This window comes from Dryobates pubescens, chromosome 38 (genome assembly GCF_014839835.1).
Source record: "Dryobates pubescens isolate bDryPub1 chromosome 38, bDryPub1.pri, whole genome shotgun sequence".
Lineage (NCBI taxonomy): Eukaryota > Metazoa > Chordata > Aves > Piciformes > Picidae > Dryobates > Dryobates pubescens.
In genome coordinates, this window is record NC_071649.1 from 3,239,319 (window position 1) to 3,383,497 (window position 144,179).

A 144,179-nucleotide genomic window follows, 5' to 3' on the forward strand; every position below is an offset into this window, starting at 1 on the left:
TTCTTCTTCTCCCCAGTAAGCTCCACTCAGCATAGGATTTGGTCTTGGTGAGAACAAAATTAATTGGAGCCAAACACAAAATGCCCAGTCTTGTCTACTATCAATTTACTCAGCCTCCCTGCCACACTCAGTGGCCCAGTGGCCACCACCTACAAAAAGCAATCACCACAGGACTTCACGAAGATGTTTTCCATGCAGATAAAAGCTTTTCTTTTTCATGCTGGTAGAGAGGATCTTGTATAGATTTGCAAGCAAAAACTGGGCACAGCAAGTGCTTTGATTCTCTCACATGTGATTCACTCTTAGGGTTAAAAAAACAACCCAGGTAGCCTTGGGAACTGTGAAGTCTACTTTTTATCTCAAGGTAAACAGCACTCTTTGAGGAGAAGTTTTTAAAGCATTCCTCTGGGGATATATTTAGTGGAGTTCAATGGAGATAATTCCTGTGCTGGGGAGCAAATGTCTTTGCTGTAACAGTATTTACTACTCCCATTGCCCTTCCACAACTGTCTTTTGCAAAACTGCACCCACAACAGGAAAGACAAAGTGGTTTTGGCTCATATTCCCAAATCTGCAGCCTCCAGAATGACTCCTTAAAAACACAAGGATGAGCTGAGATACTGTGCTTCATTAAGCACTAAGTGTAGGTTTTGCAGCTGTTCTTGCCAAACCAAAACCAGGGAAGAACTCAATCCTGGTTCTCAACAAGCCAGCTGTAAGCTTACCCAGAACACCTGTTGTTCTTCAGCTTGAAAGCTAATCTCAGGTGCTCTCTCGCCATTTATTCCTGGAATTCCTACAGCAATTAATCTCTGTTAGGGCAATGACAAAACACTATAAAAGCTATTCTTAGTAGCAACTACATCTGATGCTCAGAAGAGCCAGGACTTTTGACATGAAATAACTAATTGTGTAGCAAATGCCCCTAGAAAAAAAAATCATTTCAACTCTTATCAGCTACAGCAAACAGCACACAGGCATTGCTTCTGCATAATTAAACTTTGCAACAACACCAAACAACTAGATGCTGCAAAGGAGAAAGGAGCTGTTGGAGTGAGACCACAGGAGGGCTACAAAGATGATCCAAAGGCTGGAGCACCTCTGCTATGAGGACAGGCTGAGCATTGGTCTCCACCAGGGTATGAAGGTTTCTCTGCAGTAAGCTCAAAGGGGTTAGCTGTGGTTCAACAGGTTGGTGACCAGGAGGGCCGAAAGGACACTGAGCAGGGCGCTTCTTGCACTGCTTTTAGGAATGCCAGTGAGACAATCCCACTGAAGGACTCAGTGACTGTGCCAGGGCAGGTCAACACACAACAGAGCAGACAACAGGGCTGAGAGCACCATGCTCTGGCCATGCCACAGCCTTCCTGTGCACTTCCATTCCTTGCTGCTGGGATAAGCTATGCAGGCTTCCTTCAGTACAGAAAGCTGTCCCTACAGAGTTAAGCAGGAACATAAAGGAATACAGTTATAGAAAGAAATCCTTAACTTCTCAGGCAGCACAAAGGACAAAACAATAGCAAATGGCATCTGGCTTCTGTTAGGATGTGCAGCCCCTGCAAATTACAGCCCAAATGAATTAGACCCATCCAAAAGGCTGACCACCATCATCTGACGCAGTCAGCTTAACTCAGGATATGCCTCAGTGCAACATAAATTAACAGAACAGTGGGGAATTAAATATGTATGGAGCCTTGGGAGACCTTCCCATCAGCTCCAGGACATTAAAAAAAAACAAAAAAGGAGAAAGCAAGACACAGCTACCAAAGCAAGCAAGCAGCAGGTAAAGGGGAAATGCCCCAGAGCAGCTGCCCAGCCTGCTGAATTCCAGGGCAAGACCAGAGGAAAACAAGCACCCTGTGTCAGATCAACCTCACAGAACAGGAGCACATCCTGCAAGGCATTGCACTGCTGTTTCTGACTTCAGGGGGACCAGCTGCCATGATTCTTGAACTAAATTTGGCCAGGTCAGTTCAAGAGCAGTCTCCTTGTGGAGAGTGCCTATGAAGTATTTCAAAGGACTGAGAAAAAAAGCCCTGAGCTTCACCTACCAATTCTCATGATGTATTTGCAGGCTACTTTTTTTATCTCCTCCTCAGGTCTTGACCATGCTGAAACATCTCTACTTTAGCAGCAGAAGGCTGCCAAGCAATCTAGCCCCAAATATTTTTCTTAATCAACAAAATGTTTAGGAAAAAAACCTTAAAATTATCAGGTAATTGGAAAAATACAGACCAGTTTTTGTGCTTCACTTGGTCTAGAAGCAAGATCACTCAACTGTCTTCAAACAGAAATTCTTCTAGCATAAAGCAACTACATTCACCACCATGTGAGTTGTCTCCCCCATGTATATGATACCTTAATAATTAGGGCATCCTCCCTAGCTGAGGGAGAGCAAATTCAGTTCCCTCATCCTGCCTAAGGAGATTCAAAGTCTTTGGAGAGCGAGCTCGAGGATGTAGGCCATTTTGAGGGGGGAGGGGAGTGGCTGCAACCTCCTCCTGAAACTCAAAAAGTTAAGAGACTTATGTCAGCAGGAAGGTGAACTAATGAGCAGGGAGCTGCTGCTGCCATCAGGCTGACAGAGGTCAGCCAGCAGGATCCCTTCTCCCACAGCTATGTCCATGTTTTACACAAGCTTGTCACTGGGTGGGCACAGACAGGTACATCCTGGTCAGCCACAGTAAGCTATTTGCCAAGGGGATGTGACCAAGAGTAGCAAGAGGCCATCAGGAGATTGTCTCTTTACAGCAGCAGGATTGCCAGGCTTTGGTTTTTTGACTCCCTTCCCCAGGGCTGCTGACAGCACCTATAGCCCAGCTTGCCATCGATCTGCAGTGCTGAGAGATGTTTTTAACAGGCAATTCATTCACAGTTCTCTGCCAAGAAGCAAGATCGATAAGGCAACAGCAGTGCTTCAAAGAGAAGAAATAGGATTTAAATATAGTGATTACCAAAGGAGCTCTTCATTCCAGACACTGCACACACAGGGATTTTTGCCCTCCTTCCCCTCATCCAGCCTGGCTCCACACAACCTATCCTGTGCAAGGTCACCCCTGGGCCCTACCTGCGGGACTCTGGAGCCTTGGCAGAGAAGGACAGGCACTCATCCAGCCATCAATCATCCAGCAGCAGCAAATCCAATTATCTGTAATTATGGTAATGCTAGGAGAAAAGCCTCCACAGTACATAAAACATTAAAAGGAAATAAGCCACACAAGGCAGGGCAACAGAAATGAGAGCTCAGGGTCACAGGCAAAACTCATATGCTGTATCTTGAGCTAAAAAAGCACCAAAATAATAATGAAAAAATCAATCAGTATGGTCTCCCAAGGCATTTCACCTCTAATTGAAGAGTGAATTGTGTTTACTCACCTGCTCAGGTTCTTGACTGTCTCCCAGCAGAGGAATCGTGATTCCACTACACAAAATCCAGCACTCACCTTTCTCATGACCCCACAGGGCTGGAGTCAGTAGAAATCCCACACTTGAACACACGTATGGAGACAAAAAGAGAAAAGCCTGAGAGAAATCTAATTATTGCCTAGAAAATAAAAGCATTTCTTCTAAGTATGTTGTAGCCTTTCCTGCTTCCACAGCTGAAGTGTGCAAAGGAAACCCTACCCCTCTTAAAGGGACAATAAAAGCTGTTTCACATTCAGATTAACAATGGCACTGTAGGCTGCTGTCATACTGTTACACAGGCAGAGGCTACACTCAGGCTTTTTCCATGATGCATACATCTAGGGGAGGGGAGCAGGGGGCTCAATTCCTTTGTATTTAAAAAGTGTCCAAAACAGATCAAAAATGCAGCCAAAGTGTAAAACCAGTGCAGGCTTTTTGCCTGGTAAACACATTTGCTACTTGAATGTTGTCATCACTGAAGCATCACTCCATGCAGCATTTGTGAGTGAAGAATAATTTCCCAGAACAAGCTGGGAATGTGACTGAACATGGATGCAATAATGAGAAGCACTACAGGAATTAAAACAAAGCAAGAAAGGTTCTCAGAATGCCTGGCAAACCCCTGTGCCATGTTATTTTAAGAGCCAAAAACTCAACCATTCTCCATCCCCACTGCTTGAGCCTGGTGGATGTGATTCTGGGGTTGCCATAATTTGGTGCAGAACAGCTTCCCAGCTGGAATAGCAATAATTGGGTAGGGTATCTCTCCACGGAGAAGGGCAACTGCTGAGTACTCAGGTTGCTGCCTTAGCAGCATTTGATCTCTCAGTCTGTGGATAGGATATTATGGAACAGCTACACCTTCCTTTATTCAACTGTTGGCCTCTTGAGCTGGTGTAAGTTAGCAGAGAGAGGCTCATAGCTGTGGCAGGTGGTGGTTGAGACCTTCCTGCTCCCAGAGACTGGAAAAGCACAACCTGAGTTCAAGACGATCTGAAGCATCACCCATTGCACAACTTCTGGGTGTCTATGCTACGTTTCTAAGCAGTCTCATGGTACCACATGCTAAGACACAGCTAATCATCTAACTCCCATCAGGCCACAGAGCATCATTCCCCCCTTAGCTTTGCCTGAAACAAGGCAACGCAGAAAAAAAGAGCGGAGTTCACTCACTCATTAACAGAAAGGAGACCAAGCAGTGGTAGAAACGTGACCTTCCTCCATGAGGTCAAATAGCTTTATTGTGATTAAGCACTACAATACAGTATATATCCATAAAAAAACTCTATAGTGTATATAAATTATTCCTTCCATTCAGTCATTCTTTTCTTTTTTTTTTTTTTTAATTATTTTTAGTTTTTGTTTTGTTTTCATTTTGGTGGTGGTGGTGGGGGTGGTGGTGGTGGTTGTTTTAATTTCCATTACAGCTTTGGTACAATGTGATTTTTATTATATCTTTAAATACTTTTAGCTTCACAAACTCAACACGAAGTACAAAACTAATCCGAGTTGGGGGTATTACAATCTACACAGTGGTGTTCAGTGGTAGGAAAAAATCTTACCTCAATGAATTCATGTCACTAGCTAAGCTATAAAGGCATACCTAGCAGACATGACAAAAATATGCACCATTAACCAGCAAACATTTTTTTTTCTTGTTTTGTGTTTTTTTTTTCTTTTCTTCCCCCCCCCCCAGATTTTTTTGTTTGTTTGTTTGTTTTTTTTACAGATTTTTCCAGCAGCAAATCACTTGACCATAGTCAGTACTTCTGTCCCCAACTGATGATCCTGTTTGTGTTTCCTCTTCGTTTGAAGGCCATGGAGTTGTTTGTCAGCTAACGCACCTCTGTCCTCGCTCAGCCACAGCTCAGCCACGGGGTCAGTACTTGACCTGCCAGCCTGCACTGCTGATGCTGGCACAGTTTGTCCTGCAGCTGGCAGAGAGCACTGGGACGTTGTTGGAGGGGCAGTGTGGGGCAATCAGCCGGACGTTGTTCTGAGGGGCAGGAGGTATGACATTACAGTAGACAGGCATTCCAGTGGCTGGAAGTGTTCCTTGACCTGATTGATTAGGTAGCATGAGTGGCTGTTGATATGATTGTTGTGGCAATCCTTGAGAACCCTGGGTCATTGGCACCTAGGCAGCCACAGGCAGCATGCAGGGAAAGAAAAGGGTAATTAGTAAACAAAGTGAAGCAGGTCCCCAGTGTCCCTATCTTCCTTCTGGCTAAATCTGAGCATCCAACATGTTCTGCTGTTTGCTGCTGCTGTTCTCATCCCTGAGGATTAAAGTGAAACCCCTCTGCTCCTGGCTCTAGTAGGTGGCCCTGCTAGGCTCCTGGTTCAAGATGAATTTCTGAGATCAGTGCAAACAGAACACTCAACCCTGGTAAATGTAGGCCATCCCAAAGGTCTGAACCTTTACCTTGATCATTAACCTTTAAAAGACATTTTCACTGTAGTCATTCTGAAGATGTAAGGGGAAAATTTTACCCACGAGCAAGTCCCCCATTTCCATCTGGGTTGCTGTGCTGTTTTCAGAGAAGCCAAGGGAGACTGAAGGGCTGCTCCATCAGGGCAGTCTGTTACAATGAATTAGATGTCATTTAGTTTCCTAGCTTTCCAGAGGGACCAGCAATAAAGGTAAGCACAGGCAACCAGGTATGAAGTTGGGGAGATGTCTGGGTAACTTATGGACTGGCTGAAAATAAATACACTCCACCCCTCTGCCCCAAAGAACAGAGAACAATGGCCTTTGGTTTAAAAAAAAATCATGTTCTTCACAGGAAGAAATACAATTCCTTCATCCTTGCTGACATTTTTAGAACAGAATAGAATAGAACAGAACAGAATAGAATTAACCAGGTTGGAAAAGACCTTGGAGTCCAACCTATCACCCAACACCATCTAATCAACTAAGCCATGGCACCAAGTGCCTCAGCCAGGCTGTTCCTAAACACCTCCAGTGATGGTGACTCCACCACTTCCCTGGGCAGCACATTCCAATGGCCAATCTCTCTTGCTGAGAAGAACTTCCTAACATCCAGTCTAAACCTCCCTTGCTGGCTGTAAGAAATAGTTCATTTGAAGTATTCCCAATTCAGAATGAAAACCAGGACTACTAAGAATACGTAAACAGGAAGCAAAGAACCCAATCTCAGTTAGAAGCCTATTGATCAGGAGGCCTCATGCTACACAGTGTCCCAATGAAGGAATCCAGAGTGTTCTGCAGTGCAACACCTCAGCTCCATTCAGCGCTCTCCCAACAAAAGCAGTCCAGTACCTGATAAGACGACATGGCTGGATACTGCACCATCATGCCTTGCACCTGATTTCCCTGTTGATTATTCATCAGGTTCTGGCTTTGGGGAGGCTGCTGCATTCCCATGAGACCCTGGAAGCCCTGCTGCTGGTTCGGCAGGACGGGTTGGTACCCTGCAAGAAGAAAGAAGACTTCAGATACCCTCCCGCTTGTAGGGGCAAAACTAAAACCATTTCAAGGAACAGCAAATGATGACATCATTTCCCCCTGTGTTCATCAGAAAGTCACTGTATTTCTAGAGAAGCATTACTGGAAGTAAAAACCAAAGGGGAATAAACAAATGCTGGGAGCTGAGAGCCCTGGCAGGCTAACACAAGTGGGCAGCACAGCTCCCTCATGCTCTGCAATGCAGGTGCAGAGACCACCTTGAGGGATGCCTGACTGCAGCACAGGATTATAAAACTCTGAGAAGACCTGGGGTGCTACTGGCTTCCTCTGAGGCAAAACTCCCACCAGCTTCAAGGACACCAGTATCTAGCCTTCACAGTCTAATCTGGCAGCTTTCTTTCAGGTCACGTTTTCTTCTCTTACCCTCTTGCCTTTCCTGTAAAGCAGCTCCATAGCATGATGTGAACAGAGGAGGCTTTATTTGATCAAGAACATTTGCAAGGCTTTCACATACAATTAGAGCACGTTAAGGGTCATATTCCACCCTACTAGTTTCAGATTTGGCAAAAGAAGTAAACCATAAATTAGGGAGTATCTGGTGCTCCCTGTTGCTGGATGCAAACACTGCTGATACACAAGTGACTGCACAGGGAGGAGGAGTTGATGCTTCTGTTTCCACTTGCAGTTGGCTCTGTGTTCAAAGTCACCACGACATTGCAGGTTTTCTGCTGGGACAGCCTCTCTAAGACTAACTGAGAAATGGGCAAACCCTGGATGATCTGGAGAGCAAACCTGCTAATGAGGCAGAAGTGTGGATGGGAAGTGAGGCACGAGTGGTGTGCTGCTTGGCAGCAACACGGTCCAGCCCGAGAATGAGCCTTGCCAGCTGGAAGCGAGCTGGCTGGGTGATGCTACTGTTCAGAGATGAAGGATTTTGCAGAAAAAGTAGGAAAGAAAGATGCAGAAAGTCCTTGTCCTTGAAAAATGCAGCCAGTCATAACCATTATACATCTCTGAGTAATTTCTCCTTAACACATGCCGTGTCCTTCAGCACTTGTATTGTTTAACACACTGCAGTGCACTACCAGCTCTGTGGTGATGCTCTCAGAATAAACATGTTTCAGGCAGAGAAGAATTAGCAGAAGGAGCAGGGCTGTGTTTGTTTAAACATGTGAAAAATGTGTGTCACGTTGGCTCAATTTATATTCATGAATAGAGTACATGGTTCAATATACCTCTTGAATTGGAAATCATCACCTGGGCATTGCTTCATTATGTAAGGAAAATAAAGTCACAAATGTCTCTGTTTCTGCCAGCCTGTTGTCAGCTCATAACTTTCCTTCAACATCTTTTCTGATGCCAGAGAAACACTGGGTAGATCTGATCAATATTTTAGCACGAAAGATGCTTTCTTTTCCACAGATAGGAGATTGATGCCTCCAGACAACTGAGCAAAATAAAAAATAAATTAATTCCATGAGTGATTAACTTGGCTGAGAGACAGCATCAACTCTCTCCCAAATGCACCAGATTATTATGCATTCAAATGTGCTCTTTTCCTATGCACAAACACAGTGTCAGCGTATTTTTCAGTCACGAAAATTACCAGCGTCAGAAGTGCTGTAACTGAGTTTACAGAAGGCTTATACAGCAATAACAAATTTTCAAGTCCTCTTCTGCTCCCAAAGACCAATTGTTGGGGCGGGGTGGGAAGAAAGGACAGAAATTAATAATTTAGCACTGCTATTCTGGTGTTAGCAGCACTGAAAGTTTAAGCAGAGTCAACTGACAGCAGAGACAGCAGCAGATAATTCATCTCCCGCCACTTGCAGTTGTCAAAGTCAGTCCCAGATGCTGTAATGAACAACAGATTGATGGTGGACCATGGCTCAAGTGATGCTAAGTTGGGGAATGCAATCAAACCCCAGCTCAGGGCTCACAGGGTTGAACTATGAGCACTGGCATAGAGTGGGGGACTTGTGTTCTGCAGAGACACACAGACGCCACTGGAGTCAGGCAGAGAGAAGCCCTTCAGTTACCTCCAACAAACACAATTCCACTCCCATAGACTACTGCTGATACTCTGCTGCATGTTTGAACACATCCACTGCTCTCTTCACCTCAACTTTGTATTTCACGTTCTCCAAATACAACAAATTTGTTGCCCAATATCTCCCCTGACCAGACAGAACATGCATCACTGCATCAGCACCGATCTCTGCCCCCAGAATCTCCTCTGCACCAGCAAACACTGCTTAGGTCATGGCACAACCACTCCATGTTCTAGGTGCAGGCATACAAAAAAGGGCTAAGAGCTGAAGTCCACTAGACTATGGATTATTATTTTGGCAATATTATGACTCTTCAATGACTTCAGCAACTTCTCCCGCCCATAAGGAATGTGCATCACTCACCTCTGTCCCAACACACAGAGTCCTCCTTACACCCCTGAGAGTCAGAAGACCTCTTTCATACTCCCTCTGAGAGCCCTTTACAATGCTCTGGACACACAGAGGGGCCTCAGCACAAGCAGAAAAACACTTGCCATGCACTCTAACACACTTCCAATGTGATTGGATGGGAACAAAGAGGTATCAGTGTAAGACTCTAATTGCATTGTCTCCTGAAACTTCTTTGTCATTAAGGGAAATTAAGTCATTTCTTTGGGCCAGAAGGAGGTACAGTGTTCTCTTAACCATGTACTCCCTTGACTTGTGGGTAGGAACTGGGATATTTAAGGAGGTTACTGGCCTGCTCATATCCTTGTAAAGATGACAGCTGTCATCTCTTCCTCAATATTCATGGACTTTCTTATCACAGTACCCTTTGGAATAGAATGAAGTCATGTCAGACCTTGCTGCAAAAGCCCAGTCCCTTTGGCCAAAACCCAGCACTCTTTTCAAGGTTCTGCAACTCAAGTGAAGCCACTTCACTTTACCTGACAGCAAAGTCTGCCCCTTTACTATGTTAAATGTATGAAGAAAGATGCAAGTTCATCCATTCCATCAACCATAAAAGTTTGAGAAGGTACAAAAATGTACCACAGAGTGCAGAGTGGGGACAGAGTATTAAAAACTGAATTAATTTATTTATCTGCAACAAGCTCTATAAGTAAGGGGGAAATGCTGGGAAAAACCAAACCAAACCAAACCAAAGCAGCCCACATACATCCTGCTAAGTGGCTTCTCTTTCAGCACAAATGCAAGGGGAATGAGTTATCACTCGAGCTGACAATCCGTTTGAACAAGGAGTTGTTAACACCAGAAAGCAGACACACTGAATCTCCTGCCTCCACAGCACACACTCTGCAACTTTGGCTCTACATGCCATATCACAGACCCTGCAGTGTTGTGTGTTGATGTTTTTACACACTGGTCCCGGAAAGAATGGAAATGGCAGAACTGAGACTGTGTAACTGAGAGTGTTCGTGAAACTGCATCATTCCAGCAAACCTTGCTCTTGTGTTTATGAAAGCACTATCAGAGATCACGGTTCCCCCAAAATTCTTTGTTTTGATTACACAGGGCAGTTCCAGTGCTCAGCTCAGCTCTGCCATGCTTCTCACAGGCTATTTATTTTTCAGTGAAGTGAAAACGAAGGAGTGCTCTCCAAAGCCTTGAGAAGTGACTGCAGGACACACCGTGCACTGCTGGGCCAAGAAGGATGGTGGGAGGCTACAGCAGTGTCAGGAAACAAGGGAGAGGAGGAAGTGGCACCATGCTTTCTGCAGCAATAGTTTTCTCCATACTTGCTCTTGTGCTCATTAGCTTTCATACTACATAAAGTGTAATCCTTTAAAAGCCTCTTTACTGTCCCCTGAGAACATACATGCGTGGGTTACTTTCTAATGGCAGTACACATCAGATGAACCACCCTATTACTGCAAGCTCCAGGGCCTCTTTACTGCAATTATATCATCCTGCTCTGTGTTATCTCTGCTACAAAGGAGGATTTTTTTAAATCAGGGCAAACATGAGAGACATTGTTAAACAACCAGAGGAACAAATCGTGCACGGAATTGCAGTGAGTGCCTCAGAGGGAAAACGAGCCTTGGGTTGCAGTTAAAATGGAAGAGGCTGTCACACCAGCAAGGTAATTCTCTGAACCTTTACAGCCTTCAGCACCATGCTGACAGTCAGCAAACTTCGACATCCCAGGGGGAGAATGACTGCATATAAGACCCACAGATGTTTTAATTTCTTAACGAGGCTACAGAGCTCAACAGACAGAAGGCAGTGGTCTTGCACCTCTGCCAGTAATGGCACCTGGAGCTGCAGTTCAAGCACATTTGGTGCTCTGCTGGCCTCAGCACACATGCTGCATGAGCAGCACATCCACATTTGCAGGGACTGCTGCACTGCTCATTTAGGAGCAAGACAGCTTTGTAAGCTGAGCATCAGCACTCCAGGTAAAGAGGAATCAGCATTGAGGCTGATGAGAGCAGCAGTCCTGAACTGCAAACCTGGTTGTACTCTCACTGCACCCTGAACTGCAAACCTGTTTGTACTCTCACTGCACCCTGAACTGCAAACCTGGTTGTACTTTTACTGCACTCTCACCACTTGAACACAGTCCTTGCATCTAAGCCCATCCGATGCAAATGCACCAACTCACAGCAGTTTTGACGTGAAATGATTTGAGAGCTCATCTGCTCCCTTCCCACTTCACTCAGTGGGGAGCTGGGGCAAGCCAAGCTGTTGCCACCAGCAAACCCAAAACACAGATAGCACACTGCAGTGGCTTAGGCAAGCAAAGCTCCAAAGACATTCTGAAGGGAAACCTCAGCAGGGCTAACTGTGCTGGGTGCAATGCTAGACAGATCTGGTCATGCTCCTGCCCACTCTGCAACTACTGCAGTGCCAGTGCCTTTCTACTGCCCTTCTCCTCCCTCAGTACACACTAGTTCAGCCTTGCTGCAACAGCCCACCAGGAGCACCAGGAAGTGATAGAGCAGGTCCAGAGGAGGGCCATGAAAATGATCAGGGGGCTGGAACACCTCTGCTACAAGGACAGGCTGAGGGACCTGAGGGTGTTCAGCCCGGAGAAGAGGAAGCTCTGGGAAGACCTAATAATGACCTTCCAGTACCTGAAGCAGACCTACAAGAAGGATGGAGAGAGACTGTTTACAAAGGCCTGTAGGGATAGGATGAGGGGAAATGGCTTCAGATTAGAATAGATTTAGATTGGATGTTAGGAACAAGTTCTTTACCATGAGGAACACTAGAACAGGTTGCCCAGGGAGGTGGTTGCGGCCCCATCCCTGGAGATATTCCAGATGAGGCTCAACAGGCAACCTGATCTAGTTGAGGATATCCCTGCTGACTGCAGAGAGGGTTGGACTAGACGGCCTTTGCAGGTCCCTTCCAACCCAGACTATTCCATGATTGAGTCTGAGCTCCAGAGTTAAAACCAGGGCGAGTGAGTGAGCATCACCTCTGGGTGCGGACGCAAGGGAATAAATACTCTGCCACGTACTGAGAACAGTATGACAGCAGATTCTGCACTCAGTCCCAAGTGCTGTGCTCACTACCTATATGGGCTTACATTTCCAGAAGATTCCAGAACATGGAGAAGAGAGACACAAAAATGACCTGGGGTCAGGAAGCACTCCTCTTCCTGTGAGACCAAACAAGCTAACTCTGCTCAATTTATGCAAAAGATGAAGAGGTATCTGCTGTTAGCCAGGTCTTGAACAGAATAGAGAATGATTAAATAAAATTACATATTTGGAAGATAAACCTGGAACTGTTCAGATGAGAAATAAAATTCACTGTTTCAACAGACCCTGTAATTAGCAAGGGGGGAATTTAGCCAGGGAGGAAGCACATTTGCTACCACCCAAACTCTTTAAAACAACGATGGGCAGCTTGCTAGGAGATATTCATCAGTTTAATAAGGAGTGCTGGGAATAAAGATATGATTAGAGTGTACTCCCATCCAGTATTACTCAGAGCATTAAATCACATGTTCCAGACTTGAAATACTTATGAGAAAGTTAACCATAGGACACTTTTCCTATCTTCCAAGGAAAAGGATTCATCTTTTCCACGTGAGACAGGATCCTCTTTCCAGTCTCTTCTTCCTTTGATCACATACTAGGCAATGCCACCCAAGTCACTCCACAAGCAGAGAGTTCACCTGTGTACAGTAGATACTCTAAGGGCTATTTCTGGCCTCTTTATTTCCCTTTGTCCTGGCTGGAGTCATATTCAGTAGGTTTTGTAGGCTGAAGCATATGGTCAGTACCTATTCTCACCATTTTGCCAGGCTACATTTTATGAGAAGCTATGGATAGAGTATTAAAGATGTTCCTGCTCACTGTGGGGGTTTTGGACCAGGCGACCTTTAAATGTCCCTTCCAACCTCTTCTATGATTTTATGGATGCAGCTTTTACTCTATAATCACAGAAACTCACAAGTTACTATTCAGAGAAGAAAAAAATGCCATTGTGAAACTACTATTCAGTCATTCACACCTCAGTAAGTTTGGTGAAGTTTTTTGGCAGCTCACCGATTTGGCAAAAGCTCTGAGCTGGTCTATCTCAAAGTACTTGCCAAACTGGAAGGAAGAGAGAAAAAAAAATGAAGCAAGCAGTTTGGCAAGATCAAACGCTGTGTCTTGACACAAAGAACCTTTTGATTCTCAAACACACCCCAGATGGGAAGGAAAGCAGGCTGGGGAGCTTTGCATTTAGGTCAGCTGGCCAAGCTGTAGGAGACACAACCGAGAGCAGGAATTTGAGGCAAGCAGTTTCTAGCAGCCAGAACAAAGCCCTCCCTGCTACAAGGGTCCTTCAGCCCCTCCTGCTGATGCTCCTTATCTCAGGTGAGATGCTCAAGTGCTGGGCTGTAACCAGCTGGTTCACCTCCTACAGGAACACTGAAATGAGCAGCTACAAAAATCTCCTCCTATCCCACTCACTCCAAGGCGTTGTGCTCAGCCTGGCTTCTCAAGCCCAAACACAATATGCTAGGTTTGGGTGGCTGCTGAGGAAATCAGGGCAGTTTTCCTGTTTGTTGCACAGTTGGTCACGACCTGGCCAGTTTCACCACAGAAGAGGAATGAAAAATCTCATTAAAAAAAACCCAAACAACACCACCAAACAAAACATAAAATTAAGCAATAAATGTAAGTTGATTCTGATTTTAGCCTCACCCCAAAGTGCCTGCAGTTTGGAGGACTCCCACAGAAGACACACTAATTAATGTCTCTCCCTGCTGGTCTGTCGATTTCTGTTGTGAGCCTGAAGATTTAAAAGGCATCTTGTGCAGCTGGAATCCAAACCACTTTGTAAACACTTTTGTAGTTTAAGCTTGGATCTAAAATCCAAGCCATGCTGCAAACCAAACCTGCTGCAGTTGATCAATCCCCTCCTGCTGGGTCTGCTTTCTCTCAGCAATACACATAAAAATGTCTTGATCTAGGAAGATATTTGGGCTTTGTGTTCTACTGGAAGACATCACAGATAATTTATGTGTGTGAACTGGATACCATGTGAGCTAGAAGGACAAATAGCTTAATGCCAGAAATCCTTCCCTTCCCCCTCAAAAACTTAAGACCACACAATTACTTTTCCCACACACAAAAAAGGGGAAAAACCCAACAAGAATAGGTATTGGTGGAATAAAGGAGCCTTAAGAAGCAACAGGTAACGTGGGGGCAGAAGGTGGCTTGTAACACACACACACAAAGAAACACCTGTGCTGAAAAGCACAGCAGCACACAGACTCCTTTCCCCCTTGGCTCTCTGTTGGCTCAGACCCTCAAAACCAAGAGGAGCCTCTTCAGATGAGTGACTTCCAGCTTGTCTCCTTTTGTTTCAGGCACAAGCACGTCGCAGCCCAGCACTGCAGCTTGCAGGGAAAAGCTTGGGGCATGATGCTAGCTTTGTTTCCAAAATTTGAAACTAATGACATCAACTCCTTCAAGCTGTGGGAGAGCAAAACAATTTTTAGCTAATGATGCTCCAGTTACCTTCACTAAAAACATATAATACAGTAAGTATATTCTTAAACTGATTACAATGGCAGTGACTTCAACAGTTCTCTGCAGAGCCGGGGTTCTAAAACTGCAGCATTTGGAACTTAGGAGACTCAACACATAATTGCTGCCAGAATTGTTGCTCCCTGCTCCCTAAATCTGCCACAGCTTTGCCAAAAGCACATTCACGCTTCCTCAACCCGGTGACAGACCAACAGCCACATTTGTTGGCAGACCCACAGAGAAAAAGCTGCATTCAGCTGCACTGAGGAGCTCAGCAGGATGTAAGTGCACCAGAGAGATGTCAGTAAGATTCCTAATCACAAGAGAAAGAAGAACAGCATTGGTTAGAAGATGCTAGCTTGTCTGCCTTTCCCATCCCTCCTGCTCTCTTTGGTTCACAAAGCCACAAACCTCAGGGTACTGATGGTGCAGAAGTATCTCCCTTGAGCTTCAGAAGAAGAAGAAACAAAGTTTGGAAACGTGCTGCAAATGTGCATTATTTCAGAGTGACCCCTTTGTTGGATTTGGTAGAAACTGCTGATGAAAAAATACCTCTGACACACAAGAGACGTTTCTGTGGGGAGCAGCTACGAAATCCATCATCTGGCTAGTTCTGTCCAGCTGCTAGAACAGGTTCTGTCTTACCCATCTGAACTGCCCCTCCTTATCCTCCTCATTTATGCTTCCTCAAGAAGCTTGGTGAAAAGACTGGCTTCACTTGGTTTATAGAAACACCAAGCACAGAGCAGCCAGAGCCTGGATGGCTTCATGCTCCACCTGACAGCACAAGCAGCTGGAAACACTCCTTGGCTGGTAACAAAACAGGGCAGGGGAAAATAGGGGAATGACACAATTCCCCTGGCAATGCTGTTCAAAAGCTGTGCAGGAGGAAGGGGGCACAAACCTATTTTTTTACTAGATATTTGTCCTACATAAACTGGAAGAAGTTACATCTGCACAAAAGCTAAGGGAGTGCTTTGTGTTCAGCCCTTGCCTCAAGAACGGTTGCTGCCTAAAATGAATGGGTGGCAGAGAGCCTCCTGTTAGGGTGGCTGAGATTATGCCAAAGAGGAATGATGAAAGTAACACTGCCTATGACAAGTGAGACTGAGAGCTCCTTACATGTCAAAGCAATACCCATTACATTTTCTTTAACCCCTTTTTCTACAAGGCCAAGTTCCAACTGCTGGAGACAAGAGCCAGCATTAGCTTTTGAAAACCATTTATATGCAGGCACACCGTCCTGGGGGGGAAACGTTTCTGCAAAGGGCACTGAGCCTTCTGCTCCATCATTCCAGCAAGTGCCTTCAGGGCAAACAGGCAAAATCATGGATACAATGAATTTACAAATCACTCCAAGATGCATGCCCACCCCTCAGTTACTTTCCCACACCTTTAAAAGAGTTGCTGTAAAACTCGGTGACCTCAGTACCAAGTAAAGGGGCCCAGCCAAATAAGAGGTATGATTAAATACTTTCATTAGATACCTAATGAAATCACATACTGTAACATCTTCTGAGACTAAAATTTTAATTAAGGCAGGCTGGCATTTTGGATTCCACACCCCACCCCCCCCTGCTATTGTTCCAGGAGAACAGCAGGTAAGGTCAAAGAAAAAGCTTTATGTGATAAAGCTGCGTGAGAGTGCCCCTGGGAGACCTGGCATTATTAGGAAGAACACAAAGAAGGGCACAGTTGAACAGTTCAAAGATAAATGATTGCATTCAGTTTGCTTTTTGCTATCAAGTGGAGAGCCCGAGAGCGCTGTTATTAGACAAGAAATGTAGATAAATAGGCATCAAAGAGAGCTTGACTGGATAAAAATAGAAGAGATTCAGGGTCGGGGAAACGTTTTGCTTCAGTTGAAACTCTGGATCTGTTCTTTTCCCAACCTACACAAAGGATCTCAAAATTACAGGGACACCTTCAAGAACAGTTTGCTACTGGTGAGGGTCTCGATGCTGGAAGCAAAGCTGCTCTTGCTGTGAACCGAAGCCCACGTTATTACACGATACTTTAATTACTCATTTTATTCCCTCTTCAGTACACTTGTATGTTTGGCACTGTTCAGCACTGTTCCTGCTCTTCAGAAAATACTACAAAAATTATTTGCTCTGCTCCTCCATGATGAATCTGAAGATAATCAGAGGGGCACCTCTTACACTCACAGTACATAACCCAAGCTTCTGGAAGACTCAGGAAAGAAAATTCTATTTTTAAGACAAAATCCTTTTATCTCACTTCAGGAAAAACACAGAGGGATCAGTCAGCTGCAAGCCAACAGAATTGCAACACACTAATGCAGGCTCTGTTACAGCAGGGTCATTCCAGGAACGCAGCTGAACCAGATCTCGGCACCTACCCACTGCCTGGAGCCTGACCTAAATGCATTAAGCCAAAGTATGTGCAGCTGTTTTGGTAATCTGAGGCTCCTGCATGCTATTGGAGACCAAAACATACAAATAAGAATAATAAAGTCCCTTAGCCAGCAAATAACCCAGGTGACAGAGAGGGAGAAGGAAGGTCTCTTACATTTGTGAGCTAAGCTGATCCATGAAGTCATGCAACAGGGTCGACTGTTCTGGGGAGGAGGGCTTTGAAAAGTGTTTTCCTTCAGCCAATATATCAGCAAGAGTTTACACTGGAACAGTGTAGATGTCTAAAGCCAGCTGAGGCGCCTCCAGTGAAGACCAGGAGAACTCTGCTCTTGTGAGACTCCACCTCAAATACTGCCTCCAGTTCTGATGTCCCCAGCATAAGGAGGACACACACAGTCCAGAGGAGGACAAAGATGATCCAAGGGCTGGAACACCTCTGCTAGGAGAATAGGCTGAGAGAGCTGGGGTTGTTCAGCCTACAGAAGATTCCAGGACCTTAGAACTTCCATCCAGTACCTGAAGGGATCCTACAGGAATGCTGGAGAGGGACTTTTCATGAGGGTGTCTAGCAATAGAAGGGGGAATGGTTTGAAGCTGAGGGAGTGCAGGGTTAGACTGGAGCTGAGGAAGAAGTTATTTCAGTAGGAGGGTGGTCAGACTCTGGAACAGGTTTCCCAGAGAGGTAGTGGATGCTTCCTCCCTGGGTGTGTTGAAGGCCAGGTTGCCCATGGCAGGGTGGTTGGAGTGGATAATCTCTAAGGTCCCTTCTAACCTAAGCCATTCTATGATTCTGTAACACTTTTCTGAGAGGAGTGAAGACTTCTCACCCCCATGAAGCTAAACCACCAAGGCATGCATTGAAAGCTGGAGTTCTTGTGGTTCTTGGGGCATCAGGGAGATCCCAAATGGCAGTAGAAAAAAATCCAGGGATGACCCTTCTGCTCTCAGACCCTGCCTGCCAAACCCACTGACATTAAGGAGGGTTAAGACAGCTCTGTGGGGAGGCCAACATTTACTTGAAGACCAAGAGAGATGGAAATCCAGCCAATAGCCCTTACTATAGCCACAGGCTGCCACACTCTTGCAGCTGGCTGCATTTCCCCTGCATGGGATTTTTGAATAGGTAATACACAACTAAAACACCAATGTGAAAGCTCATTCGTGTTGACAGGGAAATTCCTTTGTTGCACTAGGTGCTGTAGGTCCTGCCTCACATTGAAAAATGGCATCTAGAGAGACGTCCTTGCCAGCAGAACATTACAGATGGTTTCCATTTAGAATGACTAGGTAACATGATCTTCAGGGTTCTGCTGAATTCAGACACAAGCCGTCCATACATTCCTGCAGACAAACTGAATTCTCTTCAAAGATGATATTTACACTGAACTGTGAAGAAACTATTTTATTACCTTTATTTAGCAGGGGGGTGGGGGGGAAGCAAACCCAAAACAATAGGGTTTGGCTGAAGACTGCAAAAACAAACTGCTGTTTTCTCATCTCTCTACCCAGAAACCTGCCCTTTGCAGAAGTGCCAAATGTAACCCTTGTTACAAAGCTGGTTGTTTCCACAGGGGGATATTGTTCACGAGAAAGGATTCTATGATTCTATGAAATGGTAACTTCCTGTAGTTCAGGGCAAGGAAATCAATCCTGTAGCTGATACAAACTTACACTTGGGTATAAATTCAAACTCTTATTCAAAACAAAACAAAACAAAGGTCACTAATTTACCTCTTGGTTATGCATGTGTGGAAAGTGTCCCTGCCCAGGGCAGGGGAGTTGGAAGTGGGTGATCCCTTCCAGCCCTGCTAGTTCTATGATTCTCTGTACATACACACACATGTAACTGTATCAGTGGGGAAAGAATAAATACATCTGATACGATGGAGTGCTAAAATGGTTAAATAACAGCCCACTGCTGGCCCTCACCGAGCTCTACCCTACCCTTCTCCTCTAACAGCGGGAGGCAGGGCACGTGCCAGCTCCGGCTCGCGTGATGCAGCAGTGCAGCACAGGGCTGCCCTGGAGAACTCATATAAATAATGCAAACAGTCAGGTACCATCAACCCAGGGTGGTCCACCTGAGAGACTTTCCTCTGTGATTGCATGGGAATGATTCCTTCACCCAGGTCAGCTGGCAATGTGCTCATTTTCCCCACTGAGTGTAAGGAGCCTGGCAGTTCCAAGGACAGCACTTACTGAAGTACCTGCAGACATGAGCGACAGGGCTCAGGAAATGGGAAGGCAGCAACAAATCCCCAAGCTACTGACCATCAGCTGGGCTCTGTGAGTTGACTGCACAACTGCCAAGCAAAGCAGGGGGTGGGTTGAGCCTTTGTGCACAGAGCATGTATGGTCAAGTCAAGGTAGCTCATTAGATGGACAGTACCGGTGCCTGCGCTTGCATTCTGTTCTATGAAACACTTTCTGGCCACAGTGTAACAATTATTTGCAATATCCATTGTTTTTGTCAGCAAATCTGTAAGAACAGCATGCAGTGGAGAAGCCAAGCAAAATTAAGTGTCATCAAAAATAAAAAAAAATAGAACAAATACAAAACCAGCAGGAGCAGATCTTCCATGCAAGCTACGAACTCTATGAACTTCACCAGGTTCAGCTCTACATTACACCAGTTTGATTTGCTTGGCTGTCCCTAAATAAGCAACAGCAGCTCTGAGCAAGCAAACAGTTCATCCCCTGTGAACTGATCTGCTCTTGATATCATATACCTACAAGTGAAAGCCCAGGGTGAACCTCCACCATCTCAGCTACCATCAAGAAACAGCTGTTGGACCTGTACAGAAGAGGGCACATTCCTGAATAGACAAGATGGTTGTAGATGGAAGAATATGCATCCAGAAGAAATAACTTGCCCAGAGAAAAACCCAGAACTGCACAAAACTGCTCTGGAAAATACACCAAAATCTCTGTGTGTTGCCCCAGAGAGCACTGGAGCTTAGAGCCCCAGCCCAGGCTGGGAGCACTTGTGCAGGCTGCTGCTCACCAGCACGATCAGAGATGATGGTCCAAGCGCTCTCACTGCTTCTGCCATGCTGTTTACTTCCATGCAGCCTCAGGTACAGCCTGCCCACATCCCATGCACTGGAGGAAGGCTGCAGTGTGCTGGTGCTGCAGGGTTCAGCACACTGGGCAGGATGGGGTAAATCACTGCCGGTGCATAAATTCTCACTAATGATCCCTGCTTTTCATCCTCACAAACTGGGCTTTGTTTTGTGGTTCTGCCTGGAGGAGGCTTCATAAACATGACACCAACTGCAAATACCATCTGTGACAAAGGCACAGCCACTGCCTGATGGCATTCTGCTTCCCCACTGCTTCTGTGCACACCTATAGGCTAATGGATGGAACCGCCGAGCCAAAGCACTCCTGCTTGCTTGTTTGCCTATAGCATAAGGGCACAGCGAGTTACGGGCTGCATCCTCCAGCTAGATGCAAACAGATGCAAGGGTGGTACAGAAGCCAACAGGACTTTGCTGGAGCATATGTCTGTCCATATGGGTCCAACTGTAAAAATCTCATCTTTTCCAAGTGTGCCCATGCAGAACATAAATCAAAGACTATTGGGGTTAGCAATCAACTTTAACTGACTTTACACCACACTAGGAGCACTGGCCTGCAACACAGTGATTATCCTGCCCCCTCAACAGCACGGCCCTGAAGCATTTGCTTAACTTTTAAGTACATGAGCCAATTGTTTTTTCACTCCAGATAACTGATTTACAGGCTGGAGTACGCTTCTGGACTGCAGCCAGGAAACTCAGGCTCTTGAACAAAGGGATCTCCAATGGGAGAGATACTGACATATGTATTCACATTTATCTTCAGCATCCTCTAAAAGGCTTCTGAGAAACTTGACTAGGCAGTTAGGAACCAACCTAAGGAAAAAGAGGCTCCACTCCAATAAAATCCAGTTGTATAGCACATGAAAGCAAATAATTTCTCAACCCTCCCTTTGCACAGCCATTGCTTAAGCTACAAGCTGGAAAGTGGGCCAAGATGGGACTGACCCTCCACTCACACATGGCCCAATGCACATATATGTACATGTATGAATGTGCTGCTAGATTAAGCATTGGTTATGTACCAAGAGGTACTGGCAAATAATAAACCAAATAGCAATCAGGGATGGCTACAACCTGCTTCTCTTCTGTGGCACAGGCACACAGTGCTCCTGTGAGTTTATCTTGCAATTAAACCCTTGCAGTTCACTAGTAGACCCCAGTTTACTTCTGTTGTCTTTCTTAATTAAAAAGACCTGTTAAGGAAATTGGGTAAGGCCTTTTCTGTACTGAAGCAATCATTATCATTAAGACAATCCATTCCCATTACCCCCTGAAGTACAAGGTAAAAGACATGTACAGTACCTACATGTGCTTTGTGCCAGGCTCTTTCTAGGCATCCACTCCATTCTGTATGGCTGCAGAGACACAAGTGCTGATTGCACTTCTGCCATGGTTACAAAAGCGATACATCAGACTGCTGCACTAAAATTTGGCTGCACCTTCCAGCACAGACTTTCTGTTGGAATGAGATTGCACACTAAAACCTACAGAGGTAACGGTAGGCTTTACTCTAGTGCTTGGTTAGTTTCACCTAGAGCCAGAGGATTCATCTTACAAAGGAAAGAGGGAGTAAAACCCAAAGATGTCTGAAAAAGTAAAGACATTTCCTTATGATATTGCAAACAGAACACTACCTATTGCTAAGACTCCAAACGTTTTGCCTGATGTACAAGAAAATGCTTGACACGAAACAAAACAATTTAATTGTCCATAGGCAAGTTAAATCTTTTGTATCACCCTTCTGCATTGCCTTAGGAGGAAACTGTCTCATTTCAAAGGCATTTGAGATTTTAACATCTTTTTTAATTGGCCAAAGACTCTTCAGGCTAACTAATTCATGCAGTTTTATAAACTGCTTTGGTAAATCAGGTCAGCTACACCTGCAAAGTGTGGCTATCTCCATAGCACAGGCAAACAGATTTTCTGCCCTTCTATTGGGTGGGTAGAATAATATTTTAAAAAGCAAAGGTGCAAAAGGGGAATGCACAGCAGAGAGAGGCTCTCACCTCTGCTTGTTCTGCAGAGGGTTTAGGGGCACTTTGTAAACAAGAGCATTAACACTTGGAGATCCAAGTTCCTTGTGCACTCACAAAAGAAATAGATACAACGCAGTCAGCAGCAAGCTTTTCTGGACAGCTGTGCCAAGAAATCTTGGCTCAAAGAGGGCAAGAGAAAGAGAAAAGGAGAGGGAGATAGAGGTGGTTTCAGAGGAGACCTCTTGGATTCTACATTGGCTCCTTAGACTGCCAAGCTGGCCAGCAGGCTGACTGCAGTCCTTGGGACACAGGCCAGCGTCCCTCTGCCAGCTCCCTGCCTCACTCACGCTAGTGGAATCAGGCCTGTGGTCAAGAGATGTCAAAATGTTCAGCCAGAGCACAGTTTAATTCAGTTACATGCAGATAAACCTCCCTTTGCCCTTGCTCATCCCCAGCTTCCACTACAAAGCATGTTACTCATCACTTGGAAAACTCCTGCTACCACTGGCCCATTGCTATCACAGAAAAGGGATCTTTTGGTCAATCCAAGCAATGCCACAGGCCACGCAGGCAGATCTGCCAGGCACAAGCTCTGTATGCAGAGGTACCCTGCAACCCCCACAGGATCAGTTCTGGTTCCCTTATCTCCCCCCAAAGCACCCACAGCTGTGCAACCGTAAACCATGCAAAATCAGCTTTCATTAGCACAAACCTCAAAGCATAGCAAAAACTTCAATGTAGGAAAGTCTCCTGAAAATCTGTGCTTTGTCTGCCATGGGTCTCTCCAGGGTGATGTTTCCTCCCAGGAATCACTGGGGCAGAGCTGCCACGGAGCATTTGCTGCCACATAGCAGACTTTTAATAGTTTGCAACCCCAGCAAAGCTGCATTTACAATCTTCATGGCCAAAGGCATTTGCAAAGTCTGAGCTCATGAGCAATGCCAAGCTAAGCATTCAGAGCTATGGAAAATGCACAATAAAGAGCATAAACATATGGAGGCTTCAACTCAGCATAAATACTGAAGATCAGCCTGGGTATGTGGTCAAGGTGTATTTGAGAGTCAGCAGCAGAACTTTTTCCATGCTTACATCATAAATATTGATGGCTTTTTGTTCACTAGGACATAGCACACTGAGTGCATTACTCTTCCTTTCTGCCTATTAGTTTTCTCATCTGTAAAATAAGGTTTTGAGGAGTGACTTCTTCATGAGACATTCTGAAATCCAGCAGTGCTGAGAAGTGATATAAGCTGAGTTCATAAGGGCAATGGAAAAACAACTAGTCTCCAAAAGAATGTATAACAGGAAGAGACTTTTGAGTGCTGAATCTGCTAGGAGTGACATACAGAGGTTTGCAAAATTCTCAGTTGGATGAAGAATTCTACTTTGATCCAAAAAAAGAATTATTTTGTTGTTGTTGTTTCCTCTGTGAGCACCTGCAAGGGCAGGACTGAATTCCCAGAGCCCAAAGGCTGCCAACACCGGCAGGAAGAGACCATAGTAAGAGTCATTTGCCAGAGCATGAGTCGTAACTACACATCTCTGCTAATCAAAGATTTGTCAGCAAGCCCATCATAGAATCAGAGTGTCTTGGGTTGGAAGGGAACTGTAAATGTCATCAAGTCCAATCTTCCTGCAGTGAACAGGAACATCTTCAACAAGATCACAAAGCTCACAGCCCCACGCAAACTGACTTTGTTTCCACAGATGGGGCGTCCACCACCTCTCTGGGCAACCTCTGCCAGTGCTTCTATGCCCTCACTGTAAAAGATTTTCTTCCCTCTATCTAGTCTGAATCTTCCCTCTTTTAGTTTAAAAGCATCTTTTCACCACAGGCCCTGCTAAAAAGACTGTCCCCATCTTTCTTACAGGCCCCCTTCAAGCTTGCGAGGCCACAAGAAGTTCTCCCTGGAGCTTTGTCATCTCTGGGTTTTGCAACCCCAATTCTCAGCTTTCTTCACAGCTGAGGTGTTCCACCCCTCTGATCATTTTTGTGGCCTTCTCTGGACCTGCTCCAACAATTCCACACCATTCCTGAGCTGAGGACTCCAGAGCAGGACACAGAATCACAGGTGGGGTCTTATCAGAGCAGAGCAGAGGGACAGAATCCCCTCCCACCACCTGCTGGTCACCTTCTTTTGATGCAGCCCAGCATACAGTTGCCCTTCTGAGCTGCAAGTGCACATTGCCAGCTCATGCCCAGCTTTTCAAGATCAATGGGCTTCTGCTAATTAATGCAGAAGGGTTTGCAAAGGCTTTTTGCAATGCTTGCTAAAAGGCAGCTGCCAGCTCTCCAGGCTCAGAGATATCTTCTATGTGAAGGGAAGGTTTCTTAGTGTTTTTTTTTCCACAGAATTATGAGTATCCAACATCCTTAGCTCCTCTGAAGTGACTTATGGGGCAAAAGTACAGATCCATTCCTTGTATATGCAGTCAGTGAATTGAAAGCAGCACAACCATCCCAGTTAACCTCAGGCTACACCACTTGCTTCTTGCTTACGTGGTCTGGATGGGGCACTGATTTCATATACTACTTCTGGGACTGCTCAAAGTCAAACTGGAAAGCAGCTGCCAGAAATGTCTCTCCATGTAAAATTTAAAACATGCATTTCTGAAGTGGGAGCTGATGTGCCTAGCCAAGCTGCCAAAACTGTCTGTGTAGCTAAAATTTTTGAAGAGAGAAAATCACAGGATCTGCAAACACATCTGCAGAACGTTCTTCAGCTACTGCCCATTCTGAGTGCAAGCCCTGAGAATCAACACTGACTGCTGCAATTAGAAAAGGACAAATGGAAGTCATACCTTTGGACAGCTCCTCGTGGCAAGAATCTCAATATACACCTACAAATTTTCCTTAGAGTAGAGCTGCTGTTCAGTTTCAAGCAATTAGCATAACTTCTCCAAAGCGAAAAAAACCAAGCCCAGACAAATGCAATCTGCACATTTTAGTAAATATAGCTGCTGCAGATAAATAATTTTCTAATTATAAAAGCTGACTACTTTATAGAGCTTGTTCTCATATTCTGGAATGAGCTATTGCATCAATTAAAAGAAAAGCACTTTTTCCCCCCATCACAGGAGAAGCCATGGCAAATTGGTTCATAAATATTCACTGGTATTTTAGGCATGGCCATAAAAAGGAGACACTTTCCTGGCTGTCCTGGAAACAGCACATTTAATGTTAGAGCATCACTGAGAATGGAGAGCTGAGGAGAGGCTCTTGTTGCAAGGAGTAACAGCAAGATCCTGAAGCAGATACAGCTCACAGATCTACCACTGTGGCAGGAGAAAACAAATACCATGGATGATGTTACCAGGACCCTGCCTGGTGGGGAGGCTGAGGTGGCAGAGGGGTCCGCTCCCACCCAACGTGCCTGGGACAGAGACATAGCGGGCAGGTGGCATAAGCACACTTGGTCCTTGCCCAGGAGTGTGGTCTGGCTGCCCAGGCAACTTTCCCTCTCCCCAGCCCATGCCTGAGCCAGGGCACCACTTCACAGCTCTGAGTGCTTGTGCCACACATGCTCCAGCTGTTTGCTAAGATTCAGCAGCAGGACTCCCAGATGAAGGCATTAAAATGGTGTCTTAGGCACAAAGAACTACTTCAAGTAGGAAGGTTACCTGCAACTGCTTTCTGGATTGGAGGGGTTTTATTTTAAACCCACACAGCTGATTAGTTTATTGGCTATTCTGCACAGCCAGCAGCTAAGCTCTGTGGGATGGAGAGGCTCCTGCCTCTTCCCACTGTCCTACTTGCTGCAGAGACTCCATGGCCCTGGATCACTGTGTAGCTGCTACACAGCAGAGCAGGAGAGGAAATGTGTTACAGAACAAAGCTACCCCAGCTGCACAGACTGCTTAGAAGAATGAAAATGAACAAATGGAAAACAAACTGCAAGCATTCATTGAGCTAATTAATAATAAAAACAATAGTAATTACAACTACAAAACACAGCCCATAAAAATGCCATCTTCTGTACAAAACAAGGCAAAGCTTCCACTGAAAGAATTAAATAAATAAATAAATAAATCAGGACTGCTCGAATTTGTTTGATAAAGTAAGTTATGATGCATTCCAATTTACACAAATGGAAGTCCAGGATAGCAAGAGCACTATAAAGCATGAAGATAACCCTTTGTTCTGGCGAGTGATAAAACTGCTCACAGTGACAGCTGTGATTTATTGAAGCAATCCAAACACCCTTTGAAAGAATATTAGCTTTGCCTCTGCCCACAAAGGGCACGTTTTAGCAGGGCAGGTTACACCAGTGATGAATTACATAACAGCAAGAAGTGAAGGCAGCTGGCACCATCAGATGCCCAAAGGCCCTGAATCACTGTGATAAGGTGGCTGTCATGATCACACCTCACATGCAACAACATCTTGGTACCTAAAGAAACACCTCCAAGCTGCATTTTCACTGGCTTTGTGGAAGATAACCTTTTGAGGATGGTAAGAGTGGCTGAGACTTCCCAGCTGAAGGTGACAGAGAATGGGCTTACAAATTGCCTCTGGAGCAAGGTTTGGCACAGAAGGTCACAGTTTAGATACTACCTTTTAAGTGGAAGCTGGAAAATGCCTGCCTCTTGCTTCCAGGTTGTAGCATTGAGGCAAACAAGTGGTGGCAGAGCTACAGGTTGTCAATCTGCTGCAGATCCTGCCTGCACCTGCTGCCACACAGCTTCCACAGGACTGGGGGAATGAACTATGTGCTACTGTGGTTCAGCCGTCCTAATACCAAGAATGGGCACTGGGCCATACTAAGGTCACCACAGCCATGCTGCTGGTACCTGCATCACCACTTCTGTGAAGGAAAGAAGTCACTGGGCGCACTTGCTCACTGGGCACAGCAGTTCAAACCCAAAGGAAGAGCCAGGCTCTTCCCATAACTCAGAGTAGAACTGGAAAAGGGGCACAGAAAAATCAGGATGCCAGTCTCCTACTGCAAAAGCATTAGAAAATGCTAATTTCATTGTAAGACATCTGGGGGCTAAATCCTGCCCTCTCATGTAGTCGCACAGACCAAGACTGACTTCACAGTCCACCTGCACTTCAGAGTGTGTCCTCTGAAGAGAAAGCGTCCCAGGACAGTGCCACAGAGAGCTTCCTTGCAGACTCTTCTCATCATATTGCCAGGGAAATGTTAGTAAATTGCATCTGCCTCCAGTTCTTACAGCCTTCCTGCTGTGACACACTAGGAAGCACATCTTGGTGCCTTTACATCTAAATTAATAGCAACAAGAGAAATGAATGGCTTGGCCCAAGCGGTGGAATCTTGCTATGGATCAAAAGAGGTTTATCAGCAATTCTACTGTAATCAGCTCATCTCCAAAAGATAAAGCACACTCAACAAAGAGTCTGTTTCTGATAGGGATTTTAAACTCCTATTTAATCCACAACACTCCCCTGGGAAGTGCTAATGAAGATCTAGCTGTGTTTATGATACTCATTACTGCATAACCTGAGGACCCCAGCCATGTTGCATACTTGCACAGAATGAGTTGGTGTAACTTTTCAGAGGAAGCTGGGTCCAGTTCTTGAGTTCATGCCAATAAATGCCTGAAAGAATCAGGTTTCTGTATTTACTGTCTCTGGGTGAAAAATGCCCCAGTGACACTGCAACTGAAATAGTGCAAAACATCTACACAGAGACTGATGCTTCAGAAGCTAGCTCGACACTTCCTCTACAGATGGGAGATGTGGAGAAGATGCAAAAGTGGCAAAACTTAGCAGTAATCTTCTTAATTTCCCTGAAGTGCATGGGAAAGGAGAGCCTGCCCCTTTATTGGTTTTCATCTCTAATCTAATGATTAGAAGCTGGAGCATTTTTACCCTGAATTGAAATTCTGGGAAGTGCAGACATTACAGCACAGTGCAGTGCATTTATTTACAGCTCTGCAGCACCATTCCTCTTTAGAAACATTTGCAGGAGCTGAATTGATTGCATGTTAAGTGTTATTCTTAATAGTTTTTTCATTGCCAGCTAATGGAAATATGGATTCAACATTATTTTAAGCTTAACACAGTGCAGAAGAATTAATTTAGTACACTGTAATTATGATTTCTTTTACAGAGCTTAATAGAAATACAAGGCAGAAATAGATTTCTTCAAGCAAGGGAAAAGAATGGGAGCGTTTTGTTTCTTCAGTGGAAACAACTGGAATATCAAAGCTGTAATAAGGATCTCATTTCTCCCTTTTTTCCTTGTCTACATCCTTCAGATTTACATTTGCTACTTCAGTAAAGGAACGTGTTTGCAGCATCCCTCAAATGCTACCTTAACAAAAGGCCAGAAATATTCTGCCAGACTTTACCTCTGAGCAGGGAAGGGATTCCCCTCTCTCTACTGCAAATTGAGTAGGAGGCAGTAGTAATCACCATAGCCCCTGATTTGATTTCAATGGCCAAAGAAATAAGCACAACCTTCCCTGGCCCATCACCTTCCCATGCTTCTCATCCTCAAGCAAACCAGAATCATAGAACGGTTTGGGTTGGGAGGGACCTTTAAAGGACATCTTCAACTAGATTCAAGCTGCTCAGAGCTCCAAACAACCTGATCTTGAATGTTTCTAGGGGTGGGGTTTCTGCCACCGCTCTAACCAACCTGCGCCAGTGTTTCACCACCCTCACTGTAAAAAACATTTCACAGTATCACCAAGGTTGGAAGAGACCTCACAGATCGTCAAGTCCAACCTGTCACCACAGACCTCACGACTAGAGACCATGGCACCAAGTGCCATTTCTTCCTTATATCCAGTCTGCATCTCCCTCTTTCAGTTTTAAACCATCACTTGCTGTCTTGCCATATCAAGTCCTACTGAAAAGATTGTACCCATCTTTTTCCATGTGTGTTAAGTTTCTTAGGTCTCCAAGATGAATCATAGCAGGGTTCCCAGACCTAAGACAGTGGGTTCTGGAAAGCTGTCATAAAAGGTAAATGCTCCAGAAAAGCTGAGAGTATTTTACCATCTGCTGTGGTAGCCTTGTAAGTGCAAAGGCTGACTTTTCAGTGTTGCACTTCAAATGAAAGGAAAATTCCCTCCCATATTATGTTCAATTTTTCAGTCTCTGTTATGTCAATGTAGCAAACTTCTGTAACAAGAAGAGAAAGGCTTCTCCATCTTCTTGGGATCAATATTATTGCTCAAGCAAGGACAACCAAGATCTCTTTGTTAAGGCTCTATTTTAATGTACTGCCAAAACACAAATACAATTCTAACTCAATAGATATTCCTCTGCTTTTCAGACCAAAGGCTGAAGCAGCCAGGATGGAAAACTCACATACTTCAGTAATGCAGCACTCCTCTCTCTCACACCCTGCACACAGATAAGAAATCTAATGGTGCAAGATGTTTTGTGCAGAAGCACCTGCCCCAAATGCCAGCTCATGCCAGCAAAAGGTCTGAAGAGAAGGCCTGTAGTCCCCAAGGCTCCTTTCATGCCAGCCTTGCTCTTCCACAGTATGACCCCAGCAGTTTCACTACTGAAGGACCTGTCAAACTATTCCTAAAGCTAGGGATGCATGAACTGTAAGGAGAAGCTTTGAGATAAATCTGGAGCAAACTACATATCAGCATCTATACAGAGACACATAGGTCCCTGGAATTGAAGGAAAGCACTGAAATTTGTCACTGTTATGCTACGGCTGCATAGCCTTAAGAGGTCACACTTGACGCTTTTTAGAACAGGAATGCAGGTTGCTCAGTTGTGGCAGTAGGGGCTCAGAAAGCACCAGGGTGCTGTGCTTTAAATACTTAGAAATCAAGAAAAGGCAATGCAAATGTAGCCTCTACAACCTTATGTGACTTAGGCATACATAAACGAGATGCAGTATCTAACTACCTAATAATCATACACATTGCAACAGAATTTGCCCCACAAAGTGCTGAAGTGCCTCCCATCAGAATTTCTAACCTTCGTATTTCCTATCCTGCTAATCACAGAAGGAGTTCAGAATGATTTTGAGCTTAGAAAGGCTTTAGCTTAGCCCTTACACAGGTCTAGACATGCAAGCACAAACATGAGCTGGTATACACTGCGAGCAATTTTCTCCAGATGGATCCTTTGTGAGCTGTGGGAAGACTCCCGTGAGAAGGAGGCTGAGTAGGCAAAGTGAATTTCAAGAGACCAAGCCTTGATGCAATCTGCATCTGCTTTTGCTGGGACACCTCGAGAGGGCAGCCATCTTCTTGAATGCTAACTGCCTGCCCCGGGGAGAGCTGGTGCTTGAGGCCACAAAAGTTTTCTTTGCTCCTTGTTTAATCACAGGAGGAAGCAGGGACCTGCCTACGCACCTTCTCATACACACAAGTGACACCTGCAGGGCTTTTGTTAATCATATAAAGGTTGTTCACCCTTTGAAAGAAACAGATTGACACAAAGCCTACTGCAAAATAATGGGGGGCGGGGGGGAACACAAAAGTCCATGCAAACTTATCTGGTCTTGGGGTCATCCACAAGCATGGGTATTCGAGATGTGAGGAAATCAAGAATCTTAAGAGATCAGAACCAAATCTGCCGTCCCTTAGGAAGAAGTATTGCTCAGTTCTGCTCCTGCTCTTGCATCAGGATGATGGGAGTTGGAAGGGACCCCTGGAGATCATCCATCCCAACTCCCTGATAAAGCAGGCTGCACAGGCACATAGCCAGGTGGGCTTTGAATCTCTCAAGGGGAGGAGACTCCACAACCTCTCCGAGTAGCCTGTTAAGTGCACAGATTTTATTTCTTTGAGTATGCAGAGAAGCATTTTAAATATGCAAGCAAGTCCTACTGAGCAAGATGGGGCTCAGATCCCTGAAATGATTACCTAAACAGGAATGGATGTCGACAGCTCCACTGCAGGGAGAAAAAAGGACAAGCGAAAGGCAGCATGTGGTATTCACATGAAAGCAGCCAAACTGAGGGTAGCTGTCTTAATAAGCCTTGCCTATTTCACCTTTCTTTCCATCACACAGTGGCTGCTCCTAACCTCACAAAATTGTTTCTGAGAAAAAAATAAAATCTTAAGTACTTCTTAAACAGGATTGACCTGCTGCTACTAGGAAGTCTCCAGCATTCATGCAGCAAAGGGCAGCTCCTGGGGCCAATACAAATCTTCCCAAGGACTCCAGTGGCCCACTGGCTGTGTTTCTAGAGACACAGTGAGTTGTAGAAATTGCAGGTGGTTAGAGAGACAAGGGGTTTAAAAGGACAGATTTAGTTCTGCCCTTCTTTAGATACTAGAAAGCCATGGAAAATGTTTGGATAGTCTCTTTTTGAGCAAAAGTAAAAATTCAGCTGATACACTGAATCCTGAAACAATGCTTTTGGTACTTTCATTGTGCACCAAGAATAAGCAACTATCTCCAGCAACTCATGAGCACTCTTGAAAGATAAATATGGAATTATCCCTAGTTTCACAACCACTGGGAAGCTATGACATGTGATCCTGAACTAAAGAACTGAGCCACGGTTTGGAAACTTACAGCACAACCCAACAATGAAATTCTACACCTCACTCTTGGGCTTCTGGGTTCCACTCCACCAATCCAGCTTTGAAGGTTTTTTGAGGGCAAGCCAGCTCTTGCAAATGAAGCAGGTGGTATTCTGAGGGCTGATTCCTGTAAAAGACCCCCCAAACATTCCCCTCTTTTCTATAGCCAGGAAGCTCTGCCCAGATATCCTTCTCTAACCAGAAACCTGGTTTGCATTAACCAATGGATAGCTGGGAGTCTCTTCATTTTCAAGTATTCAAAACCAAATCTTTTTCACAAATTACTGAACATGAAGACAAATGAGAGATTCTTGCATCTCCTAAAGCTGAGTTTGAAACCAACCACCTGCACAGCAGATCCACCTCACCAGCGTGGTGTGCATCATCATTGTGGCTCGCTGGGAGGGCTTCACAGAAACACAACCACTTTACCCACTGGAGACTTCTCCCCATCTCCTTTTCTCAGTTTCTCCTTGATGGATGTGCTGAGTCTGTTCATTTAGAGAAGGAAACTCAGGGGAAAAAAAAAAAAAGGGTTCTTGCTGATTAATTATAGCCTCCTTGGAAATTACATATTACCAGTCAATTAGAAACAACTCTCCAAGGCAAATTCTCTTTCCATGTGCCCACACCTGCTTCCCCAATAAATCATATCATTAGATATTTACACACAGGGCCATAGAATAGCACAAATGAGCTGCTTAACGCATTTCAAGCACCACTGTAAACTCATGTCACATATAAATCAGGACTGAGTAGAATGAGCAGACAGAAAGTGAACTGTGCCCTCCTCCAGACTTTAAATCAGCCAGAAAAATGATATGCTTGAGGACTAGAAAGACTCAGTCCCACCACACACTGCTCATCTGACTATAACTCTTAATACAAATGAATAGTTTCACTCTCCTGCTTTCTCTCTTAGACTGCAAAAAGAAAATAGATCAAAGTGGGAAGAAGAAAGGAGAAAAAGCTAGAAGCTACACTTCCTTAACTTCTGTCAAGTTGAAGCATCCCATGTCAGGCTTTGCAGCCACTTGGTTAGTCTCAAATTTGCATAGAAGAAATGAAGCGTGAGCAATTAAACATTGCATCTCATCAGTTGAGTTTGCAAACACTCCACAGCTCATTATCAACACACAGGCAAAATGGATAAGAGCAGATGAGTCTTCATCACTGTGCAGTTTCTACCATGGAGGTATAAATACGGTTCACTGCAAGACTTGTCTCTATGAAATCAGTGGTGCCAGCATGCAGGCTCCACAAGGCCCTACAAACCCACTGCTGGTGCTGGCTGTGTTTCCTAGGTACAAGTTTCTTGCTCCTTATGTTGCAAAGCCTTATTTCTGGGAGACACAGATGAGTGATTCAAAGAAATCACAGGAACAGTCAGGCTGGAAAAGACCCTCAGGATTATCAAGTCCAACCCAGAACCCTACTCTACAAAGTTCACCCCTAAACCATAACCCCAAGCACCACGTCCAAACCACCTTTAAACACATCCAGGCTTGGTGACACAACCACCAATGCAGAATAATGTTTGCTTTATTTTACTTAGGAATGTTTCCTTCCTTAACAGGGGGCTGGATTAGGTGGCCTTTAAGGTCCCTTCCAACCCAACACAGTCTATGGTAGCAAACTCACAGCTTCCCATATTTATGGAGGTAGTCAGGAGCTGGAAGAGCTCCTGCTTGTTACTCCATTGTAGCAGAATGCTGAGTCCAAGTTCTTTTCACTCCTGCATCTATTTCCCCCCCACACATTCTTTACACTGTACACTGCTTTATTATAGTAACAGAAACTTCATACCATTCAGTACCACTGCAAACTTTGTGGAAGGCAGCACTGATGCTATGATGCCCTGAATGAAGAGCAGGAAATGAGTCAAAGTATGTCAATACAGCCATGCACTTTGGACATCACTTTCTCCCTCCACAAAATGAGTCCTGTGTGAGAGACTCACAGAGAACTCAGAGGCTCCTTGCAAGTTACAGCTGAGAGTGCTGCGGTGCAAATCATCTGGTGATAGCTTGGTCATAAAAGGTGCTTTGTAAAGCCCAGTTCCACTCTGTTACACACAAATCACAGGCAAATTCATACTGTTCTGGAACAAAGAACATCAGGAAATCTAATTCAGATTTCCAATTCCTGCATTAGATGATAATTCTATTTCACCAAATTACTTTTGCCTTGTGATGGAGCTGCATTTGTAATTATTTATTGCCCAGCTCAAGGTTAAGTGAAGGAACAGCCTCACCGAGATCCTGTTTAAGCTGCTATTTTTCACTATGTGCTACAAAAGATTAATTACTTTCTATTTCTTCAATAGAGACAGAATTTAAACTGCCATTTGATACAAACTATTAATGCAGCACTCATTTGGAGGCAGTGCATTGCTTCTTATACTTTAATACATTTCCCCTCTTTTGCTTATTCCCTAAAGTGCTACTTGGCAACCTTAAACATTTAATTTGTGGAGGTTTCTTTGCAGGACCCTGTAAAAATCCAGTCCTTCCCACTCCTGCAGATTTGGTACCTGATGAAAGGCAGCTCTCTCAGCAAAGAACCAACTGGAAATGCAGCACTGGTGAGCAGATGCTATTGAAGATGTTCTGTTTTGTCAGAGTGCTACTTGGAAGCCCTGAGGATGGTGCTGAAGCACATAACAAATTGTTTTGATGACACAAAGGAGCAAGGATACAGATACATACATATCTCCTAAAGAGTTGTTTGCTCAGTTGTTATTTTTTAACTCAAGTAATGCCATGGGGCTAAGGTCCTTCAGAAAGGAATGATTCACAACATGCAAAACACTGCTCTTATTTACAGGCTAAGTCTCCTACTCACTTCTAGTGATGGTTTCATTGTATAAGCAAATACAAGGAACACCAAGAGGGAAGATGGAGAGGCATTTCTGCAAAGCCATGAATTAGTCCAAAGAGTAATATTTAGGTAAGCATCCTACAGGTACAAACCCCAAAGCTGCTTTTTCCAGCACTCAGTGGCAACTTTAGGTGCCTGACTGCTTACAGGTAGCGAGTGAACGAACAGCTGCCACACTAAAAGCAGTTTCTTTCTTCCTCTGATTTACCTAAGCTGTCCAAGGAATTTCTGGAGATGGGCAACAGCCCACCTCCAAACTGGACAGCCACCATAGTGCCTATCTTAATATTCTTCTAGTCCTGGATGCAAGCTCTTTGCTGCATCTCAAGAAAACCTTTTCACACTTCTGTATACAGCTCTTAGCACAGGGGGCTCTCAAGGCTCATTGTCACTTCTTGACCACGACTCTGGTACAATAATTATTGACACACAGATCGGTCTGTCTTCCTTTCTTTGTTCTTAAGTGCTTGTGTGATGGCAGTCAAAAGACTGTGTTTGTTGGTAAGGATTGCATTAAAAGGAAAGTTATATTAGATACATAATGAAAACCTGTGATAAAATACTGCTAATCTCATCTCCTCCCAGACACACTGTTAGCTGACTTCCCAAGATTCAGGTATGGTTTGCTTAGGGATTCCAACTTCTGCATCACATAAATCTCTAGGCTGAAATGACCATTCTGTAAAAATGAATTTCAGTTTGCCACATTTAGTGGTGTGCTTATTTGTCTCTCCATCTTGGAAGCAACATTGCTGATGTGGATATCATCATGCCCTGCCACCAGCACATAAACAGAAGCAGAAACAGAAGCTCTGAATAGTAATAACCAACCTCCCTTTGTCAGTTCTGGGGTGAATTAATGTAAAATGACTCACATTTACAGCTAGGTCTTTAGACTGGCAGCAAAGGCCAAGTAGAGAATCACCTCTTCCCTTTCTCAATCTACATCCTATCAGCCATGAGGGAAGCCTCACCAGAGACTGCAGCAGAAAATCTGTGTTTATCCTTATCATTCATAATGATAAATGCCAGCGACGTCCACTGGAAGTGAAGGCTCAGCAGGGACGATGTATCACTAGTAATAACAGAAATAATCAAGCTGTTGTTAGAACCAGACACTCAGACAGCAAATCCAATTTTTTTGGTATTTTCTGCCCAGTGCCAATGACAGCTACCAGCCCTCATGCATTACAATTAGCTCATGCTGCAGGAATGCTCTCTGCTGCGCTGCATAATGAGAGAGCTGCAACAGAGAGCAGGACCTGGGGAAGGGGTGAAGACCTGTTTGGAGAGGTATCACATAGCCTTGCCTGTTGCTAAGGAAACCAGCTCCTTTCTTTGGGAAGATTCAAGGGCTGCCTCCTTCACACACCCGCACTGTCAGCCTTATTTTGCTTGCAAACAAACTAACGAGAGCCAAGGAACCTACTGGAGAGAGTGCAGCGGTGGGTGGGCTGGGAAGGTAATGAGAGGACTTGGAGCATCTCTCTCACAAAGAAAGGCTGAGAGGCCTGGGACTGTTTGGCTTCAAGGGGAGCAGACTAAGAAGGGATCATATCAATTCTTATCAACAACTAAAGGGTGGGTGCCAAGAAGATGGCGCCAGGCTCTTCCCAGTGGTGCCTAGTGACAGAACAAGGAACTGGAACTCAGGAAGTTCCATCCAAACATGAGGAAAAATTCCTTTACTTTGAGGGTGACAGAGCTCTGGAACAGGCTGCCCAGAGAGGTTGTGGAATCTCCTTCTCTGAAGTGATTTATAACCTGCCTGGACATGATTCTGTGCCACCTGGTGTGGGTGAACCTGCTTTAGCAGGGGGAGTTGGACTAGATGATCTGCAGAAATCCCTTCCAACCCCCACCATTCTGTGATTCTGTGGACAGAAAGATTAGGATATTTGTTCACTTGCTACATAAATGCATTCATTCTATATATCCAGTGCTGGCCACTGGAGAAGGATGATGTTCTCATGGAGAGTATAGGTAAAAAAACAACTGACTGCAGCAACGGCTCAACAAAAGTCAGGTAAAGGCACTGGGACCATTTTACACATCAGGGCTGGACAGCAGAACACCACATCAGTTACTGAGACACTGTCCTTGAGTTCCTCTGCACTAGCACTGCACTTGTGCTGTGGCCCTTCTTCCAGGCTGCTCATACTCACACACATTGCTGCTGCTGCATCCCAGTCTAAGCAAGTGTCCTCTTCTATTGAGTTTACTACTGGAAAGCATGCTTTGATTCTTAAATCCTCAATCAATAGCAGATGCAAGACAAGAACCCACCCTGGCTCCCTGGTGTGCAGTATTTCTTCAATTACTAGCTTAGACCCAAAAGCCTTCCAGCACTTCTCTCCACCTTGCTGCATGCTTTCACCTGCAAGAAACCTACAGAAAACAGCCCCACAGCCTAGAGACCTACTACTGACTGTGAGCAGCAGGCTGAAGCAGCGCTGGAGGCAGCCTCTGCCCCTCCAGAGAAGGGCTTTCTAGCATTTCTGTCAAAGGTGGGGCTCCACTAGTTCTAGCAAAAGGCAGGGTGGGTTTGGAAAAGAGAAAATTAAAATAACAAAACAAACTTAACAAACAAAGCAACCAAAAAAAGCTAAACCAAACCAAACAAACCCAAAACAAAATACATCAAAAAAAACCCAAGGGAAAGCCAGAACACAATACAAACCTCTCAACTACTCAGTGCTGGAAAATTCCACCCCAAGAGTGGGAGCACCATGCATTGATCCAACACGGAATTAGCAGCAGAGATGCTGTATGACTCTTTTTGGCAAAGAACAGACAGATGTGCAAAGATTCCTCATAGACATTGTTGGATACCTTACAATGCTGCCTGCATCTTGGTGTGGCAAGGCATTTTGAAGCCCTATCCACTGCACAATGCCGTTAGAAATCTTTTTTCTCTCTTCTTGCTCCTGGACATTAACTGAGATCACCACACAGAAAATATTAAATAAAAAAAACCCAACCAAACCAACACATTTATTAAAAAAAAAAAAAAAGTAATCAGTATTTTAGTGTGAAACCCTTGGACCACTGTCAGAAATTGCTTAGCATTTAATTAGTGCTAGAGAAGTTCAACAGTACTTGAGGAGCCTGGAAAGAAAACCCACGAGCAAATGGCTGTCCTAAGATTATTATGGATGTTGAGTCCAGTGGTGGTTTTGCTTCAATATTTGCTCTCTCTTGGTGTGAATGCTGAATAATTAAACAAGTCATTTGAATCAGAACAAAGCTTTTGGACAAAAGTGACTTTGCCTTTTAATTTTCAGAATCAGCCATGCTGCAGGGAGTGTGAGAGTATTAATCTTGCTATTAATTTAAATCGCAGATATTCTGCGTAGCTGAGCCCTGCTTCGGTACTGGTGCAGCACTGTGGCTTAGTGCGGCAAGGACAACAGGATCCAGGGCTTCAAGGAGCAGACATTTCAATAGCTTCAATCTTGGCTTTCCCAGCAAGCCACTGGAAAGTCTGCAATGTAATATTGTCACAGAACTCTCCCCCAGCAGTAGGGAAATGAAATCCAGGGTGCAAAATGCTAGGTAGGGAGCTCCCTATGGGTAGGTAATAGGAAACACTGAGGAGGTGGATGGGTTTTGGAGCTAATCTTCATCATATACCATGTACCACAGTGAAATACTATATAAGACCTTAAACTTGCAAAAAAAACCCATAAAATATATAATCAGAACTATGTGAGTTTCTTGCTTCATGTCCTTCTTTTTCCAGTGCTAAATTCACTGTTCCTTCACACCTTGAGAGCAGGCAGCTCTCAAGGTGCGAAAGAAAGAAAGAAAGAGAGAAAGAAAGAAAGAGAGAAAGAAAGGAAGAAAAAGAGAGAAAGAAAGAGAGAAAGAGAGTGAGAAAGAAAGAGAGAAAGGGAGAAAGAAAGAGAGAAAGAAAGAGAGAAAGAGAGAAAGAAAGAGAGAAAGAGAGAAAGAGAGAAAGAGAGAAAGAGAGAAAGAGAGAGAAGAAAGAGAGAGAGAAAGAAGAGAGAGAAAGAAAGAGAGAAAGAAAGAGAGAGAAAGAAAGAGAGAAAGAAAGAGAGAAAGAAAGAGAGAAGAAAGAAAGAGAGAAAGAAAGAGAGAAAGAAAGAGAGAAAGAAAGAGAGAAAGAAAGAGAGAAAGAAAGAGAGAAAGAGAGAAAGAAAGAGAGAAAGAAAGAGAGAAAGAAAGAGAGAAAGAGAGAAAGAGAGAAGAGAGAAAGAGAGAAAGAGAGAAAGAGAGAAAGAGAGAAAGAGAGAAAGAAAGAAAGAAAGAAAGAGAGAAAGAAAGAAAGAAAGAAAGAAAGAAAGAAAGAAAGAAAGAAAGAAAGAAAGAAAGAAAGAAAGAAAGAAAGAAAGAAAGAAAGAAAGAAAGAAAGAAAGAAAGAAAGAAAGAAAGAAAGAAAGAAAGAAAGAAAGAAAGATGGAGAACACCCCTGAAGAGCAGAGATCCTGGAGAGCATCTCTGCTGCAGCTCACCATGTGAGTTAAAACCCTTTGATGCCAAGGCCCTTGGGTTTCTCACACCACAGGAATGCCTCAAGTTGGAACCAGATCATAAAATTAAATGAAAAAAGAATTGTGGGCTGCTTCTCCAGATGTGATTTTGGAGGGGAAATAAAACAGAACAAGCCTGAAGAGCAGTTCCTGAGGCTTGCTGAAGGCGCAGCCATCCACAGAAAGCAGCTGGCAGGAGGAGCACTGATCTCTACTTTGCAGATGGTCTTGGTTCAGGATACTCAGTACTTGTAAGCACTTGTAAGGGAAAAGACTTAAGTTTCTGGGCAACTTAAATATAAAATACTTGGACAGAAGCTAATAATAGCAGAGTAGATGAGTTCAAGAGCACAATTTTGAACTTGGTCCTCCTGCTGCAGTTGCTGACAACTCCCTCTTGCCCTGGCCTTCCTATTTCATAAAATGCTGTTAAATGCCAAAGCTTTACATCAGCATTAACGAATTTAAGTATATAAACCAGCAGCGCTCTGTCCCTCCCACTCCTGTCAAGGTCCTGTGAAAATGAGAGGCACATTTCTTGCAGTGCTTTGCATGAGTAGTCATATCTGCTGGAAAAAAATAACAATATAGCATTAAACACAGATGGACACCTTCAGTATCAATCTGGTTCAGCAGTGCAGCAAGCAGTTGGTGAAATGGTTTCTTCAGATAATTAACATACTTAAAAGTGGGAGTTGTTTATGTTTGCGTAAGGACAGAAATTATAGATGGAATTACGCAAACAAATCCATCGTGGACCATGAGCTCCTGTCAGGTGGCTAATGAAGGCAGAAAGTGGCAATCTTTCTTTATAACCTTCCCTAATGACCACGAGGACAAAACAATTTTATTTTTTTATTGCTGCACATTTCCTTTCCCCCTCTCAGTATCAGTTTACAGTGACAAATGATTCCAGAAGACAAAGAGGATTATAGAGACTTGAGCATAACCCTCTCCAATGATGCTGACACCTAAACGATTACATTAAGCAAAACTCCAGTATTTCACTGTCAATTTGACTCTGATTTCTACCTAAAAAAAAATTATGGGCTCTGTTTGTCTTCGCTTAAAATTTGTTTCAGAGGCACATTAAAAAGACAATTACCTCTCCCTCCTTACTGGAAGCTGTAAAGGCTAACAGCACAGTACTCCATCAGCAATATTACCTTTCCTTCAAGACAAACATTTGGTGTTTACAGAAGATCTATGTACACCATTAAGAAAGGACTCTGCATCCAGGCAGTGTCCAGGTGTGTGCCTTCCTCACATAACTACTTGCTTTGCCTCCTGGACTTGACCTTAACTACACTGCTTTTAGGACCAAGCAGAGATTTCCTCTGTGGTCTGGGCACTGAACAGGTTACAAGGGCAGCATTTGCTGATTCTCAAATTGGTGCCATGGTTTAGCAGTCATGAGGTCTTGGGTGACAGGTTGGACTTGATGATCTTTGAGGTCTCTTCCAACCTTATTGATTCTATGATTCTATTCTATGAATTTAGGATTTCTCATATACTAATTGCAGGAATTCCAGACCACCCAATCATATCACAGTATCAAAAAGGTTGGAAGAGACCTCGAGGATCATCGAGTCCAACCTGTCACCACAGACCTCATGACTAGACCATGGCACCAAGCGCCATGTCCAGTCTCCTCTTGAACACCTCCAGGGACCAAACACCATCTAATTTTCTCTGTAAATATTAGAGTGTAAACTTCTGGCTGGAAGATTTTTATTTAACCAGATACTGTAGGTCTAAAAGATCATCCTCAAAGGATGATCCTCTTTACTGATGCAAAACACATGCCACAAATTTTACCTGAGAACTGTGTGATAAACTCAGCCTCCTAGAACTAGGTTCAAACAAGAATCACAATATTATTTAATCCACAAACATTTTGTTGCACTCTGGAGTTATCTGGAGCACAAGGCAGACATACAATAATGGACCCAAGTAGGAAAAAATCATGGAACTTGTTGCAGCTTGTTCATTTTTGAACAGCAGTAAGAGCAGTCACGTATCCCAAAGTAATACTCATGCATTTATCCATCTCATGCTTATGAAAGACTTTAAAGATGAAAAATCCTTGAATTGCACAGCACTTGCTCTAACAAAAGAAAACAGACACAGATATAAAGCAAGGCACTGCTGATTCCTTCTGTCATGATACAGTACAAATCATTACTCATTTATCACCTAATACATCTTTTTCCCTACTGAAACACAATAACCAGGAATAAAAGCTTTCAAAACTATTAATATAGAGATAAATACTGAAGAATAGAAGACACACAGTTTGTAGAGTACTGAGAGATGAGAATACAGAAACACTATTTTGTGTGTTGTTATAGAACTGGGCACTTCTTAAGCATCATCTGTTATAGGATGCAGAAATGAGCAAGAATTCTCAAAAGGAAAATACCCGTGAGTAATATCACTGAATCACAGAGTGTTAGGGGTTAGAAGGAACCTCAAAAGATCATCCAGTCCAAGCCCCCTGCCAGAGCAGGTCACAGAGGAATGCATGCAGGTGAGGTTTGAATATCTCCAGAGGAGACTGCACAACCTCTCTGGGCAGTCTGCTCCAGGGCTCTGTCACCCTTGCAGTGAAAAAGTTTTTCCTTATGCTCATGTGGAACCTCCTCTGCTCCAGCTTGCACCCACTGCCCCTTGTCCTGTCATTGGACATCACTGAGCAGAGCCTGCCTCTGTCCTGCTGACATTCACGCTTCACATCTTTATCAACATGAATGAGGGCAGCCCTCAGGCTCCTCTGCTCCAAGCTCCAAGCCCCAGCTCCTCAGCCTGTCCTCGCAGGCAGCTGTTCCACTGCCTGCAGTTGTTCCACTGCAGAGCCTCCCAGTGGCTCTGTGCTGGACTCTTTCAAGCAGCTCCCTGAGGTCCTTCTTGAACTGAGGGCCCAAGAACTGGAAACAATATTCCACATGTGGCCTCACCAGGGCAGAGGGACAGGACAACCTCTCTCAACCTAGAAGCCACAGCCCTTCTAATCCACACCAGGATGCCATCAGGCTTCTTGTCCACGAGGGCACATTGCTGGCTCATGGACATCCTGTTGCCCACCAGGACTCCCAGATCCTTTTCCCCAGAGCTGCTCTCCACACATGCCACAGGGTGACAGACACCAGCTTCACCTTGCCACATTCCATGGCCACAATTTGAAAACCTATGCATTGCACAGGGCTGGACACAAGAATGGTGCAGAAGTGTGTTCAGAAAAGCAGCGATGGGATGCATCTGAGTGAAACACAAATGTTTCTGTGTACAGACCATGGCACCATGCTGTCAGGTACCACATTTTGGCCTGAACAAAAATGAACATAATTCAAATGGCAGAGGTTTTTCCAAAATCTTCATGGAGAAGTCTTTGCATCAGGCTTCTGCCAGAAATGAATCATTGATGTTCTCATGCAAGCCATCACTTAAAGAAAAAAAAATAAAAGCAAATAAATAAAAAACTTCTCATCCTTCTCTATAAATGATCTATTCCTGCCAGAGCTCTAATCCAATTTTAGGTGAGCTCATCTCTTTTTCTGCCCTGGAGCTGTTTTGACTTAATATTGCTCTCCTTCCAGAGCCACAAGAGAGCAGAGGCTCCCTCAGCCACCGCTGAGGCTGTCCTGACATTTTGCTTTAGCTGTTTGCTGTAAAAGCCACCCATGGCACTCTGCTCCTCCAGACACCTCTTGCAGGAGAAATGACAGCAAACCGGTGGCATTGGATCAAACTTGGACCTCTGCAAGCCAGAGCAGGGAAAAGTGGGCAAACTCCTTCCTGCTGCTTTGACAGCTTCCAAAAGCTCCTCCAAGCAGGCAAACTTCAATTTTGTTTTGTTTAATGAAACATTTTCTGAGCTTCCAGGCTAAGGCTGCCTTCCCAGATGAGCCAGCCAGCAGGTGCCAGCAGACAGCCTGGGCTCCCCTGGGGATACCTGCACTCTCCACAGCAGCAGCAAGTGTTGCAAGGTCTTCGGGGAGACCATTGCAGAAATCATCTTTTCATCTGCCTCCATCCCATCTGTTTCCCCTTCCCATCCTCAACATTTCTGACCTGTGAGCCCTTTCTCCATCAAGTCTTTGTTTTCCTGGCCCTAGCTATCCCCAGCTCCTGCGCAGCCTGCTCATGTGCTTAGCTGATGCCAAGACTGCAGGGGAAGGGAAGCTGCAGTCCCACACACACTGACTTATTGATTGCTATTTTCCAGTCATGTGCAGGAAGATTTGAAAGGTTTTTTTGCCGGTTTTGTGCTATGAATTTTTTTCCCCCTCAAAAACCTGCTTTCTGAAGAGAAAAAAAATGAGTGTGATTACTCTGCCAGTTCTCCAACATGCCTCAGAGTAACATTTCAAGTTGGTGTTTGACAGGGAGATGAAAGCTGAGAAGAGATTACATTTCAAAAGTTTCGGAAAAATCAGTGGCTTGGGTGAGGAGAGGCCTGCCCCAGCTCACCTGCCCTACTCCTGGAAGGCTGCAGGATGAGCCAGCAGTGATTTGCTCTTTTCAGGTGCCAGGAGTCAATCTGCAGCAGTGGCAAAACACTGTCTCCTGCCCACTGCTATTGGGCACCAAAGAGGAGCCAAGAGATGAGGGGTTTGCAGATGGACTTAGAATCAGAATCACAGAACTGTCAGGGTTGGAAGGAACCTCAAGGGTCATCCAGTTCCAACCCCCCTGCCATGGGCAGGGGCACCTCACACTACAGCAGCTTGCTCACAGCCAGCCTGGCCTTCAAAACCTCCAGGGGTGAGGCTTCCACCACCTCCCTGGGCAACCTGTGCCAGTCTCTCACCACTCTCATGGGGAACAACTTCTTCCTAAGGAAGACTTGAGGCCACAGGGCACAAGAGAAGCAAAATGGACATGTGTGGGGAGGTTGATGGTAAGTAGAGTAGACGGAGTGACAATGAGCATGAAACCATCATTAATTACTTGGGTTTTAGCATGTCTCAGTACTTGCGGTGCACCTGCTGGTACACCCCTGCAGCACGAACAACATGCTTTCCTAGACTTGCCTCTTTGAATTCAGTGAGACATTTAGGGAAGCCAGTCATTTTCCAAACACCAAGGGATGCAGTGGTACATACCTGGGAATGATTCTTACATCATCTCCAGGAAAAGACCTGTAAGAAAGGGGAAGCTGCTTCTGGCCATGCTTATCACATGCTTGGACGATGACTACAGGACAGGCTGTATCTGAGCTTAAAGGGATGAACCAGCTTGAAGAATCTGTACTCAGCCAAGTTTCAAAAGCTGAGAATAGCTAAAATGCTTCAAGCCATCACCACGGCAGGGAATCTAAAGTGTAGTCACAATGTTTTCATTTTTAAACAAGAGATAAGAATAAAGCTTCCAACTGAGCAGGCAGCTGGAGAGTGAACTGCAGGAGAAGACCGAGGGCCTAGGCACAAACTCCTTCACTTATGTTTTCCAAACATGTAAGGAAAGGAACACAGCAAACAGAGAAACAAAACCGGTGCTTGCATCTCTGCATTGCCTGTACGCAAACACAACAGCTCCTCTGCTGCAGTAGATCTTCAAACCTGGGATTTGCTCAAAATCAAAGAGCTGGGTCATTTCTTGAACATCACCCAAGTGCCTCAGAATCTCTCTTGTACACTTCATTTACCATAATCTCCACTCTGCTGTGGGTGCAGCATTAAAATGACAAATGTGGTTTCATAACAAGAGGGTAGCCTCAGATAATGTCATCGAAGCTGATTTGCACTTATTTTCAAATGCCCACTGTACAGAGATAACAAATAGGGTAACAGATCGTCAGGAAGGAGAAGCTAGAAGAGACAAACGACCTTTGTGCAGTATTTCACCCCCTCCTCTCTCAGGAACGTATAAATATGAAGGTATTAAAGCAGATGCAGTCAGCCACTGCCAACCCTGACCAAAGCACCAGGAATTTTATTAGAACATCAAACAGCTTTAACAAAACCCCACAGAAGTCATCGATTGCCTGGTTACAGCTGTCTTTGCTGGGTCTTTGTTTCCCGGAGCACCTGCGAGAGTGTGAGCAGTCACATTACAGTGACAAGCTGTCGGGCTGGATGACCCCGTAAGTCTTGTTCGTGTCTCATGTCTAGGCTTCTGACTTGCATCTTAAGAGACTGTCGTACCAATGCCTTTGCAGGGAACCTATTTTGCCATTCAGAAGGGTTTCTGCCAAACCCAGACAGAACAATGACTGCTTTGCCCTACCTGGCACATCTGTGATTGCAAGGAAACAAGACTCTCCCACGCACCTTGAAATGACTGCCTGAGAGCCCTATGAGGGAGGTGTGCACTAAAGAAACAAACAACCAACAGCTTAAAGGAAAAAAAAAATAAATCTCCAAAACTGGAACTTTTTATTCCTTCAAAATATGAGGACCCCTTCACGACTGCAAGCTCTGCCCTCCCCCAGCACACAGCAGCCCAACTCTGCCTACATCCCTCTGGCTCTGGTGCCATCAGGAGGGGCATGACACAGCAGGAAAAGAGACCGGTTCACTGTGAGACCTGCTACTCACTCTCTTACAGTGTAACGGCCCCCCTTCCAGCTGCACCTCTCTGTGGGCAGCTGCTCTTCGCAGGCACCAGCCACATGGACCACCTTGCTGCTCCTTGGCCTCAGGAGAGCAGAGGGTGGTGGAGCAGGACCGGCCCCTCCTGCACCACTGCAAATCTGTCATTGCGCAGAGTCTTGCAAACGTTCGAGGAGTCTGCGTGAGGAAGCACCAACCACACTGGCTGGCTCGAGCATGCAGCACGACTGCTCACAGCAGCTCCCTCCCAGCTCTCTCTGTGCTCTGTCCTGTGGAGCATGGCCACAGAGGAGCTGGCACCGTGTGCAGGATAGCAGTGGTAGAGAACACAACTTTCGCTCTACCATTGCTCTGGATCTCCATGCCAAGGGTTTCTCCATTTGTGACTGTCACCATCTTTTCCAACAGAATAGTGACCAGCTCTCTCCTCCACTGTTCAAACTCCAAAGTAAAGCCTAACCAACAGGTTTCACCAGCAAAGGCACTGTGAGCAGCTGAAGAAAGGAGTGACAGATGTAAATACCTGCTTGCTGTGCAGTCTGTGGGATCTGTTGACTCCGCTGTGCATTGTACTGAACTGAGGCAATGGGTCTGTACTGCTGTGTTGTTGAGGTAGGGTACTGACCAGATGGGTAATAATACACTGGCATCTGCAAGGAAAGACAAAAGCAGCTAACTATAGACTCTAAAGCATAAACATTCACAAAATTAAACAGAACTGGAAAAGGAGCAAGGGTTCAAACCAAGCATACAAACGGTAACAGTAATCAAGAGGAGAGGTTTGAATTGTCTCTCTTCAAGAACTACTGCTTGCTTTCGGCTCTGCTAAGAAAAGGGGCCATCAGTGCCCAGATTTGCTCTCAGATACTTTGAGAAACAGAAGAAAAAAGAATTTTAATTAAAAGCGATAAAGACTTCCAGGATGCATAAAAAGCTACCAAATGCACATAGCAAAACCAAAAAACTATAATAAAATCAGAGTAAACTATCAAATGCTGCCTAAAATATGTGGATGCAAACAACACCTTCCATGGCAACATGCAGACAGCATGCTGAACCCCTGAGTGACCCCTGGAGGAAATGGGCAATTCAAAACAAAGAGGGTGGGAGCAAAAACATTTGGAAGCAAGAATGAGGAGGGAAAGACAGAGTCTGTGCACCCTTAACACTTGCAAGGAACAATTACTGAATTCACACTTGAGTCGCACAGCTACATCCTTCCTTGCAGGAACGTTTCCCTCTGAGGCCCCTCTTGCACTTGGTGTGAATATAATTACAGTTCAAAACACAGTGCTAGCTGTTTTGTTGCAGAAGGTAGATATTGAGTCTGCAAGTGCTGCTGGGTGGGCTTCTTCCTCCTGTTGTCATTGCAGAGCAACATGTACTACATCACTGCATCATAAAGGAGAACAGGAGAGTTGGAGGAGGGTGACCAGAGCTAAAGATTTTCCCTGCATGTGCTACCTCACTGTTACTGAGACATCTGAGCTAAACCGGTTCAAATGACCTTTGGCAAACTCAGAGCACTCAAACTTTTTCATTTTCACCTGCAGGAGATGCTGTAGGCACCCAACAGAGCTCAGCAGCGTATGGTCCCTCCTTGATATTAAAAGAAGGGCTGGTGTAAGACATAGACATGGATAAAATAGGTGGCTGAGGGTTTTGGAAGGATGCACTTTCGTGTCTCATGAGTACATCTCTGTGCCTGTAGCTGAAACATATTATTTGTCCTTCCTGATATTGCTTTAGTGAAGAGTGAAATTAGAGGGATCAGAGACAAGAAGTATCACTTCTCATTGTCTACTCTGACCCTCCTGAATTTTTCAGAGTCCTACTACATCAGTGCTGCTAACACCTTTGCTTCTGTGCTCTTCAGCAGAGCCCACCGTGCTTGTGTAGCAGCCTACTGACATGTCAAATTACACTTGAATTGCTTTCCCATGTGAATGCACAATCTAACCTTGGAGCTTCTCCTTGTGTAACACATTTCATGTGCAGAACCAGAGATTTCTGCTGCACTAACAAGGATGCCAACACTGCTATATGGTTAGCATTGTAAAACAATAATTAGGAAAATGCCCTTCTCGGACCATAACCTAAACAAAGGCTGCCTTCTTTAGCCTAAAAGCATTGTTTCCTGTTCTTAATCCTTGAAAAATCTCCCCTCTTTAATAACTACCATGGCAGTGGTTGACAGATAATCCTTACACCCTTAGATACTCTTATTTTGAAGGTGAATACCTTCCTTATTTGTAGGCTGACCATTACACTGCATTTCATTGTTTTCCTCTCATATACACATTCTCTTTATTTATCTTATACTATAACAGGAGTGGGCAACCCACTTCAGAGACACTCATGAAATGCTATGAACTGGTATTACTTTTTCCTCCATCTAATCTGCTTTGTCACCAGATGATGGGCAGAGACTCAGCACAGCACTGGCTTTCTAATTTGTTTTGTCCACGTACAGTTTCAAGCCCACTCTTAGGCTGGGTCTCCCTTGGACCGTTCTCTAGCTGCAAATCCACAGGTATGTGCTGTAGTAGGAATGGATTACATACACCTTTCAGGCTGATTTCAGTTTTCTACATTATCTCTTTATTGACTTAGAGCTTGATTCAGGCTGGATGAGGCTCTTAGCAACTTGATCTAGTGTGAGGGGTCTGTGCCCATGGCAGAGGGGTTGGAACTGGATGATCCTTGAGGTCCCTTCCAACCCTAACAATTCTATGATTCTATTCTGCCATCAGGCAGACGTTCTACCTTTGAACATTTCTGGGTTTGGATCAACACCCTCAGCCAGCTGGTAAGTGATGCTGACACAATTGCTAATAGCAGTTAACATCTGCCTGCGTGGGAGTGAAGACAAACCCCAGGGATGTATGGACACATGGAGGCACCATCTCTTCCCAGTACCTAACTGACTGGGATCAGTCATTCTTCAAGGTATCTTCTCCCTATATGCCCCACCCCCCTTTCCCCCCCCATTACAATGACAGCAATGAAACATAAGTGCTTATGCACAACTGCATGATGACCTCCAAATACAATGTTCTGAGATCATCCAGGAAAGACCTACTCACTTGCAGTGACTCCCTCACCTTCACCGCAACAAGTTCCTAGAGGAGACATCCTATGAACAAAGATTTCATTTTAGGGTAGCTTTGGACTCTCTAGGAGGGGATGCAAAATTAATTCAGGTGAAAAATCCCTCAAAATGTGTATTGCTTGCCCAAGCCTCTCCAAGAATCCATGCCATCTCATTTTTAGACACCATGATGCCAGCATACCTTCCATAAAGAATGAGTCAAAGGTGAAAAATTAATTTTAAGGGAACATATCCTTTCCCATGGGCATAGTACTTGCAGTTTTCCCAGAATCAGAATTGTCAGGGTTGGAAGGGACTCCAAGAATCATCTAGTTCCAAACCCCCTGCCATAGGCAGGGACACCTCACACTACAGCAGGTTGCTCACAGCCACATCCAGCCTGGCTGCAAACACCTCCAGGGTTGAGGCTTCCACCACCTCCCTGGGCAACCTGTGCCAGTGTCTCACCACCCTCATGGGGAAGAACTTCTTTCCCTTTTGTTCATTTGCAGAGGCAGAGCAGTGATAAGCACCACTGAGACAGTGCTGCAAAAACCCAAGGAGGACCCTTGCTGAAGTGCCTGAGCCCATAAGTGCTATAGAAGAACCACTGGAAAGAGAATATATTGAAAATAGAAGACAAGAGAGAAAATAAAGCTGTGTGTTTTGTGATCCAGAAAGCAGAAAGGCATTTGCTGCTAAAAGTCCCTCTCAGCAAAGCCAGACTAATGGTTGGCTTGTTTTTTTTCCAACTGGCTGAACAAAGACAGATCATTATTTTCAGGTTATTAAATGATGACTCTGTTGTCAAGCTGGGCAGCAGCTGTGATGAAAGAAGTAGCAAAAGCCTGGTAAGGGACCTTCTTCTCTTCTTAGGCATATCATTTCAAAGTCAGCCTCCTTCTGCTTTCATACAGACTGGGAGAGGGAAACTCGGAGAGCAGCTGAGGACCCATGTTTAACTCAACTTCAATCCAAAAGCTAAGAATTCAAAGGTGGTACCACTGGCTTTGTGTGCTTGGAGAGCATTTCTTTCTCCTCCTTTCAGCTCCCATACTCACAAGACATCCACCCAAGTTTTCACAGCTGTGTTCCAACAGCATGCAGGGCACCATAGCCAACTTGATAGAACCTTATCAGCCATGCATTTCACAGGATTACAGAATCATTTTGGTTGAGACCTTTAAGATCATCAAGCCAATCTTAAACCCAGCACTGGCAAGTCACCACTACATCACATCCCTCAGCACCACAGCTACATGTCATTTAAACACCTCCAGGGATGGGGGCTCCATCACTTTCCTGGGCAGCCTGTTCCAGGGCTTCACAACCCTTCCTGTGAAGAATTTTTTGCTAGTATTGAACCTAAACCGGCCCTGGTGCAACTCAAGGCCACCTCCTCTTGCCACAGCTCTTTCTACTTGGGGGAACAGACCAGCTCTCCCACATTTACAGCAACTCATTAACCATTAGATTCAAGCCTCTTTTTCACTGGTATAAATTCAATGGCAGCATTTAAGACACAAAAGTGCTTTTACATCGATTGCCTCACACTGATCAATGCTCCGCAATGTTTTGCCTGCACTGACATCTGTACTACACCTTTTGGTTTTTTAAAGCCTGTTTCAGACCACCTGCTTTGGCACCTGAAAGCAGCCTTGTTATTGCATCTAAGCCCAAAAGAGTAAAGGGGGAATCAGATTGCCAACAGCCACTGCCTCAGTGAAATTTTGTCACAGCAGGCAGGACAGAGAGTCGAGGTCTAGCTGTCCTGCACAGAAAGCTGAGCTGTTAGGGCAGAGGAATTACTATTTCCCAGTGTCTCACCACCCTCCTGGGGAAGAACTTCTTCCCAATCCAGTCTGAATCTACCCACTGCTAGTTTTGCTCCATTCCCCCCAGTCCTATCACTCCCTGACACCCTAAAACATCCTTCCCCAGCTTTCTTGTAGCCTCCTTCAGATACTGGAAAGCCACAGTAAGGTTGTCACAGAGGGATGTGAGAATAGAATAGAATAGAATAGAATAGAATAGAATAGAATAGAATAGAATAGAATAGAATAGAATAGAACAGAACAGAACAGAACAGAACAGGACCAGTTTGGAAGAGACCTTCAAGATCATTGTGTCCAACCTATCAACCAATCCAACCCACCTAATTGACTAAACCATGGCACCAAGCACCCCATCAAGTCTCCTCCTGAACACCTCCAATGATGGCGACTCCACCACCTCCCTGGGCAGCCCATTCCAATGGGCAATCACTCTCTCTGTATAGAACTTCCTCCTAACATCCAGCCTAGACCTCCCCTGGTGCAGACTGAGACTGTGTCCTCTTGTTCTGGTGCTGGCTGCCTGGGAGAAGAGACCAACCTCTGCCTGTCTACAACCTCCCTTCAGGTAGTTGTAGAGAGCAAGAAGGTCACCCCTGAGTCTCCTCTTCTCTAGGCTAAGCAACCCCAGCTCCTTCAGGCCAGTCAGTGATCTAATTAAGTGGGTCCCTAGCCCACTGAAAACATTCTAAGAGTAAACCTGCTTCACTACTATGGCAATACAGAATCCCATTAACAAAGCCAGCAGGAGATCTTCGCCAAGAAGTGACAAACAGCATCAGCAGAAGGTTTACACAACTTTTACATTAAAAGAAAAGAAAGATAATAATGAAGATTTAAATTTTTATTAATAAATTTGCTTTCTAACCATAAAATGCAAACAGGAGCAGCACTATCAGTACCACTCTAAAGTAGAGTTCAAATGAAGTTATCTGTAACTGGATAAAGAATTTAGCTTTTTCTTTTTCTTTTTTTTTTATTTTTTAAAGAGCATGCCTTGAAAATGGGCCAGAAAGTCTTCTGTGCATTTTACTTCTTGACAGTAATCACTTCCAATATTCTGTAAAGGTACCCAGGAGACAAGTAGAGATGTTTGGTAGTGAACAGTAAAACATAATCAGTCTTCAGGAAGACAGTTAAAATTACTGATCTGTGACACCTCACATGTTCAAGTCAATTAAATATGATTAATGACTACCTGGGCTGATGTGCACGTTGCTCTTTTGGTATATACAGAGGGAAAAAGGACTACAGCTATTTACTCACCCTCCTCCTTCATATTCGTGTGCACGTGTGTCCTGGGCTACAGACATACACTGAGAAAAGGGCTTGAGGACCAGGAAGAAATTGCTGGAACTCAGGAAAATCACAGAGGCTCTGCAAGCGTCCTGATGCCTAAAAGTATGCTAAACTTTAATCCCAGGACAAAACCAGGAATAACCTTAATAACCTTGAAGCTGTTTTGGTGGGGTTTTGTTGTTGCTGTTCATGTGTTTTGTTGTGTTGCTTGTTTCTGTCTGATTTTTGACTCTTTTTCCTTTGTTTGGGTTCGTTTGTTTGGGGGTGGGTGGTGTTTGTTTGTTTGGGGGTGGGGTAGTGCGTGTGTTTGAGGGTTTTGTTTGGTTGGTTTTGGTTAGTTGGTTGCTTTGCTGTGTTTTGCATTTGACTTTTCCTAGGATGGTCTCTTTGTGATGCTACAGTGAGCAGCACGGTGGTGAAAGCTTTGCCTACCTGAGCAGGTGGTGGCGGTTGTTGCACGAAGCCCTGTGGCGGCGGCGGGGGCTGCAGCACTTGCTGGGACACGGGTGGACCCGAACCTGTGAAACCCCCTGGGGGAAGCTGCTGGCTCGGAGAGGCCATGATGTAACCTGTCTGCTGCGCAGGCTGCTGCAGGATAGGCGATGGGTAGACAGGGCCAGAAGGCGACTCGGGGTTGTCTCCCGATGACTGGCGACTCAAGCTCATCTGGTTAAACTGCGTTGTCATGTCGTCCCGCTGCAGGGCAAAAGGCAGCAGAAAATGAGGTAGACAGGATGTCTGCAGCAGACATGCAAATTAGCCAAACAAAAGAGGTTCAAACACAGCAGGAAGGGGAAAGGAATAGCTCGGCTCGAAGGAGTGCCGAGCTCTGCATGGACAGCTATAAAAACGGAGGCAATTAAAAGCATTATAAATGCTTTGACAAAAGACTTCTGGACTGCGAGGTGAATGGCATCACTTGGCACCAAAGTCAGTTATTTTGGCTTTTACTTTGTGTCCTCCCCCCGCTTTTATTCCTAAATGACAAGGGAACTTTACACTGATCAAAAGAGGGCATTTTAAATCTAAAGGGCACGACAATAACGTTGTGAGTAACTCTTTCCCCCAAATACATGCTGCTAATTTCACCTCCGTCTCAAAATGATCCTGAGGGGAACTGAGAAGGTTTCAGATGCAGACCCTTTCCTTTTTGGAATCTTTTGGCTGTTAACATAGAGAATATATAAAAAAGCTAAGCCTTCATTTGCCATTTCAAGGTTATTTATTCTGTGTTGGAAAGAAACAAGTTCTTTATTTCACTGGAGGGGGAAAAAAAAAAATACATCTATGGTAGGATGAAAGTACCAAATAAAGTCAATGGGCCTTGAGTGTTACCACGTGTGGTAATGCCACAAGGATGCTAAACAGCCTTGCCAAAAGATCCATACTGATCAACACTCTCAGGTTTATTCTGGAAAGGCCAAGGATTTGCAAATGTGGTTCTATGCATCTCCACTTGTGCCCATATCATAAACCTTTTAAACACTCAACATCAAAGCTTACTCTAAACAATAAACACAGCACAAAACTCCATTGTGTGCTACTCTGCAGATTATGGTCCCTTCCTCATACCCCCTCTCAGACAGGGAATAAGCACTATAAAAATGCTTTTCACTTAGAACATCCTTGCTATCTTGTGTTTTGGTTTTGCTTTTTTAAAGGAGCCTCTTCGGTTTTGTTTGTATCCCTGTGGTGTTCGTTCTCCAAAATCATCCTGCACAATGTATTTATTGTCAGGAAGCTGCAGAATAGGAAAAGGGAAAAATAGATGTAAGGCACTGCCAGAGAATGTACAGTGACCTTCCACAACCAGAGCAGGTATCGTGAGCCAAGACTCCTGCAGGTCTTCAGGTGATGTAAGAAAGCAATGCTCTTGCCTTGCCACAACCCCACAACCATATTCAGGTAGGTCTGTTACCTGTTTCTTTAAAAAGCCAGGATATTTGTTTCCCTCATGGCAAATGCCTACAAACACATTCAATGAGAAACTTCACTGAACCAGGAATGCCTCTGGGTATGCACAACAAAGACCAAGAGCTTCAACCCCCCTATAATTTATACATCGTGTGCACAATGTGATGTATGCTGAAGACATTAACTCAGGTGAAGTTTTGCTGTTAAATTAGTCACTAAAAATCAGTAGAGCAACCTGAGATGCCTGAAAGACTGTGTTCAAGAGAATTAGCATTGAGATATGCAACTTCTCTTCACTACAGAATGCTCTTTACTGTCCTTTAAATGGTACTGCTCATCTACCAGGCATTAATAACACCACTTTAGCTGCACGAATCTGTTCAGCTTTGTTTCCATCTCTTACTATGTGACATCTCTACCTCAGGAAAGAAAAATAATAATAATAAAAAAATCAGTCATAAACAAGATTACCAGAGGAAAGAGAGACAAAAGAACAGAGCAAAAAAAATATAAAATAGTAATTGCAGTGCCTCTTAAGATGTCAGCTTCATTTTACAAACAGGATAATCTGAGCCCTGCAAGCACCAAGCCAGATTGAGACTCCGGAAGAGCATTCTGTTTCTTTTTATTCAACATGTGGGCTGGTGCCTTGTCATGATGCATAGCACAGCACAGCTTCTGCAGCTGCCCCACCACTGCTCTCTTTCCCAAGTGCTCTGGTATCACCAGGGAATAAATCCAGGCTATGGATTTACTGTCCTGATAAAACAGTAGAAAAAGCAATGATCTCTAGAGGTGTCTTCTCCAGCCTTTGTTGATATAAAAAGGGGTAACTCAAATCTCAAATGCCCAAGTTAGCTGTTTAAGGAGACTCAAGCTCCTACCACAGGCACAACAGAAGGTTTTTCTGAAGGCTCTGCTAACCAGGTAGAGAGCCCTGCTCCTAACATCACCCTGCAGCTTAGGAACCAAAACCAGAGGGAATGCTCTTACAAAATGCTCGTCAGTAGCAAAAGCATCCAGGCAAGGGAGGATTTGGATGGGGCTCTCCTGTGGGACAGCCCTTGCAGTGCTCCCCAGAGGCTCTTGGGCATACTCATGTCCACACACCCAACTTCAAGGAAAGGAAAATAAATAAATAAATGAATGCAAATCTTTAGTACCACAGGAAACTGCTGCGTTGGAGAGACAGGCAGGAGATGCTGGGGAGGATAAGAAACGGCTGGATATTGTACTGACTGAGAAGATGGCTGCATTGCCTGAACAGGCTGCAAAACAAACACAGGGAAAGACAATGAATACAACCTACAGAGAGAGAGAGAGAACAACAACCACCACCACACTTCCGTCACTGAGAGCAAAGGTCTCAAACATAGCTCTGAAAACGCAGGTGACTCATTGCCAGCCCAAGCACAGGAGGTCAGCTCCTGTGGTTTTAGTCTTCATTTTAGCCTTGTACCAGGACAATTCTTTATTACAGATTTCCCTGCCTATTTTCATATATTTGATGGCTGTTAGATTAAATAAAGCCACAGCTCTACTTTATTACTGATGTGAGGCAAAGCCAAATTAGGATTCTGCATTTAATTTTCAGAGAGAGAATGGAAGAGCAGCACAGTACAAGTGTATATTTGAATTTTCCTGATAATGACTGATTTAACTCCGAGTGTGTCATAGGCAAAGGCATAATGACTGTAAAGCTGCTTTAGCAGAACACAATAGCTAAAAAAAAAATTGACAAAGAGCAGGCTGCAAATTATCAACAGACAGGCCCATCAGCTTGGAGCAGATGTTTATCTAAGAGAAAGAACAATTTTCTACAGCACTATTACCTTGGAATAGAGCTTTACTATTCCTTTCATTTTAATCTCTCATTTAACTTGAGTCTTACACAGGCTCGGTGCTAGGTCTGTCTTCTAAAACTGCTAAGGTAAATCAAGAAATAAGAGCCAAACCCATGGAAGGCCAAACCCAGTAAAATCAAAGCAACCTCACTGAATTTAAGCATTGCATTTCAGGTTAACCTGGGATGAAACTGTGCCAAGTTATAAAGCCACATAAGTACCATAGTAGATCTTGGCTGCTCTGTGAGTAAGCAAGATGCAGGATTCTTGCTTGAGTAGTTCCCTCTGCTTGCTCTGCTCTGGGAGAGCAGACACACAAACCACAACATTAAGTTTGAGCTAGTGCCAAACCCTACTGCCCATGTTCTGACATATTTGGCTCCATGCCACCGCCAGCCCAGAGGCCACAGACCCAACATACTGCGGCACCATGCCCAAACAACTCTGCCCTTTCCCTCTCCTCCTGTAGCTTCTATCTCAGAGCAGTCATGGCCAGAACATGGGGTGCAGACAGAACCCATGGTCTAGGAAGGGGAGCTCAGAGAGTGGGCTACCCATAGATTATGCCTGGTATTACCAGATGTGGAAGAGTTTGTAGAGCTCTGCCTTGTCCTTGATTCTTTGACTCAATCCCACTGCTGTCAAAAGGGACAGGGAATGGTCCCTGGCTCTTTGGGGGGAATTGCAGACTGCACTAGTTTGAGAATGAACGCTTCAGCTCTCAATTATGGGCAATTTTTTGCCAGAGCAATTTATGTAGATATACAGCAGCTTGCTTAACAGTCCTTTTCAAAATTAAGCCATGCTTTAGATGGAACTGAAAAAGGAATCTTTCCTCTTCATCTGCCTTGAAAATACAGACCAGGAGCCCCATTTGTTTCAAAACAAAAAACACCCTAGTACTTGGTCTAAGTGCACCCTTCCCTCCTACCCTTCAGAGGATCATCTGTTGTAACCCTGAAAGCTGCTTCTGTTTTTTCCAGAGGCCACCAGACATACCTGTGTGACAAGGTGACTTGCCATTTGCTGTTGTGGCTGTTGAACCTGCTGAGGCTGCTGGGATGAAGGCTGCTGCTGAGACTGTCCCACCATCTGGCTCCTCATCGTCTGCTGGCTACTGGGAGGGTTGTATATTGCCGGCGTCCCGTCAGGATTTACAAAGGGTTGACCTGAAACAACAGCCCCTGCCTTTGCTGAACACTTTAAAGAAGATGTTTTCTGCATGAAATCACACAGCCTTGCTTTAACTGACCACTCTTGAGCTGACCAGCTCCAGCAGCAGCACGCTCATCACTCATTACACTAGCAGACATCTCTTGCCAAAGCAGACAGCAGATATTTGTTTTGGCAGGATAATTTTCCAAGGAATGGGTGCAAGGTTACCATGGATATAAACTGATTTAGATACTCTGGTTACCTGAACCCATTCAATGATGAGTCAGCTCACAATAAAATTGAACTCTGGAGCAAACATCAGAAGTAGAGAATATTAAACGCACACAGCTCCTCCTGACACACTGGTTTGTACAGAAAGGAAAAGAACCCCAAACATACCCTTGTTAATTATTTATTTGCATGCTCTAATTTAAACATAGTGCTGCACTTCTAAGAGCTGTAGCCTGTGTAGTAAGAGAAGGAAGCACTGGAAGTTATCATGGAAGTAACATTTAAGATATCTTTGAACATTTCTTCTATACAGGTTCTACTAAGCTGCTCAGCTACTAAGTTCCTTCAGATACTGTAGCTGATGGAAGTAATCCTGGAAATGCAATGTTTGTCAAAAAGAAAAAGAAAACCAAAACCCTTAACCCAACCAACCAACCCAAACCTAAAAACAACAACCAAACCAAAGGTCACTCAAATCGTTGCCTTGCGAAGAAAGAAATGGCATTTCTGTTGTGGGAAAAATGTTTTCTATGATCTCAGTTCTCTTTTCACTTCCATCACAAATTCATAAAGCAAAGAGATTACAAATATTTCCATGAGGAAAAAAAAAAAAAGAAGAAAGGAATTTTAGCAATGAAGTGATAACAATTAAAGCAGGTAACTAAAATATCTGAGACAAAAAGGTTGATTTGGAGAAACTTGGTGATTGAGAGCAACAGTAAAACACACAATTTCTGATCTATACACTATGAGAACCTCCACTGTTCTATCTACTTCTCAGCCTTTCAATTCCTTCCTCTATGACCAGTCATGGTCAGAAATGCATTAGAAACCTTGCCTTCTCTCCCTAAAGCAGCAAGACTTGCTGGATGAAGTCACCATATTATACTGGGCATGTCTGTCACTCAACAGTGAGAAAGGTGATGAGTGGAGACAGTGGAAGAGAAGCGCGGGGGGCATTTCCCATGGCTCAGTAAAGGGTGACAGACTTGGAAGAGAAAAGGTCCAGTAATGCTTTTAAAGATGAAGAAGGAAAGAAAAAAAAAAAAAAGAAAAGAAAAGAAAAGAAAAGAAAAAAAAAGGACCTTTCATGAAGAAATCTTGAAATAAGAAATGAGAAGAAGAGATCAGACAGCAACAGAGAAGACATTTGTAAGTTGTGAACTGTGGCCTTGACAGAAGGGCAAAGACTGCAATGCCACTTAAACGAGTAAGAATGAAATGTAAATGCTCTGAAATTGTCAAAGAGGTTAAGGCAGAGAATGTGTCAAGAGGAATCCTTTAAAGGGTAGAATAGCCTGGTGGAGCAGGTGAAATGGAAAATAAAATAGCACAGCACATAAATGGTCCTCTCACAAAGCTCACAAGAAGCTTCTTAATTCTGTGGAAGGAGGAAGGCAAACCAGAGGAAGCAAAGGAGACTGCAGATATGGAAGAGAAAGTGTGGACTGTCAATACCTGAGAAGGAGCTGAGAGGTATAACTGAAGCATGGAGGTACTGACAGCATCTGTGGATGCCATTAGAGGCTCGCAGAGTCAGTGACTATGTAGTGTGCAAGGTAGAACAATCTTTAAAGGGCACAGCATCATGATCAAAAGAGAGAAAAAGACTGGAAGTAGCCACTCTGCAAGAGGAGAAGAAAGAGCTAAAGAATGATGTTGCTTAGGGAAAGAAAATCTATTCATTACAGGAAACAAAGCTCCTTTTTCCTTTTCTTTAAACTGTCTTCTCTTCATCTGTGTTACTGACAGCATCCATCACACTGAGAGCTGATCACAGCAATCAGTCTCCTCCCTATGGAGCTTCTTTTGTAATGCTATCCTAATAAGTTGCAAAGATTCTGAGCCCAAAGAGTGGCAAATTTGCAGCAGGCATTACCCTGCAAGTTAAAAGCACAGCAGACACTGCTGTACAGCCTGACTTCCAGCCCAGGTAGCAGTGTGAAGCTAGATGGCTGGGACCAGAATTTCAGCCTCCCTCCATTTTCTTTCCTGTGTGTGTACTTCCAGAAACAAACCACTGGGGTTAAAGGAAACACAAAATTATATATGCACAAAATATTTGCTGCCCAATTGTTCAACATACCAACACACCTGGAACTCTCCAGGATGTCTCTGCAGACACACGCTAGGAGGAAGATGAGGTGGCTCAGGTCTAGTGACAGTATTGAAAGGCATTATGTACCTACTGTAGAAAAAGACTCCCTAGGTACCATGGAGGAACATGAGCCAGCTGCTGCAAATGGCTACATTGCCAAAAGAGGTGTAGGAGATGTTCCTCTTAAATAGCTCTTCTGGCTTGCAAGTGTAGTGAGCCTCCAGTCCTTGCCGTGGCCAGGAACGAGCATAAGCTCTCAGCTGTTGGTGGGCTCAAAGCAGCAAGGATTCCTTTCATTGGCTTCTCCCTGTCCTATCACCTGAATTAAGGATGACTTCTGACTGTGCCTGCTGAGTTTTGTATGGAAGTGGATCACACACCACATGAAATTCCATCTGTATTGACCAAGGGATTCCAGTGTCACAGACAGAACGATCAACTACCAGAACACCAGAGATGAGTAAATGAATAAGGATGGCTTTTGTCTTATGTCCGCCTCTCGTTCTACCCTCTCCACTGAGTTTTTAAGAAGTGTCCAAACCCCTCCTATGCTGACAGAGGTGGGATCTCATGTCAACGATGCAATTGCTTGAAAAATACACAAAACACACAAAAATAGTAAAGGCTTTAGAAAAGTGTAAGTCTGGGCAAGCTACTAAGTCACCTCTCTGGAAAGGCCTTATAACATTTAACTCTAAACAAACAAGAACTCCTTCCTGATTTTATATGAGCTGATATGTATTGATCAGCCCCAGATAGCCCAAAGTATTTGTGGAAATCTTGGTTTAATAGTTTGTTAAGGCTTTGCTGTCCTTGACTGAATCCTGACCAAGTATTTTAGCAGTTAACTTACAAATAAGCTTTACACATTTGCACCAAATTACTAGAACACAGGGGTGCAGCATACCTAAAGGACTGGTTATAAACAAAAAAATCCCCCAGTAAAGCTCCTGAATGCTCCATTAAGGACTTGGAAAAAAATATTTCAGACTTTAAGCCTCAGATCCCAGTATAATGGAAAATACATTTCACTGTAGGCTCTGTTATTTTAAACCCAGCATAACTCAGCTAAGGTTGACAGCACAGCCAGTCATGGTTACCGATACAGTCCAAGTCAGTGAGGAATCATCAGTCTCAACCTCCCTGAACCTTTTAAATATTGTCAGTACAATAATGTGGGGAGTCATAGCATAACATGATGTGGACTTCACCTGGACCAAGGAGGTAACAAATTGCCTTAATTTTTCATCAAGCACTCGGGTTCAAGCTGAGTGGTTTTTGAGGCATCCACAGTGCTTGGCCGCCTGAGTGCCTGGTTTGTGCACTGCAGTGCTGCTAAGTACCAGGGATGGGGAAGGTTACAACTCTCTCTTATCACAGAAGTTCAAATTTAAATACAATTCCTAATCATACAGCTCACAGAGCAAAATTACCTCTGAAGTACTAATTCAAATGCAGCCCTTAAGCCTTTTGAAATTCTGCAGTTAAGCACAACCTCTAAGACTTTGACCTCCTATTTTGGTTGCACTGTATTTCAGCACACTTGACATGGGTGAGTATCTGTCCTTAGTGAGGCTAACAGGATCTCAAGTATGTCTGCAGCCAAGGAGTGGCAGCCTTTACAAGATGAATATCCTGTCTGGGGCCCCAACAGTGTTTTGTATCACTTTCCAGTGGCTGTGCCACAACAGCCTCAGAAGGTCTATCCAGCTTTGCCTGCAAATTTGAAACCTGCCAAATGTAATTTTCTGCATACATTTGCTACTTTCTCAAGGGAAATATCTCTAGAAAGAAGAAATGTGCCCATTCTCCAAATGACACCATGAACACTGGAGGGCAGTGCCAGGGAGGAGGGCGTTGTACTGACCTGTGTGCGGGTTCAGGAGGATACTGCCAGGTGGTATCCCTGCAGCTTCAAGTGGAAGAATGATATAGCTGGTGTTGCTGGGGGCCACCTGGCCACTCATCCCGTTCTCAGGGTAGGACACGCTGCCTGAAGAGCTGGCTGTCACCCCAGGGACAAGGGATGCACTTTGGAGAGGCTGATGTATTCGTGACAGTGATCCTGAGGAGCCAGCGCTGCTGGAAGACTCTGAGCCTAATGGAGAGACACAGCCACACACTAGTCCATGCCCAGCTGGCAGGAGGGAGGTTTTCACTCCCTGCCAAGCTCAGTTTCCAGTGTTATTTCTACAGTTCTAAAGACCACTTTCCTCTCCCAACACCTGCTGCCCCCATGCACTAAATAACCTTTATCAAACACAACACAAACCACTCGGCATGTATTTATCACACCAAACTATTGGTTCATAAGGTAAACAAGCTGAAAACAGAGTTGGTAAATGAAAACTGAAATAAATAAACAAACAAGCCCAACAAAGCAAGGCACAAACCCCCACCAAACATTTTCTGTAAGTGAAAACCCAGCAAATGAGTTCAGCCAGGGAACAAGGGAGCTGCTCCATACATGTCTTAACTTAAAGCTATCTAAAAGCCTAACACTTTGGGGACTGGCTTTTCAGCACCTAGCCTATTAAAATTGATCAACCAAGAGAAATCAAGCCTGCTAAAACACATTTGTGCCTGGAAGGATGAGGAGACACCTTATTTCAAATCCCCAATATGACTTCCTTCCAAACTTCAGAGATTTTAGCTGCTGGGATTTCAATTTGCTGCCCATAAAAATGACAATCTCTGAGCAGGTAAAGCTCAGATGAACAGCCTCCTTAAAGCAGGGGGTTAAGGCACATACAAGGGAAGTGTGAAGGCAAATCTGTGTGGATGCTTCCTCCCCAAAGTGAAATACATTTTAATTGGAATTTCTTTTACTTTACTTCTATTTTACATCACCATTTGGGCACTTTTATGAATACATATTGTAAAAAAACAAACCCTAAAATGATTCCAGGAATCACTACTTAACCAATTTTGCCCCCATTTATCCTGTACATAAAAATGATGTGTTTTAATTCTTTTCTATCACTACAACTCATTTCTTATCACTCTAAGTCTAGACATATTAAGCCAAGTAAATTCCTCAACTAATATCTGGAAATTAACACCAACTAATCTTGTCTTTGTAGCTCTCTGATTAGCTGTTTCCATGGTGGCTAAATCTGGACTTAGAAATCACCACATAATGAGTTCAGTACTGTAGCAAATGAAAAGAAAAAAAGAAGAAAGAGAGGGGAGAAGAGAGGGGAGAAGAGAGGGGAGAAGAGAGGGGAGAAGAGAGGGGAGAAGAGAGGGGAGAAGAGAGGGGAGAAGAGAGGGGAGAAGAGAGGGGAGAAGAGAGAGAGGGGAGAAGAGAGGGGAGAAGAGAGGGGAGAAGAGAGGGGAGAAGAGAGGGGAGAAGAGAGGGGAGAAGAGAGGGGAGAAGAGAGGGGAGAAGAGAGGGGAGAAGAGAGGGGAGAAGAGAGGGGAGAAGAGAAAAAGAGAACTATCTGACTTTATTCACATTCACATTAAGAGATGTCTTGCTGAAGACTTCTGAAAGGAACTCTGAATAAATGAGGTTTTTGCCCCCATTACACAATCCAGCCCTCCCCTGCCCCCCCAGTGTGTAATGATGGCTACTTCTAGATTCTTCTATAATTCTTTTTGCTGTTTCACAGGTGGCATAATAATAACCTTCATATTCTCATCACTTTCCATTAATATATCTTTTAGGTATTCTGAGAGACATAGCAGTTCAAAGAGAAAGAGACAGAAAAATCAGCACAAATGCTTAATAGCTTAGAGGGTTTGTGGAGGGAGAGCATAGAGAGGTACCATTAATTCTGCGGCATTCTGAGTGCTAGTGAGTGATGCAACACATCTGATTCTATTTTCTTTGGGGCAGCACTCAGTATCTGATGATTCTGAGGTAATTTTACCCTTTCTTAACAGGTGGGCTCTTGAGATCTACCCACTCTCTAGAATCATAGAATCATTTTGGTTGAAAGAGACCTTTTAAGGTCGAGTCCAACCAACACTGTCAAGTCTGTCCCTAAACCATGTCCCTCAGCATCATGTCTCCATGCCTGTAAAACCCCTCCAGGGATGGTGACTCCATCCCCTCTCTGGGCAACCTGTCCCAGGACAATCGTTTTGGTGAAGAAATTTTTTCCTAATGTCTGATCTAAACCTCCCTTGGTGCAACTTGAGGCCATTTCCTCTTGTCCTAATGCTTGTTACTTGAGAGAAGAGACTGAACTCCCACCTCACTGCAACCTCCTTTCAGGTGGTTGTAGAGAATGATAAGGTCTCCCTTGGGCCTCCCTTTCTCCAGGCTAAACAAACCCCAAATCCATCAGCTGCTCCTTAGAAGACTTGTGCTCCAGAGAGCCAGTTTTTCAGGAAGAGGAGTGCGCTGATCACCCCTGGAAGTATTTTTGTCTTGGATATAATTTCTTTGCTTAGGAATATTTATTTGCTACTTTTCCTAAGTCACTTGCATTTCTGTATATTACAAGATATTTTGGGCTTTATTTCTGATCATGGTATGTGTTGCTATGAATAGGACTGCCTCTGTAAGCTGCACTGCTACATGACTAATGCTTCAGCACAGCTGGTTGATGGAAAAGTATACCTAGAGACAGTGGGCTCGTGATTTATTGCCTGTGCATTAACATTCCTGCAGTTTCTCTTGGGCTCACAAGATCCACCGTAAAGGCTAATGATCAACAAGCAGAAATCCTGTTCCAAAACTCAGAGACAAAACTCTAATTTACAGAACACTTCCTAGAGACAAAATTAAAACAAAAATAAAATTTAAAAGGAGAGAGGAACGTATTGAAATGCCTGCAGCATGATTGGCTTTCCCCTACAGCAGCAGCAATGAACACCTCACAGGAGAGATTAGACTGGCTCCAATTACTTGGAGCCCAGCCAAGGAAATTAATGATCCTTACAGATCTGTATCAACACAGCTGATAGCCCAGTGAAGCCAGCTTTTTTCAAATGGGGGGGGTTGGGGGGGGGAAATATATTCCAGCAGATGTGCATTCCACTGAATGGAAAATGCATTAAGAGAAGCTAAAGATGCAGCAGTTATGTATTTAGGTCTTCCAACAATTATTTAAACACCTGTAGCCTTTGCAAAGGGCATTGCTTTGAAAAAAACATCTTGCCCTGCCTCCTAGCATTGGATATTAAAACCTGTTGTGATGTGTCACTGAAACCAGCACGGTGGCTGGTGAGCTAGATTGGTTAATGGCTGAGCAGGTATGGCTCTGATGCCTACAGGAGCATCTATTTCACTTACCACTAGGCATGCCTTGTCAGCCCTGCAAAGTCCACTGTGTTCCTGGAAATCTGAATGAAACAGTGCTTTGTACAATGCCTCAAGTTGTAGCAATGCAATCTAATGCCAATTTGTTCAATTATTAACTCCCCTCTCAATACTGAATTACAGCTTAATCTATCTCTCTCTATTTACTAAGTTCCAGAATAATACAGAAGGAAATTTTATTTGCAAAATACAATCTGTGCTTTTCAGTCTTTCTAAACCCCTGCATGAAAAGGACCATCAGAAACAGGAAGATAACCACATAAAGGGTTTCACACAGCCCTCTCTTGTGAGGTTTGCAAGAATCAATTCACACAATTCCTTTGCTAAGCTCTAATTCCCATACTGTTGAATGCAATTAGAGTCTAAGACTAATTGACACTACTGGACTTTAGTGTAGAGAGAAGCACGTTCTAGGATCTGTCTTTGCCTCAGGGGAGGCTGACATCTTTCTCTGCTTCAGTTTCTGCTTGTCTGCTGTTGTAGCAAACTTAATTACTGAACTACCAGGAGTTAAGGTCAGAATGTTTATGTTTGGTGACAATATTAAAAACTATCCAGAAAGGCTACAGTAGTATTCATAGAAGCACAGAAAGGCTTAGATTGGAAGGGACCTTAGATATCACTAACAGGTCATCTTGTGTGCAATCACACAGCACATACAGGATGGCCAAGGGATCAGGCCCAGCCAGCATGGATTTAGGAAGGGCAGGTCCTGCCTCACCAACCTGATCTCCTTCTATGATCAGGTGATTGCCTGGTGGATGTGGGGCAGGCTGTGGATGTAGTCTACCTGGACCTCAGCAAGGCATTTGACACTGTCCCCTACAGCAAACTCCTGGTCAAGCTGTCAGCCCATGGCTTGGATGGGAGCACACTGCGGTGGGTTAGGAACTGGCTGGAGGGCCGAGCCCAGAGAGTGGTGGTGAATGGTGCCACATCCAGCTGGCAGCCAGTCACCAGTGGTGTGCCCCAGGGATCAGTGCTGGGCCCCATGCTCTTTAACATCTTTATTGATTGTCTGGATGAGGGCATTGAATCCAGCATCAGTAAATTTGCAGATGACACCAAGCTGGGGGCAGGAGTTGATCTGCTGGAGGGTAGAGAGGCTCTGCAGAGGGACCTCGACAGGCTGGGCAGATGGGCAGAGTCCAAGGGCATGAGATTGAACACATCCAAGTGCCAGGTTCTGCACATTGGCCACAGCAACCCCATGCAGTGCTACAGGCTGGGGTCAGAGTGGCTGGAGAGTAGCCAGGTGGAGAGGGACCTGGGGGTACTGATCGATGGTAGGCTGAACATGAGCCTGCAGTGTGCCCAGGCAGCTAAGAGGGCCAATGACATCCTGGCCTGCATCAGGAACAGTGTGGCCAGCAGGAGCAGGGAGGTCATTGTGCCCCTGTATGCTGCACTGGTTAGGCTGCACCTTGAGTCCTGTGTCCAGTTCTGGGCCCCTCAGTTTAGGAAGGATGTTGAGTTGCTGGAACAAGTCCAGAGAAGGGCAACAAAGTTGGTGAGGGGTTTGGAACACAGCCCTGTGAGGAGAGACTGGGCAATCACTCTCTCTGTGTAAAACTTCCTCCTAACCTCCAGCCTAAACCTCCCCTGACGCAGCCTGAGACTGTGCCCTCTTGTTCTGGTACTGGCTGCATGGGAGAAGAGACCAACCTCCACCTCCCTACAACCTCCCTTCAGGTAGTTGTAGAGAGCAATAAGGTCTCCCCTGAGTCTCCTCTTCTCCAGGCTAAGCAACCCCAGCTCCCTCAATCTCTCCTCATAGGGCTTGTGCTCCAAGCCCCTCACCAACCTTGTTGCCCTTTTCTGGACATGCTCCAGCAAGTCAACCTCCTTCCTAAACTGAGGGGCCCAGAACTGGACACAGGACTCGAGGTGCAGCCTAACCAGTGCAGTGTACAGGGGCAGAACGACCTCCCTACTCCTGCTGGCCACACTGTTCCTGATGCAGGCCAGGATGCCATTGGTCCTCCTGGCTGCCTGGGCACTATGCAGGCTCATGTTCAGCCTACCATCAACCAGCACCCCCCAGGTCCCTTTCCACCTGACTGCTCTCCAGCCACTCTGACCCCAGCCTGTAGCTCTGCATGGGGTTGTTGTGGCCAATGTGCAGAACCCGGCACTTGGATGTGTTCAATCTCATGCCCTTGGACTCTGCCCATCTGTCCAGCCTGTCTAGGTCCCTCTGCAGCAGATCAACTCCTGCCCCCAGCTTGGTGTCATCTGCAAATTTACTGATGATGGACTCGATGCCCTCGTCCAGATCATCAATAAAGATGTTAAAGAGCATGGGGCCCAGCACTGATCCTTGGGGCACACCACTAGTGACTGGCCGCCAGCTGGATGTGGCACCAGTCACTAGTGGTGTGCCCCAATTTCAAGTGTCAGATTTTCCCATTAGCTTTTAAACATTCATTTTCTGCCTTAATGCCATTCAGTAGCATCTTGGAGAGAAGGACAGAAATAGTGATTCAGCTATTACTTCCTCAGACTTTCTTTAGGCTGACTGAGTAACAGTTTGACACCGTGTCCTGGTTTGGAAGGTGTTAAGTTTGTTGTGACATTCAATCTTTCTCCCCATTTCTTCCTTTTGTTTCTTTTTTCACTTTATGTGCCTGAACTATCTTTCAAATTTAAACACATGGCTTAAAAAAAGTCAAACCACTTACAACAGGTAATTGCTCTGCAAAAGACATGGAATATCAATATCACTGATGCTTAAAAAATGTACTCTTAAGAGCTTTTATTTGAAAGCAATTTGGGGTTTGGTGTATGTGGAGTGCAGATGCATTTACATCTGCATGGGCATGCTTCAGAGATCTCTCCTTTAATACATTTTCTAAGTGCATCCTTTCATATGTGTGCCTTCAACACTAAAACAGCTACTTAAAAGCAGGTTTTGCAATTCTCTCTTGCAATCTGAGGTCTCAACCCTCCCAACTAGATTTCCTCAACACTATTTCAAATGAATAAAAAAAATAGAATAGAATTAAGCAGGCTGGAAGAGACCTTTGAGATCATCAAGTCCAACCTATCATCCAATACTATCTAATCAACTAAACCATGGTACCAAGCACCCCATCCAGTCTCTTCCTAAACACCTCCAGTGATGGCGATTCCACCACCTCCCTGGGCAGCACATTCCAATGGCCAATCTCTCTATCTATGAAGAACTTCATCCTAACATCCAGCCTAAACCTTCCCTGGTGCATCTTGATACACAAATGCACATACTGCCCAACAATGAATTCAATATGTTGACAAAAGGATCCAGTTTCCCACCCTGAATCATTCATCCTATTGGAAAGGAGCAGTAAGAGTCTACTTATCTTCACCTCATATGATTAAGCAATTCTATCCATTTTCCAGGCTCTCCTGCATTATAGACTGATTTGCACCACTGACCATCTGCATTGCTCAAAGCTTCAACATCTCAAATCCTTACCCAGTCTCTCAGTCTATATATCACACCAGCTACTGTGGTCAGTATGCATTACCCCACTTACCATATTACAGCAGTGTGATTCTGATCATTTAATAACATCTGTTTAAAAGCAAAACCAAAACAACCCACATGCAAATCTAACTTAATGCTCTGTACCTCTGCAACATAATGCTGCAGAGAAATACCTTCACTCTGCTGAAGGTGAATGATACGGGGAGGGGAAAAGAGAGTGTATGAGGAACCTGTGCCTCCTCCCTAACTCATTGTGTATGAGGTTGTAGCCAGGTGGGGGTTGATCTCTTCTCCCAGGCAACCAGCACCAGAACAAGAGGACACAGCCTCAAGCTGTGCCAGGGGAGCTGTTTAGGAAGAGACTGGATGGGGTGCTTGGTGCCATGGTTTAGTTGATTAGATGGTGTTGGGTGATAGGTTGGACTCGATGATCTCAAATGTCTCTTCCAACCTGGGTAATTCTGTATTCTATTCTAAAAGTTGTGGGAGATAGAGAAATGTGGAGGTAAAAGCAGGGTCTGCAAAATCCTCCAGGCCCCACTCCATTGCCTATTTAGCCTTTAGGCAAACAGAAAAAGAGTGGAGTTTCACAACTCCTCATACACTAGTTTTGCTATGTTGCATATGCTCATGCTTAGGAAGGGGCCAGAGGCAAACAACTACACTGTACTAATGGTCAAACTCAAATGCATGCCTTAAAATCCATAGGATTTCACATACATAAGGATGGAATAACCCCAAAGTAGAATATTACCTTGGAAGGGATCCTTCTGGGTTCCTTCCAACTTGAGATATTTGATGAATCTTAAGATAATAAACCCAAATGTCCAAGAGGGCCAGCAGCATCCTGGCTTGTTTCAGGAACAGTGTGCCCAGCAGAACTGGGGTAGTGGTCATCTCCTTGTACTCAGCACTAGTGAGGCCACATCTGAAATGCTGCCTTCCATGCTGGGTCCCTCACTACAGAAAAGTGCAGGATGCTTAGCCTGGAGAAGAGGAGGCTCTCTAGATCTACCTGAAACCAGGTTGCAGTGAGGTAGGGGTCCATCTGTTCTCACAAGTAACAAGTGACAGGACAAGAGGAAATGGCCTCATGTTGTGCCAGGGGAGGTTTAGACTGGACATGAGGAAAATTTCTTCACGAGAAGTATTGCTAAGCCCAGCAACAGGCTGCCCAGGGAAGTAGTGAAGTCACCATCCCTGCAGGTATTTTGAAGATCTGTAGATGTGGTGATGAGGGACAGGGCTTAGTGGTGAACTGAACAGTGCTGGGTTAATGGTTGGGCTCCGTGCTATCAAAGGTCTCATCCAATCTCAAGGATCCTATGATTCTGTAAGATGTTCAATGATACAGATATGCAGTAACCAAGTCAAATACTTCCTTGATTTATTCTGAAAACATTCTCCAGCATCCTGAATCATGGCAAAGGCCACCACACAATTTTGGGCACAGGAGTGAAAGCTGACCAACCTAGGCTTGATAAACTGGGATTCAATTGAATGCTGTCCATAAAACACTCTCAAGCTGAAAAAAAAGCACTAAGTGCTAAGTATTGATTACTACTTATCCTGTACTATGTTTATCAAATGAACTGAACTGATGGAACCTCCTGATAGAATCATTATTTATTATGTACTTTTACACAAAAATATAATAGAGTAGCTTCATGGCATGGCCTGATGATACTTAGATCCTGACCCCATATGTTAATGTACTTGAGCAGTCAGTGTAAATAAATGCAGGATTCCCACCAGGTTTGTAGTCTCCTTACTTTCATTTAATGGGAACTAAAGAAGAGGCTGGAGAGATTGTGAGACCTCTGTAAGTCCAGAGCTTCCATCTGCTTCCACTACAGCACACTGCCTCATCTGCCAGCAGTAAGAGAGAGGCTGTGGTCCAAGATACAGATGGGTCTGCATTTTAGCACCAACAAAAGGTTCTTCGATTTCTCATCAGTCATGAAGCATTTGATTCTTCATGATTCAGAAAATATTAAGAAAAAGGCAGAACCTGTGCTTTGTCTGAAGGGAGTACCAGAGTACCACCTTTTCAGGCTGTTTGAGTAGGATGTGCACATACTCTGCTCCTGCAAATGCTCACCTCATTTACCACAGGCACCAAGTCTTCCTCTTGATTCCCACAAATCCCATACCAGGTACCCAGATACTAGTGTACATGGATGGATATACTCATCTGCTATGCAATGGTTCATGTCACTCACCACTTACAGAATCACAGAGTGTTAGGGGTTGGAAGGGACCTCTGGAGAACACTGCGTCCCACCTCCCTGCCAAAAGCAGGATCACCTAGGGCAGGCCACACAGGAACATGTCCAGGTTGGCTTCAAAAGTCTCCAGAGGAGACTCCACAACCTCTCTGGGCAGCCTGTTCCAGTGCTCCATCACCCTCATCATGAAGAAGTTTCTCCTCATGGTGAGGTGGAGCTTGCTGTGTTCTAGCTTCTGTCCATTATTCCTTGTCCTGTTACCAGGTGCCACTTGAAAGAGCCCGTCCCCTTCCTCTTGACACCCACCCCTCAGATAGTTACAGACATTAGTAAGTAAGATCCTCTCCAAGCCTTCTCATCTCCAAACTAAACGGCCCCAGGGTCCCAAACTAAACACATCTCTTCACAGGGCAGATGCTCAAGTTCCCTGATCATCCTCGTGGCTCTTCCTTGGACTCCCTCCAGCAGATGCCTGTCTGTCTTGGACTGGGGAGCCCAAAACTGGACACAGTGTTGCAGGTGTGATCTCACCAGGGCAGAGCAAAGCAGGAGGAGAACCTGCTGGACACACCTTTACTAATGCACCCCAGGGTACCATTCTGACCAACCACAGAGCTTGGGCTAGGTCTCTGAAGGTCCATTCCAACACAAACCATCCTGAGAGATCCCATCCTCAGCAGGCAGGTTCCAGAACAGCCATCTCTCCTCACAGACCCAGTGTGGTGAACCCAGTACAGTACAAGCTACCTGTTTTGGACAGTTTGCCGGTACTTCTGTTGCTTGATGAGCTATCTCCTCTTGTCAGGACGGTGATCCCACCAAAGCTGGCTGTCTTTGTTATGGCTGGCTTCAGATTCCGATTGGAGCTGTCCGAGTCCGTGCTGCTCCATGGCCTCTGGTGGTCTGCCCACTTCAGTTCATTCTCTGTGCTGCTCTGTCGACTGCCAGATGCCTTCCCTATGCTGTCTCTGTTGCCCCTACAGACATTGTGAAACAAACATTTAGACACCAGCAAAACCACCTCAGGGCAGAGTCTATCTCAGGTAGCCTGCAGCAAGACTGATAAAGAAACCCAAACCACTCTGCATTGGTGAAAGCAGGCCTGAAACAGGGGATCTGGTCCCTGCCCTCACCTGCCCTCGGTAAGTAGGCACTGCTGTACCCTTTCACATGCACAGCACTCACCACTGCCAGCCTGCTGCTCATTTCCTAAGAGGGCTGCACTGAACTGAGCTGATGTTAGCATTTCTGTTCCCTGGTGACCAGTCTGTTCCCTCAGCAAATTCTTGGCTACTTCTCCCTTTGCTGTCCATCACCTGTAATGTTTTTCTCTCTAACTTCATTTCCTTCACATCCATCCTCCTTATTTCTATTGCACCTTGTCACCACTCATCATCTGCTCTGTGAAGTCACCCAAAGCCTTCTCCTAAACACATGTGACCAGTGTGACCCTAAACTCTCCAGTGATAATGCTCCACTCAGAGACCCCCCACCAGTTGTTTAGGTGTTTTTTTTCCCCTCCTCTGCATACAGTAATCACAAAACTCTCTAGGTAAAGACTGTCTGTCTCTGCACAGCTGCAGAGCACCCACTGTACTGTGAGTAACACCACAGCAAACTGTGAGCAGCATGTGGAGGAGAATTTGGGTTATTTATGGTGAACAGCTTACAATGTGCTGCTAAAATGACAAAACCAGCATACCTACCACAGCTTAGTGCACCACAACTGTTATCCCAAGTGACACTAACAACACTGCCTTTTGGAAGGCTTTTAGAAGATGTTTTCCCTCCTCCTGTCTCATTTTACAGTATAATGCCTTGCAGGCTCAAAGCTCTTTCCACAAATCAAAAGGATGGGACTGCAGCTAGTGCTTTCTTCTGGTCCCCTTTCTCATTTGAATGTGGCTCCTGCTTTTTATTTGGAGAACCTGCAGAGCTGTGCCACTTGGGATGTGAAAGAGCAGTGTGGCTAAGCTGGGATCAGGATGGTTTGTGCCTTGCTTGTGATCAGAGCCTCTCATAGATGTGATCAGCAGCACTGGATGGTTTGTTCCTTGCCTGTGATCAGCAGTATTAAGCTGTTGGCTTTGCTAGACCCAGACAGTGGGAAAGCACAGAGAGAAACAGCACAGAAGCAACGATGTAAAAAATATAGGAATAAAAAAGGAGTGGTTCTTCAGATTTAAATGGAAAGGGAAAAAAACACAACCCAAAGTATACTATTAACAGACTCTTCTGGTTTTGTGCTTAGAAATTAACAATTCTTTTGTATTTATACGCTAATGGAAAAGAAGGAGTGAAACAGAATGCTTTTCTATCCCAGTTATCTGTGGGTGTGGATGTAAAATGCCTCCTTACTCCTGCATGCCCTACCCAAGATTCTCAGATCATCCAGGCTAGCCCAAAGCATGCAGAAAAGTTTTTCTGCCTGTGACCATGGGCTGCAGCTCCAGATGCTCCCAACACTGCTCCTTACCTGGTGCAGTCTTGCCATCTCCTCCATGGCTGCTGTGCTGATGTCTAGTCAGCAACCATGAGTCACAAAGTCCCTCAGCCTTTTCTTCTCATAATGAGGAAATGCATAACACAGATGATGCAGGTTTGAACTGACACAACCCGTCCCTGCCACGTATGCCAACCTCAATGCATACAGACATCTCAGTAATGACCCTACTTCTGCCTGAGTATCCAAGTGCCTTACTGGATGAAGGACATGCTTCATCAAGCATCAATTGCTTCTGCCTGTTCTGCTTAAGACTTGTGGCAGCTGATTGAATTTAAAAGCAGCTTGGCACGCTCAGCTCAGGATGGTACGAGCTGAACCTGAGACCTCATGGTGTGGGAAGAGAGCACTGCTAAGCCTCTCTGAGCAGTGCTGTCACTCATCAGGTTGGGTATTCCACAGGTCCAGTTTGTCAAGTGATTGAAAAAATGTCTCCCTGGAAATGTGGACTCACTCCTCCTGGTGTCCTGTGACTTGGGATGCAGTCTAGTGGTTAGGATTCGGCGCTCTCACCGCCACGGCCCGGGTTCAATTCCCTGTCAGGGAAGCTGCTTTTGGAGGAGACTTGATGGGGTGCTTGGTGCCATGGTTTAGTTGTTTAGGTGGGTTGGATTGATTGTTGGGTTGATGATCTTGAAGGTCTCTTCCAACCTGGTTTATTCTATGTATACCAGCAACTTTCTATGTATATCTGGGATATGGGATACATCTGAATGTTTTCTGGGCAGAAGAAATTGGAGTTTAGAAGGCAAAGTTCACTGAGAGAGTTTCAAAACACTGCTGCTTTAGGTAAGGGAATTTGAATTCATTTCACCTCATTGTAGTTTTACTTCAGCTCCTAACAAACTATCGAAAGGAAAAAGAGGTCACTCTGGGCACTGGCCTGGGAAAAGTGCCTTTTGTATACACTGCAGCAAAATGAGCTTCCAGCAGTCAGAGCACCCCTTCAAACTGTGACAGTCTGAGCAGCTGGGCAGCTGAAAATCTCCTATGGCTCCTGAGCCAATGATCTGTCAAACCAAGGAAAAGGGTCCTGTTGTGACCTCCCATGGGATTAGCAGGGTAAGAACTCTTTTCTCCATCTTTTTTTCCAAGCAGAAAAATGATATATCCACAGCCATCAAGGGTGAGGACACAGAGAGAATCACAAGTGAGGGTTACTAGGAAAGGAGTATTAAATGAAGTCATACAAACCTAAACAGCTGCCTTTTCTTATGGGTGTCATTGCATATGCTACTGTCTTCCAACAGCCTACTGAAAAATGAAAAGAAAGGTTATGGTAGCAGACATGGCAATTCAAATTTAACTGAGCTCTAAAGCCATATTTATTTCCTAGCAGCATTTTCCAGTTTGCACTAGATGTATAGCTTAAAAAAACAGGGCTAAAACTGGCCCCACCCCCCATAACTGTTCACAGTCAACTGAACACAAGAAATGCCAGCCAGGGAGGCTGAAGGCCATTTGACATTTCCTGTTACCAAGCAAGGCAATTCTCAGAAGCCAAGGAACCACACATCTACATCCAAAAGAAAATTCAGGAAAACGTCACCCCCTAAGAATGTAAAAATATGCCAGCCAGCAAAATACCACATGGGTAACTCTAAGCACTTGCTAAATCACTTGGAAATCTCTGTAGCTCAGAGAAGTGCTCAGGCTCTCTGATCAGAAAGGAAGGCAAAGCACTCAAACACATACCTAACATTCAACACATGAAATCAACGAGACCATTCATGTGCAGGGACCCAAGTACGAGTTTAAGTGCTTCATCCAATCAAAGGCTGTAAGGCATGCATCAAGGAAAAGCAGTGTCCTGAGGAAGCAGCTGAAATCTCCCTCCTGACAACACCTGTGCAGGCAGTGAGAGCTTCCAGCCTGGCCTTTCACTGTTCTCCTCTTGGGTATACATCCTCACACTGGGAAAGCTGGGCGGCGAGCTCCCGGGTTCCAGCAACGAGAACCATGTGCAAACACCAGAGCTGGCCACCTTCTCCTCCAGGCAGGTGTGGGATGGAATGTATAAACCAATGGAGGAGGCATGGCTATGAAGTTCATCTTATAAAGGTCCCCACCATACCCTCAGCAGTGCAGAGTCTGAGCATCTCACATACTGACTTGGGAATATGAACAACTGCATCATGTTTATTGTCTCAACCTCTTCAGGGAGGCAAACATAGATTTGCAGGAGCAACTATCTGCTTTTTGGTTCCTTTGTTGCAATTTTGGTTTCTTTGGGCTAAAACATATCTCCATAGTCATGATGCAGAAGCAGCAAATGAGGAAACATCTTTGGCTCTCAGAATAAAGGTGATTAGGAAACAGTGGCCATCATCTCCTGAGAGCCTTTCCTCATTCCTCTTACAGGGCTGTCCATCAGGAAAACTACTGCCGTGGAGTCATATCCACAAATGAATCTGGACAGATGTTAAGGATGGACAGAGATAGAAAGGTCTCCTTCTTCAAGGGGGTGATAAATGGTTTTAAAACCTGCATGGGACAGACTTGGGCTAGCACTGTCCAAACACTCCCCAGTGACATTCCCAGCCTTCTCACCTGCCATGAAAGTGCACAATTGCAAAGATTTTCAACACAGTTCAGCTAATTTGTGGTTGCTGTGGAGCTAACACTCCATATTTTGTTCATATTCAACAAAGTTTTGTCTTCCCTTTGCTTTAAGTGGGTTTATTACAATAAAAGAACCATCCATAAGAACTATCAGGCAGTAATGCAAGGGAACAGTTGGCTCAGACATCACCATTTCATTACCACAACACAGGAGTCAAGCAGGTCTGGTCTGGGGCACTTGAGAGCCTTCACAAGCAAGAAGTGGAGGCGGTGCTGCCACTCAGCCCCACAGAGGAGCAGGTTAAACAAGTGTTTCATAAACACCATCATCCAGCCACTGCTAGAGTGCTTTTGAAAGCCCAGTAAGTTAAGTTCTAAAAAGGCACTCCAGAGACAGACTGGTCATTTGCAATGAAACCTCAGGTGGGCTCCCTCTCCCTCCCACCATCTGCTGTTAGAAGCAGAAACGCCAAGTGTTGAGAAAGCAGCAGTAACACCTTTGCTGCTCAGATACAGTACTGCAGGGCAAGCTCTTTCCCCAGCTCCCGAAGCATAAAAACACTGCAGATAATATGGATTGCAGATAACACAGATTACCAATGTGCTCAACAAGCTTTGTAGTAGGATAAACGACTACAGATAGACAAAATCATAGAAAGAAACAACTAAGTTTAACAGAAAAAAAAAAAAAAGAGCTATTTTTTTTACCTGTTTTCCACAAAAAGGTTTTCCTGGGAGCAAACTGACTGAAAAATAAAAAAGGCATTGTATCAGACGTTCTAGATATGTTCTGCTGTTCCAATTCCTTCCTTGATTTTAGAATTACCTCCCCTGTTCAGGCTTAAGGGGATTTCAATTCATGCATCATTGGCAGAAGACAAGAGGGGGGAAAGAAGGGTCAAGAATAAGGTCAGGCCAGTAAAATAAATTCCATGCATTACAACACATTGCCAACGAGGGGGTCTCAGTTTGGGGACAAACTGAAGCTTCTCAGTCCTGAGAGCAGAAGGCGGCAGTATGTGCGAAACGCTGGCAAGTCCAAGGGGAAAGACCTTTCTCCTACGTAAGGAAAGCTTCCACCGGTCTACCCCTACCACCTCAAAATAAGAGACTGCAGAATAGCACAGAGCTGCAGGTAGGAAGGACACACAGGAGGCAAGCATGCAGAACTGACAAAGTTCTTCAAAGGGAGAGAAGATACTGCAGCACTTAGAAATCCCTACAGCTGGAGAGGAAACACTCATATCCGAACTGAGATATGAAACGATGATAATTGGCTTAATATTCACAATAATAATAGCCTGCTGCAAAATGGTTCTCTGCTGGAGAACGCAGATCTGGAGAGAACTCAGATCTGGAGAAAGGTGAAGGGCTCAGAAGAAATAAATCCTGTGGACAAGTGTGTAACTCTTTTAGCATTACTTCATTCTTTATGCTGAGAAATGAAGCTATGCTCAATTTCCCATGAATAATTCTCCCTCTTTGATTTTTCCATTTCCCTCCTATTTCATGTTCACTACATGAAGGGCCTCGTAGCTGTCACTGGATTGTACTTCCATGAGGTAAGAAGAAAGGATAGTCAGCACTTGCACTCAATTTGAACAAAAGGCAGGTAAAGGGAGGAGGGCAGCAGCAATCATGCCTATTAATTCTGTAGCAGACTCAGCTCGAAGAGCAACGCAGCACCAACATGAGTTGTGTCAGATTTTGATAGTGTGGGACCTGTATGGATCTGGGATGTTTCTGTTTTGGGAAGGGTGAGCCAATCACCTACTCAAAAAGTGCTGGCCAACACCAGCAACACCCTGCTCATTTCCAGTGCTCCAGCAGATGCGTGGGCAAAGCCTGCCTTTGGCACTGCACCCACTGCCCTCCCATCAACTCTCACAAGCAAGGAATTTAGCCCTGAGAAGGCAATGCAGCTTCTTTCTAAAGCTCTAATTCACCCACTCAGCATCCACACCAGGGAGCATCTGACAGCTCCCTGGGATGCCCTTGCGAGCTCCCCCCTTGCACTCCTACTAAAGGCACAAGGCTCTGGGCTGCACTGGTGGCAAGTGTACCTCTCCTTAGCACAAAGCTTCATGATACCAGGAGCAAGCTCTCCACTGCCAGAGACCAAACCCCCACCAGCTACAGCAGATCTAGGATTTCACCCCAGGATAGAAGAAGACACAAACTGCTCCAGCTAAGACCACTGGGACCATTGGTACAACTGTGACACTGTGTCTTCTCTCATTTTAGGCACTTTAGTCGCAACATCACATTAAATGTGGCTGTGCAGACCTCAGCATAGTTTAACCACCCCATGGGCTTGTACAAGCTCAGCTGTGGGCTGTGTCTTCACTTTGGAGGTTCATGACAGGCATTTGTGCACTGACCTCGCTGCAGCTGTGTTTCCAAAGCAGTGTCACACCTACTCCTACTCCTCCAGAGCAGCAAATAAAAAGCCCTTGCTCAGACCAGAGCAGAAAGCCATGTACCTGCCTGGAGGAGGTTTGAGTTTTCTAGTTTTTAATAAGACTGGGACATAAAACAGAATAAATATCTGGGATTTCTATTTTATAAAGCAAGTGGAGAGGCTTGATCCCTTCTCAGTGTCTTGATGGAAACCACTACCAACTGCATTATAGACTTAACGGCAGAGTCCATAATAATTCCATTTGTCTTTCTTCCTGGCTGATGATGCTGGCACAGGGCCACACACTCCCTGGAAGCTATTTTTCAGTACAGGTGTGAGGCTGAGAGGTAGAGAAGACAGGCACTTTCTTATTATGTTATTCTTGCTGCTAAAAAATCAGGCAGCTCTGGATAGCAATTTGGCTACTACAAGGTCAGGCCTCACTTTCCTGAGCTATAGCATTAATAATGCTCAAGTTAAAGCATCAGGAAAGCTTAAGTACACAGCACAGCTGCTGTCAAAAACATTCTTACAACACTTGGCTCTTGAATACTCAAAGACACTGACAACAAGCCTACAAAAGAAAAAATTGCTATGGAGACAGGCTACAAATTTGCCTCCTCAGAGACCTCCACATGCAAGGCTTCCAATAGGGTGCTCCATATGCCTATCTGTCGTTTATGAAATGAGAATTTCACTCTTCCAATTTCCCAGAACCTTTCAAAATCTCAACTGGAACACATGCAGCAGCTCTGCCAGTGTACTAGGTATGCAAGGGGTTGCTGCTCTTGGTTTTAATTGCATTAGCCAGCACAGATAACTTTAATGTGCAGCAACATCCTGCGGTGGATGCCACCAGGTAATCATTTTCACATCAGTTAACCAGATCTGATAATCTCAGGCTTCTGACTAACGGTTATTGCTTGGTCTGCAGCCACAAACAAAGGCTCTGGAGAGCAGCATGGGAGTTTCAGTATCTATCAGTATCAGGTTTATGGTAGCCAACATGAGGCATATCTTTGTTTTTATTAATTCTGAACCCTTTTCTTCCTAGTCTTTCCCCCCTAGAAGGACAGGACAGGTTGAAGTCACCTTTTCAAACACTTCCTTCATGACTTTCTTTAATCAGAGAGTGACAAGAATCCCCTCAGTGTACTTCTAAAGTAGAGGAATCATGCTTTATTTTATCTAAAAGATCTGGCTCTTCAGAAGTCACTGCTTAGTCAACAGCAGCCATTGTAATTGTCAGCAGGAGAACAAGAAGCGGGGTGTATTTCCTTCAGTAAGTTCCATGTGCACTGTGGAGAAGTCTAGCATTTGTAATAAACCAGCTATTTTTTCAGTCCACACACGACAATTACCAGGTAATTCATTTATGAACAATGGATGGGCCTTATGTGATTCTGGCTCATGAGGTTATACATTGTGCTAACCTTGAAGAATGAAATTTCCCCCACGTAATTTGATTGCTGGTCTTTAGAATCAATTTGCTGCGTGCTTAAAAGCCAAATGCGTTTGGAAATCTCAGTTTGCTGAGATTTGAATTCATGCACGGCAAAAGAACAACAAACAGGGGGCTTCACTCTTTGAGGATAATTACTTCTCAACCTGTTAAAAACAGTTAAGACAAGAAACTTTCCTGTGCAAGACCCAGATAGACCAGGTCGCCTGCTCCAGTGCACTTGGCTGCAAAAGCCACAAATTGTTATAAAACCGATTTTCCAATCAAAATGTGTTTAAAAAGGGAGCTTCTAGCCTTTGAAATTAAAAAAAAACCCTTGGAAATAGCTTTGAGCATAACAGGGCTCATGCAGTGCTCTTTTAAGGTCACCAACCTGAAAAGTTTGAGGTGCACTTTGCAGTTCTTCTGCAACTATTTATTTCTTCACCAGGCCTTTCATTAAGACATCACATTAAGAGGCCTCTCAATCTCTGCCACTTGCTATGACTCGACACGTGACAAGAGTCATTAAAACCTCCAGCTCCCCTTGTCAAAATTTATGGTAGCCAACACAACAGATGGAACACTTGCCAGAAGATATCATTTAAACTGACTAGCATCAGACTAATCATCATACGGGCTACCATAATGATGGCATTATTCATGAAGATATTTAGTTTGTTAAACTCTTCTCACTTGGAAATGAAGCTATCTGGCACTCCAGAGAGCTGCAAAATCACAGGAAGGACAAGCAAGGTTGGTCGGTATGGTTGTTGGTATGTGGGTTTAAGACATTTTTCACAGCACTTGGAACATGCACAGAATTTTCTTTTTTTTGCCCCTGTAACCAGGCTGCCTTTTCCTCCTGCATTTTGTTCAAGGTTCCGACTCTCAGGCTGATAAGTTATTCAAAGAGGTTTCGGTACCTCAAACGTGTTTAGAGTGGAGGTGCTAGGTGCAACAAGTTACAGCAGTTACTCTTGACCTTCATGGCTGCCCTTTGGAGACCTCTCATGCAAGCTCTCTTCATGCAGACTCTAATTAGAAGTCTCTATAATTCATTTGCTAAGCGAGGCACTGATAAAGGCTTGACTGCAGCAATGTAAACAGCATAGAGATAATAAAAATACCACATGACTAATCCCTCCCTGTCTTTCATTCCAGGCCTGCTAGTTGGAGGATGACAAGGCTTAGGTACCTACCTGAAAGAAACCTGGGGAGAACTGGATTAATTAATGACTGCAGAGGACTTGCAAACTATAAAGTCCTACATATGGTAAGTGGCTACCTGTAACAGGAAGCCATTGCTCTCTTTCCTGAAACTGAGAAAAAACACAAATGGCATTCTCCACTACCACAAGCACTGACACCCTCCTAAGAACACCTCATCTGTGTGGAGTGCTGCACTGCCAGAGGCTCAGCTAGCTAGCACACAACCCCTGTCGATGGTATCAGCATAGCCTGCTGAAACGCGCTGCACGGCGATGCTAATGCCTGCAGCAGCAGGGAGAGAGAGAGAGAGCAAACCAGCGGATATGAGAGAGAGAGGGAGAGACCCCTGACGCTGCTGATCTTTCCAAGTGCTCACTCCCCATCCACTTTAAATGCTTGCCACAAACCACGCCGTTACTTAGGGCTTGCTACTCAAGAGTTGCTAACCCAAGGGGCCGCAACAGTCTCCTGCTGTGGGCCATTAAAATGCTGGCTGCTTGCCTTAAAGCTCAAGTATCTGAAGCTAAAAATAGAAGGGAGTTGTACAGCAAGGTTCAGCACACCTTTCCAGCCACTTCCCTTCCTCAGCCTGGCATTTCTAGTTGCTGTGCCTGACAGAAACTGCATTCTTTTGGCAACAGCTTCCCATATGTTATCTTTAAACATTTTGCCTCACTTGAAGTCTGCTGCAAAACTAAAAAGATTTCTTGGTTTTGCATGAGCTCCTTAGTAATAAGCCAGAAACAGTAAGGTTCATATAGAAAACAGGCTGCAAAGAGGCTTTTGCAGTCCTTTGAAAACTTGGTAACTCTATGGCAGTATTTACATGAAACTCACAGGCTGGAAAAAAAAGAAGTAAACTGAAGGGCCTCTGCTTTCACTGGAACTGCCTCAGTCAGGAAAGACAAACTGAGGCTAAAAACAGTTAGATGGGGTAGAGTATCCATTAAAAAGCAAAATGACTTATCCCAAGTGATAACACCTCCCCCACCCCCCCATTAAAACTATACAATTTATTCTCCTGAAGAAAAACAGCTTGGATGTGTGTAACTCCAAAACTAGAGCAAAAGAAAAAGGGTATCTAAAATAATACTATTAGTCCTGCAGCATATGAACAGTTTTAATTTAAAAGGGCACTGCCAAATCTGATTTTTAACAAGAGGTTTAATTGGTTTCTTTCCCATAGTCAGATATCTAAGGGCAGAGCTCTCACTGAGATGAAGATAAAACAATAAAGTGTTGACATTTTTTCATTCTTTTAGGACCTCATCATTACAGTGCTACAGAAAATTACCATTTTCTTCCCTCTTCAGGAACATGAGGTGATGCTCACAGATACTTCCAGTTTCCTCTAGCCATGCAGCCTGCGGTGTGAGTTCTGACTTTTTGAAAGAGGCAACAATTACAATGTCTATTGAGCCTTACTCCTTTCAGAATAAAGCAACACAAACATCTCCTTCTGATGGCAGAAATACAGTTTCTTAATTGGTCCTTTCAAAAACTCCCATCTAACTCCATTTTTAACCTCTGGCTTTTCTTTGTTCTTAGGATCTTAGTGCTACAGCACTGGGCCAAAGAAGGACAAGAAGAAAATTCGACTGAGCTTGAAACTAACCTGAAATAACACTCAAAACTATCGAGAGTGTCCATTTAAATCACTGCCCTTTGATCAGCAAAAGGGAAGGTAACAAAGAAGGAAATCTAGACCACACGAACAAGAACATTCAAAGAAACAAGGTAAGAGCTCTCCAGACAACATGCTGGGCCTGATCTCTCCTCTACCCTTCTCCCTGCAACTCTCATCATCTCCTCCTCCAGAAACCAACCTCCACACCTCTCAAGCTCCTCTCAGACCCTTCCCTGTCGCCTCCAGCTCCACAGGGCAAGTTCAGCTGCTGTGTTTGTGTCGGAGGGGGACAAGACTGTCTGACTACTGGCAAAGGTATGGCACTAAAGAGGCAATTAAAACAACTACTCACATCTTGTGCAAATATTCTCTCCCTCACTCTCTGATACTCCTCTTCTCTCTCTTCAATTGATTTACTTCGTCTGTCATCTCTAAATGGAAGAATTCTGTTTTGCTGAGCAGAAAGAAAACCAGGAGGGTTATATAAGTTGAGCTGTTAAAAACTGCCATTAAGTAACTGTCAGCTGAGAATAATAAATGTTCACTTAAACAAATGAAGCATGAAAACGATAGGCATCCTTCCTGCAGGAAGCACTCCGTGAAGGCTGGGCACCTGAGGGTTTCCAGTGAGAGAATGCAAGTGGCTTTGTAGAGAGGGTGGCTGAAAGGTGGCTTTCTGCATGGCTTTTGCAGACCTGCTGTCCTAAGAGTGGCTGTTCTCACCCCAGGTCTGAGTGGCATTGGTCTCAGCTGCCATGATTTCCCAACTCTCCTACTGGCTGCAGGGAGCAGGAGGACAGGCAGCACTGCACTACCTACAACATCCAAGGAGGAGGAGGAGGAGGAAACTAGGCTGCAAAAGCTCAACTGCAAACCCTAGAAGAAACCCACCAAAGCCTATGTGTACAAGGAGGAGAAGTCCCAAATATTTGGCACGACAGTTGTAAACATTTCCACACAATAAAGAAGCCTCAACTTTGGTTTTGCTGGGGAAGGAAGGGCCATTTGTGCCTCTCAGTAAACCACAGTGCAGGAACAGTTGTGCTGTGGGAGGGAGGAGAGGAAAAGAGGACTGCCGGCAAGAAATGCTTCATTGTGAGTTGGGTCTTGAGCACTGCTCCTTCTCCCCCTGCAACCCAGCACCTGGTGAGACAGGTCACGCTGCCTGCTGTTGGCTGATCCCCATGTTCATCACACCCTGAAAGTGCTTGGGGTTTGGTTTTGAAGCCAACTCAGATGCAGCATTAGCAGGCAAGGCTGCTATATACAAGTCAGAGTCAAGGGGGGGGGGAAGAGAAATGTAAAAATAATTAAAAGAAAGGATAGATCAGTTCTTTACTGAAAACAGAGTGTAGGAGTGAGAGACTCACTGGAAGGTCCCTCCACCAACATAAACTAAGAAAAGAAAGCATAGGCTGCCTTCTTACCTGTGAGAATTTTCTCCTAAACCCAATTCATGGCAGAACCCTTTTTGATTTCATTTATTTTTGTCATTAAAATATTCCACATACACAGCTTGCAGTGGATCGAAACAGCACAAGGCCCACTTCTAAAGGCAGCACAAACACACACAGGTCCCTGGCACTCCCCTACTCATCAGGCTCACCTAAGGTCAGGTAGTGTTATGGCACAGGCAACACAGAGGGGGAACGTCTGCCACGGTACATGCACGACAAGCAAGTAAGTTACACAGACAGTCAAAGGTGGTGAGGGGACAGGAGGAGGGAGGGAGCTGAAAGAGAAAGGTGACCATTTCTTTTTAGTCAAAACTTAATTTAGGATCTTTTGTTTAAAAAAAAAAAAATAAAAAACCCCCAGAACTAGAAGATGCACCTGGCCTCACCATCACATGTTTGTTAGGGGCATTTTGTATTTTTAATGTTTCTCTTTGTGTTTTTCCCCTCTCTCTTGTTTTGGGCTGCATCGAAGTTTATTGTCGATCCATACTGCAATCCATCTCTGAATGGGTACAGCGGAAAGGGGGAGCTGCAGGGAGCGGAGCAGCTGCCGTAGTTAGACACTGGGAAATGCGACTGACACAGCCTTCCGCGCAGCCCAGAGCCGCTGGCATTCCCCCTCCCGTGGGCATGCAGCAAGTCCTGCGCCAAGCAAACCACCCATGCAACCCCACACACTGCCACGGCTGAAGCGGCCACGCTGGGGCTCCACGCTCCCCGCGGTGGTACGTACGGCAAAGGAGGCGGGGAGGGCGGAGGGGGGGGGCAGGAGGGCAGGGGAGGAGAAGAGCAACAACAAAAGAACAACAATAACATCAGTCAGCCCACCTTCAAAAACAGAACAAATTTCAGCAACTCTCGAACCGAGAACCAACCTGATTGTCTTCTTTATCAATACTAGAGTTATCTCGCTTCAAGATAAATCGCTTCTGGGATTCTTCACCTTTTTCATCTTTTAAATGTTCAGAAAACCTTTGCTCTGGTCTGCCAGCAAAGTAAAACATAGCAATAAAAAAATCTTTCTTTTGGCTCTGCTTTGATCTTTATTTTCTCAGTGCTCTTTGTTTTTTCACAGAGGCATTCAGTGCAACAGCAGTTAACCAACAGCAGTTAACATTGGTGGTCAGAAGGAGACGCTGCCTATAGCTGTCTGAGGCTGCCGTATCGCTGCTAACTGCTATTGCTATAAATAGCTTTTGTTGTTGTTGTTGTTGTTGTGTGGCAAGGAGCGGGAATCCAAAGTCTCAGTCACTGAAATATTTAGGCTCTCCTCGCCGTGACTGAAGGACAGAGAAAACAAATTAACATACTGTATGTTAATTTGCTTCCTTCGGTAGCTGTCACCTCCTGCAGCACTGCTGCTTGGTGAAGCCAATCCACCTTTGGAAGTAAAGGAAAAACTGAGAGCAAGCTTAAGAACAAAACCAAGAGTTTGCTCACTCCTAGTAAACGAAAACAGTAATTGGAGGGACTGGTGGAGTTTTGCTTCAACAAAATGTTACCTCATCACCGTTAAGTGGGGAAAATACCCCAAACAACCATAGAGTATCAATGAGTTCACCGATCAAAAAACATCCAGGAATTCATCTTTTTAGTTTAAAAGCCAACCGCCACTCATTAAAAGCTCAACGCTTTCAGGTTTGTAAGCTGGTAGGATGCCACTGCACGCTTTTACCCTGCACAAAAAGCAGCATCTCACGTCACCTCCCCTTGCGCAAGAATCAAAGCTTTAGAAGCAGCTCATTTCACCCAGCTGGTCACCGCTAGTTATCTCATAGCTGTCAACAAGAAACACTCCAGACTGCACCCAGACCCAAACCCATAACATCTTAAGCCCCACCAAAGCTGAGAGGGTGACCACCAGCCTCAAGGAATGAGTTGGGATCCATACACTGCTATCATTCAGCTGAGGGGCACGAACTGTGGGGTTCTGTTTTAAGAGTAGTAATATGCTGTGTCACACCACAAGGTCTCTGTCAGGGACCACAAACCTTCTATTATGTGTTCTAGACATCCTCACATCTAGAAACCTAACAACAACGGACTAAGCTTCCACTCACAGGAATGGACCAATTGTGAAGAAACCAGAAGGCAGAATTTACAGAAGTTTGTGACTTAGTAAGTAACCTCCTCTACGAGGAGGTTCACCTCAGCTTCACCTCATTTCAGGATGGGAAATGAAACCAGATGTGTAAATCAGCCTCTATTTTGTTGTTACAGGCTTGCACCTAACTAATCAGCAACGAATCTCAAATCAAAATACAGTACACATGCAAGCCATAATTACAGTCCAGTACCATTCCCTGTCAGAGGCACAGCAAACATTTATACTGCACCACTAGAAAGATGATATTAAGAGGCAGCAGCTCTCCTGCCTCTCTGCATGGAGTTGGATCTAGATGAGCCTTCCAGCCCTGACAATTCTGTGTGATTCTGTGCGTGACTCCCACTTCTGCTCACAATTTGCACTCTAGTGACAAAGCAACCAAACTAAAAGCCCCATTTCCACAGATTTTGAGCACTCAGGAAGCCTTTGTCCATCACCCAGAGACACCAGCACTAATGGATGTAAAGCCCTCACAGATGAGAGTCAGCAGGCTGTCTGGATGCCCTACTCCCCACCTTCCGGGGAAGCCCAGAGGAGCACGGCAATAGTTTTCTAACCTAATTGGTCATTTGTGATGGTTGCTCATGAACAGAAAGGCTACAAAGCGCCCTTAATGGATTGCTAGGTGTGGTGGTCTGCCTTTTCTCCCATTAATGAGACCTGTCTGCACAGCCAGAAATGAAGATTCACTCCCTCACATATTTTGCTTTGACAGGACCAGCTAAGAAATGCTATTTCCCCCCTCCCCCCCGGTTTTATATCCTAAAGCACAGATAAAGTTTCTGCAGTTGCACTACAGTGTAAAATTGATGGCTGTGAACTCTCTGCTAAGCATCTAATAAACTGTACACCAAGCACAATAAATAACTGGGGTTTTAAAATGCAGAGGGAAGGGGAAAAAAAGTCATCAAAAACTAGAGAAGCAAAACAACTTGAATAGGCAATTTGGGAAAATGTCTCCTCCAACTGCTAATATATTTGAGCAGCATGGGTTTCATACTTCACAGCATTATTTACATTTCTTAAATCTCATTTTCACTTCATTTACTATTTATAAATTGTTACCACTTGTCAAAAGATAATAGGAGAAGCGTGAGATCAAGCCACGAGCCTAAACTAGTGATCCAAAACGTGCCTCTTGATAAAATGATTCTACCAGCCCAGTAAGTGATTAATCTCCCGTTGTGAAAAGAAGTTTGCCTGGGCAGCAAGACTCTCTGCATGTGCAGAGCATTATGGAGCACCATGGTACTACCAGAACGAGCTCCTTCTCTCCCAGTCGTCGCTGGTAATGGTGACCCAGACTAGCAGTGAGGCTGCAAATTGCATCACCAGCTCGGTTAATAAGGATGCAAAGCCTGAGGCAAGACTGTCAAGTGAGAAATAGTATATACCACAGCAACAAGCACCTTCAGGCTTCATGCCAACCTGCATGGCCTCCTCAAACATTGAAAAAAAATCAGAAAAGGACACTGAGTTGAAAGAAATATAAATGGGGTAACCTTAGAGCTGCCTTCCAATAGCTGAAGGGATCCTCCAGGAAGGCTGCAGAGGGACTTTCCATTAGGGTGTCAAGGGACAGGACAAGAGGGAATGGTTTGAAGCTGAGGGAGTGCAGGGTTAGACTAGATCTTAGTAAGAAGTTCTTCAGTAGGAGAGTGGTGAGAGTCTGGAACAGGCTTACCAGAGAGGCTGTGGATGCCTCTTTCCTGGAGCTGTTCAAGCTGAAGTTAGCTGAGTCTAGTTGAGAGGTGTCCCTGCCCATGGTGGGGAGATTGGAGCAGATGATCTCCAAGGTCCCTTCCAACCAAATGCATTCTGCAGCTCAGTGTAAGGTGGGGTTATGCAAAGATAATGAAGGCATCTGCAATCCTTACTTAAACAAGGCCTCGAAGACACTTGTCTGGACTCATTCCTTGCAATGAAACCTCTATTTTGGAAATGGTAGAGCCAGAATAAGCAGCAAAAAACCCCCACCTTTGTCCTTTTGGACACATAGAAAAGATTTTAATAGCAACATCCAGCATAAGATCTTCCCCCCCCCCCCCAACTATTATTACAGTGACTTTAATGTAAGCTACTTTCATTTACTTCAGTAGAGTTCCTCTCAATTTATCTCTGTATGACAAAAGCCAGAGTTTGCCCCTCAGGCATATTTTTTTATATGGACTTTTAAAGAAGACTTCCCTCATTTAATGCTTTTGATTCCTAGTCAGCCATTGTAAGTAGTAATGAAAAAAACCTAAAACCCTGCATACCTTAACCAGGTGTTCACTCTTTAATCAACTGACAGATTTCATAGATGCATTGCAGAGTGATAATGGCTATCAGAATACATGGAGTAAGGAAGTCTCAGGGCATTTCCTTGTGCCTGTCATGTTTAAACACAAACTAATGCAGTTTCTTAGACCTCTATTTACATGGGAGGCAAGAAATTAAATACTGGGGGGTAGAGGGGAGAAAGAAAAGCTGCACTCATTTGGAATGAGCTAATTAGCTCTGAAATAACTGTCTAAGCAGCAGGAAACACAGATACCACACCAAAAGCACAAATGGAAAGAGACAAGCATCAGCTTTGCATGCTTGGTTCTGAAGACTCAAGTCACCATAATAGCAGAGCACATTAAGAGTCTGGTACTGCCAGAGCTAACTTCTATATAGCAAAGAAATCTTGATTATGAGGCACGTGTTTCTGACGGCACCACAGTGCACAGGCTCTTGCAAGATGCTTTTCAAAACAAGCAACATCACCAGGTGTGGAAAGGCTGGGCTGGCCAGTACAGCTGCCCAATGCAATCAAACACACCCAGCAAGTGCTGCAGTGCAGCTCATCTGCAAAAGCCTCACAGGTAACAGCACAGCAGCTGTCAGAAGGAAGGCAACATAGGAAAGGCAGTTCAAAAGCAGAGCCAGCTGCAGCGAGCAAGAGCCTGAAAAACCGAGCTCTGCATTGGCAGCTCATTCAGAGCAGGTAAAGGAGACAGAATGTTGATATTCCTCTGCTGAATGAAAGGCAACACCAAGTGAAAGGTAGGTAGGGTAATGGGGCCTGAACCAGGTAGAAGACCATCCCTGAGCACCCACAGAATCATCACCTAGCAAACCAAACAGCTACCAAAATGCTCTGGTACAAGGACGCCACCAGGAGAGCCAGGAGATGGTGAGAGGAGAGGAGAAACTGTTACCGACAGGATTCTGAGAAGTTGTGAAGATTTAGGGCACTCTAATGCAGGTGTTCTGATGGCTGAACAGCATTTCCTTGTTATTTGCCTTTAACTAAAGCAACTGCTCAGTCCAGCATCATGCTGGCCTCTGTTGTGGATGCACGCTGTGACGCCGTATGCTGGCCTGCCTTGCTTTGCTGGTTTGGCAGCATCTCCTGCATCTGCTCACCGTGCTGCAGGCTCTCCTCGGGCTCTGCATTGCCACCATAGCCACACTGCATGAGGATTACTATTTCTTTGCTTTACCTGGTGGGCCAGAACTCTTATTATCTGCAGTACAAATGACTGTTTTGATCGTGGAGGCACGGGAACGTGTGCTGAATTTACAGAAGTCGGAAGCAAACGTCATCATTGTCAAAAGGTCCCAGGCTCACGATAAATGGCAGAATTCCAGCCCTTCAGGTTATTTGATGAAATGCAGAACAATGTTTTTCAAGAATGAGAGCCCAGAATTACAGCCTTCAAATAGGTTTCATTTATTTAGGGTATGATGAATGCTAAAACACAGTTTCAAAAAGTGAGTGTGGGAATTGAAATACAGATAATTGTTAAAGTACAATGCAGTTATATTATCACAATTTAAAGCCAATCAAGATGGCATTTCAAGCACTTGAAGGTAAATGCCTCATTAACAGATTGCTGCTTTTATAGTATGAGTCACTAAGAACTTCTGTTATGATGGCAAGAGAACATTTAAATCCGTCAAACAAAAAAAACCCCACCCAACTCTATGCAAGATGGTACCTTCAAGGTGCTGCAATCTGCAGGGCAGAGATGCTGCATGCATACCAAAAGATTTATTTTCCCTAGTTAAAGACTGTATATTCTTTAATATTGTTTCTCAGGACACCACATTCTGTATTTATTACTAAACAAGGATGTGAAAAGTCACAAGTTTTGTTGGCAGGCATTCTCCCTCTCACATTGGAGTTGCAGAGAAGTCTGGCAGGACAGAAAGCAAGAGCCAGTAAGGCTACATAGGAGTAATGTTCCCCTGAGTGTTTTTGTTCAGCAATTGTGAGGTTTATTCATTCACTCTCACCCAACCTTCAAGATGCTCTGTCCTAGGACCCCACTAGCATGATTTCAGTGGCACTGGCACCGGTGGCACTCCCCACTACAAAAGCCATGGTGAAGCTCAAGGCAACAGGATGGATAGATGCACACTGAATCTCTTCCATATCAAGTTATTCTGGGTGTGGAGCAAGCAGAGCCTAGATCCTGAAGGCTTTCAAAGTAGACAGTGTTTAAAGAACGTGATCAATGTTGAGATAGCATCACACAACCCTCACAAGCTTTCCTAAAGATTCATTCCAGAAAATTATGCTGTTTCAATCAAAATTATGCTGTTTCAAAGAACTTCTTCCTAACATCCAGCCTAAACCTCCCCTGGTGCAGCTTGAAACTGTGTCCTCTTGCTCTGGTGCTGGAGACTCTGGCAGGCCAATGCTGCACTGCACTCCAGCTCTTCAACTAGATAGGGCTGAAGTGCAATGCCCATTCTCAAGCAGGGACCACTTTAGGTGCTTCCAAAGGCTCTGCTGTTCTCCTGTGATCAAGCTAAGATTATTTCTGCACCTGAGGGACCTGCTTTCTCTTCTCCCACTCTCCTGGATTTGATTTAGTTCTTGATATTAAAGATGTCTATTGAGACTGAACATCTTGTGCAGCACCAATTTATTGCCAGCTAGTTGAGGCTGGTAAGTGGTAGCAGAGTTTATTACAGAATTCATTAATATTTGATTTTAAGGATGTGGTGTACTCTGTTCATGGCTGAAAATTACACTCTTGCATAACTGCTGTGATCTACTTAAAATGACATTTATCTGTCTTAGAAGTTCAAAACTTATCAAGGAAGAGAAAAAGGAAGCCAGCTGAAGACTGGAATACTGCCAACAAAGGCAAGATGGTTGTCCAAAAGCCAACTAGCTATTGAAGAACCTAGTGAAATGCCCCAAGCATACAGATTAATGCCATGAAAAGTTCTTGTGCTTATTTTCACTTCAGGCCATGAACATTTTCCCTGTCATTAGCACAAAGACTTGTGTATGCCACCCTCACGAGGCTACCTTGGAAACAGAGAGGAGAAACAGCTGACTCTGCTTATAGAGACCCAAGGTTTTCCAGAGCTCAAGATACTTCTTCATTTCTAGTGATCATGTCATTAAACTACATTAAACTGGAGGCAGGCAACAGAAGCATAAAAGGTAATTACTAAAACCAATTTGGACCACCTCCAAAATCCACTTGCTCATGTACCAGCAGCTCATTTCTCAACCGCTCAGACTTTAAGACATTATTTCACCTACTACTGACATACAGTTACCTGTGAGGAAAGCACAGGGTCCATTTCAGATCTCTAGATGTCTCTCCAGTGATTTGGAAGTAAAAATGACCCCACAGCATCTCGATTAATGAGCACTTTCCTGCTGCAGCTTGGACGAACACATCGAGATATGTGTTAATTACTCAGACACGGAAGAGCTTCCCTCAACCAAATTACCTACTTGCTATTCCATAGCACTCTCTTCCTGGGTAACCTCCCATCTCCCCACACAGAGTTGGTGACAATAACCTTCTAGGTTTGTCAAAACTTAATAGTATAAGTGGTGTGATTGCAAGGGAAAACAAAAAAAAGGAAAGAGAGAAAGAGCAATACCATGGAGGGCTTCTGATAAATGCTTAACTAATATCTCATTACACTACAGAACACCTGCAAAGTACATGTCCACCTTAATTACAAACAATTTAGTTCTGATAAATTAGATTAGATGAAAATTTAATCCTGGAGCTATTAGATCTGATTCATTAACCCTAACATCTCATTTACAGAGTAAGTCACTTCCATCAGTCCTGTATATGGCTTAACACTGACTGAAGTAAGAATGAAGCCAGTATTTAAGGGTCAAATGCAGCTCAACTTCAAGTGTACCAAGATGCATTTTTTTCCCCTTGTGTATCTTTCATTGTAAACCAAACATATGACTAAAATGAGAGAATGCTTGCTCAGGAAAAAAGCTAATTCCAGTATCAAGAAAATACAGAAAATAAACATGCTAAAAAAATAAATCCAAACAGCAAGCAGAGACTGGAAGAAAGAAAAACAAAACCAAAAAACCAAAACACCCAAAAGCCTAAATTCTTCCAGATGAGCATCAAGCAGCAAATCGATGAATGTGCACAACCTGAAATAAAGCATTTAGCAGAACAGTTGCAACTGAAACAAATGCCTGTAGCATAATAGTAAGCGACTGATAAAATCTGTAGCAGCCATTAACATATGTATGCCCTGAATTATGTCTCCTATCACCATGGGACTGGATAAATGAGAAGCAATCTTCCACCATCGGGCAGGAAAACCTGAGGCACTGCAGTGCACAAGGAAGCTCAGACCACGGCTGAAGACAGACATTTCCTGAGCTAAAGGCTAAAACCTAAGCATCACAGCAATGCCTGCTGGGACACTGGACCCTGGCATCTTAAACACGATTACTACTGGGCTGAGAAAAAAACCAACCAAACAAGAGAAAGAAGTTTTTTTCCAAATCATGTTCCTCATTTAATGCCAGACAGAAATAATCAGATTATTTTTGTTCAAAAAGGAAATAAAATCCATGAAAACCAAGATAATTTGTCATGCAAATGCCACACATGTTACTATGTAGCTCCAGAAAGTCATTATTGTGCATTATTGTTTTATTGATGTTGCTCTCACAATTCTTAGGTGCACAATGTAGGAGTTCTTCTCAAACCTGCACACAATGCCTTTGCCAATTGCAGTGTTATTTCTCAGCCATAATGTTTTCCCATTTTAGCTGCATACATCTCCTGTGCTGCATTTGAAACACATGGCACAGGGATTGGGCAACAGCAACAGTAAACTAGAGGGGAAGTAGAAATATTCCCAGCTTCTGCTTATTTCTTAGCAGTCAAGGAGCAACTGTTCTGTAATGCAGATGGGACAGAGGGAACTAAGTAGGAAACAGAGGAATGGAGCTGAGTCCTTGAAGAAAGACAATGCAAGACTCCAGTGGGGAAAAACACACCCAACAGAAAGAATGGTCATAGAGGCAATTCTGCTTTCATGAGAACCCTGCTCTTTGTATAGATATGGTAATCAATGCATAAGATGCTTAAATGCAGGTGCAATACCTTATTCCTCCTGTATTACAACAAGGAGTGTAAAACCCAAAATTGTGCTCCAAAGGCTTGAGCAAAGAGAGAACTGCTCTGAGATGTGACAAAATAGTTATATGCATTCAGGGACACAGTTGTAACTACTACCATAGAGCCAACTGCAAAAGAGCTGTTACAAATAGTGTGTGAAAAACCTCCTGTCTTTGCCATCAGCAAACGACTGCTTCAAAGAAATTAAAGTCATTTACTCTGAGTACCTCATTCAGTCAAGGGGAAAGGCAAATTTTCCTGCATGCTCTAGAAACTAATACTTGGCATCTCAAGGAATTCTTCTTGGCACTTCAGCCTACTGTAAAAAGAAAAAAGAAAAGCTGTCTAGAAACTATGCCTTACTGCAATTGTCAGTGCTGAGTGGGGGACAGTTTGCTGACATGTCAGTAGGACCCTTCACAAAAGCTGAGATTTTCATCTTCACATGGTGAAATTAGTGAAGCATACTCTACTGCCATGGATGTTATCTACAGCAATGTTCCTCAGTGTATGCACAACAGAAACCTAAAGAGAACTTCCCTTCTTTCCTGCAATTCAGACTGCCTCTAAAAGAGGAGACAGAATGACACAGATTGTTTGACATAAACTGTGAGGTAGGTTATTCAAAGTACATACTGGGCATTAGGTCTCACAGAATCACAGAATTATTGGGGCTACAAAAGACCTCTGAGATCATCAAGCCCAGCCTATGACCTAACACCACAACATCAGCTAAACCCTGCCACCAAGTGCCACCCCCAATCTTTTCTTAAAGACCTTCAGGCATGGCGACTCCACCACCTCCCTGGGCAGTCCATCCCAGTGCCTAATCAGCCTTTCATACCATGCCCTCTTGTCCTGTCACTGGTTGCCTGGGAGAAGTTGGTCTCTACTCTCAGGCAACCAGCACCAGAACGAGAGGACACAGTCTCAAGCTGCACCAGGGGAAGTTTAGGCTTGAGCTGAGGAGAAAGTTCTTCACTGAGAGAGTCATTCATCATTGGAATGGGCTGCCTGGGGAGGTGGTGCAGTCACCGTCCCTGGAGGGGTTCAAGAGGAGATTGGACGTGGCACTTGGTGTCATGATCTAGTCGTGAGGTCTGTGGTGACAGGTTGGACTTGATGATCTTTGAGGTCTCTTCCAACCTTGGTGATACTGTGATACCCCCCACCTGACTACAATTTCCTTTTAGGTAGTTGTAGAGTGCTAAGGTCCCCTCTAAGATGACTCCAGGCTAAACAACCCCAGCCTCCTCAGCCTCTCCTCATATGACTTTCCCTTCCACTGATACAGTTCAGCTCTAGATTCTAAGGAACACCTGTACCAAACATAGCATCTTAGTACTGCCCAAAGCATTTGGGGCATCTTAAAGGCACCAAGAAACCTCTGACTGGGCCAAGGCTATATTAACATTTCCATACTAACAGAGTAGGAAGAAGGCTGAATGTTACAAGGATCATAGCTCCCGATGCTCTCGGATAAAAAACCAACAACTATTAGTCATAACTGAAGCTGTGAGTATTGGTATAAAGTTCATAATAGGTATGTTACACCCTCAGCATGTCGGAAAATGTCTAAACACAGCCACCTTCTCAGTCCTGATAAGCCTTGCCACTCATGCTTATATAAAGCTGTACAGGAGTGCAGGCGTGGGCTATGGTACAGACATTCTTGTCACAGGGGTGATGATCTCAACTAAATGAAAACCCTTCTCATTTCCCAAGCACCTCAAACACACTTCACCTACGTTTCTCCACCTATCCACAGATAGCCCAATGAATGAATCTGATTGAACTGCTATGTGTAATCATATGAGCAGCTCTGCAAAAAGCTCTGAAGTACTTCCAGGGATTTGATAGGAATTATGAGGCATACACAGAACAGAAGGTGGCACATAGACTTTCTTTCTGGCTCCAATTTGGGAGGCCCTGTCCAACATATTGCCTCAATTCCAAACTCGTGTTTATATCATATTTCACTCTCTTAAGAGGCCTGTGCATTTCTGTGTCTTTTCAGAGGCGACAGGCAGACACGGACTGACCAACAAATACACATTGCAACCATTGCACAAGAGCAGCTCCATCCTGAAAACAAAGCAGAATTCCCATTTTTAAGTAGTATTTGAGCCTTCTGACTTTTTTTATAGTCAAAACAACAAGAAAACCCCTCCTTCATTTTCTAATCAACCTCTCCCACGTCTGTTGTTGAGGATAAGATTTCCAAAGCTGGGCAAGTTCATTAAGCAGGACTTTTAATGATAGAAGACCCCAGGAAATGCTATTTGGTTTTTGAAGTTATTCTCCTTTTTTAACTTAGTCTTAACTGGGGAGAAAAAAAAAGTAATATGGAAAGATACTTTGTTTTCCAAATCCACTATTCCATGGATGACCAGAGAAGCTGAAGCCCTCCTTCCACCTGCAGCCTCTTCAACAGCACTTTCTCAAATTCCAAACCCCTTAAAAGCAGGCACTTCATAGGCACAGGGACACAGCAGCAGATGTATGCCCTAAGATGGTCACCTGGTAAAAGAAATTAAATGCTCCCAGCCATTCCATTCCCAGCCTTGCCCCCAGTTTGACAGACCTTGCTCTGTACTGTGCTGACTCTACAGTAGCATCGTTACCAGATCCTTCCAACAGGCTCACAGGATGTTAGGGGTTGGAAGGGACCTCTGAAGATCTTCCAGCCCAACCCCCCGGCCAGAGTAGGACCATAGAATCCAGCACAGGTCACACAGGAACATATCCAGACGGGGTTGGAAAGGCTCCAGAGAAGGAGACTCCATAAACCTCTCTGGGCAGCCTGCTCCAGAACCTCCTGTGCTGCAGTTTCCATCCATTGCCCCTTGTCCTGTCACAGGGTGCAAACGAGCAGAGGCTGTCCCTTCCTTCCTGACACTCAGCCCTCAGATATTTCTATACCCCTTCCATCTCAGAGCCATCAACTCTTCTGACACTTGTGCCTCTAAGCACCCATGGGCAGTGAGCATGGGAGCTCTCTGATAAACAGAATAAATGCAGCTCACTGCCTGGAGCCAGGAACAACTCACTGCCTGTGAATGTGAGCAGAGATGTGACACCAGCCCTTCCCTCGGCCAGAGGAATAAGCCTAAGGTGCTTATCTGAGCCCACACAGTGCCTCTGCAGCATCAGATGCTCTTCCCAAACAAGCATACACACACCAGTCACAGCTAGTGCAGGATTTATGAGTTCTGGAGTATGCAAGAATACTCTTCTCTCTGCACAGCATGTGGCTACAGTACTCTGGAAATCATAAGCCATAAAGAGGTAACCTTGTCAAAATGCAAATCTTCAGAGTATCTGTGGGGCCCCCATAAAGCCACATAAAACCATCAAGGCTCAGGCTTACAGCACAACATAACCACGTTCAAGAGTATCTCAGCTGCTTTCCACATTCTCTGCTATTCTGGATACTGTTCAAGCAGTAATTAATAGAGTCAACACATTCCCAGTGTTTGGTGTTGATTCTGAACCATACCAAATTGCCTGCTCAGAGTACTGAAATGCAGGAGACACGAAATAGCACTGGACGCTGTCAGATGTGGAACTTACACCACGTTTGCTGCAGATAGCAAAATCTCATCAGCCCTTATTCAAGCTGGATAATAACAATCTATTTTCTGTCACAGCCAGGGATGCTTTAAAAACAAAACCAGAACCCAAACAACATGTCATCTCCTCCAGTTATGAAGAGAGCTACTTCTACAAAGCTTTATTTTACAGCAGTATCAGAATAACGCAAATAACACACTGGAAGCACCACAATGCAACACGAGCCTCACATAATCCAGTTACCAGGCACCAAATCACTGCAGAAGTGAAACCATCTGCAGTTTGTGTGGTGCTGGCAAACCAGCTGTACTCACAGTCACACAGCAGGGCGAAGCCCTGTGTTTATTTCTGGGAGAACTACGCAGGAATGGTGTCAAAACCAATTTGTCTGGCTCTGTGCCTCCCCTCCACCTCACAAGACCACAGCTGAAAGGGTCATTGGATTTGTTTTACTCCTGCAACGTCCTGATTGCCCACACGGATACCAGCCCATGCGGGGCCAGCAGCCTTGCTCATCCCCACCACAGGAGCAGCCACAGCTTCACCAGGGCACTTGTACAGAGCTCTGACTGTGGAAGAAGACTTCAGTGTCCTCACCAGAGGCACAGGACAAGCACTTGCAACAGGGCTTCCAGCAGCACCTCTCTCTGTGTTGACAGCCACCCAGCCAAGCAAGGCATTCTCAGTTACTAATGTGGTATTATCACATTAGCAAGTCAACCAGGAGAAGGCAAGGTTGTGTGAAGAGATCTGCAGCAGTCGGGGCACTGCAGAAGTGACACGGATGTGAAGGGAAAAGGGAGAACTGCAAAGAGAGAGGAATGCCTATAAAACATTCAAATACCAGTGACTGTCTTTTTGTTCAAGAGCAGACTTAATTTCCACACACACACACCCCCCCATTTACAGCTCAGAAATGACCACTGGTTTGCTGCACACCCAGCTCTTGTTTGTTTCTTTTAAATTCAGATCCAAACACAGCCCTTGCACAGGGGAAGATATTACCAGACCCTGAGGCTAAGCCTTAGCAGCCTGAGTATTAGTTTTATTGAGCTACTGTAATTCTCTTGACTCCTGACAATCAGAATGTTAGTGCACACTCTATTCAGGCCTTTAAAAACATCAGTGTCTAGGTGTTGGCTTGCAGGTGGCAGCAGACCTCAGGGGTAGCCTGAAAAGTACCAAAAATAAATCATCCATGATCTTAAATTTCCTTCACACACAAGGAAGACTTTTAGGGCTCCGTGACATCAATACCAACGTGTGTGGCTCAGGTTCTGATCTTGCAAAATGAGGTTGTCCTTCTGGCCTTCTCCAGGAGAAACTAAAACCAAAACAGAACTCTCTGCAACTGCATCTACACACACCACCTAACTACTGGATATGTAAATGAAACAAATGTTTTTATTTCTCCTACTAATTGAATGTAGGAAGCACACAATTTTCAAATGGAGCTTTCCTGTTCCCATACCAGATACCAAAACCTCATTATCCAGCTGTAATTACTTCCTCTTCATGATGTAGTTTATAGGTAAAGAGGGAGAGGAAAGCTACAGTCCATGATGGTTAATACATGTGCTCAGCAGAACAAGTGATGCCGATTAGGTAAGGACACAGGACTGGACCTTTGCTACACCAGCCAGGGAACTTCATACTGAGCTTTTGCTAGCTTCATACAGGTTCACATAAGACAGCACAAAGCATAAAGGAAAGTTTAATCTGCCAGGAACTCCGCAACACATTTGAACCATCAGAAGGAATTCATATCCCACAAAAATTCTGTGGTCAAACAATGAGATTTGAAGAGAAAACAAAGTGGGACTGGGAGGGCAGAAGAGGAGGAAAAGGGAACAAACGGTGGCAGGTGGTGGAGAGGAACTAAATCAGGTTGGGCAGAAAACAACTCTTGAAGCAGGGACAGCCAGAACAAGGGAAGAGGCAATCTTTCAAATACACTTGGGTTATCTAGGATACAGCTGTATGCTATCAGGGGACAGGTAAAGCAGCCAGCTCATTTCTGTGGTACAGTGGTGGCACTGGGAAGCCAGGGTAAGCCACATTCCAAGATACTGCCTTAAGTTTCTTGGAAGAGACAGATTTGGTCGATTTCTCCTCACATATCTTTATATCCTTCAATAACATCACACCGAGAGCCCTGTCCTCCTCCCCTCCCACCCCAGAAGCAACAAACAGCACTCACTCTGGCTACCAAAAAAAAAAAATAAAAATTAAAAAAATGAATTAAACAAAAAATATGCCACACAGTAAACGGCCCAGACCAGGCTCTTGTGAAAAGGAACAAGGGCAAACACAACAGTGGTGCTACTTACATCCTGGTATTGCTGGTCTTGTTGATAATTACAGATTTTCCAGTCTGATCCACGTTGTGATCCATGCCAAAGTAAGCTGCCACTCTGTGCACTAACATCCTCTGATATGATGACATCTGAGGGAACTTTTTATAGTGATTACTGGGGAAAAGTGAAAACAAATCACACTGACGATTGCACTTCCCTCTGAGCTGTAACTGAATCAAAAGAGCAATGCATTTGCTACTCCAGGGGATGCAAACCTAACTGAAAACTGCCCTTGTGCACCGATATATAAATGTTTGCTACAAGGAGGCAGAAGAGATACAGGAATTATTTTTAGAGTTTCTAATCAGCACATTTCCACGTGCTACTCAGGCACAGAAAAGCTCACACTTCAGGGTGTCTGTTGGGAAGAATTTGTCCCCAGATCCCATGCACACACTCATGCTCGCTGCACAATCAGCCCTGCAGATCTGCTGAGACGCTGGCAGCAGCTTCCTGCCTTTCTCCTGCAGGTCAGATGCAGGGTGATGCTGGAAAGCTCCAGTTTGGCAAATACTCCTATTCTCCTCTCTTACTGACAAAAAAGGCTTATTTCTTGTCAGCACAATTTCTTCCTCTGCTGCTATTCTGATTCTCTTTTTGGCTTTTGTTTGCTTGTTTTTAAAGCTGCAGAAACATTTTACTATCAAGAACATGTGGTAGCAAGAATCCTTCCACTCAATCTAAGTTTTATTTTCCAGCACATTAGGATAGCACAGCACACAGGGAAACTTGTCAGGTAGTGCATTTGATCATCCTGTGCCCTAAAATCTGTAACGGTATTTCTGGACTGAAATGGGTGAATCAAATGCAATTATGAAATAATAAAAAGCAAAAGGTGGCTTTGATTTGGGGTTTTTGTGATGGGGTTTTGGTTTTTGGGGGTTTTTTTGGCTTTTTTTTTTTTCATCTCTACTGTATTTTAAGTAGTACCACCATGTGCCAGGAAATAAAAGGCTGATTTTGCAGCATGCCAGTGAGAGGGCTCGGGTCCCTCAAAACAGTTCCCATCGCTTCACCCGCGCCTGATTTAATAACCAAGTGTGGAATTGGACTTACTTGTTGTCACTAATAAAATCAATAATTTCCTGTTCCATTTTCAAGAGTATCATTCTATCCCTGTCAAAAAGAAACGTAAAGATCTGTAGCATCAACTACCAAGAGACATTTGAGATGAAAAGCTGCACCCATCGACGTTTGTAAGGCAATTTTGCAAGCATTGTCAGCTAGCTTGATTCAAAATGAAAGGTGCTTTGCCCTGGCACATCTAAAGACGACCCCAGCCTGCTTTGCTGCACCTTTGCTGACACGAGGGACAAATTTAGCTCTCTCTTGAGCCCAGCTATATTCTGAGAGTGCCTCCAGCCACAGCAGGCTGTGATCAATGCATTGTATAGGAAGACTCTGACTGCTATGGATAGCTATGGTCTTTTTTTTCACCCCTGGTTTTTCTGTGGAAGATAAGATTTGCAGCGAGCCCAGCTCTTTCACAAGAGAGCTGCTACCCACAGAAATTGTCAATGTTTTGTCTGATACACAAGGCACTGATCTGCAGGCAAGAAGCCTGGGCATATCTAATCTGGTAAGAGAGCACAATGCAGAACACCACCTTTGAACTACAGCTCCCAGGAGACAATGCCACAGCATTTCTCAGTCAAAATACATTGTTTTCAACTGGACGGTCTCAGATGTTGCTTTTCCCTCCCCAGATCTCCTGTTGAAAACATTCAAAATTTTCCCCAGCATGTTTCCACACACTCATTTATCTTTTTCTAAGCCTGACAGAGTCCAACACTGTTCTTTTGCACTTTCTCATTTTGAGCAGCTACACCAGAGGCTATGCAAGCTGTTAGGTGCCCAGTTATTCCTAGTTCACCTATAGCTGCTGAATGATATGGTACCTATTGAATGGATTCAACTGAAACAAACCTTGAACATCAGTGTACGAAAATGCTCATTCCTTACACATTTAGAGGCAAATTTAATGATGAGATGAACTCATTGCTCCAAATGACAACTGCAAGAATACCAAGAGCAGAAGCTGGCAGTGCGCATAGGGTTTTAACTGTGTACAGCACTGCCCAAAGGAAGCTGCTTTATAATCCTATACAAATCTCTACCTGTAATGGGTATAAGACATTACTGCTAATATCATGTAGAGCTATATGCAAGAAGGTAAGGAAACAACCAGACATGGCTGATAGTGAAATTAAATAATGGATGACTGGACAGAGGAGTAGAGGTTGATGAGTTTTCATAACTTTTTCCTCAGTTAGCAGCCTACCTCCTTTACATTTTCCCTCAGACCCATCTCCAGAAGTAATAATAACACAGTGTACAGTTACAGGAACTCAAAGGCCACCAGCTATAGTTTCAGGAGTGCCAGCTGTAATGCAGAAAATACATACCTGGGGTTATTCTTTAGTGTGTTAATGAGAAACTCATGCAAATCTATGCCTGTTGAGTCTGTATACTCTTGACTGCAATCTGTAAAAGAAAAACAAACACCCCCCCCAATTCACTTATTTCATTTCCACCATTCCAATTAAGCTATGCTATGAATCAAAACCCATTTCCCAGTAACAATTTGAAAGCATATGCTCTGAAAGAAAATGTTCATTTGGAGCTCAGCCAAGAAAGATCTAGGCTCAGAAGCACTGGGTGGGTGCTCACCATCCCTGTGCACCGCTCTGCTGAGAATGTAGCACCAAAATCAGATACCCACAGAAGCTGCTGGCCATTTGAAAGCAGAGGAAACTTTCAGTGCCCCTCAAGACCCTGCTAACTTCTTCCTTAGAACTACTAAATAATATTTTTTTTTTTTTAAATGAAAAAAATCCAAAACCCCAACACAAAACCCCCAGCTTTTATTCATCTCAGTCTGTCTCACTCGACAGCGCTGCGCACATGGCAAATGAGGCATCGTGCCAATGGGAATTCTATTTGCATTAGCAGAATAAATCCCGTGATGCCTGGGAGTGGGTGGGTAATAGGGATGCGTGACAGCAAGCAGAACTCATTTTTCAGCACTGCTCTATCTCCTGACTCAAAAGTCCACCCAGATCCTCAAGCTGGCGTGAACTGTGAGAGCTCCATTGAAGCCAACTGACAATTCACACCAGCTGCGGATCCACTCCCAGGTAAGCAACCCTTATTTCTGAGAGATTATACTCTAACTTCATACCAGGTTAAAACAATGGCTTTTAAATAGCAAATTCAGGCACAAGACCTTTTCTGAAGTCTTAGGAGGTGATGGCAATAGATTGCAATGCAAGTTAAAGGTCATGAATGGGTTCCCTTATAGCACATAAGCAAAATTCTCCAAGAGAGAAGAACAAGCAGGAAGAGGATTGCTCTCCACTGCTTACATTGCACAAGTGACATGCCAATATTATCATTAGTGGAGCAAACAAATGATTAGAGTCTTAGACTCACTATATAATCACACATATATTTACATACAGATGTGTTTATAGCAACACAGTTCAGGATTTGCTTTAAAGAAAATTAATGGCCTCTGTTTGGAAGGCTGCAAAACCACACTGGGGAACACTGCTACTGTGTATTTACACCCAAACAAAGAAATGCATGGTTAGAAAAACACACAGTCCTTTTTAACAGCAATTAAAGCAATTTAAATATTCTTAAAGTCACCTTTTGACAACATTCTGATCTTGTTTTTTTCACTGTTTTTATCTTTTTCTTTATTTTTATCCTTCTCTTTTTCTTTCTCGGAGTCATCTTTACTACATTTATCTTCTTCTTGCAAGCTAGGAAAACTTGAAAGCTGTAGCTGGATTGATTCCTGTTGGGGGGGGGGAGGGGGGGGAGAAGAAAAGGGAAAGAAAAAAAAAAAAGACAGACAAATTTAGGGCCAGATTTAGGGAGCTTCCAACCTGCAGAGATTTGTGTTAAAATGTGTGTAGCTAGAAAAGCTGAAGCCAGATACATTTCTTTCCCTATTTGAAAACTTATTTTCATATTTTTTTTCCCCCCAGGAGAATAAGGGACATCTTAGAGGCCCAATTCTAGTGGTAAGTGTATTTCTTCCCTAATAGTTGAATACTATAAACTCTTAGTCTACATATATTAAAGGGACCAGATTATTCCATTCTTCAGTAACTCTCACTTAAGACTGTATAGAATAGTAAAATATATTTTCTGTGGGCTTTAAGTAATTTTTCAGTTTAATAAATAATACACATGGTAAATGATGATGAATGGGCCCACATCTCAAAATCAGACTTCCTTCCCCTCACTAGAAAATCCTGAAGGCTCATCTGAACTGTTCTAGAGATCTTAATGCAGCATCAGCCCAACTAAGCTTTCAGGCTCTAAGAGTAGAAAAGTGTCAGCTAATGATGAACTCAGCTGTGTATGAGAGGGCTTACTAACTTCTCAGCTACTTGGTGTTTAAAGGCATGTGCAAACATGCCTCTAGCCAAGGGGGTGAAACATACACTACAGCTGTCAAGCAAGTTGTGGTAAGTGAACTTCTCCAAGGCATCACGAGTTTTACCCTTGAAAATTCTGAGGCTCTAAGTCCCTTTCAAAAACATTCTTCAGCTTCAAAAACTAAATTCAAGCTGCTTTGCATCTTCTGATTTGTTAGCTCCCACTTACAACATCACCTTATGTTGGCTTTGTTTTACCAGAACACTAACTGGGTTTATTTTGATGTTACCAAGGCATAATTTATCTATTTCAAGAAATACCAATCTGGTTGGACAAAACTGAAGGACTTCTTCTGTGTTGATATCCTTTGGAGGAAAAAAAAAAACCCAAATAAATGGCCAAAGTAATATTAATATTTTTAAGTAGTGTACATCGAATTAAGCTATCACAGAACTCCCTGCTAATGCAGTTGTATTTAACAGAAGAGAGTCCTGCAAGCCTGATCATTTTTTTGGCATTGTGGTAATGAAAACCAAACTCACCAGACCTGGAGAAACATGAAAGTAAATTCCTTTCCTCCATAGCTTTTCAAATGATACTAGCATACAGAAAAAAAACAAACAAAAAAAAGAGATCAATACAAAACTTTACAGGGCTGGTGTTTGCTTGTCTGTTTTTTAAAGCAACAAGACCATTAGGAACTCAAAAGATGCTTTCAATTATTGGTAAGAATTGTAGGGTTTTGCCTTTTCTTTTTTTTTGAAGAACTACAAATTAGCCACCATGACATGTGTTAAGACAAGATCCTAACAGAACAAGATACCAGCATCAACATGCCACAGTAGGACATTACTTGAGAATTTCTCTCCTCAACCATTACTTGCTTTCGGTGGAGTGTGGCACAAAAGACTTGAGATGAGAAGCACTGTAAAAGAGAAACAAAGCCCTACAGCCAAAACTTAACCTGACCTGCCGTCCTTAACCCCTATTTCTGGTAGTTTTGGCTGACAATGTTAGGCAAAAGCTGAGCTTAAATGGGGAAGGAGTGGGCACTCTTGGTCATTTGAGGTCAGGACGCACAGAAAAGTGTTTTCTAATCTCCTGGGTTGTACTCAGAGGACTATAACCTATAGCAGTTCAGTTTCTCATTGAAACAACAAACTTTGGATCAAGGGCTGCCAAAAGACCCCAAAAGGTAACTCTGATTCCTTGCACTGCCTGAAGCAGAGTGACAGTGCCATTGGCTTTTCAAACCAGGAGAAAAATGTAACTGGCCACGCTGTTCCCAGGATGTTAATCCTAACCTTCACAGTGGTCATTAAACTGCACTCACAAGAGGAAAAAAAATGACAGACTTTACACATGAGCACACATATGGACATACAGTAGATAGATGTCTTACATGGAACAGAATACCTCTGTATTTGCACTGGAAGAAACACACACGGCTGTAGGAGTCGTGAAAGCAAGCTGCTGTGTATTTTCTTAGATTTTTATTGATTTTTTTTTAATAACAAAATACAGTGTTAATAAATACATTGATACAAGGTTAAGTATAAGTGAACAACAAAATAAATGTTCAAATTGCAGTAATACACTTCTCGGTCAACAGGATCACATTAAAGGCAACATTCCTTTTAAGTAAGGACATAGTGAACCATCAGGTAAGCGCTTCAAGATCAAGTAATACAGGTAAACAAGTTGGTTTGTTTTTTTTTCCCTGTACAGGAAAATGAAGGCAAGTGTTCAAATATAAATACAAACATCGAGTCTGCAGTACAATCCATACTCAGTAGTTCTGGCAATGTACCGTACATTCTCTGGTAAGTAAGTCCCTGTGCTTTGTAAACCATGAGGAGAAAACAATCATTAAAAAAAAAAAAAAGAGGGGGAAAAAAGAAAGAAATTCCAAACTAAAAATAAGGGTGGGTTTGGTTTTGGGTTTTTTTTTTTTTCCCCCCTCTAAGCAAAGCAATTTGGTTGGCACAAAGCTTGCTGTATCCTTCAGCCAGTCCAAGGAGGAGCCTGCAGGTCCAGCTTTCATGGCAAAGCTGAGCCACGTTCGTTAGCAAAAGGTCAGGGAGAGCAGAAGTGCAATTCCTAACTAAGTAATTACACCAAGGCAGCTGCATCTTTAGGAAATAAATGCTGGGCTCCAGGGAGGCATTTTATCTCCCATAAATGTTTTGATATGGTAAAAAAAATAATATTTGGGGCAGCTGGTCAGAGTCAGGTAAGACCAGAGGCTGTGTCTGAGAGGGACCCCTCCTCTACCTGGTGTCGCAGTGCGATCCAGACAGGGATTTTGCCTCAAAACCTGCCAGTCTGACGTTTAATACAGGTCCTGTGCAGTACATTATAAACTACCATGCAACGCTTAATACAATCTCTGTATATCAATCTCCTTTTCATTCTCCATTAAACAATAGGAAATACAAATGAAAGCAGAAGAGAAGCCACACATCTGGAGTACCGCGAGTGAAGCAGAAAGCATCTACCTACAACAGAACAACTGATAACATAACCTGCCCACCTACTGCAGAAGCAGCTTTGTAGAGCAGTAGGAAATGTAAACCCTCTCCTGCTAACCAACCTGGGTTTTGGTCTCTCAAAAACAAACAAACAAACAAATAAAATGTTAAAATAAATAAATAAATAAATAAAACCCTCTCCATTCTTAGGAGCTAAGAGGAGAGCTGAAATAGTTTCACTTCAAGTCAACAGAGGAAATGTTAGAAAGTACACTTCAATGTGATTTGTTTTTGTGCTAAGCTCAGAAGAAGTCACATATTCAAGCTCTCTCGAAGGCTGATCTCATCTGAGCACAAACATCTTGTCACTTACAGGCAGTGCTTGTGATCTCTTGGGCTTGGATTTTTTTAAGCCATGTTCTTACCAGGCAAGCAAAGAAGAGCAGCATTTGAGGTCTTTGTTTTTGCTTTTTGGGATATTTTTTTTGGAAAGGAAGTCTACAAAGACTGCCACCAATGTTACTGTCTGAGGTGAGGGGTGCAGTGGACAGAACTCAGCCAGCTGCTGGGAATACAACACTACCAGCACAGATAAACTCAGGTACATGGTTTTTGATACCGGAATATCTACACCAAGGATTCAGAAAAATGAATGCCACTCAGGAGGAGGCATCCTTGGCTCTACCAAGGTATTTTAGAGAGCACTTGTGACTTGGGAGTTTTATGTGAAGGGGGACATTGAACTGGAGTCTCAGAGGAACCAGAAACCAGAGCATACTCATAACTGTGTCTGGTGCAGCCTTGAAAGAGATAGCCTTAGAGAAACAAAATGTTAATACTCTTTTTGATTGTTACTATTTGTCTTTTTTTTTTTTTTTTTAAATTTTAAAATCTGAATTCTTTTGAATTCTTTTCCATTTGCTGAAATTTTCAGGGGGTCTGGAAAAAAAAGCAAACAATAACCCTGTGATATAGTATAAAAGTAGTATTTCAAAAATCAAGTTCACGCTAAGCCAGATAACTTCATAAAATGTGTTCACTGTTGGATGTAATTTTTTCCCCCAAGACAGACATTGTTATGTGCCCAATTAAGTAACATAATCATGCAACTGAACATGGAGGTCAACCATGCAGCTAACAGCAATGATTGCAAGGGTACCTGATTATCATGGAGATTTTCTGCTCCCGGGCGAGGGGTTGACTCTTCACACACAGCAAGGCTCCGGACAAGTTTTCCTTTAGCTCCTGACTGAACAAAAGAGAGAGAAAACAACACAGAGAACACTACTGCTGACCCCAAGTCACATCAGCTGTTCCTAAATACCCCAAATAACTACTACCCACACAGCCAGCAAAATTTTATCTGCCTTCAGTGTGGGTTCTAAGCAACAAGCCATTTGCCACACAAGGCAGGTGGTAGGTTTCTTCCCCCCCCCACCTTTGGCATTTACTAATCTCTGCTACATTTCACTCATTTCCACCAAAAATCATGATGGCAAAGAATAAATAACCCAGTCCTGAAGGTAATTTACCAGAAAAGTTCCTTATGTCATTTAGTTTGGGGCTGGGTTTCCCTCCCTCCCCCCCCCCCAGTAGAATTATATCCAAGGAACACAGACAATAAAATGTGTAAGTTTTATGGATCTGCACATGGAAAACAGAAAGGTTTGGGGCTTTTTTGTTGCTCCTAGAATCTCCTTTCCCCCACACTCAGGGACCTAGTCAATCTCTGCTGCTTTATGTCAAGATTAGGCTGTTAAAACAGAATTCCAACAGAAAGGTTAATTACTAAAGCAATAGGAAGCAGCTCTTTCCACCCCCAGTGGCACGCAGAACCACAAGGTCTAACAGAAGCACACAGTGAGCTCCACAAGGTCTAACACAAGCACACAGTGAGCTCAGCAGCATAGAAATATGATGGATAAATAAAGGGAAGCCTGACACATTTTATTATCTAGAGAAGTGCTCTGCCTTTGTGCAACAAGATTATGGGGTAAGAGAGAGGGGAAAAAGCCAACCAAACAGAAGAGCAACGAAACCCACTTCAAGCGGCACACAGGTGATGAAAGGCCATCACTTCAGTTGCAGTCAGACATTTCATATCCTACCATGACATGCAATTCCAAACAGAGATGGCCTCTTACCTTGGATTTCTTTTTCTGGTTTGAGTTTCCACCTCGTTTCTGGGTACAGCAAAAGAGAGCAGCAGTTATCACTTCAGCATGACAGGAGCATTAAGCATCAATAAAGAGACTAGATCACTCCTTAATAATACTCTTTTAATTAGCTGCTGACTGCAAAAACAACTTCCCCAAGCCCAGACTGGAAAGCTTGGAAAACCAAGAATCATTTCTGCTCACTCTGTTCATCTTAAGAACAGGTACAAACAAAAGAAAAAAACAAACAACCCACACTGCACAGTGTTCTTTAGCTTTGCATATAATAAAAATGTAAGAAAAGGCATACTTAAGTAAATGCTCCCCCTCTCCAAACTCCTCTCAAACTGCAGTCTCTCCCTTTATTCCTATATTTGATTGAGCAAAAAGGATTAAAACCCCCTCCTCATTCGATGAAGTCTTCTCAGCAAATTACCTTCTTAGGCTTTGCATAACAACTTTTTGTTGCCAGTAACACCTACAAACCAAACCACACATTAAGTAATTATTCATTAGCATTACCTGTGAATTCATGAGATCAAGGTAGTTTTCTACATCCCCCCAAAGAAGGGGGGAAAAAAACAGTCAAATGTTTCAGCAAACTTTTAACACAGATGTCTAGAAATTAATTTCTCAGAAAAATTAATAACATGGACAGCAGCCTAAAGAGCTTGAAGAGTATAACAAATGACAGCATTTACTTTATAGGGTGATAAAAGGATCAAAAAGAAAAGAAAGACAAAACAAACCAAAACCAAAACAAAGAACAAAGTAAAACAAACCAACAAAAACCCAACCAAACCCAACCAAACAAAAAGAAGCCTCAAAATTATGAGGAAAAAAAATAAGCAGAGTAGGCAATGGAGAGACAGAAATGGAAAGGGCAGTGGCAGCAGCACACTGATATTGCATGTGCCTGTCCACTATTCCTGTCTTACCTGCAGCTCTGTCTTGGCATCGCTCAGCTTCTCCTCCTTCTCCTCCACTTCTGAGCTTTCAGATTTATTAAGGATACAGTGGTCAGGGTCCACTTCAGAGATGGCAGTCTCCTGCTCATTCACAGCTTCCTCTGCTGTCTCCTGGTTCAGTTTACCTTGCTCAGACATTCTTCCAGACAGAAATTAAAACAACAAGATTTGGTGACCTGAAAGGTCAAGACACCACGACAAACACACACAAAAAGACACTGGGGGTGAATTATTTCTTTTTTGGTTATTTTTTTTAAAATTTCCAAGTAAGTAATTTCATTTCCTTTGACAAACAACCCAAAGCGTGCAGCTCAGGACTGGAAAGCAACACACAGCCAGCTGGAGAGGTGTACTGAATTGACAGTGATGGATAACAGAAGTATTAGGTTAGGTTAAAGAAACAGCCCTGGTGGTGAGCAGATTTAAGGTAAGGTGCTCTGACTCCCCAGACCAGCCCTGGAACTGTCAAGGGGCAATGAGGGACACTCTGCTACAGAGCTCAGCAGCACCAAGCAAGAACATTTGGACAATGCAGGTCTCTGGCATCTCTGGCACCTCCTCTAGATTTTTTTTCCTTCACCACCCCCCCCCCCCCCCCCCCCAAATAAAAAGAATACCCAAACAAACAGAAATAAAACCCATGCCTGAGCACCAGCACTGTTTCTAGCACTCAGCCTTGGCTGCTGTACATAGCAGAAGCCCATGGTGCTCACTACCAGTTTAAAAAAAATATTATATTGAATCACCTCTTCAAATACATAAATATGAAAACTAAAATGGCAATAAAGCTTCCTGGGTCAGCATAATCAGGCATCAAACTGACACTTCCATTATTAAAACCCTAAGCCTCTTCCCAAACCCCACATCACTCTCCAGCACTATGAAAATCCTCCAGGAAGCCCTTGGCAGGTATTTCTAATGAAGATATCTTAACTGAGCTGCATTTGCTCTCAGCTCACAATAGCTTGTTGTACAGAAGCTTTAAAGGCTTTTCAAAGTTAAAGCCCTATGATTATTTTCTCCCTCTTTCTCTGTCTCTCCCCTCTGCCCCACCCCATCTCCCTCCTGATGCCTCCCCCACTGATCAATTGTCAGATGAGTCTCATGAATAATTTAACTTTTCTTTGCCCATCCATTTGGCCTAAGAAGGATCTTCAGGAAAAAACAAGTGCAGCTGAGAAAGGGAGAAGAGGGCTCTTTTGCAAGAGCCTCATCACCTCTCAGCAAGGAAACAGTGGCTTTGCCACACTCCTGGTTTACAGCTTGTCATTAACACTCTGGAATCACTTATCTTCAAATTCTGTAAGCTACTCTTTTGAAGTGGAAAAAAAATCAAAAAGAAGACATTCTCAGTTTACAAAACTTACTCCTTCCAATTTTTACTTTTGTTTTGAAACTGTAAGCAAACAAAAGCATAAAACCTTTCCTACATAATCTTCATCTTTGAGGAGGACTGGGGCATTTCCCATGGTTCATAAGCTAACTGGAACCTGAAGCTCAACTCTCAGCTCACACTAAGCCAAATCAAGCTTTAACTTCTTCTCCTTCCTCGCACCCCCCTGCCCAGGAAGTGCCATGGATTGGCTACTCTGCACTTCCAACCGAAGCTTCAACCGCTGTGCTAAGAATCCAAAACACGATGAGTGGCAAGACCTGAGACTGGTCTTCACTGGTTAAGGATCTTCCTCAAGAGAAGCACACACATGCACAAAGCTCTTCATGGACGTGTCACCCCACAGCTCCTCTGCACCCTCACACGGCGCCGACAGCGACATTTACACCCTGGGTTGATTCAGCCGCACCAAGGAAGCCGTTTACCTGGAAAACTGCTATAATTCCCACCGCCCTTCTGCTGGCTTCTGTTGGTTTTCGCTGGTAAAGTCCACACAAATGGTCAATGACAACGGGAGTCCCATGTCCCCATTAACAGTTCAGAGTGCCAATCTCCATGCTGGTCCTTCAGAGAGTTTGATGGATCATGGTCAACCTGGAAAAAGACGAGAAGTAAGTGACAATGGCAACGAATGCGGTACAAGGTAAAGATGCAAGAGACAGGACCAGGTTTCTAACATCAATGACCAGCTTCGTGCAAATCACTTTCACAGCTTGATCCAGCTCCACCTGTCTCAAAACTGCCTGCTTCTTCTCTAATGAAGGCTAGAGCCGGCTGTTCAAGTCATAACAGCTCCTACGCAAGCAGCTAAAATTAACAATTGCATTATGCATTGCAGATTACTCATTTCAATTCTAACCTTTTTTAGTGAATTCCAGCACTTTTCATTAAAAAAAGCATATATACATATTTATATGTAAGCTCATCTGTTTGCTTCAACAGAAATCAAGGAGGGGTATGAAGAAAAAGGACTTGCCTGCTTTTTACCTATGGGTTCTGCTCCTATTAAAATGTCAGCAGTCAAGCACCATTGACAAAGAAGCCTGGTGGGTGAACAGCTTTGCCAGGGGAGTGAACTGAGACCTTCCTTTAATGAGCCAAACAAAAGTTAAAATGATCAAGAATGGGAAGAGGAGAAGGAAGAAATCCTATTCCCCAACCAGAAAAACTTGCTTTTGTGGCACTGTGTGAGGAGGAGGAAAAAGGAGATCTCTAAGTTATGATTCAGAAACCAAACCTGAAGGAAAACTTGCATCTGCAATGCAATTTATGCTGCTCATCAGGACTGTGCTTGCCAGCTGAACAGCTGATCTGACAGAAAAGGAGCATTTTGGGCAGAGAGGGACCGATTTACAGGCTGTGTGCTGAACTACCTTGATACAACAGGCAGCTCTTCCCAAAGCTTGCATATTAATCACAGCTCCAGGCATTAATGCAAATACAACCAGCAAAGAGGAGGAAACATCTATCAGTCTGTTTGGTGGGGGGAGAACCACACCAAAACCAAAAGTCATCTCACTCTAATATTAGATTCCTTGTTTCTGAGGCACATTATAAGCTGTGCATGACTTCAGTGTGTGACAGTGCCCTGGAACTCACCACATCAAGAGAGTTGAGTTTCATGTGCCTGAAATGGAATCTAGCCTTTCACAAAACTCAAATCCTGCTCTCCTGGGGGGCTCTGGCACAGAAGGGAGACCAACAGGCAACTCTATTGGCTACCACTTTCACCCTGCAAGTTTACATACATAAATTAGATTTCTTTTCCCCAAGCCCCTTAATAATTTGTACAGAGTCATATAAAATAAGTCTTCCCATTTGTGCTGTTTGGTTGGTTGGTTGGTTTGGGGTTATTTGCTGTTTCTCAGAATTTCTGACCACATTGGCAAACATACTTACAGGGTCACGGAGGGAGCAGAGGAACAATATAGAAAACTACACCTAAGTACCCAAGTACATACAAATGTATTTCATGGAGTCAAAACTAAGAGGGAAAACAGTGACTGAAAACCTTTTCCTTATAACCATCTCCCATTATTACCTTTCCCTCACACTCCTGAAAGAGAGGGGAAAACTGAAAAATTCAACAAAACCAACCACCAGCCAAAGGAGCCCAAGCAAACAGACTGTGTTACAGGTTCACCCAGAGAACAACTAGCCAGGGCATAGACCATCACAATCAAACCCCTCCAAAACTAACTGAGAAACAGGTATCTATCCCAGAACCAGGACACACCAACACTATTTCAGGATTCTCCAATGTTGCCATGTGTTAGTAATTAAGCATTCATAAGACAAACAAGCAGAGTAAACCAAACAAAACCAGACAACAAACTGACCAAACAAAGGGTATCATATCCAGCAAGTGAAGAGATCTGCCAAGACTCCAACAAACATCATTTCTGGTCTTGTGCCACAGATGCTCAGCATAATCTTCATGAACTGAGTTCCACACACTGTTAGATTTAAGATCTCTGATGTCAACATCAATGGCAGCGTACAAGAAGAGCACAGAATCCTGGATTAAAACAACTCCCCTATAGGTATCCCCGAGGAAAATACAAGCAAGCGGAAACTCAGTTCAGATTGTGCAGCTACCATTTTTCAACCCTGCAATGACAATGTTTCCTTGAATGATTTTTAAAAGTAAATTCTTCATAATTATCTTCTGGGGGAAGGGAAAAAAAAAATAAAAAGAGAAGGGAAAGTGAGACAGGGAGCTGTCACATATAGCAGACACCATCAAGCTCTTCCCCTTCCCTCTATATAAATTTCCTCCTTCTCCTCCTCCCTTCCATCATTAGGCAATTCACAAGCAATGACTAACCATTTACATACTATCATACGTAAAACATTCTTCTGGTTGTTTGGGTGGGCTTTCAAAAGGAGACTCAGGTTTCTATAAAATACTTCAGGAAGAGTATAAATAGCCAGAAGGGATCAGTCAGAAAATAGCCCTCGGGAGTGAGACGCTTGGATGGGAAGTACGTCTCCATTTCATGTGTGTCTCCAGGATATGAGGTCAGTTCAGTGATGAATGCACTTCTTACTATTGTCACTCCTGCAGTGACAGCACTGCTATGGGAAAACATACTTGATTATGCTCTTCCTTGCACACCAACAGAAAATGTCAGCGATGATTTGACTGTCAAAGCCTTCAGTGCCTGAGTGACGCAAGAGACCGAATGAGCGCACTTCTGTTTTTGGTCCTCAGGTAGAGAGCGCAAAGCTCGTTGCTAGGCAGAACCCACCCTCCAGTGCAAGAAAGCAACATTTCACAGGGCTCTTGGCATCTTAGAAGCAAATCTAAAGGAGCTTGTGTCAAAACTTCAGCCTCTAACTCCTTAAAGTACCTTGAGCATCTCACATGGCAAGGCAACAGGAAGCGCAGGTGCCCACCAGGCCATTTGCAGAACCACTTTGGTGGAAATATGTTTGTACAGAGTTCATAAGCACCAGCTGAGCAGCACACACTGTGGGATGCAAATGCTGGGCTTTGTTTGTAAGCTGCTCTCCTTATTGTCAGGATTTGCACTTTAGATGCTGAGGATAATACCGAGCTTGAGTAGCTATTGCCAGAGCTGGAAGAGAAAGGGATGGAAGAAGGCGTGTATGGTCACATACCTTCCTACAACACATACCACGCAGATTCCAAGAACAGTCTGTGGGAAGGAACACTTCATTTAATGCAAGAGCTTAAAATCTATCCCCAGAAGAGCAGCTGTCAAAAAAGCACAGAACAGGAAAATGAGAAAAGACATCAGAAAGGCCTTCTCAGTGCACTTCTGATAGTTGACCATCAATGAAATTAAACAGAGAGACATCTGACAAAACCCTAAGAGCCCACCACAGGAGAGTAAGCCCTTTCTGTATTGTGCACCAGGAAATGTGCTAATGGTCTCAAAAGCACTACATGCTGGAGCAGGAACTATGAGATCCTTATGCTTCCAGTACCAACATATCCTCCCTCAGAGGAGGAGATCGGCAGGCTGTAAGGCCAAACAGCATGCTCTTAAGTAAGAGCTGGCAGCAGCAGGAGGCAGGACTGATCCCTGCCAGAGTGAAACCCAAGGGGTTTTCCTCCAAATAAAGCTGCTAAGCATAACAATAAAATCATTTGAGCCTGAACAGCTCCTGTAACTGCAAACTGGGTGATGTTGGTGTTGCCCACACATCAGGAACCTTCCCATCCTAGCACAACTCCCCACTCCAACGGGTGGCTCGCAGGTATGAGCCCCTGAGCTGGAAGCAGTGATGTCAGTCATCATTTCAGGCGAGCAATATACACCTCATCCATGCAGATAAAGATAGCTTTGACTCATTACTGCCAACTCAAATTCCTGCAAACCACTGGAAAGGGGCTATGGCATAATCTCAAGATTATCAGTACACACAGCCCTCAGTGTTGCTAAACTCTCATGGGAGAAAGCATAAACCTGCTGTTATTTGACATTTAATTAAATATTCCAGTTGCTGCCATCAAGCAAATCTATGAAAAATCTCAGGTGTCACACTGAAAACACTCTGTGGTGGCTTCTAAGGAAACCTTCAGGATACAAACCCTGTTGTTAAAATACAGACCAAACAAACAAACAAATCAAACAAAACCCATCAGCCAAACAAAACCCCCCAAACAATCACAACATCAATCCCCAAATAAACAAAAAGGAGTTTTAGTCTGAAGACACTACTACTCAGTTGTCAGTCCTGGTTTTCAGACAAGCAGTTCTGTGAGCTCCTCCTGCCTGCTCTCTCCCAATCCCCACAGAAACACGTGTGCACTTGGAAGCCAAGTTTGCTGCTCTTTGTTACCATTACAGCTTAATAATCCATGCCAGCTCTCACACCAAAGTGTTTCAGTAAACAAAAACCTGGAAATAAAATAAAAATGAAGGCAGTGAAATACATGACATCCTGCAGATTCCCTTGCTGTTCAAAGACTGAAGATTAAACCTTAAAAAACCAAGGGCAGAAGCCTTATTTATTTTGCCCTTCCTCTTGCCTTCACTTTGTGCCCTCTCCATTATCACCATAAAGACAGATACAGCAATTGCCTAAATTTTCTACTCAAACCTTTGCAGGTAGAGAGTTAATTAGATGCATTTATTGTTGGCACTTTATAATAGAGACTGTCAGTAGACTCATTCCCTCCCCTCCTCCCCCCAGAAATTACAGAAACATGAGCATCTGTGTACAAGCAACAGTGCAGAGGCCACCGACCCACCTCAAGCAGGCCAGCAAACAACAGAGTGAAATATATGGGATCAGATATCAGAACCTAAGCAGCAACCTGAAGGCTACCAGGATGATGAAGGGGCTGGAGCACTGCTCTATGGGGAGAGGCTGAGAGCCCTGGGGCTGTTTAGTCTGGAGAAGACTGAGAGGGGATCTAATAACTGTTTATAAATATCTGAGGGCTGGGTGTCAAGAGGGAGGGGACAGGCTCTGCTCACTTGCACCCTGAGATAGGACAAGGAGCAATGGATGTAAGCTGCAGCACAGGAGGTTCCAGCCCAGAACGAGGAGGAACTTTTTCACTGTAAGGGTCACAGAGCACTGGAGCAGGCTGCCTAGAGAGGTCTCTCTGGAGACTTTCAAGACCCATCTGGTTGTGTTCCTGTGTGACCTGTGCTGGATTCTATGATCCTGCTCTGGCAGGGAGATTGGACTCCATGATCACCTGGGGTCCCTTCCAACCCCTAATATCCTGTGTGATCCTGTATGAACCAGGTGTCTTTTAAAGGAGGTGACCAGAGGAGCAGCTTCCCAGCTGAAGCCTCTATCTTGGAACAGGTCTGGCTTTCCTCCCAGCCTGCAGGTGAAATTCATATTTCCCTATTACAGCAGATGTGAAAACAGAATCACAACAAACCCAAACCAAACAAACAACTGCCCACCACCAACCCATAAACAAAGCAGGGGTTTGTGGTTTACACCTGGTTCCTTTTTTTCCCCCCCCTTGTTTCAAAGGGATCCTCTTGTTCCTAACAGATTGTCACTGATATTTTCCCACTTTAATCCCCTGTCACAAGGCCTCATGTCAGTGTCATCTTCTTCCACCAAGCAATAATGATGATGTTCCCTCTAGCTCGTGAAATTTCTGCAAAGCTAGAAGGTTTACCCAGAATAATAAATAAAGATGGCCTCCAGGGAGAGCCTGCTATTGTTTTAGTACTTAGGGAAAGGCAAAAATGATCATCACAATGACCATCTAAAGTCTTCGAGGATCATCACAAAAAGGCTTTGAGAGATCTGGCCAATAATTGCCAATCACATAAGTTTACTAGGAACCAAGTAACACCTAAACTTTTAACAAGCTAATCAGTCATACATATCAGCAACCTTGGAATGTGTTGTTTGCTTTAGCCCAGCCTTCAGCACCACCTCATGCATTTCAAACACATCTGCCAAATTGAATCTCATTCCCACACAGAAGCCTGACAAATTTCCCTAAAATCAAAGTCATGGAACTAGTCCCTCTTAGGTAATGGAACGCAGCACAAGCCCCATGACTCCCAACACAAAGGCACAGCAGCTCCTACCCATCCTTTCAATGCAGACAAGTTTCCTTATAATAGCCAAAAGTCCAACAATGCTGTAAGGAGAACAGCAGCCACCCTTGGCAAACCTACAGTTCACAGGGAAAGGGAGACTGAAACTCATCTGTCCAGCTGAGGGAATCCTCTCTCGAACATGTGAATCACCTGGTGATCACGACGGTCCCATGAAGAAATGAGAAGTGTCTCAACAGACAGAAAGTCATCCTGAGTGACCCACCTGATGTGTCAGTGCTGGCCACCCAAAGGGCAGCTGCCCAAGGTAGGTGGTGGACAGTGGACAAAGAGGGATGGAGGCTGCTTCGTATCAACCCCTGCAAGCACACTGGGAAGACCCCTGGAAGCCAGGTATGCAGTGCTAATATGGGCTGGGTGGAGCTACCATGAATGAACCAGGAACAGAATAAAAGCCCTGGGCTATGCCAGCTTAGTGCAGGAGGAACATCACCAGGGACATCTCAAGATTCAGGCAGCAGCCCAGGACATCTCACCCCCACCAAAGAAGGAGCATGGGGTGGTAATTATCTCTCCTGCTCTCTCTTCCTCTATTCTCTCTCCCTTTTCCTTCTTTCTCTGTTTTGTTCACTCCATTCTCTCTCTTGTCTTGATACATAACCTTGTTTGTCCCTTAACTGCATGGGAATGTTCAAAAGAACCATGTCTCCCTCCCAGCCTCCAGACCAAGACACCAACTAGTCAAGTCTCTTTCTGTATCTGTATCTCAAAGTCCTCTTTAGAGACTCATAGACTGATTCTGGAGATCAGAGAGGGTCTAGGAAAGATGCTGTAGTAATGTTAGTGGAGGGACCTTCGAGAACCTCACTGCCACACCAGGATACTTTCTCCATTACCCCATGGCACACATGGAATACTGAGTACATTTTCCTTCTTGTGCCAACAGCTGTTCTTTGTTTTAAATAGCATTCCTGATCCCTCAATAGTTCTTTCCACATGTGGGAAAGAACTGTACATCACCTCAGGTTTAAAGAAGCCAGCTCCTTTTAAGGAAGGTATACACCATTTCCATTACTATCTGCATCTACTCTACCCACTGACAACGTGCTCTGAAATTTCTTGACACCATGGTAATGTTTGATCTTGGAGGTCTTTTCCAACCAAAGAAATTCTGTGATTCTCTCTCTCTCAGGTTCTTTCTCCACCAGGACCACACTCTGTGGAAACAGAAGATCCTCCACCCATGGATGCACTGTGGTGGGTGCACTAGAAGAGCTTCATTTTCCAAAACTCTAAGACCAGCTTAGAAGACAGTGACTATCATAAGGACATTCCAGAAGGAATACTACCAGCATGAAACACTGACCAACAACACATCACTAGAGCCTGGGCTCTCCAGGGAGGTGTCTCAGCAGCACTGAGGGCAATCAAAGCTGCTGCAAAGCCTGGGAGCTGTCACAGACTGACCTGGTGGGACTGCAGATAACCAAAGTCCAGGAGAGAGGACTGAAGTCATCTGTCATACACCATGATATGCTGATACATAGAATGAGATCCTAAAGAATATATAGCTTACATTCATTTTAATCTGGAGCAAATACATGTATAGATTTTAGTTTAATCCAGAAGTTCTTGAAAAGTGTTGTGGTTTTTTTCTCTAAGTCATGTCTACTCTGATGCCTTCCCTTTGGCTTTTCTTGGGTAACCACAGATAAACCTATTTTGCTTTGCATATTTATTTAGTCAGTTCCTCTTCAAGCTCAAGGACTTCAGTTGGAAATCCAAGCACGATGCACCTCCATTTTCAGCACACATGCCTTTGAAGAACTTGGTCAAAGCAGCCTGCAGGTAACAAGTGGTCAGCCACTCTAGTAACCACCAAAACCCTATTCTGCCAAACACAAACTAGGTGAATCCAAGAAGGACTCCAATAAGATATAAACAAATCCTAAACAAAGCAAAGAGTGTGGCCAGCAGGGCAAGAGAAGAGATTTTGCCCCTTTATTCTGCTCTGGTGAGACCCTACCTCAAATGCTGTGTCTAGAACTGGTGTCTCCATCGTAAGAAGGACACAGAGATGTTGGAGAGAGTCCAGAAGAGGGCCACAAAAATGATCCAAGGGCTGCAGCACCCCTGCTAGGAGGAGAGGCTGAGGGAGCTGGGGGTGTTCAGCCTGGAGAAGACTCTTGGGGTGACCTTAGAGATACCTTCTAATACCTGAAGGTACGGGATGGCTGGAGAGGGACTTTTCATAAGGGTGGCTAGTCATAGGACACAGGGGACAAAGAGAAATGGTTTAAGCTTAGGAAAAGCAGGTTTAGACTGGATCTTAGGAAGAAGTTCTTCAGTATGAGGGTGGTGAGAGTCTGGAACAGACTGCTAAAGGAGGTTATGGATGCCTCCTCCCTGAGGGTGTTGAAGGCCAGGTTGGATGAGGCCTTGAGTATCTGAGTCTAGTTGAGAGGTGCCCCTGCCCATGGTGGGAAGGTTGGAGGAGGTGATCTTTAGCCATCTTCCAATCTAAGCCATTCTGTGATTCTATGAATTTTGTACACTATCAAGGCAGGCTTTGCACAAAACTTTCAGGGCAGCTTCTGCCAAAGAAACATTAGGACATGGATGGCCCATAACTGAGGGTCCACTATCACAAGTGGATGGAGGCATCACCAGAATGAAAATGCCACAGGAACAGACCAAGTATCACTGAGTCTCACACAGGCTTTTGCTGATGTTTTTTTCCCCCCAATTTATATAATGACCTCTATATTTCATCCTGCCATTTCTTGACAAATTAGGTGCATTTTCACTAACACTAGCTTAATTGGCAAGCCCTGGAAGAAAGTAATTGCTAACAGCAAAGCAGCATTATGCTGATGAAACAGACCTGCACTTAACAACTAGAATTGCCCTGGCAGACAAATGTCGACTGAAAAAGAGCAAAAACCTTCCACATAAGAATTAAAAGGAAACAACAACAACATTATTTCCCTCCCAAAGTCTCTTGATTACTAGAATCAAACATAGCAGCTACTCCTGTTTGTCCTAATAACCACTTTCTGAAACAAAACCAGCCTGCAGCTAAAGAAAAATTCCTCTTTCCATTTAAAACAAACAAAAAAATAGAGAAATTAAAAGTTATAAATCTAGATAAAGTTAAAACAAAACAAAACCAACACAACCACCACCAAAATCTATCACACTCTACGAGGCATTTCCTTCTCCATTTAACTGTGCTGCTTGGAAACTGTGCAATTATACTCTTCATATTCCAAGACAAATGGTATCAAGCTTGTTTCAATGCAGAGTAATTTTCCAAGCTCATATTCCAAGCAGTTTGTATAGTTATAATTCAAGTCTCCTCTGCCAAAACCAACAAAGGTTAGACCCTTTGAGACCTCCAAGTAAAAGATTGCTTAATGACTTTTAATATTGTGTTATCTTTATCAACATCACTCCTAAAAATTTCTTCTTGACTGTGTTAATCAGAAAATATCTTCAGAATACAAATGCTTAGCTGATGGCTTCCTTAGGATGTTAAGAGACTTAGAGTCTACCAGGGTAGTTTAGATAGACAAAAACCTCATCAAAGAAGCTTATTTTGCCAAACACCACAATTCTAAACTCCTGCAAGAGGTCTAGACAAGATTTTGACAATTTTTAATAAAATCTGGGGATATCTCCTGGTTTTAACTCTGAATGTCCTGAAGTCCCTAACCACTGCCCCCCTACCCCACCCACCCCCCTTCTCATTGTTTGAAGCCCTTCTGAAGAAAATGAGGGCGGGGACATCTTCTTCCTGTCCTAATAGTCTAGAGAAACTATAAACACACATAATAAATATAAAAACATAGATACTTATATCAAGCAGGTACATCTCACTTACTTAATTTATATATTTACACTTTGATAGCTGCATGTTTCTATTTTATGTAAAGACTGATCCCATTTTGTTGCTCCCATTTTGGTTTGTTTCCGGCAACACAGTGAAGCAGCAAATGCCACACACTACAAGAATAAACCTTAAGCACACTATGGGTTGTATTCAATGCTCTGTGTTGCCATTGCTGCAAAAGAAAATGAGGGGAAATGGCAATTAAAAATATAAATTAGAAGCCAAAATGCCTAATGATTAAATGCATGTTATAAAAGCTGCTGAAGCCATGATGTGTTTCTGCACAATGCTAAGTGCCAAATTTCCTTCGTTTGTGCTCACCTGTAGAAATAAGAAGCAAACCACCATTTTAATCTTTGGTCAACTCCCTTGCCATCTCTAAAAATATTGTTAAGAGATTCTCCCCCTGTGTTAAAACCCATCTTAAGATACATACCAGATAGACATCACACTTCCCCATCAGCCGTATCAGTACCATGTACTGCATATTGCAATCCATTCATGGAATCGAAGTCTCTTCCAACCCTAACAGTTCTACAAGGATCAGCCAGTTCCAAGTCCCCTGCCAAGGCCAGGGACACCTCACACTACAGCAGGTTGCTCACAGCCACATCCAGCCCGGCCTTCAAAACCTCCAGGGATGAAGCTTCCACCACCTCCCTGGGCAACCTGTGCCAGTGTCTCACTACCCTCATGGGGAAGAACTTCTTCCTAACATCCAATCTGAATCTACCCACTTCTAGTTTTGTTCCATTTCCACCAGTCCTGTCACTCCCTGACACCCTCAAAAGTCCCTCCCCAGCTTTCTTGTAGCCCCCTTCAGATATTGGAAGGCCACAAGAAGGTCTCCTCAGAGCCTTCTCTTCTATTTATTTCCTCTTATTCCTGAAGAAATAAATAAAAACTTAATAAATTCCAACAGCAGAACACCAAGTATGAATTTTATACTGCCACCCCGACAGACAGCAAGAGGGAAAAATTCTCTTCAAAAGCTGTTTCAATAGTCAAGAGACAAAAGGCAGAACCCCAGGTTTACAGAACTGGCAGTGCCAGTTCAGAGATTTACAGCTTTGGCTTCTGAAAATACCTTGCCAGAAACCCTGGGGTTTCTGCAGTATGTTTGCCTTTTCTACTGGGTGTTTCCAGGCTCCATGTGCCACTGTGAACAAAAGGAAAGGCACACCAAGTGTTTTGATGTCTGCTTGTGTTTTTCAAGGAAGGAATGATGACATGTGTAAGAGAGAGAGAGCTAAGCAGTTTTGTTAAAAATGTAACTGGCCATTCCCCATAGGCCTAACCAGAAAGCTTCAAGACACATCAACTAATAAAAGAGAGCAATGAATACACATCAGAAATCAAATATTCAAGCCAATGTCTCCAGGGAATATGTCCTATTAAATTTTAAGTAGGGGGGGAAATAAATAAATAAATAAATATACATATAATAAAAAAGGACACTCAAAAATCATCAGAAAACCAGGGTGGGTTGGGGTTTTTTTTTGTTTGGTTCTTTTTTTGAGTACTTGAAATCTTGTTATACAGATTGAGGTCTCCACAAGTTCAAATATGATTTTAAGAAAACTTCTCTAATATCCAAAATTGTCTTTACCTGCTGTGAAACAATCTGTCTTACCTGGCACTAGAAACCACTAACTACATCAATGACCTAAAAATACTGAGATTTAAATTACAGGAGAGAAGTAGGGTGTTGAGGTTTCACAGCCTGGAATAGATTTGATTTGCAGTGCAGGATGGCCATATCCATATCCCATTTTCCCATTGCTATGCTCAGCAGCAGAAAGCAAACAAAACCAGGATGATAAAACACAACACTGAGATGGTAGAGGAAAACATCCTTTATGAAGTTTGAAGAAGAAAAGTGGAGGTGCTGGGACTTTACTGATGTGCACCAGAGGCAGCTCTATGCTACAGACTCTTTAAAGTAAGGAATTATTTCCAGGCTTGGGTCCCAGCCTGGACATTAAACAAGACCATGAAATGAGACCTTCATTTAACAGTCTTTGGAAAAACAAAAGGCTTTCATAAATATTCCAGGAGGTGCCTCTAAGATTTCCCAATTTGATGAGTACTTTGGAGCTTCAGCTGCCTTGAATTCCTGAACTACAATTTCATATTGGCTGGCTATGGATATTTTTGTGGTACTAACCACACAAACCAGTGACTTGTCTTTTTTTCCCCCCTTCTAAACATTTTTAAAAGTCCACCCATGAATTCAATGTTTTTTCACCTATTTAATCATATTTTGTGTCTAGACTGACCTACCCCTCCGAGACCTGTAAAACATAAAGCCTGTTTGGTCAGTGCCTCTCTGTGCCCAGTGCCGCGCTGTTGGAGCCTCAGGATTTATTCTGATACCGCAAGAGTCTCAAACGCTGATAGAACATGACACAGCTACAAGAAAGGGCAAGTCAATAACCGCTGCTGTCACTTAAACCCAGTTCTGAGGAGCTGTGATCCTTCTTGCAAATCACCCTTCCTAATAAAAAAGACCTTATCCTTGGCATGTTTTACTGGAGCATGTCAAAGCGCAACAGCAAGAATTTATGCCCCTGTCTGCGCTTTGGACGTTAAAAATTATCCACCCGAGAACTTCCTGCAAGAGATGGTTCAAGAAGTGGAAACTAGCTTCCTCCATGTTCTGCTTAATTTATGACATGCTCTGTAACAACATAAACCTGACCAAATGTTGATCTGAAACCTGTCTCTGCTGCACAGTTTGGGAAAGAGGGAAGCACTGCAGCTTCATAAAGCAAAGCAACTAATCCACAAATGGTATTTTAAGTGCTACAATATCTCAAAATTACACAAAACAATGAAGAAATTTGGTTTATAAATATTAATTGAAATCAAAACAAACAACAACAACCACCCAAAAACACTCAAACACCAAAATCAGGCAAACAAAAAACCCAAACAAAATCTCTATTCAAATCACAGAATGGGTTGGGTTGGAAGGGAGTTTTAAGGATCATTTAGTCCAACCTCCTTGCAGGGGACAGGGACAGCTTCAGCTAGATGAGGTTGCTCAGAGCCCCAACACACAAGGACTTGTTATTCATAGGTACTGACTATAAGCAAGCTTAGAGTTTTCATGTTTTAGCAGATACCAGTAGCAGCAACTGCAAGTAATCACACACCTGCAGTTCTGCTGGAGACTTTCAGGAATGCATGACTCAAATCTGTATCACTGAGTGAAATCTTTCACCCAGGAGAGAAGGGGGGGGGGGGGGAAGGGGGAACCCAAACACCTAAAATACTACTGTTCTTACTCCAAGGAATTTCTCTTTGTGACTACATGAGCAATCACCCAACAGTATAAAAGTTATGGTAGCATCTTAAAACAAACTTAATGGAGGGCTTGAGAAAATGACTTTTGTAACAAAGTACATTTGAAACTAGCTTGAAACAGCTGCCTTAGAGTGCTCATTTATTTTTGCAAACTACTTCAGCTAAAACAGCTGCATCTCTAAGCAATGTTCCCTCATTCTCTCCTTAAATTGCAGAATTTCCAGATTCCAGCTGGATTCCTTGTGCTGAACAGGATTAACAGGGCTGAAGTTTTTCCTTCTGCTATTGCTTAGGCTTCTATGCCACACAGGTGATTTTTCACAGCTCTTAGAGATGAGCATTGGGGTTTATATGCATGTACAATACACACAGAGGGGCAACTTTCATTTTCTTCCCCTAAAAGTGCAACAGAAAAGGAAGTTAGTCAAACTGTTTCATCCCTCAAAAGCATTTAGCAGTACATTCAGTGCTGTGATTTGCACTGAAGGAGATCCACGCTTCTCATGAACCAGAAGACTTGTAGGCAGTTATAGGTTGTTCTCTTAATTATCTAAGTAATTTATCTTCTGGAAATCTCCACAGTTTAGGAAGGGGACCAACAATAGGGCCCAGCAGTAACTCAGGTAACTGCACCATACAGTCCAATATATCAAAAGTTCAACCAAACATCACCAGCAAGAGTAGGTTGGTGTAAACTAGGTGTGTTTCTGGTTGAGAATTGTGCCACAAAGGACTGATCAGAAACTCATGGAGATCCGAACCCATCTCAAGCCTACGACCGCAGTAAGGGTTACGATTAGGGGATTCTTCTTGGGTCAGGGAGTAACTCAAGAGAGAATGCCCTGAAGAACAGTAATACTTCTCTCTTCTTTCCATTCCTCTTCTGAATCTTGATTCTGCTGAAGAGAGCTGTTGAGTTAGCCAGCCAGCTCATGGAAAGCAAACATATAAGCTAGGATCTCCCTGATAGTATATGACCACAAAATTATTTGGTTGTAACAGTCAACCTCATCTTGAGACCTACAAGCAAGAAGTCATGATGTTGTGGCTGTCGGAGCACACAGCACATCTTCCAACACCAAAGCAGCTGCAAAGCAACATCTAGGAGATCATGAAGAGCTGCAGCTGCTTTTCAAATGCTTCAGGTAATGCCATGCTTTTGAAGTCCAATTTGTCACTTTAATTAAAATTACAATATGAGGGGAAAACTTTTCAACCTGTGTTTATCCAGCACCTTCCACAATCTGACAGGAGCTGCTTGGAGCTACCAGGAAACAAGTCCATAAGTCAAAATGAGACCAGAATGTGGTACCTATGTTTAGGAAGGAAATGGAATGTCTGTTGAAACAATGACAGTCCTATCAGCATTCTGGTAATCAGTGTTCAACTGAAGCTGCTCAAAACTGGAACAGGCTGCCCAGAGAGGCAGTAGATCCCTCACCCCAGGAAACAGTCAAGGTCACGTTGGACACACCTCTGTGCAACCTGATCTAGTGAAATATGTCCCTGCTCACTGCAGGGCACTTGAACTAGGTGACCTTCAGGGTCCTTTCTGACCCCAAACATGCTATGATTCTATGAAAGTGTAGGACAACAAAGATGAAAACATTCATTAACCTCCAAGGCAAGCTGGGCACCAAAATATCACAGACTCTTATGAAAACTTCTGCATCTCATTATAATAAGAGACAACTAAACAGGATTTATGCACTTTAGCTCCAATTACAGCAAATTAAACACAATCATTGAAATTTCAACACCCTGCTGTTGATTACAAACTATCCTGCTGCTCCACACAAACTCCTCTTGATTTCAACAGGAGTTTGAAGAAGAGGATGATGGTAGAAAGCCTGAAGCACAAGGGTAACACTGACACTGAAAATGGAGATAGGCTCTTCAAAGTGAGGAGAAATAACCAGACCTTTGCATGGCCAGTTTCAGGTCAGTCTTCCTGACCCTCTAACTTACATATGAAAATATCTATTTGGATGACAGCTAAAACCGTATCAAACAGGACAAAGGAAAGCTGAGACTGGAAGCAGGCTTACAGGAGATGGTCACAGCCCAGGAGCTGGATTAGTGAACAAAGCTTTGCAATGCTGTCACAGCAGCTTGGTGAGGTTTGCTTCAGCAATCACTGAGTTTACTTCTGTCTAGTTCAGGAGTTTAGCAACCTCTTGACATCTACATGCTGTAGATGTGGCATGGGAAGTGTTAATTACATGGTATGAGAACCAAAGGCTGGCTAGGTTGCAAATGGTACAACACCTACCAGCCAGCAGAACAGAAATGTAATTTAAGTATCCCTGTATGTGTGTCTGTAAGCCAAGAAAGTAATCATTCAATCTGTTTGTTTCTAAAAAACATTTATCAGAGAGCATTTGGAACTTACTGAGATGTAAAATGTGGTGGTAATAGGAGCTCAGTGTTTTACACTTTTCATTTCACACTGCATGCTGTTATTTATTCCTTCTTGCATCAGCTTTCATTGCACAAACGTTACACGGCGGAGAAGGACTGGTTGCTAGGCAGAGTTCACAGGGGTACCAAGATGGCATTCATGACCTGATTTTTATCACCAGTGGGCACAGGGGAAAAAAAATTACATGCAAAAGGAAAACACATTAATGTTACATTTCAAGAGATTTAAAAAACACAGAAGTCAAGATTTTCAAAGTGATGGCTCCCACAGCATGCATAATGTGTGACAGGGAATATTCTCTATTGCTGCAGTCTATGTTTTATGTCTTAATACATGTGTGCAATTCAGCTTGCTTATGAGTGTTGCAGGAACCATAGGCAGCCACCCTGACAATTTAACTCTCAGCTGCAATGTTCTGCTAATGGAGTTTTGGTACTTAATCTCCTAATTTGTTTCAGAAATGAGAGAGGAAAAGAAGGCAAAACAGAGAGGGAAATAAGGCATGAGAAAGGAGGAGGAATATTATCAGTTTGATGTGTTCTAATTATTGAAGTCCATGGTGAATTTGGTATATTAAAAGAGCTGAGAGTGCCAAGTATTAGGAAAAACAGCCCTTGTACAAACACTCCAAAAACACCATGCAAGCAAATCCTCCACCCCTTGTATGTATTACTTTACTACTTACTATGCCAAGCCCCTAAGTGGTGCATTAACACCACCACAGTCAGATCTTTTACCATGCTCCCAGGCTGAATACAGTCAACCAAGAAAAAACTTGTACCCCTCAGTCAACTTAAGAGACCTCCTATTTTCCATTAACAGGTCATAGCAAAACCTTCTCTGTTCAAAGGGAATTTCTTTGGCCAATAATATGATCCCAAAAATGTCACCAGGTGACAATGAGTTCTGTAGATGGATAAATTAACTCTGAAGGGGAGCAATGTTCCCTCTTTCCCTGTGCCCAGGGGAGAGAGAAAAGGCACAACCTACCCTCACAAGTCACATGAAAAGACATGGCCTTGTAACTCTTACATTTCCTGCCCTATGTTATTTATTCACTTTGTATGTTTATTACTTTTCCATACCCTTTTTATCTTGTCAGTACAGACAAAGCCTGTGAGACTGCACAGCAGTTACACCAGTGGGACCTGACCGACCATTTAAGTACTACTGCAACAATTCTGAATACTGAGCATAATAATTTCTAGCTTTGGAAATCATTCTAAATAAAACCCCAAACAACCTCAAACAAAGCAAAAACCCCAACAACTACATCCCCACAAAATCCCACCTCTTGCTCAAAGATTGTTGTGTGAGTATTGAAGACTTGCAGTCCCTCCCCTAATCCTCAGCTTCCTACCCATTCACACACAGAGTAATTATTACAAAGCAGAAAATTCTAGCTACTGGCAGAGTCTCCCTTTGTCTGTTTTCTCCTACAAAGACAACCAAACACACTCTTTCCTTCTGCAAATTCAAATTCCAAAGTCATAAAAACCTAGGAAAGACCTGGTTTTCTTTCAGAAGTGTTGCTCAAGAACAAAGAAGAGAGAGAGAGAGAGAGTTCACTGATTTTGTTTGCTTGTTTTTCTCTGACTCTTCCCAATCCTTATTCACATCACTAGCACTTAAAATCCAGACAGGTTTTAGTCTGCCTCTAGTCTAACTGGAGATCCAAGAATGAAAGCTCTGAGGTTCCTCATGTTTGTGCATGACTATGGCCAAAGACAGGTGCAAAGGCTGCCAAAGGCAATTGCTGCCATGTTATTTTGTTGTGGTTTTTGTTATACCACTGAAAGTTAGAATTTGAAAGATTAATGATCACCTAAAAGATATTATCTGATAGAACTGCCCAGATTACAACTGTCAGGTTCAACAAAGGGTCTTTCTTGAAAAACATTTAGATTCCATTAAATAGAGAAAAACCCCAAACAAACAAACAAACAAACACAAAAACTACTGACAGAGTAGAAAAAGACTGAGGCAGACTCAGCAGCCTCCAGCACCCACACTGGCTGCTCAACAACTAAGATTGAAGCAACGAGGCAGAACCTGGAGTGTCAACTGAATGAAACCAGTTCTAGTTAGACTAGTCTACTAAAACCAAGATCACTCTCTAACATGCTTGCTTTGCCCAAAACCCCCTATTTTATAAAGCTAATGTCCCAAAGCATTTACCTACCTATCCACAAACATTACAGGACCAAGCTTCTCTCACTGCAAGTGGCTTGTCACTGGTTTCATACAAACAATAACCAAGGCAGAAGAAAGACAAGGATGGATCTTCTCCATGATGGTTGTGAAACCAACAGTGAAGGAGAAGCCTAGCACTTGAAAATATTCTGCCTACCACGTGCAATTCTGATCCATGCTACCTGAAGCTGGTGAAATCAGTGTGCCACAATGAGTTTTCATACTGATCACGACTGGCCCTGTCCTTGGCTGTTATCAAGGGCTAGGGCTGGGCCAGCCACCAGACAAATAACACTCTCTATGAGCTCCTCTCCCTTCCCAAAGGCAAGAGAAAGGGAATAAGAGTGAGACACTGATACAATGGAAAAGAAAACTGCTTTAATGAATGTAAAATAAAATTAAATCTGTACAAGAGCAGTTACAAAACCAGCCCCCTCTATGGCAATTAGTCACTGCCCCCATCGCTGCTGTGCCACAAGTCCCCGACTGGACTCCGTGGCAGATGGGAATTGGATTCAGGAGATGGATTCTGGAAGTGGATTCAGAAGCTCATGGACCAGGAACAAAGGCAAACCAGAGACAGACCTCCTTGGGCACAAGCCATTGAAGAAGCGATCTTGACCCTTGTGATCCCTCAGCTTGGTACTGACTATGATGTATAATTAATAGCATCCCTTGCATTCAGGTTAAGGCCTCTTGTCCTATCTGCCCCTTCCTGAAGGTACAGCCTGTTACTCGGCACCCCCAATGTAGTACACAAAGTTTAGAAGTGACCTTGGTCAGACCACCAATCCTTGTACTAACCATAAACATCAAATTTTATCACTGCTAGAAGCAGACACCGTCTGTGACACCATGCCATTAGCTGCAGGAAGTACTTAGAAGATTGTTCTGAAGAAGTTACTTAGAAGATTGAGGTGAAAAGTAAAATTATTGAACAGAATTGATTCTGTTCATACTCTACCTCGTCTTTACCCAAAACTCTTGCATCTATCCTGTTCTGGCCACAATCAGTGTGACAAGAACATTACTGACCTGGAGGCTCTGGCGTATTCATTTTCATACTTAAGCTAAGAAATTAAGTATCTGCCACATGGCACATGCCTAAATGGGACACACATGTCTGCAATTTACATGGCTGCCTAAAAATATCCCTGTCATCCCATGACATACACAACTGAGGTCATCGACAAGAATGCTGGGCAGTGTTACAAACCAAACCAGCAAACAAAACACAAAGCAAAGCAAGAGCTTCAAATGTGCTCTTACTGCTGTGGCTTCCAACAAAGCAATTAACTAAGCTTAGGTTCATCAGTATCATAGTAAAGGTCTCAGTCTGAAGACACATTCACTGAGGTATGTTTTCTCACTCACTGTTGGGAATACTTACCTTCATGAAAAACCCTCACTGATGCTACAGCTGCATCTCATGATCTGTTTGGCTGCATGAATGTGGCTCTCTACCTCTATTTCTCCACCCACCTCCTGCCTATGCTAGTTTTTCAGTGTGGGGGACTAAAAAGGGAAGAGTTTAATGGTCTTTGATCTTGGCTGTAAACTTGGCACAACTGCAAAAGATAACTCTCACAGATACTCCAATGGGGAGCCTAGAGTCAGTCTTTTAAAATGATTTGCAAGACTCCTCTCCTCAAAGGGCTTCCACATGCAAATCCTTCTGAAAGAGGAAGTCTCAGGCAGAGAAGGGATAATTAAGAGAGGCAGTTCCCATATTTTTGGTGGGCACCACCACTGGCATCAAACAACCAATAGGCTGCTCCCTGGAGAAGGACAAAACACTTGGCTGTCCAGCATCATTCTAAGATGCCTTGCATACTGCTGGTGGCACACACCCTGCGAGAAGAGTATGCAAAGGATCTTCTTTCCCTTCCCTTCATCGTCAGATGCCTTAGATTATCCTCTGTACGATAAGAATGCTCTCTCGAGTGTTTAACTTCTGGACAGCCATTTTTTGGGGGTTGCCAAGGGTTCAAGTGGAATAGGAGAAACCTGTTCCAATGTCAGTGGAAGTCATTTTCTCAGTAGGTGAACATTTAATATCTCCCAACAATTGATTCAAATATCAGACCCTGCTGACTCCTTGCCACCACAGAATTAGCAGGCTTTCAGCTGAAGTTGTGCTTGGCAAAGCTACTGTTCCAACCCTCCCACACCAGAGTGGTGTGGCTGCTGGCTGCAATTCCACCCATTATACACCCTATCAGGGGCCTCCAGATCGCCTTACCTTCTTCTAGACTGAAAATACTCTGCCTTCTCCTACTGAAATCAAAGCTCCTCTCATTTAAAGTCTGCCTGAGCGACCAGATAAAACGAACCAGAATATGACAAAGCATTTAAACAACAACTGCAAATTCTTTCAAAGGTAAAAAAGTCCATGTAATTTGCTTTTACATCCACTTCCTCACCTTATAGAATTTCTTATGCAAAAGGCTTATAAATATTTAACATATCCAATCCATATCAATCCAAGTATTTGGATCAGTACTGTGCAAGAACAAATTTCACACACCTAGCTGGAATCTCTGGCAATGCAAACAGCATGGAAAATAAAAGAGAGCAAAACAACAACCAAAATACACAGTATTATAGAGCCTGAGGTCTGAAGAGATAATTTAAGTACATTAAATTTATTTCTGTTTCAAGAGACACAACATAAAACTTCTTTCAGTGGTCTTCAGTTCCTCTGCCAAGCACTTCTTTGAGTATGTTCCAAACTCAAAATGACCTCCCAGGAGAGTATCTCAGGTTGGAGCTTGCTTTCATTATTTCTGGGCTTGGTCCTATATTATAGATTATTGATTCCAGATGTGACCTGGGGATGGTAAAAAGCTTTACAATCACCACATTTTCGTTTTCTTAGTCCTTTAAGGAGATCCTACAGCAACTGAAGGGAGGCAATTCCTTTTCCATCTACAGACTGTCTCTTGGGGAAATCTGAAGTCAAGGTTTCACTAGAAAACTTACAGGCCTCTTTCTCTCCTGAACTGCATGTTTGTGGAGCTTCTTACTGACCCAGTTTGGTGAAACTGATGAACATTTGTGGGAGCCTCTTGACTATATTTAGACAACAAAGCAACAAAAGAACTTGACTAGGGCTCCTCCTGTTTAAATGAGAGGTTGATACAATGTAACTGGTGTGTAAACTTACTTTTAAGAGCCGGAAGCGCCATTAGTTTACCTGGTTACATTTAACCCGATGATTTTTACTCCTCCCTTCTATTTCCACTCTATTTCACTTTTCACGGCCACAGTGAATGCAAAAATGTAGTTGCAGTGAAGCACAGCTGAGCACTCCAGCATTGCATCTATACACACAAGAAATCTGGGCATGAGGAAAATGAGGCAGAACAAGGCACTGAAAAATTACTGCCATTTACTGCATGCAAGTGTAACCTAACTGCTCAGACAAGGGATGTATGTTCTCATCAGGCAATCAGAAAACCAACACAACACTAACTCAATCCATGCTTCACCATAGCAGGAAAACAGTCTTTCAACTCTACTGTCTGACAGAAAAGTTTTTATCAGCCCATCTTACCTTTCAAAGAGCAAATTAATGCTAAACACATTAATGTTTTACTGCTGACAGGCTCATTTTGTTACCAAATCTGGCTGTGGACTTCATGCCTCCATCCACCTGGGGTTTTTCTTCTGTTTTGTTTTTTTTTTTCTTTTTCCAAAATTAAAGACATATTACAGACTTTTGACAACATAAAAAAAAACTATTAAAGAAGCAAACAAAGAACTCTGCAGAATAGGGAAGCTGCACTTGTACAGACAAAGAAGAGAGGAGAGGCATAGAGGCGTTCACAGAGGTGCAGGAAATGGCTTAGGTCACAGTATCAGAAGTAGCAGAAAACTTAAGGTAACTGAAGGGCAGAGAAACAGGGTGTTACTAATAACAAAAAGAATGGCTGGAGCTAGCTGCAGCGAGCAGGGAACTGTAATATTTCCAGTAGTAGCAGAAAACTTGGAGACCAGGGAGAGGCACAATGCTTCAGGGTAGCTGGAAAAGATAAATGGATAAACTCCTGTTTTAAGTTAAACCCTTCTTTTATGCTGAGAACAAAACTGGAAAAGCAGTTCACATACTTGTCCCAAGTCCCTCATCCACAGTGGTGCCTCTGTGGAGAGGCAGGGGGCCAGGAGATGCAAACTGACACTAAGGAGGGTACCTGCTGCATGGTGACCAAAGCTGCCCCTCAAAATGAACCTACAGTAGCACTGAGCCTAAAACTAATGGCATTGAGCGGTCATATAGAATAGAATAAACCAGGTTGGAAAAGACCTATGAGAACTGGGTGCTTTAAAGAGACAAAATAAAATTGTATTTTTATCCCAAAGCCACCAATTGAGGCAGCACTATGCATACAAGCCAGTGGCAGGAAGAACTGGTTATCTCAGTACACATACTTCAGTGACACCCAGGCCACATCCAGCAGTGAAACTGTGATGCCATAGAAGCTTAACAGGTAAAAACCAGGACCTCTTACACATACTGAGCCCACAACTTCTGCATGTCAGCCTCCAGAAAAACTCTGTCAAGTGAGAAACATGAGATTCTAGTGCACAGTTGGAGTCTCAAGATAAAAGCTGCAAAGCCCAAACAGAGATGTAAAAGGTGAATAAATCCTTATGTATATCTATGCAATCATTGTATCATAAATTTTCATGATACACTTCAAACCTGCTTAGAAAAATGTTTACCTCTAACAAAGAGACACATCAAGGATTCATTTTAAATCACAATCATGTTAGAGTCACATCTGCATCAGCAAACCTACTCTTGTTGAAATGCTGAGTGGGATTTAGCATCAGGAATAAGACAGAGCTGTTTAGCAAAGGGAGATGACCTTTGATAAACCCTCGACACAACACCAAGGTAAAGGCACAAGAGGTGAACTACCATGTCTACAACACAACAGGCAGTGACCACTTTGTAACTTTTTCAAAAGCCTCCCCCTCAAAATGTTTGTTTGTGGGGTTGGGTTATTTTTCCCTTTTAATTGAACTTTTGACCTGCCAAATACAAACCCATCTCCTTCAGTGAAAGCTGTGTGCAACACTTGAGTCTGACACTCATGGATGCAGGCTTTGCACTTGCAGGTATCACCAGGTCTAGGAAAAATACAACCCACTGTTCTGTTCAAAAACCTATCCTGGCTAAGCCTGAATCCATGCTATACATACACACATATTTCTAGACTTAAAATAGAAAATGAAGCAGCTGAAAGGAACCTAGCTGTTCTTGCAAGCTTTGCCTCAAGTTCTAAAACTCTTCAATTTTAATGTGGTTGTGATATTTTTGCTTTTAATCTGTGGTGACTTATGTTTTTCAAATGCTGTTTACCTTTCACCTACTGAAATTCTTAACATTATCACCCACTAAAACTAGCAGGAACATGTTATGGCATGACTTGCCCCAAAATGGACCACTTAATGAAGGCAGCGACAGCCATCCCTGACAGCAGAGTAACAGCAACAGGAAAGTGCCTCCATATTTGCTGTGGATGGAAGGACTACACACAAATCACAGCCATGACTGAGCTAACTTGGGAAGCGACCACAACTCAATGTGGTCTGCCAATATTAGCACACCAGAAGCGAAGTGCACACTCCTACAGTGCCTCTTGATTCTAAAACGCCAACGTTTCTACTTAAGGAGGGAAATCCCACACCTTCAGGGAATCTAAGTGCAAAAAAAGCATTTCCTTGCAGATGAGGACACTGAGGGATACAGAAGTTACATCAGTAACAAAGGTTGTCAAAACAAAAGCTAGAAGGGTAATCAGCATCCTCTTCCTCAGCTCCGTGGCCATCATTCACTGGCACCTTCCCCTCTGAAGTGCCCCCTTTAAGCCAAAACATTTTTGAGGCAGGTGGTGAATGTGTGTGTACAAAAAAGGAGCCACTAACGAAACTGTTACATATTGAAAGCCTCTTCTCCTAGATAAGATAGAAGGCATTTCACAAGAAACCCAGAAGTGCAGCACTTTTAACAACAGTAGTAATAATCAGGGAAATATTTTCATGTTTCTTTCTATGACCTCTTGAAGCACTTTGCAATTAACTGTAGCCTCTGACTAAAGTGTTTGAGGAGCGAGGTAGGAAAGAACAAGAGAAATGCTCTCATTTACGCAAAATTCTGTCTAGAGGATCCACTCGGTTACAAATCCAAGAGACTGCAACAGCACTCACAAGTAACATAGAACAGTGGCTCAGATTTATTTCCTAAGACAAATTAACTGGGAAATAAACAGCACATAGGCTTGCATCAGAACACTGACAGTGCACACAGGGAAAAAACAGAAGTCACATCAGCATCTAAATACTGAAGTGCTGGCCATGCTTACAGGAAATGAAGTGGCACTCTTGGCACTTCTTCCACTGCCCTGCGCAGTAGTGCCCACACTTCTCAAACTGTCTTTTCCTCTTTCACTTATACAGGACGAGTATTTCTCAGGGGTGGCTTGAGGCTGGAGAACATTAGCTGCAGACCCATTAAAGGATACTACAGAGCACCCCTGCAAACTGCACAAGGCCACTGGCCAGGACAAACAAGTCAATTCCACCCCTCGTCTGCTTTCATTACCTGAATTAGAATGCACACCCAGTGCTTCCCAAAGCCTTTCTGGGAATATTCATTTATACCACTGGCTTTATTTTCACTGTCTGTCATGCAGCACCACCACCAGCATATTGTACAGACATACTTTGGATGGCAGTTAGCATTTGGACAGCTTACTTTTCAGTCAGGAGAGCAAGTGATGCCCAAAGTGTGGGGTTTTGTTTAAAAAACCCCCAAACAATTCCTTTTGTTTTCTCCCTCTGTTCACTCCCCAAAAGAATCTTGTCAAAGTTTCACACTGATGGAAGATGGCTGGCTGCCTATCCTCCTTCCCAAGGTACATCCACACTTCTTACAGCCGAGGGTGAGGAAGGGAAATTCAGTGCTGGAGAATGTTATGAAGGGGAGAAAATGAAAGTAATAAATTGAAGAGCAGGGATTTCTAATTCTCTGGTATCTTTCTTCAAGTTACTGTCTCATGGCAGACCATTCCCTCCTGAAAATGTTTCGTGTCCCTCCCTCATGACACACCTGCTTGCCTGTCTCTGATATTTTGGAAAATGTGTTTTTCAGGAAATCTGTGGGTTTTTAGCAGGATATTGGTACAGCACAGGGAGTTGGACAATAAAGACTGCTAATACAGTCATTTGGGAAACACCTCAAGGTACTTTTACTCAGAAATAGAATTGTTATTTCTTGAGAGACCACAGAAGAGGTGGATGCAGATTTTGGAAGGATCTTCCAGCCATTACCAGCTCCCTGATACTGCAGCAGAATCCAGCTGCATATTCCTCTGAGTTGCAGCAGCAGGCTTACATGGACTAACATTGTCATGCCTTTATTTGCAAAGATCAAGACTAGAGAATCAAGTCAATAAAGGCAAGAGCTTTCCTTCAGTCGACTTAAACCTAGGCTATGTGGAAAAAAACAACACCAAGCCTAGCTCACTGAGTTCCAAGCCTGTGCCACTGCAGATAATTTACACAAATGCTTTTAAAAATCACAAATCATCTCCTTAGCAAACAGCCCAACTCAAAAATTTAATTAGCACTGGGTACACTGAGGAGAGTATTGGCACCAGTGTTTGTGGAATAAATGACTTGTTAGTACCACATTCCTGTAAAATATGGAATCATTCCACACAGCACAGAATTTTGCCTTTAACTACTGAGTGATTTCAATTTCCCTGCTGCTTGAGAGATAACTGAGCTGACTTTCCAGCTGTCTGGAGCTTAACCCACAGAAAGAATTTAGAATCAGTTCGTAACTACTGTACATCATCTGCTCAGACTGCTGACATGATTTTCTTTATTAGGTTTTGGAATATTCAGAATGTTACTTCCATAGTAAACTGACAGAGTACAGCAGGCAATTAGTGAACTAGACACTAATGGTAATCAGATTACTGATAAACAAATAACTGAATTAGCTGCTTAATTGGCAGCTGAATACAGGCATTTCTTCTGACACAGCTCAGCTACAACAGGATTAAAAAAAAGTAGACAAAAAAATTAGATTTGCAGGGGGAAAAGAAAGTCTGATGATGGCAGCAAACCATGCTCCTCCAAACACAGCAGCCTTCTGCTTCATTGCAGCCAACAGTTTCCTTACTTCCCTGTCTCAACAAGGAGGTTCTATATTCATATTTCACAATTATGTGTTTAGTACAGGTCCTCAACTATTGTCAGCTAAGATGTCTTAGTAAGTACCTTTACAATCAACCAGTCTCCTCTACTTCTGGCCAGGCTTGGGGCTATGCAGTCATTTTGATAAAAGCTATGAGAAGAATATGTAACCTTTAGCTTGTGGTGCAGTTTCCAACATTATTCAACAAGTGTACAGACCTGAAATAATTCTGCATGTAAGACTTCCATCCAGTTCTCCCTCTTCTCATTGCACAACTCAGTGACACAGCGAACTGTATCCAACTCACTACAGTAGGTTCTAGGCTAGCTGCTCAGATCTCCTGCTCACACCACAGACAGCAGCTCCATCTGAAAGGTCAGAGAACCCATGGACAAGTCTTGGACAAGAAGCACTCTGTCAAAGGCATTTAATTTGGTGTCATTTCTATCATGCTTTATTTTCTAAGCAACAGACAATGGAGGAATTAAATAAATAACCTACATAAATAGATGGGGAGTTCAGGACACAACGTTTTCCAGGAGCACCAAACATACACACGATGCTATGAAGCTACTGAATTTGAGTGGAGGCCACAAAGGCACCCAGGTACATGATATGAGCTGTGTACATGAAGTCCAAAAGGCCTTCTAGATTCCAGCACAAACTCTTTTGTTTCACAGATGCAATCAGAGCTATTTTGGCACTCCCTCTTTCAGAAATACCAAAACAAAGTCCAAGAGATCTGGGAATCTCTGCAGATGTTGAATAATGATGGTCTATGCTTATAGAGCATGTTACCTTCATTCTGTATGTGTGTGGATAGTCAGTTTGTTACTTTAAATGCTGTACTACAGGCTGAATAAATCTGAGTCTTCAGCCTTTTCAAAGCAGGGCAAGCAACTGATACAGAAAGAGGTAAGAACAAAAAAACCCAAAAAGCTGAGAATGTGGGCAAATGAAGCAAATCCAAGAGAAGTCAGAGGAGCTGGTTCACAGAAAGGGCACAAAGAAGTCAAGACCCAGTAGGAAAAATGGTCAGGAGATGTAAGAACAGAGACAGTTGTTGCACGCGTGGAAACAGCCAGGAAAAGGCAGAGACATCAATGTCAGAGACTGCTTGAAATGCACATGTGAAGAAACAAAATGAGTCTATATTAGGACTGCAGTGAACATTTAACTTCCTGTACTTTGAACAACCTTGAAGTCAGGGCTAGGGACTGGTTTTAAGGAAGATACACTTTGTTACATCTAAGGATGCAGTAATTCCGCTAACTTCAGTGTGCTTTTCTTTACACACTCTGCTGTTGCCAGAAGAATGCATCATTAGCTCCCCTTCATAATTTTTACTTTCCTCTGCTCAGATTGTAAGGCTACTTGAAATGATCTCAATTTTCCAATTTCACAGCGCTTAGTAACAACAGCATGTCAAGTTGGTGGCCCCAGAATAAACCAGCAGAGGTCAAAAATGGAACCTCTGAATTCCTTTGATTAAAATCATCTGCCTGGCAATGAACAGACATCGAAAGTGCTTGTACATGCAGATGATGTTCTGAGGAACACTGGTAGGTTACAGCATCATCTGCCAGCCTCACTCTAACTACCCACATAGAGCTAATGAATGATACATTCTAGGGCCACATCTGACTATGCATCAGACCATACTTAAGTCCCTCATGCTGCTCTTTTGTTATGATCCCAAGTCAATGCAAACCCAGCAAACCTGTTTCCATGCCACAGAATTCACCTGCAACACACAACTGCGCTGCTCAAGTCTGCTGCCATTTTTTGGGCAAGTCAAAGGCTCGAGCATTACTGCAGTTGCTCTCCAAGTACTGAAACAATTAGAATGGATTTTGGTTTTCCACATCTCAATATGTTGCTGTTCAATCAATAAAATGCTTTGTTAAGGAGCAGAATTTTACTATCTTGTTTCTTGATGTGCTTTTGTACTGCTGCAGTTTCAACACTGATGGCTTTGAAGTACCTGACGATAGAGACGTGACACAAGCAGACGTTATTAAACAAACAGGAAAAGGTGCCCAAAGAATCTACATTTTGACTTTCATTTCCTGGACACTGAACCTAACGGTACCGCCAGAACGGAGTCAGCAGCAGCCCTTTGAAGGTGCAGCTCTCTAAGAAACCATCTGTAGAAGGAAAATTATAATTAGCCTTCGTGAGCGCAAATTATGTTCTCTGTTCTCCTTCCTGAAGAAAACCCCGAGGAGTAACAAACACATCAAAGAACTATGTGGGCTTTGAAAGAGGTAGGTGCCTGCCGCATCTTCCTCCCGCATTGCGGAAACCCTCGCGACGAGGGCAGGCGCGGACTGTGCGCCTGCAGAAACCACAGCCCCAGCGCTACGGCTGGCTGCTCACCCACAGCACAGCCACGGGCAGCCAACCTGCTACACAAGGACTGCGGGCTCGGTCTGCTCTTTTGGACCAAGCCTCTATTAATGCCAAGTCCTTCACACGAAGGTGCGAACGTATGTCGTCACAGAGCACATTATGCTATTGCAACCTGACTGATGTCTGTTGTTAGTGGCATGCCAACACAAGAGCTATTAAGGACAGAAATCAATTTATTCACCTAGAAGAACTGGCCATGTGTTACAGAGCCTACGATCTTGCACGTCTCCCCAGGACTCACCTACCAGCTCCAAGCACCGATGACCCAGGCTAAGAAGTATCCTGCCGTGTAGCTGCCCACAGAGCTTGGCAACAATTTTGTTATCCTCCTTTCTCTTCTGCCAGGTAGGTGGCAGAGAGGAGCAATTCCGCAACAGCCAAATTCAAAGGACGCAGATAAGTTCCTGTAACTTCAGGTTGGAGGAGATGAAGCGTGATTGCAGAAGAGTAGCCACTTTGTCCTGATCCTCCGCGCAAGCACAGGGATTGTATCGCACGCCTAAGGAGCATCTTTTAACGTATTTTTCTTTTTTAATCAGACCCCAATGATACTGCTAAAAAGGCTCTGCACCTAAGTATGTTCTGAACCATCCAGAGAGTATCTCCTGAAAGCCCTCCTTCCCTTTGCTGCCCCCCTACCTCTGCTGCCCCATAACAAGCAGCACCGCTGCTGCTAATCCTCCATTGCACTCCTTGCTCCGCCACTCCCTTAGCGCAGCCTCTGATTTTGAGATGGTTGCTTCAAGAGGTGGGTCATCTAAGGACTTTCAAAGGCTGTCACTTTCATCAGGACGCCAATTCAACAAAAGTTATCTTCTGCATCAGTAATAATTCATTGTCTTCAGTTTCTAACAGGATTCTTATGCTGCTTGCCACTGTTCTTGTCACTAGAGACCACTCCATTTTGCTGCTCGGCTGCAGAGCAGACTGCTATACCAAAGTGGGAAAGCACACTGAGATGTAGAAAGCTGGGAAATAGGATGCATTGTCCCATTTACATAGATTTGTTTTCTATGAATTAAAGCTTCCCTAGAAAGAACACAGGATACAAACACGGTTTTGTTGTTTTCCTTGTGGTAGTACGTTATAAAACCCGGTGCTTTTAGATGCCCTGAGTTACTCACTATCCTTTCCTTGTAGATCTATGTTCACAATTTTCTTTTTGTTGGTAGGGGAAAGCTCTGAATTTTTCTTAAAGGAACAAAACCCAAAAGCATGAAATTCAGACCCACTCACTTCAGATTTCATGGCTTATAAAGCACACAAATTATAAAGCTCTCCAAACATTTCCCGGGCTTACATTAAAATCTGCAGTGAGCCTTTAGAGTGGACCAATTTATTTGATGTGTTTCTCCTGAAGCTTTTATGACACCATAAACATTTCTGACTCCGTGACAAATACTTTTATAATACATTAAGCAACCTCAAACTGTTCTGAATGTTACGCCAATGGCAATGTATTTAGAAATGAAACAATCACTTGAAAATGGAAAAGCCTTAAAGCTTAGTTTGAACCACCACAAGTTACAATTTGTGCCACTGAAGGCAAAGCATTTGGAGTGAAGTTCAGTGGCACAAACACCCAAAGTGGGCATTTTCTCCAGAAGTGCCTCATGCTGCATCTACTTCACATGAAGCATCACCGCCAAAATCTGCTCCCCGGTAAAACTTTCCACTGAATTCAGTATTAATTGGCACGGAGCACTTAACTATGTAACAATTCAATTGAATTCATAACATGCTTCTAATCACTGCAGTTTATCTGCATTAGTTTCATGCAGCTGAAAAGCTTTGCCAGCTCTCTTTGCTCAGGAACAAATCGTGATCATGTTCTTCACTAAATAAAGCATTGCACCATGAGAAGCTCTGCAAGGCTCCAAAACCAAGATGCATGCACTCCCTGCAAGGAAAAGCATCCCAAACCGACTCCCATGCTTAATGATGCAATGAAAATAAAACCCAAAACAATGCAATTCTTGCTCTGCTGAAGGCACAGGGGGACTTCATCTCAGGAGGCAAACAAAAATACCAACCCTGCAACAGGATTAATTAATTAATGACAAAATTGTGAGCTGCTCAGGCATGCTTTTGCCAACGGAACATAAAACTGGCTCTGATGGTTTTATGAATCCAGAAAAGAAAAATAAAAATCACTGCTGTGTGGCCATTAAATTGGGGGTGAAACAGAAGCTTGAAAGTAGACAATTCAGATACATTTGCTGTTTATGTTTGAAAACCACTGAGAAATAAACAGAGAATTCAGCAGTGGGGGAAGGGGGGTGTGCAAGGCAGTGTTTGGGTCTTTTTTGTTTAATTGTTGACTATTTTAACACCGTCCTGCTGACTATTTACGTTTTCCTTTGACTGGAAAGCTTGAAGGCATCCAATTCAGGAAAGAGGCAGTTTTATCAGTTGGATGACGTTACTAAGCTTCTAGAATTTTAACACAGGCACTGTATAAACAGCTCACAATAAATCACAGCATTGCCCAAGACTAAATGAGACATATATTTGAAAGCAGTAAATAATAAGAATGCTTTTCGTAGGCCTTTGCTTTCTCTTCTTGTTAACTGTGACTCTTGGCCTGAAAAGATCAGGAGCTAACATCTGATGTGGAGAAAGCAGCCTAACAGCATCCCAGTTCCTCTGTGAGCACTTTCCTTCGCTTATAAAAATGCACTTCTCACCTTACATACTTCAACATGTGCTGTGTGAACATGTCTGCCCTGAGAACAGCCTTATGTGGTTACTGCCTCCAGACACTGCCAGTGAATAGAACATACTCCAAACCCCCTGCTTCAGAAAGTCATTGGATATCCAAATCATAAATTTCAAATTCCCAGCTGTCACTGCCTAACTATGCCTTCTGCATTTCAGCTAAGTCATGCTGTACATTACCACTCTCTCACACTTCATAGCTTCTTCAATATTGACAGAAAAACCTGGGGGCTGCCTAGTGTTTAGTATATTTCACCATGTTTAGCACAGTAGCAATTACTTCATCTAAACAGCCCTTACAAACTCACTCCTGTAAAATGTTACTCTGTTTGTGCCTTGTTTCTCTGTATTTAGTCCACAGCTTCCTCTCAGCAACAGGGAATTCAGGTGTAAGAGGGTAAAAAGAAAGAAAGTTGGGGGGAGGGGTTGGAAGAGGGGGAGGAGAGAGAAGTGAAAAAAGTGATGCAATATTTTCATATACCAGCTTATTACTTATTTAGGAATCTGGAAGGATCTAACATGGTTTAAAGATCTCACCATACAATTAAAAACTGATACATCTGAATGAAAAGAGATCTTTTCTGCAACTCCTTTTTCCAAGGAAGGATAAAGAAGTGCACTGAAATCCTGGAAACCACACCAGTGATAAAAAAGGAAGCGGGAGTAAAATCTGGCAGCATTATTAGCAGGTGGAAGAGGGTAACTGCAGTAGGACATCATGAAAGTGTTTGCTCAGGGCTCCAATACTTCTGGAATTAATGCAATTTCTAACTCTGAAGAGCATATGTCATATTGAAAGTATTAATAAAATTATTTACATGCTCTTGTAAATGAAGGTAAAATAAAGAAAAATGTAAGAGACTTCTCTATAGGCAGCACTCTTACATAGGGTCACTGGCAATGTACAACTGAGTTTACCTATTGTAAAACCACCATGAGATAACGTGGAGTCCAAGACTGGAGTTACTCCAAGCATCTAAGAACGTTACAAGCAGCTTAGCTCTTAAATCCTATCATTAAGCGGACTTTCACTGACAAAGGAGGACCGACAGGGCAAGAACACATCATAGACATTGCTCATCAGAAAAATGAGTCTAAATGAAAACAAAGTATTGTAGTTAGAGTGTAATGCCCTTCTTATTTTTCTGATGAATAGCGTGTGCGCACACGCTGGCACATTCATGCAAACCAGAGTGGCTGCTGCTCTGATTTGGGCGTAATCTCGTTCAAGCAAGAAACCAAGAAAAACATAGCCTGTCTATGAACAGTCACCAGTGTGTCCACCTGGATTTATAGGCATGTTTAAGACACTTTAAAAGAAGACACAACAGGATCAAACAGAAGTCGTTCCTTGAACTTGCTCGGAAGCATTGCCTTGACAGAAGAGCTCAGAATTAAATGACATAAACCCGAAATATTTGTAATTGTTATAAACAAACATGCAAATTTACTGACATCTACATGCTTCTGAAAGACACCATTTCATGTATGAGGTGCAAAAACCAGAAAGCAAAACAAAACTCAGCAATTAATCTGGGAGCCTTATCACCCATGGGTGACCCGCACAAGGCTGGAGACTGGAACAGGTCTCATTCGATGACGGTCAAAAAAACCTAGATGCATGACCTCACATGGTTTGCATGATTTATCTGCAATTCAATTCACCCAACCTCAAAATGGGGAAAATCCTACTTACCTGTGCTGTGGTTTGTCATCAAAACAGAAGGCACACTAGAAACACACATTACCACACAGAGACAAGACACAAAGATGTTCACAGACAGCACTTTAAGTCTTCAGAGCCAAGCGCTCTTCACTGGAACATAGAGAGTCTCTGCCATGTATTACTTGTTTGATGAATGCCTCAATCTTCTAGAAGAAAAAGTGACCCATTTGCTTGACTTACTACCTGCTGAGAACATTAATACAGAGCTTCGAAGCTAATAAATGAACAAGCAGGGGACAAGCAGATTTTGCAAGTTTATTGCACGGCAGTTACATTAGTTCTCAACTGGCCAATCTTTCATGATGCTTTTGAAAAGAGATTGCTTAACACAAATAGCATTTCCTTTAAATAATCATGTAAGTTACAAATTCTCTTTACAAATGAGCAGAGAAATTGAGCTGGGAGCACTCACTGGATCAAGCCACTCGTTTGTGAGTAGTCCCGATAAGCAAGACTTTGCCAATCTGCCAAAAGCATTTTCCTGCTCTGAAATTAATGCCATCAAAATTGATAATACCACTCAATGCTAGTTAGAGATCCTGTATGTCACAAGCAGAGGGGTGTATCAGCAGCTGGTGTAAAGCTATACTGTTCTTAAACCCAATGGAACTACATCCATTTACAGCTGCTGAAGATTTGTCCCTGTGCCTGTCTTTATCACTGATAAAACTATTGAACTGAA

General features: G+C 43.7%; 1 protein-coding gene across 1 annotated transcript; it reads right to left on the bottom strand.

Moving 5' to 3' along the window:
* Positions 1–4,802: 4,802 nt before the first annotated feature.
* ARPP21 (cAMP regulated phosphoprotein 21) lies at positions 4,803–115,231 on the bottom strand. The gene is made up of 22 exons (XM_054177163.1): positions 113,726–115,231; positions 110,527–110,695; positions 108,679–108,884; positions 108,177–108,218; positions 107,729–107,767; positions 106,744–106,833; positions 102,373–102,523; positions 101,127–101,205; positions 99,778–99,837; positions 98,695–98,835; positions 84,169–84,277; positions 82,189–82,290; positions 75,864–75,901; positions 73,788–73,847; positions 70,838–71,067; positions 60,989–61,219; positions 56,637–56,806; positions 54,957–55,061; positions 52,312–52,575; positions 46,181–46,307; positions 6,689–6,840; positions 4,803–5,542 (listed from the first exon to the last, which is right to left on the bottom strand). Exons 3-22 carry the CDS (start codon positions 108,844–108,846, stop codon positions 5,285–5,287), a joined length of 2,616 nt encoding a protein of 871 aa, XP_054033138.1. The 5' UTR covers positions 108,847–108,884; positions 110,527–110,695; positions 113,726–115,231; the 3' UTR covers positions 4,803–5,284.
* Positions 115,232–144,179: the final 28,948 nt, after the last annotated feature.

What these genes read in the sequence shown, in the direction of transcription:
- ARPP21 (XM_054177163.1), bottom strand. Translation starts at nt 108,846, where the DNA reads ATGTCTGAGCAAGGTAAACTGAACCAGGAGACAGCAGAGGAAGCTGTG. An exon ending in CCTCCTGAACCCGCACACAG is followed by an intron (nt 56,807 to 60,988) that starts GTCAGTACAACG and finishes CTGTTGTTTCAG; the next exon opens with GTCAACCCTTTGTAAATCCT. An exon ending in AACCGCCACCACCTGCTCAG is followed by an intron (nt 46,308 to 52,311) that starts GTAGGCAAAGCT and finishes CTTTCCTTGCAG; the next exon opens with ATGCCAGTGTATTATTACCC.